The 144,179-nt window shown below is 38.3% G+C and overlaps 1 long non-coding RNA gene across 3 annotated transcripts; it reads right to left on the bottom strand.

Annotated features, from left to right (window-relative positions):
* Positions 1-23,462: 23,462 nt before the first annotated feature.
* Positions 23,463-84,786, bottom strand: LOC149128041 (uncharacterized). Of its 3 annotated transcripts, XR_016230249.1 has the most exons (3): positions 84,476-84,773; positions 24,425-24,541; positions 23,463-23,926 (listed from the first exon to the last, which is right to left on the bottom strand). It is a non-coding gene; the product is annotated as an uncharacterized LOC149128041 (long non-coding RNA). The 3 variants fall into 3 exon arrangements; XR_016230250.1 differs by lacking the exons at positions 23,463-23,926; positions 24,425-24,541 and adding an exon at positions 52,526-53,319 and having other exon boundaries at positions 84,476-84,786; XR_016230251.1 differs by lacking the exons at positions 23,463-23,926; positions 24,425-24,541 and adding an exon at positions 54,443-55,303 and having other exon boundaries at positions 84,476-84,786.
* Between the last annotated feature and the right edge of the window lie 59,393 nt (positions 84,787-144,179).

Genomic DNA, 144,179 nt, shown 5'->3' with positions numbered 1-144,179 from the left:
TAATTTACTTTGGGAATGATAACTAATAAAATCAGCAATAAAACCTTTTTTAAAAAATGTGTTTTTGATAGGCCAGGAAGGAGATATGGAAGAAGGGAGAGAGAGAGAACAATGAGAGAAGATAGAGTGAGAGTGAGAGAGAAATATTCTAACTACCGTTTCACTCCCCAAATGTCTGCAACATCCAGGGCTTGGCCAGGCTAATGCCAGGAGTCAGTAACTCCATCTCAGTCTCCCACATAGGTGAGAGGAACCTAAGTATTTGAGCCATCACCCACTTCCTCCCATGGACCATATTAGCAAGAAGCTGAATTGAAATAGTGAAGCCTGGACTTGAACCAGGCACTCTGATATGAGATGTGGGCATCTCAAGTGGCATCTGAACCTCTGCACCAGATGCCCACCCTGTAATAGAACTGCTGATTCCTGGGTTTGAATATAAATGGTAGAACTCTTATTGTAAGAGGTGTTAGCACTTCTGGGGGTTCTATTGCCCCAGTAACCATCGTGGACAATAAGGTCATCCTGACTTGTTATGTTCTCTTTTCTCCCATAAACTCACTCTACTCTCTATACATATCAAGTAGCATTTGATTCTCAAATCAAAGTAGCATTTGATTCTCAAGCTCCACAAACTGAAAGGCATTCTTCCTTTAAGGTAAGGGCTGATTTCAGAGCTTCCATCCTATTTAAATAGCAAACATCAGACATCAAAAGAGTTCCTCAGACTCATAAACAAGACTTTTTCTCCAATGCTGTCTCTTACCTGATAAATGCAAAAGTATTACAGCAACAGACATTAATAATCATCTCTAACATTACTTCCCGTGGCATTCTATTGCGTTTAAATTTATTTGTTAACCATGTGAAAATGGATCACATTTTCTCACATTCATATAACCATAAAATCTTCTCTCATTAATTCTACATGCATATCATTTTATACAACTTCTTAAGTTTATAAACAAGAAAATAAAAAATGGTTTGTTTGCCGAAAGTCACATTTTTTAAACAATTAAAGCCATAAACTGCATGCCTCACAATTTTAATCAATGCTGTTTTCCTTCCCTTGCTCCCAAAGTCCTAATCCATCTCCTCACATCATGGCTTAATTACTCTCCTTCACAAAAATAAAATTCAGCTATTCCTGATAAAAGGTTTGGGTTTCCTGATTGAGGGTTTGTAAAGTATCCTGTAGATCATCATTGAGAAATGCGAGTTCTGACTCCTGTGTCTATGTCTACCAACTGCAAATTTTTGACATTGTTGAGAGAGAAATGAACGGACTCACTGAGAAAGTAATGGTTCTTTCTTCTAGCCAATGCAATCTCACCCTCATTCTCTGTCCTCCTCTTTTCTGGCCTGTATTTATGAGTCATCTAGAATTTGGGTCTGGTGTCACTTCAGGAAGTTTTAATATAATGAAATGCATATTCTATAGTATACCTTTAATACTTTAAAGGAAATGATCCTTTCCAGTAACATAGAAGCTGAATATTTGTTTCTGGGAAAATATATTCTATGATATTAAGACAGCTCTTCCCTAGCATTTTGAATATCAGGCTGTCAGGCGATCCCTTGCAGGTTCTTAGTCAAACCTATATATAATGAAATGTCCTTTGTCTTCCCTAGGAAAATCTGCAAGACATTACTGAAAAGTAAATATTTCAAAACTATTTTATAGACTTGAATTTTGATAATTGCATTCCATAAAGCAGAAAAAGTAAGCAAACTTTATTTTCCAAATGCCAATTTTTTTTCACCCCCTCAGACTATTGAGCACATGTTTTTTTTTTTTTTTTTTTTTTTGACAGGCAGAGTGGACAGTGAGAGAGAGAGACAGAGAGAAAGGTCTTCCTTTTTGCCGTTGGTTCACCCTCCAATGGCCGCCGCTGCAGCCGGCGCACCGCGCTGATCCGATGGCAGGAGCCAGGAGCCAGGTGCTTTTCCTGGTCTCCCATGGGGTGCAGGGCCCAAGCACCTGGGCCATCCTCCACTGCACTCCCTGGCCATAGCAGAGAGCTGGCCTGGAAGAGGGGCAACCGGGACAGAATCCGGCGCCCCAACCGGGACTAGAACCCGGTGTGCCGGCGCCGCAAGGTGGAGGATTAGCCTACTGAGCCACGGCGCTGGCCGAGCACATGTTTCAATAAACATTTCAATGTGTTTCTCTGGTTTCATCATTCAAAGGTATAATGACAGGTTTCCAGGGATTTGGAAAGAGAACTAAGAGAACTGAATCATCCCATGAAGCAAATCTGATCAGAAATGTGTTCAACGTCTTACTTTCCATGAGTCTTCTTGGAAATTAGAAAGATTCTCTCTCTCAGCAATGTTATAAAAATAAGAGGGATCCATTCTTGCATGTGGTTTATATATCCAATTAAAAATAACATTATTGAAGGAAATAACTATATGCAAATCATTGCAAACAACTCATTACAAATCATATTCTATGGTCTGAAATAAGTTTTAATCCACAGTTGATTCATATAAATGTCATAAGAAATATCCAAAGCGCTTCTGTCAGGGAAGAAGGGCTGGAGATCTGAATTCTTAGCCACAGCCCACAGGAGGTTCTATTACAGGCAAAAAGATCTGAGGAACAATATTCTAAATAGTAATGATACCAAAGCCAGCAGGGTGCTACACAAATTTAGTTTTAAACATTGGGAAAATAATATCTAATATTCATACAGCACTCATTAGCTACTCTCTATTCTTCTAATTCAGTGGTATATTAAATCATTTAAACTTCAAAAAACCCCTTTGGTTGGCACTGTTATTACTTGTCCTGTTGTGGAGAAATGGTTACCAAAGTATGAAGGGGTAAAGTAACTTATCTAAGAAGATACAATTAGTACAAGCTGAAGTTAGATCCCAAGCAGGCTAAAAGCCAGACTCTAATTTATTTCATGATGCCATCACATGCCTACCTCAGTCACTACACTTGGCTGTATGAAGCTTGACTATTCCTATCCTAATTTCCTACTCTATTGCTACTCTGTCCCTATATACTATATGGTTTCTTAATTTTATTTTATATTTAAGTTATACAAGTTTCATATATTTCATATATACAGATTTAGGAACCAAGTGGGTTCCTCCCTCCCATCCACATTTCAATTCCCCATACCCTTTTTGGATGCACATTCTTAATTTTTGCAATGATCCATTATCAGTTTACTTAGTGATCTTACAGTAAGCCTTACTCTAAGTGGAGGGGTTCTGCTAATAGAATGAAGAGAAAGAAAACAAAATAAAACAAAATTAAACAAATGATTGTTCCTCAGTGGAAGAGACAGGGCTATAAACAATTCTCCATTCTCCAAATGACTATTTCGCTCAAATGCATTACATTTCAGGTCTATGTAGACATATGCTCCAAATCCTAAAGCCTTTGACTCAGTTTCCAGTGCCTCATGATATTAATTATTTCACATAGACAGGAATGACCCCAGGAATGCATCTGAGTTGGAAGAGACACATGCAGGTGTATATGCCAATAGAGGAGAACCAATGCATTTTCCTGAGCTATGTGGGATAAGATTTTGGTAGAAGGTTTATTTACAATGTGCCATCTATGAGTGAATCTGAAACTAAATTTTATTGTCATTCTGGGATGGGATAAATTGGAATGATTTATCTTATAATATAAAAAGATAAGGACCTAGTAGGAGTTACATGGTTCCAGAAAAAAGGTGGACTCACTAAAAATCATCACATCACATAACTCACCAAACTCTTAATAATGTCTTGAATTTCCATAGTATTGTCCTTAAAGAAACATAGGAAATTAAAATGAATGAAAAAGATTAAACAAAGTTAGTATATGATAATCGCCTAAATCAGTGTATTTATTTTCATGCCCTTAAGAAGTAAACTTAGAGAGGAAAAGGCCCAGTTTGTGCTAACATCAGTCAAAGGGCATGACAGAAAACCAAAGCAGTCACTTTCCCAATATTGCTGCTTTCATATTTATGGTAGCACAAGCCATTTATCATCAATTTCACTGCCATTCAAGTCACTGGATCACATTTATTTAAAAATGTACTATCATATTGCCTATAGTAAATCTATGTTTCTTAAACAGAAAATGTCCCAAAGGTTAAAAAAAGAAATGATCAGTGAATTGCTTCATATCTTGATTGTTTATCAAATCTTAAAAAAAAATTGAGATCTCTAATGTGTTTGTCATTTGATCTATTGAATTCTTCATTTCATTATGATTTCTTGTCACTATCATAGTTTCATGTTCTACTACTTGCTTCATTTCATTTTGATTCCTCCTTAATATTTCATTTTCGTGAGAGAGATTTTCTATCCTGTCCATTAAGGATTTCTGTAGTTCAAGAATTTGTTTTTGAGAACTGCTTAATGCTCTTATCAATTTTTTGAGATCCACTTCTTGCATTTCTTCTATCTCATCATCTTCATAATCTTGAATTGGGGTGTCTTTACATTTGGGGGCATCATAGTGTCTTCCTTGTTCTTATTACCTCAGTTTTTGTGTTTGTTGTTTGGCATATTGGAGATATTCTTTGGTTTCTTCACTGTGGTGCTTTTTTTCACTATACTATGACTCTAGATTAACTGGACTGTCTGCTTTTGATGGATCCTTAGAGGCCGTGGTGGGTATGGCCAGAGAGCTCTGTCTGGTTCTTCAGAGTTAAGGGTGTGCTAAAGGTGACTCACCCAGATTGTTCTCTTGCTCGCTCGCTTTTTTTTTTTCTTTAACTCAGGTGGGAAGTAATTCCGCACAGCGGAGTGGATTTTTTTTTTCAGAATTTTTTTTGGTCTTTAATACATACATATTGAATAAATGAGTGTTTCAAAGAATCAATGAACAAATCATCCCAAGTAGTATCCAGCAGTTGCAGGTGTTAAGTCCAACAGATTATTTCTTCCCTAAATTATTTCTGTTCAAGATTCTCCTAGCATCACTCTCTCCTTTCTTTTTTTAATTTTTTAAATTTTTATTTAGTAAATATAAATTTCCAAAGTACAGCTTTTGGATTACATTGGTCCCCCCCATAACTTCCCTCCCAACTGCAACCCTGCCATCTCCCGCTCCCTCTCATTCCATTCACATCAAGATTCATTTTCAATTATCTTTACATACAGAAGATCAATTCAGTATATATTAAGTAAATATTTCAACAATTTGTACCCACACAGAAACACAAAGTGTAAAATACTCCTTCAGTACTAGTTATAGCATTACTTCACATTAGACAACACACTAAGGACAGATCCCACATGAGAAGTAAGTACACAGTGACTCCTGTTGTTGACTTAACAATTTGACACTCTTGTTTATGGCGTCAGTAATCTCCCTAGGCTCTTGTCATGAGTTGCCAAGGCTATGGAAGCCTTTTGAGTTTGCCAACTCCAATCTTATTCCGACAGGGTCATAGTCAAAGTGGAAGTTCTCTCCTCCCTTCAGAGAAAGGTACCTCCTTCTTTGATGGCCCCGTTCTTTCCACTGGGATCTCACTCACAGAGATCTTCCATTTAGGCATTTAGGTCTTCTTCTTTTTTTTTTTTTTTCCCAGGATGTCTTGGCTTTCCATGCCTAAAATACTCTCATGGGCTCTTCAGCCAGATCCGAATGCCTTAGGGCTGATTCTGAAGCCAGAGTGCTATTTAGGACATCTGCCATTCTATGAGTCTACTGTGCATCCTGCTTCCCATGATGGATTGTTCTCTCCCTTTTTGATTCTATCAGCTAGTATTAGCAGACACTAGACTTGTTTGTGTGATCCCTTTGACTCTTAGACCTATAGTGTGATCAATTGTGAACTGAAATTGATCACTTTGACTAGTGAGATGGCAATGGTACATGCCACCTTGATGGGATTGTATTGGGATCCCCTGGCATGATTCTAACTCCACCATTTGGGACAAGTCCGATTGAGCATGTCCCAAATTTTACATCTCCCTCTCTTAATCCCATTCTTATATTTACCAGTGATCACATTTCAGTTAAAATTTAAACACCTAAGAGTAATTGTGTGTTAATCACAGATTCAACCAATGGTACTAGAACAAAACAAAGAGAAAATACTAAAATGGATAAAGTATTATATTGTACATCAACAGGACAAGAGCTGATCAAGTCACTGTTTCTCATAGTGTCCATTTCACTTCAACAGGTTTCCCATTTGGTGCTCAGTTAGTTGTCGCCGATCAGGGAGAACATATGATATTTGTCCCTTTGGGACGGGCTTAATTCAGCTGAGTGGAATTGAGGGTAGTTGGTGTATGAAATCTGGCCCCTCTGGGTATTCATCTGCTCTACCCCTGGGACCACACAAAGAGTTTATGCAGCCCTCAGTGTGGTCTCAAATTTCTCCGCAGTCTCTTACCAGGTTGCCAAGGTTACTGAGTTTGTGTACTTGGTGAGTTCTCTCGCCCCCCCCCCCCAGATTTTCACAGTCTTAGTTCATTAGCTCCACACATTCACTAGGCCCTAACCTCCTGTTATTTCTTCCCACCAGAGTCGGGTTTTTCTGCTTGGCTGATGGCAGGCGCCACTTTACGTATGTCCCAAATGGCACCTGCTCTTTGTCTTGCTCGGCTTTGTAAGGGGAGTGGAGAGAGAGGCTAGTGTCCGTGCCGGTTCCCATTATTTATTCATTTTTTTCTCTCCTCCAGTCAGCCTGGTGAACTTTCCCCAGTGGGGCTTCAAGCTAGTTCCCTCTAGGCTCTTTCTGCCTTTCCCCACCGATGTCTCAGGTTACCAAGGTTTTTGTCTCACCGCCCCCTTCCAGCGCTGGCGCAGACTCTGAGGCTGGGGTTCCACACAGTGGGTGACCTTGCTCTCCCCATAGGTCCTCCGTGTCACATCCACTAGATCTGGAAGAGTTTCCTCTGCAATTTTATCCTGAGCCTTTTCCTGAGAGAACTCCCCTTTTATTAAACTATCATTTCCCGGACTATCAGTGTGTGCCCTCACTATTCTGCCATCTTAGAACCATAATTTTTTTTTTTTTTGACAGGCAGAGTAGACAGTGAGAAAGAGAGAGACAGAGAGAAAGGTCTTCCTTTTTGCCGTTGGTTCACCCTCCAATGGCCGCCGCGGCCGGCACGCTACAGCCGGCGCACCGCGCTGATCCAAAGGCAGGAGCCAGGTGCTTCTCCTGGTCTCCCATGGGGTGCAGGGCCCAAGCACTTGGGCCATCCTCCACTGCACTCCCGGGCCATAGCAGAGAGCTGGCCTGGAAGAGGGGCAACCGGGACAGAATCCGGTGCTCCAACCGGAACTAGAACTTGGTGTGCTGGCGCCGCTAGGCGGAGGATTAGCCTGTTGAGCCGCGGCGCCGGCCTTAGAACCATAGTTTTAAAAGGATAAATCCATCATCAGAGTCAAGGATTTCAATGTGAATTTCTTACTTAATATATATTTAAGATATAATGTAAGCAAATAAAGAATGTAAATATATTAAGAAATTTGACCTAGAAACTTAGACATTTACAGAATGCTAAACTCAACTACAGAAGATTCCCAACTAAGATGGTGTGACTTAGCAATTTTTTGACTTTACAAGGTGCAAAAGTGTACCCCTAAAATTACTCTTTTTTTAACTTTGAGAACAGCATTCAGTAAATTATTGGAGACATTCAACACTTTACAATGAATAGGCTTTTGTTAGATGATTTTGTTCAGATATATGCTAATATAAGTGTTCTGAACACGTTTAAGGTAAGTTAAGCTTAACTTAGTTGTTTGGGGTAGGTTAAATAAATTAAATCCAATTTGGACTTCACATAATTTCAATTTACAATGGGTTTTATTGAGAAATAATCCCAAAAAAGAAGTCAAGAAACATGTGTATTTTGGAAAAAAAAACCAACTTCTCAAGAATATAAATAACATTATAACTTAGTCATGTGTTAGAATATAAACCAAGCCAGCATTCACTACAAATTTCAAGGAATAAATGTAATAAAGACTATCTATTTCATGGTTATAATTCAAATTCGTTAAATGTTAATTACAAAATCACAAGCTTACTACACGTTTTGAAATTCAAACTAAAATATACCTAATTAACTTATGAAAAGGTATCCTAATTCTTCAGAACTGTCCATTTCAAAATTTGTGAACTATACTCAAGGCAGAAAATCTATAGCTTTGCATACTTATATTAGAAACTAATAAAATCTAAACATTGAGCCCTTGACTATAATGTAAATGGAAGATATGTTATTTCAAAAATCAGGAAAGAAGGAGGGAGGAAGGAAAGGGAAGAGGGAAGGATGGAAGAAGGGAGGGAGGAAGGTGGGAAGGAAGGTGAGAGCGGGCACTGTTGCAGCACAGCAGGTTCAAGTCCAGGCTACCTTCTTTCTGATCCAGCTTCCTGCTAATGCCCCTGGGAAGATAGCAGAAGATGGCTGCTTGGGCCCCTGCCACCCTTGTGGGAGACCCAGATGGATTCCTGGCTACTGGCTCCAGCTTGGCCCAGGCCCCAGTTGTTGCAGCTATTTGGGGAGTGAACCAGAGGATGGAAGAAAATCTCTCTCTCTCTCTCCCTCCCTCCCTCAATTTTTCTCTTCCCCCCTCCACTCCACCATTTAAATAAATAAGTAAATCTTTAAAAAGGTGATTACATCAGGAGGTGGTTGATCTAAGGGAGATGGTGCTAGTTAAGGTGGCAACTTTCCATATCAAAGTTCCTGGGTTGAACTCCAAGTTCTAGCTTCCAATTCCAGTTTCCTACTAATGCAGACCCTTGGAGGCAGTAGGTGATGATCAGTCACTGAGGCCTGAATTGAGTTTCTCCTCCTAGTCCAGTCTAGGCTGTTACAGGTGTTTGGGGGAGTGAACTAGTGGATTGGAACCACTTCCTCTTGCAAATAATAATTTTTAAAATAGTCCTGAACCTTGGCAAAATTAATTGAGAGATCAAGGGGAGAAGAACATATAAAAACATTTTAAGTGGTCAATCAGAAAGAGCTATATACTGTATGGTTTAAATATATGGCATTCTGGAAAAGACAAAATTATAGGGAAATAAAAAATGTCAGCGGTTGCCAGGGTTTCAGGAGATAGGGAGAGGGATGAACATCTCAATAGATGCAGAGAAAGCATTTGATAAAATACAGCACCCGTTCATGATGAAAACTCTAAGCAAACTGGGTTTGAAAGGAACATTCCTCAATACAATCAAAGCAATTTATGAAAAACCCACGACAATAATCCTATTGAATGGGGAAAAGTTGGAAGCATTTCCACTGAGATCTGGTACCAGACAGGGATGCCCACTCTCACCACTGCTATTCAATATAGTTCTGGAGGTTCTAGCCAGAGCTATTAGGCAAGAAAAAGAAATTAAAGGGATACAAATTGGGAAGGAAGAACTCAAACTATCCCTCTTTGCAGATGATATGATTCTTTATTTAGAGGACCCAAAGAACTCTACTAAGAGAATTGGAACTCATAGAAGAGTTTGGCAAAGTAGCAGGGTATAAAATCAATGCACAGAAATCAACAGCCTTTGTATACACAGGCAATGCCATGGCTGAGGAAGAACTGCCAATATCAATCCCATTCACAATAGCCACAAAAACAATCAAATACCTTGGAATAAACTTAACCAAGGACGTTAAAGATCTCTACGATGAAAATTACAAAACCTTAAATAAAAAAATAGAAGAGGTTACCAAAAAATGGAAAAAATCTTCCATGCTCATAGATGGAAGAATCAATATCATCAAATGTCAATTCTCCCAAAAGCAATTTATAGATTCAATGCAATACCAATCAAAATACCAGAGACATTCTTCTCAGATCTAGAAAAAATGATGCTGAAATTCATATGGAGACAGGAGACCTTGAATAGCTAAAGCAACAACAACAACAAAAAAGGCGGAGGCATCACAATACCAGATTTCAGGACATACTACAGTGCAGTTGTAATCAAAACAGCATGGTACTGGTACAGAAACAGATGGGTAGACCAATGGAACAGAATTGAAACACCAGAAATCAACCCAAACATCTACAGCCAACTTATATTTGATCAAGGATCTAAAACTAATTCCTGGAGCAAGGACAGTCTATTCAATAAATGGTGCTGGGAAAACTGGATTTCCACGTGCAGAATCATGAAGCAAGACCCCTACCTTACATCTTACACAAAAAACCACTCAACATGGATTAAAGACCTAAATCTACGACCTGACACCATCAAGATATTAGAGAACATTGGAGAAACCCTTCAAGATATTGGCACAGGCAAGGAATTTCTGGAAAAGACCCGGGAGGCACAGGCAGTCAAAGCCAAAATCAACTATTGGGATTGCATCCAATTGAGAAGTTTCTGTACTGCAAAAGAAACAGTCAGGAGAGTGAAGAGACAACTGACAGAATAGGAAAAAATATTTGCAAACTATGCAACAGATAAAGGGTTAATAACCAGAATCTACAAAGAGATCAAGAAACTCCACAAAAACAAAACCAACAACCCACTTAAGAGATGGGCCAAGGACCTCAATAGACATTTTTCAAAAGAGGAAATCCAAATGGCCAACAGGCACATGAAAAAATGTTCAAGATCACTAGCAATCAGGGAAATGCAAATCAAAAGCACAATGAGGTTTCACCTCACCCCGGTTAGAATGGCTCACATACAGAAATCTACCAACAACAGATGCTGGTGAGGATGTGAGGAAAAAGGGACACTAACCCACTGTTGGTGGGAATGCAAACTGGTCAAGCCACTATGAATGGGCTAACAAAAAAAAAAAAAAAAAAAAAAAACAAACAAAAAAAAACAGTCTGCACCTTAATGTTTATTGCAGCTCAATTCACAATAGCTAAGACCTGGAATCAACCTAAATGCCCATCAACAGTAGACTGGATAAAGAAATTATGGGACATGTACTCTATAGAATACTACACAGCAGTAAAAAAACAATGAAATCCAGTCATTTTCAACAAAATGGAAGAATCTGGAAAACATTATTCTGAGTGAAATAAGCCAGTCCCAAAAGGATAAATATCATATGTTCTCCCTAATCGGTGACAACCTGCCGAGTACCAAAAAGGAAACCTGTTGAAGTGAAATGGACGCTATGAGAAACAGTGACTTGATCAGCCACTGATCTGACTGTTGATGAACAACTTAATACTTTATCCCTTTTAGTATTTTTTGTTCTACTTAATACTATTGGTTGAACTCTGTAATTATTAAGTATTGAATTATTAAGTATTGAATTATTAAGTATTGAAACTTAACTGAAAAGTGATTCCTGTTAAATATAAGAGTGGGAATAAGAGAGGGAAGAGATGTACAGTTTGCAATATGCTCAATTGGACTTGCCCCAAATGGTAGAGTTAGAAACATACCAGGGGATTCTAATTCAACCCCATCAGGGTGGCATGTACCAATGCCATCTCACTAGTCCCAGTGATCAATTTCTGTTCACAATTGATCACACTGATAGGTCTAAGAGTCAAAGGGATCACATACAAGACTAGTGTCTGCTAATACTAAGTGATAGAATAAAAAAGGGAGAGAACAATCCGACATGGGAAGCAGGATACACAGCAGACTCATAGAATGGCAGATATCCTAAATAGCACTCTAGCCTCAGAATCAGCCCTTAAGGCATTTTGATCTGGCTGAAGAGCCCATAAGAGTATTTCTGGCATGGAAAGCCAAGACACTCTGGCAAAAAAAAACAAAAAAAAAAAAAAAAAAAAAAAAAAAAAAAAAAAAAACACCACAGCAAACCTAAATGAAAGATCTCTGTGAGTGAGTGAGATCCCAGTGGAAAGAATGGGTCATCAAAGAAGGAGGCACCTTTCTCTGATGGAAGGAAAGAACTTCCACTTTGACCATGGCCTTGTCTAAATATGATCAGAGTCGGCGAACTCAAAAGGCTTCCATAGCCTTGGCAACTCATGACAAGAGCCTAGGGTGATTACTGACGCCATAAACAAGAGTGTCAATTTGTTCAGTCAACAACAGGAGTCACTGTACACTTACTCCTCATGTAGGATCTCTGTCCTTAATGTGTTGTCCAATGTGAAGTAATGCTATAACTAGTACTCAAACAGTATTTTACACTTTGTGTTTCTCTGGGTGCAAACTGTTGAATGATTTACTTAATATATGCTAAATTGACCTTCTGTATATAAAGATATTTGAAAATGAATCTTGATGTGAATGGAAGGGGAAAGGGAGCAAGAGATGGGAGGGTTGCAGGTGGGAGGGAAGTTATGGGGGAGAGAAAGCCATTGTAATCCAATTTTAATCCATGAGCTGTACTTTGGAAATTTATATTCATTAAATAAAATTTTAAAAAATACAGAAGTAATAGGGGCCAGTGCTACATCACAGCAGGTTAAAGCCCTGACATGCAGCACCAGCATCCAATATGGGTGCTCTGTTCAAGTGTTGGCTGCTCCTCGTCTGTTCCAGCTCCCTTCTAATTTGCCTGGGAAAACAGCAGAGGACAGCCCCAGCCCCTGGGCCCCTGCATCCCTGTGGGAGAATCAGAAGAAGCTCCTGGCTCCTGGCTTCAGATGGGCTCAGCTCTGGCCATTATAGCCTTTTAGGGAGGGAATCAACGGATGGAAGACTGACCTTTCTCTCTGCCTCTACCTCATTGTAACTGTCTTTCAAATAAACAAAATAAATATTAAAAAAAAAGAAAGAGGGGGAGAAGACAGAAAGCTCAGGAAGAGAGAGGGGGAAATATTTCCTACAGACTAGCCCTCTGGGATAGCTCAGATTGTGTCTGAAAGGAAGAGGGAAGGAGGTGAGAAATCTGCCTTCTTCATGTACTAAGTGAGCCCAGTTCATGCCTCAGTCCCTGAGTCCTATCTCTGCTTACTAAACACACACACACACACACACACGTTCACACATGTACACAAACTTACATGGGCTCTCTCGTCACATGTGCACCACTGGTCCTGTATTTCTAGGGGTCCATGGCTGTGCTCATCATGTTTTCAGCTCAGTATACTATGATGTATTTCTACCACCTCCTCCCATATTATACAAGAGAAACCCAAACATTTCTCAGAATGGCTTTCCACATAGATTTCAAGTTAGAGTTTTCCAATAAGAAGCACTCAAGAGACTTAGCAGAGAGACCAGACTAGGCATGATCACTGTCTGAAGGCATCTGCAGGTAGACATGAAGCTCTTTCCAAGCTAGCTGCTATAAATCACCCCTTTTATGGGTGCAGGCAGCAACTGAGAGAGCTGGCAGCCACTCTGAGTGTGGGCTAATATAGGGTGAGAACTTTCAGGAGGTTCTTGATCATGGCAGCCACTCCTTGGTGAACTTCTTGAGAGTCACCGTGTTGCGAGCTGCTATATGTGGGGAAGAGCAAAGTCCTTGAGATCCACAATGGGTTTGGGGTGAGTTGTTGCAAGTAACCTGCTTGGCAGTGTTGGCTGAGACAATTGAAAATGGCTTGCCCCACCATCCCTCCATAATTCCTTACAACAGATGTGCCATCTTCTTGTTGCATTTAATAAAGACCTTCACCCTTGCAAACATGGAATGGCTTCTGGCTCCCTGATCAACCCCCGAGGGACAGATGCCTATTCCACAGGACCAAAGGGTGTCCCTCTGATCAAAGGAGAGCCAGTCCATTGACAACAAAGTTAAGCCAAGTACAATTTTCTTCCCCGGGGAATTTGCAATTAGCACAAAGGGTTTCCTTGTGATTGGTGGGAGTGAGAGAACACTAAGAGGGCTGAAAGCATCATTTTCTTCTAGAAGCAAAGAAACTGAGACTGTGGCGAGAACAAATTCAGTAGATGCTCAGAGAGAAGCAAAGATGGGGAACCAAACACTTCCAAAAAGAAATGGGAATTTTCTCTGGCTTTCCAGGGCCTTGTTTCAGTCCCACAGGAAGCCCAACTCCTTGCACTTGGTTCCATGGGCATTACAGCATCATTCCACTTCATTCCTTTGTTTAAATTAATTTGAGTGAGTTTCCCTTACCTGCCTAAACTAGAGGAGATTTGAAATTATTCATTTTGATTATGGATTGACACAGTCCCTGGCATACAAACATACAAAATATTGATTGGGGCCAGCACTTGGCATAGTGGACTAAACCTCCACCTACAGAGCCAGTATCCCACATGGGTATTGGTTCATATTTTTGCTGCCCCTCTTCCAATCCAGCTCTACATTTATGGCCTGGGAAAGCAGTAGAAGATGGCCCAAGTGCCTGGGCCCCTGCACCCACGTGGGGGAGCCAGAAGCACTTCCTGGCTTCTGGCTTTGGATCAGCACAGCCCCGCCATTGCGGCCATCTGAGGAGTGAGCCAGCAGATGGAAGACCTTTCTCTCTGTCTCTCCTTCTCTCTGTAACTCTACCTCTCAAACAAATTTTTAAAAATCTAAAAAAATTGATTATTAAATTTAAATTTAACTTCCCTTTATTCCTGGATAGAGCATAAATACTGAGATCATTTATCTTGGAGAAGTAGTCAGCAAGGAAGCACATTTAATGCCAATTTTTCAAAAAAATAAGAGTTCTCATTTTCTTCATCAGAAAGTCTTCCACTGCATGGCACAGCTCTACATTTACAGGAACCGAACAAGATGAGTGCGCAGCCGTAACGTGGATTGGAACCTTCACACTTGTAGTAAATACTGTCTGTGCCTTGCCTGGCTCTATAACTAAGCTCCATTGCCCAGGGATGGAGAAAATCTCATTGTAAAAAGCATATTGTCTTATTTAAGGATTTCACTTGAGTAAATAATGACATTCACATAATCATCAACAAATCATGACTTTGCAATTAAATTTAAGTTCTTACACAAAAATCAAGATAAATTTTCCTTCTACTCAGACTAGTATACTGTGGATCTTTGATTGAGTGACCATTTTATCCAGCAGAGTAGGCTACTATTTTGGACGTTTGAGGGTTGGTTGGCATGTGATTACCTTACAAGGGCACATAGAACACTGTTGTTGCAAAGTGTCTAGATTGTACCCAACTATATATACTGAATGAAAATTTCAGCCTGATGCCAGAGATGTTGGCAGCAACAGGTGGCACCTAACCAAGGAGTTGACAGAAGGAAGGATCAGAAGTTAGGACACATATTTGGGAAGCCAAACAGGAAGATTTATAGCTGGTAAAGGAAAAAAGTGAAAATAAAAATAAGGCAGACAATCATCAGGGATACTTTCCACTGGGATATATTAGCTGGATTTTTACAGAAATTGTAGGGACAGGTTAAGCTGAACATCTGCTGTCCCATTAGAGTTCACCTTCATAAAGTGAGGACACATCCAACAATTTATCCATTTTACTTGAAAGGCAGAGTTTAGGAGAAGGAGAGGCAGAGGCAGAGAGAGAAAGAAAGATCTTCCATCTGCTGGTTCACTCCCGTAATGGTCATGACAGCCAGGGCTGGCCAATCCAAAATGAGGAGCCAGCAGCTTCTTCTGGGTCTCCCAAGTGGGTGCTGGGGCCCCAGGAATTGGGCCATCTTATACTGCTTTCCCAGACACATTAGCAGGGAGCTGGATCAGAAGTAAAGCAGCCTGGACTTGAGTCAGAGCACATATGTGATGCTGGCGCTGCAGGAGGCCACAGCACCTGTCATCAACAGTTCAACTCTTAAATCACTTTCACTTCCCAAATGCATAGAAATGGATGGTCAGATTCATTAATTTCTTTGAGTTGGCTAAGAAAAATAAATGTGAGCATGCACATTATTTACATGTGAGAATATTTTTTCACTATGTTAGGCAAATTTTTTCATGTCCCATATAACAGCTATAATTTAATTTTCAATGAGAAAATACAAAGTGAGTCAGAAAGCTTTTGTGTCATGGGACTTGCTTCTTCTTGGCATAATTTTTCATATCCTTATTAGTGTTTTAGGGATTCTGTACCTTCAACAGCACAATGGCACTGTTCACAGGTTTTCTATAGGAACAAACAACAACACAGACAAGAAATGCAAAACAGAATGAAAAGCGACAAACTTGTGATCTACTTACAGGAACATTTACTTAAATGAACTAAATTGAATTTTAACTCTTTTAAATTGTTGTCCCTTTAATTTCATTAAGGAGAAATAAGTGTTTCAATTACACATTTAATAAGTATGAGGAAAAATACAAGTTTCTCTAAAGGTCATCTTAATCAGTCTGTCCATTGCTAAATATCCCTTTATAGGCATGTAAGCATCTCACTAAGCAGCAGCTGCCAACACTTTTGAAAACTCTTTCTGATGCTTTTTGTCTCTTACACATCCTTGGAGAATGTGGCTGTCCTCATGTGCCATCTTTCCCAAGGTCACTTGAGGATTCTATGATACTTATGGACACGAATAGGTAAATCTCAGAAGAATAAATGGAATATTTATATAAACCTTTATGAATGAAGTATCCAAATAATTATATATTTCTTCTACTCAAATCGACAAATGCTTGTGTGTACTTCTTATTTAATATTGAGTAGTAGATACACAGGAGCAAATCTAAATCTGTATAAGTATAAAAATGTTTAAATAATTTCTAGCACAGCCATACTGTGAAACTAGGCAGGATTGACAAATAATGATTTTGAGATATGTGGCACCCAAAAGATGTATAAGATACAATAATTTTGAAAGTTACTTTGTGTAACCTTATGTGTCATCTTGTGAATGTTAGGAAATATGAAGAAATGAGTGACACAACAGTGTCTAAAATGAGTAATATAGCTGAGATAAGTGTGACTATGAGAGGTAATCAGAGATTAATGGTAGGATTCTAGTATATATTTTTGTGAGACAGAAAGTCAGAGACAGAGACAACTATATTTTTCTATGTAAAATATATATATATATACACACATCACAAAACTTTTACAAAATCTAATTATTTAAATATATTCAGGAAAACCTATATATAGATTTGCATGTAGGGAAAATGGAATAAAAAGATAAACACTATTTGGCAAACACTTTACTTAGTGTAAGGTTAATCCTAAGAGTATAAAGTAAACTAAAAGTAGATCATTATAAAAATTAAGAGAGGGATTAGGAGAGGGAGGAGGAGGGGTGTGAGCATGGGCGGGAGTGAGGGTATGGTGGGACGTATCATTTTCTTTTGAATCTGTGTCATGAAATACATGAAATGTGTATAACTCAAATAATATTTAAAGTAAAATTAAAAAGATAATGCATATTGTTCAGAAACTTTTGAAGTCCTCTTGTACACTTCTACATACTCCTTTTTAGTGGGTATTTTATGTGACTTGCATGATTTCTAGTGAGGCTTTGCCTAAAACTAGTGGGTAACTCATCATCTTTATTTCTGAGTTTAATAATATACAACAGCCTCATAAGGGATGTAAGTGATATTCTTCATGAATATCTGATAGCATATTTTATGAAAAGGGTCTCACATAATATGTCTCTGCTGTCAAGTCTATAATTGCTTGCTAGTTACCAAGTAGATACTTTACATCATGGATCCTGGATCCTGGCAGCATTGTAAATGTTTCTGTAGTCTCTTGTGGGGTCTTAAGTTTCACCAGGCACCCTTAATTTGTTAAATGAATTCCCATTTGCAGCTTTAGCTGATTGCACTAGAAGTCAAACACTTGCATCCTAGTGATTGCTAATTAAAAATTCTATTACTCAATCTTTCACTGGGACATAAACCTAGACATATTGTTTTCATAGTGGGAGTTACAAACCAAAGGTTTTCTCTTACAGAACTTGCTTCAGGCAAATTTATAATAATAGCTACCATTTACTGAATATGAATTTAGTCCAAGCTTTTCATGTTTTATCACAAACTTTAACAACCCTGTAGTTAAGATATTTTTAAAACCACTCTTTTCCCTCTCTTTCTTCTCACTTCCTTTCTCTCTCTCTCTCTGCCACCCTCCCTCCATTTCTTCTTTTCTAACTTCTTTCCCTCCCTCCTTCCTTTCTGTTGACATATCTTTACTACCTAGGTTCTAAGTTTTTCTTAGACTACATTCTCCAGTGACCTTAGCTGTCCACCCCATACCCTTGACAATTAAACATGCACTATTTTGACATTTCTTAAATTGTGTTATTTAAGCCCTTACTTTGTTTCCTGATACTTAACTTCAAGTATTTTGGTCTCATTTTTTTAAAGAAGTCTCAAACTTTAATTTATTGCTTATTCTAGAAGATTGTCTTGAATTTTAAGTGTTATATAAATTTCATTGTTGCTTGTCACCTATTCATGTCAGTTCCTTTACAAATCCACACAGCAGAACTGGACATTTGATTACCTCTCTTTAGAAAGTACAGATAATATATTAAATGATTCTCTTAAGCTCAACCTAAATAGTTTGGGATAAGATGTGTAAGCATTGCCTTACCCTGGCATTTAGCTTCATAGGGGTTAAATTTTAGCTGTGTATTATCATTGGTAATATATTTAGTAAAATTTATTTGTTCATCATACATTGCTCCATGAACCAATGCACTTGTGTTAAATAAGAATCATTACCTTCTTCTCCTTCTAAGAGTAAAAATATTAAAATATAATGAATAATGACTAAACATTAAAGTAATAATTATCAATAGACTATCCATGCAGTGATTGTTTACATGGATAGAATTATTTTTAAAAATAATTTTTTAATACAATAATTTTATTTTGCATATTTAAGGATATTATTCTGAGAAAAAATTTTAGGCATTACTTACTATTCCTAAGCAGTTTATGGTATAAAAAGTGAGGACCAGTGGCTATAATTCTCACTTGCTTTGCATTATTTTTAGCACTGGACACAATTTTCAAATAAATTTTGTAACCATCTACATAAAGCTGTAATTTTCAAGTAAATATATTTTCAAAATATATACTTAAATTTACAAGTATACACTTTAAATGCATACATGTTGTGTATTATATATTAAGGTGAATGACCTATTTTACAAAAATCTATAGTATATTTAAAATAAATATTTGAGATATGATTTTGGCCAATTTATATATATATATATATTTTATTTATCTGACAAGTAGAGTTATATACAGTGTGAGAGAGAGACAGAGAGAAAGGTCTTCCTTCCATCGGTTCAATCCTCAAATGGCCACCACGGCTGGAGCTGCACCGATCTGAAGCCAGGAGCCAAGTGCTTCCTCCTGGTCTCCCATGTGGGTGCAGGGCCCAAGCACTTGGGCCATCCTCCACTGCCTTCTCGGGCCACAGCAGAGAGCTGGACTGGAAGAGGAGCAACCAGGACCAGAACCTGGCGCCCATATGGGATGCCAGTGCCGCAGTCGGAAGATTAACCTAGTGAGACACAGCGCCAGCTGCAGGCCAATTTGTATTTTAATAAATTATTTCTGCATGCCATAAGAGCAAGATGATTTCACAGTAAGAAGAGAGGTCATATTAATGGCAAAGAGAAAGTTTTCCAGGGTTCAGGGTCTGTCTTCATGAGTAAAATAGCTAATTCCTGTAGGTTCACCTTCCTCATAACTGACACAGGAATCTGTTCATTCATTCATTCTAACAACAAATATTTATTAATAATTGCCTCTTAGATGTCATGAGCTGTGCTAATGGAGCATAATAATGCTTTGTCTTTCATGAGGTCATTGTAAGAATAAAATGACAATGTAAATGAAAGCACCTTATAAAATTTAATAGGCTACAAATATAAGAAACATTTCTAATGCCCTGTAAGATTTTAAATTGCTTTCTGAAATAGAGAAGACAAAATTATATTCAGCAGAGCTTTAATATTCAGGGAATTTTATTGAATTATAATTCTTGGAAATTGCTTTATACTGTAACTTTCTTTAAAATGTATTATCCATTGTGTCAGAATATCAGATTCTCCACTACACTGTATAATCAAAAATTCTTTATTAAATGTGTTTCATATTCTCTGTGTTTATGTGTATTCATGGTGAGGGTGTTCTCATTAGCATTTTCAATTGGGAAGATCTTTATTTGTAAGCTTGCTATTTCTGTCTTTGCTTATATTCAAGTGTGTATGATGCCATTATTATTCAAATATTCTCTCAAACTCAATTTAAAATTACTGTCCTTAACATTGTTAACTCGATAGTCACAATTAACCTGTCTGTGGCCTTCCAGCAATTTACGTAAAAGACACCCATGAAACAAACACCTGTTTTATGTTACCCAGGCTATTTTATCCATTCTATTTTATGTGAGGGGAGCATGGGCTCATTTCCAGATAAAGTCCTACAAGAGCTTAAGAGCTTTGTCATATAGCACTTAGCTTTTTCAATAAAAAATACAGAATGTGTTGTTTCTGTTGTTGACAGACACTGAACCTGCATTTTGCGTTCAGAGCTATTTTAAGTGATTGGAATAGCAACATATGATTAACTCATGACCTTATTCAATTAAACACTGGCAAACATTGTAGTTAGCCTATCAAGTGTTCCTGTGCTAATTTTCAGGCATTTCTAATATTTGTGGAAAGGGCTAGAACTGAATTGATCTTTAAAGATTCTACGGTGGGGATGAGTAGTGCAATAAACTATTTTGTATGATTTTTAAAAATTATTTTCACAAATGTTAACTATGAATCTTTAGGAGGTAATTACAATCCCTTGCTGCTCCAGATCTAGAAGTAGCCATTTGATTTGCTCTGAATGATGACATGTGAGCAAAAGGCAAGTGTGTTACTTGCAAGGGAAAGCTTTAGAGCTGGTGTAAGGGTTATTCATGATTCCTTTTCCTTTAGTCATGAAAGGGGCAAGGCAGTGGAAGTAGGCAGTAGAAGAAAGCAGCCTCTGAAGTTGGACTTCCAAATTAGCCTGGATTTTGGGTTGCAGAAACTACAGATTAGAGCCAGAACTGAACCATATTATTCATGTAACATGATCATGAAACACTCATTTGCTATTCTTAGCAATGAAAATTTGAGGTCATGTATTACTATGACATAACCAAGACTCTTCCAAATGATACTAAAAAACAAACTTGGTCCTTTTAAGTGAATTTTAATTCCTTCTTCAACACTGCCACAAAGGCAGCACTCACTTATACATTAAAAATATGCAATGATTTTAAGTGAAACAAACAAACGCTGGGGTTGCAAAATCATACAGTATCCTGATATCAATAGGGTTGTTCTTTAGGTCAATTATTTACTCATTTATAATCAAATGTATCTCCAGTTATAAAATCAAGGGATAAGTTGAGTAACAGAGACATTTGAAAAATATGCCTAAAACAAAGATGCTTACTGAAGATTTGAAAAGGGAGTGTTTAACAAAATGAGACAGGTATTGCACTTCTGCCCATCTGTTTATCAACACCTATCCCTGTTTTAGTTTCTTGTGAACAAGGAAATTAATTGACAATTTAATGGATATACAATTAGTTTTTATTGCTTCTGTATCAGAATTTTGCATGTTGAGTTACTAGAATACCAGAGGTATATATGACTTATTTATTTTAGAATGCCAACACAGGTCTTAATGACTAAAATGAAGGCGTTCAAAGTGCTGTGCTCCTTTCTGTAGTCTGTTGGGGAGACTTACTTCCTTACCTTTCCAGTTCCCAATGGCTGGCCACACCCCTTGCCTCATGACTAGTTTCCTCCAACTTTAGAGAAAGCTAGAGAAGCTCAAATCACTCTGAAAAAGCATCAGTTCGACTTTCTCTTTTCCTCCCCACTGCCAAATTTAAGATCCTTGGTAATTACATTTACTCCACCAATCCAAGATAATCTCCAGGTTTTAGCATCAGCTGTTTAGCAGCCGTAATTCTATTTGCAACTTATTTCCCATTGCCACAGACGTAACATATTCATAGATACCAGGAATTAGGGCCTAGACATCATTAGGGGTGGGGACACATTATTCTGTTCACCCTAAGAAGATACTTGGAATTTAGTTGATTCTTGTGCTGCAGTCAAATGAGGGGAAACTCATTTCCAGTTTCCTAATATAGAGTTAATATAGAGTTACGTTGGTTTCATAATATCAGCTAGGACTGAGGCAAGGTCATTTTAATCAACAGATAGAAACTTGTGTGTGTCCTTGCATGTGTGTATGTGTGTGTGTTCTTATTCTTCCAAACGTAACCAAAACAACCTGCTGAGAAGACAAATTCATTTTTATTGTTTATGACTGAAAGGGAGAGTGCCACATTTCTGGCCTTAGTTATGTCTGCATGGGATGGTTAAAGTCAGGATATTCATTAAGTTTTAAATTGTTAATTATATAATTATATATATATATATACATATATGTGTGTGTGTGTGTGTGTGTATAGCAAAGGCAAACAGACAGACAGAGACAAATACTCCATCCTCTGGTTCACTTCCCAAACATGAACATACCTGGGGCTAGGCCATGATCAAGCCAGGAGCTCAGAATCCCACCCAAGTTTACCACACGGATGGCAGGGAAGCAACTTCTCGAGCCATTACTTCTGGCTCCCAGGGTCTTCATTAGCAGGAAGACAGATTGCAGGGAGAGCTGAGACTTGAACTCAGACACTCTGATTTAGGATATAGGGTCCCAAGTTTCTTTCTTCCTTTCTTTTTTTTTTTTTTTTTTTGGACAGGCAGAGTTAAACAGTGAGAGAGAGAGACAGAGAGAAAGGTCTTCCTTCCATTGGTTCATCCCCAAAATGGCCGCTACGGCCGGAGCATTGCGGCTGGCGCACCACGCTGATCCAATGGCAGGAGCCAGGTGCTTTCTCCTGGTCTCCCATGCGGGTGCAGGGCCCAAGCACTTGGGCCATCCTCCACTGCCTTCCCAGGCCACAGCAGAGAGCTGGCCTGGAAGAGGAGCAAACGGGACAGAATCTGGCACCCCAACCGGGACCTAGAACCCAGGGTACCAGCGCTGCAGGCAGAGGATTAGCCAAGTGAGCCACGGCACCGGCCCCAAGCATCTTAAATGCTATACCAAAAGCCTATCCACACTTCCCTTTTTTCAAAAAGTTTTATTGACACCAAAATTTCAACATCTAGCTTAAGGCATTATTTATCAGTGATGTAGCATTAGTGGACACAGCAAAGAAAGAATTTTACCATAGGGATTCAAGTTGTCTTAAACGGTAACCGTATGCTTTCTATTGAAGATTTGATGAGTATTTTAGGAAATTTATGGAATGTATAATAAAGAGGCTTTTTCAGCTCTAATTTCTGTAGCTAGAGACCCCTGGGGTAATAATGTAGTATTGATGAAGACAGAGGAATAGCAATATCACTATTAAATAAATAGCAAACTGCAGGGATGATCTCAGTTCTCATGATAAGAAATTGTGGAACAATCACAAAATCTCAGCATGTTGGAGTCACTCAATACATCATTGAATTAGGATAATATCACAATATTACTCATGATACAAGATAATTTCCAGCAACACATCTTTGATATTTCATTCAGTACTAATTTCTTGCATTGTACCCTAGACCTAAGGTACATTACTGCAGATTTTTAGGATGTTAAAGGAAAGAATATATTTGAAAACAATGAATCTGTGATACATACTAACCAATTATTTTCCAACTTTGTCAAAGACAAACTTTCCCCAGCTTTCTGGAAAGAGATAGCTACAAGATATAAAATGATTTCATTCTTTGGGGACCTTAATGGTCAAGCATTAACTTTGGTGTAGTGACAATGTTCTCACTCATCTGCAGTAGTTTTGATTTAATGAGTATAAGAAATTCATTCCACATGATAAAGTCAATGTCAGCAACAGTATAAAAACTTCTAAGAATTAATGCTGATTGAGCCTTCAGGTACCAAAATCACATGAATATATTTAGGAAATGTTAATATACTATGGAAAGATGCTCATAAGGCACTTATGACCCAGTTGAAGGTTAAAGTCTTTAAGAGAGGAAGGGATTCCGGTTTCTGGTGAATGTTGATTTGGACACTTTGTAATTTTGCACATTTCTTCTGGGAATTTCCATTTCTTCCTTATTTCTCAGAATTCACATGCTTTCAGTGAGAAAGAAAATGACACAATATAAAACACTGTTGGCCATAGTTAAATCATCCAGGGACAGGAACAGGGCACGATTTGTCCACTTAAGATTTTCCTTGAGATTGTTGGATTTGCAACCAAGAAACTCAGGCTAACCTTTTTCCATTTGCTAAAGAGTAAAGCTTTAAATAAAATCCCTTTTAAAGCTAAGGAAAGCAAAAGAAATTAGTGCAGTCATGGGTCACTTAGAGACATGAATACTTTCTGAGGAATGTTTCCTGAGGGACTCTGTCATTGTTTGAACATAACTGAGTGTACTTCCACAAACTAGTCACCAGGTGATACACTCCCATTGCACGACAGTTGTATGTATGGTCCACCATTGACAGACACATCATTATCTGGTGCATGGTTGCATACTGAAGTTAAAAGAAGGAGATTTAAATAAAATGATAGTATTATATGCCTTGATCACTGGTAGAAGCTTGTTAAATCAGATTTCTGGGACCTACCTCCAGATTTTCTAACTTTGTAGATCTGTGGAGGACTGAAGCTTCGCATAGTTAACAAATTCTTGAATGACATCAATCTAGCTCATCTGTAGAGCACACTCATCTCAGACAACTGGTCTACAGCAAAGGGGAAAATGACAGAAGTCACATGTAAAATAATATATTGGGTATACAGAAAATACATATTTAGCATCAATAATTCACAGTAGGATAAGATCTTTCCTAGATTCAAGTGATTGAATAGGTTCAGTGTATGCCAGGAAAAAAGATTTGGAGATAAAGAAACTATCTCAAGGTGGGAGGTTAGAATGATTCTGAAAGAAGGTAGAGTATTAAATGGGGCAGAAATGCAGCAATGTTTTTAATCTGAGAGACTGGAAATTCAGCATATCCAGCTGCCACTAATTAAACCTCTAAAAGAACTGCCAAATCTATACTTGGCTTGTCACTGCCGATTTAAAAGAAATGTCAATACACTGAATACAGCAGAAGGGGCATAGCTGCTGGTTCCGTAGTAGCAGCATATTTGACAGTTATGAGATAGCTCCACTGACAGTTGCCAGTAAGATTCCTATTGTGTCTGGAAGAACATGAGGATAGAACAAAACACAACATACAAATAATCTGTTGTATTTTTGAAAAAAGGTTCTCACTAAGCTAGAAATCAAAGTATCTACATCAAGAATATTGATGAGATATACATTAATTTTTATAAAGAAGTAATTGACCTTTATAGTTAAGATGTTTAGAATCAAATAGCAGCATTAATGCTTTTCATTATGTAAAATTCATTTGAGTAATAAAAATGTGCATAATCCCACTTTAATTGGCTGAAATAACTAACTGCACAATGGTAAAAATACCACCCATAAATTTAGAGTTCTTAGAGATTGTCAGTTTTCAATATAAGAGGAAGGCTCTAGATATTTTCAAAAGTCTCTTTAAAAATCACTTATGGAAAGTCTCCTATACTCACAACTAGATGCCACGGTCCCATGAACAAACCTAAAATTCCTTGAAACTAGGCAAATTTCTTCCTCTCACATTACATAAGCCTGCATTAATAAAATATGAGACTTTCTCCTTGGACTTATATTCACATAACATAATATTACTTAGAGAAATAATCAGGGCAAAAATTGAGACATTAGAAAATTTCAATTCCTACCTGAAGTTTAAATCAGATAAGTTGAGAATGCAAATAAACCAATAAAGTAAACCAATCTAAACATGCACTTGTTTTCCAAATTGGCCCATGTAGTATTGAAATTACGCCAGTTGGATTTCCACGTGCAGAATCATGAAGCAAGACCCCTACCTTACACCTTACACAAAAATCCACTCAACATGGATTAAAGACCTAAATCTACGACCTGACACCATCAAGTTACTAGAGAACATTGGAGAAACCCTTCAAGATATTGGCACAGGCAAAGAATTTCTGGAAAAGACCCGGGAGGCACAGGCAGTCAAAGCCAAAATCAACTATTGGGATTGCATCCAATTGAGAAGTTTCTGTACTGCAAAAGAAACAGTCAGGAGAGTGAAGAGACAACTGACAGAATAGGAAAAAATATTTGCAAACTATGCAACAGACAAAGGGTAAATAACCAGAATCTACAAAGAGATCAAGAAACTCCACAAAAACAAAACCAACAACCCACTTAAGAGATGGGCCAAGGACCTCAATAGACATTTTTCAAAAGAGGAAATCCAAATGGCCAACAGACACATGAAAGAATGTTCAAGGTCATTAGCAATCAGGGAAATGCAAATCAAAACCACAATGAGGTTTCACCTCACCCCAGTTAGAATGGCTCACATGCAGAAATCTACCAACAACAGATGCTGGCGAGGATGTGGGGAAAAAGGGACACTAACCCACTGTTGGTGGGAATGCAAACTGGTCAAGCCACTATGGAAGTCAGTCTGGAGATTCCTTAGAAACCTGAAGATAACCCTACCATTCGACCCAGCCATCCCACTCCTTAGAATTTACCCAAAGGAATTTAAATTGGCAAACAAAAAAGAGGTCTGCACCCTAATGTTTATTGCAGCTCAATTCACAATAGCCAAGACCTGGAACCAACCTAAATGCCCATCAACGATAGACTGGATAAAGAAATTATGGGATATGTACTCTTTAGAATACTATACCGCAGTAAGAAACAACGAAATCCAGTCATTTGCAACAAAATGGAGGAATCTGGAACACATCATGCTGAGTGAAATAAGCCAGTCCCAAAGGGACAAATACCATATGTTCTCCCTGATCGGTGACGACTGACTGAACACCAAGAGGGAAACCTGTTGGAGTGAGGTGGACACTATGGGAAATGGTGGCTTGATCAGCATAGCCTTGACTGTTAATGAACAACTAAATACATTATCCCTCTTAGTAGTTTTTTTATCTGTTCTACTTAATATGACTGGTTTAGATCTGTAATTGATGCACAGTTATTCTTAAGTGTTGAAAATTAACTGAAATGTGATCCCTGTTGAACATGGTGGTGGGAATGGGAGAGGGAAGAGATGTATAATTTGGGACATGCTCAGGCTGACTTGCCCCAAGTGGTGGAGTTGGAAGCATACCAGGGGATTCCAATTCAATCCCATCGAGGTGGCATGTACCAATGCCATCTCACTGTTCCAGGTGATCAGTTTCAGTTCACAGTTGGTCATGGTGAAGGGACTGGGAGTCAAAGGGAGCACATAGACAAGTCTAGTACCTGCTAACGCTAACTGATGGAGTAAATAAAGGGGAGAGTGATCCAACATGGGAAGTGAGATACTCAGCAGACTCATAGAATGGCAGATGTCCTAAATAGCACTCTGGCCTCAGAATCAGCCCTAAAGGCATTCGGAGCTGGCTGAAAAGCTCATGAGAGTATTTCAGGCATGGAAAGCCAAGACACTCTGGCAAAAGATCTCTGCGAGTGAGATCCCAGTGGAAAAAACAGGTCATCAAAGAAGGAGGTACCTTTCTCTGAAGGGAGGAGAGACCTCCACTTTGACTATGACCTTGTCTAAACAAGATAAGAGTCGGAGAACTCAGAGGGCTTCCATAGCCTTGGAAACTCATGACTGGAGCATAGGGAGATTACTGATGCCATAGACAGGAGTGTCAATTGGTAAAGTCAACAACAGGAGTCACTGTGCACTTACTCCTCATGTAGGATCTCTATCCTTAATGTGCTGTACATTGAGATTTAATGCTATAACGAGTACTCAAACAATATATTTCACTTTGTGTTTCTATGGGGGTGCAAACTGTTGAAATCCTTACTTAATGCATACTAAACTGATCCTCTGTAAAAAAAAAAAAAAAAGAAATTATCAATTCCCAACTTGACTCTCACTGGGATTAAACATGACAATAGGTCTGCTCTGATTTCATCATCATTTAAAAAAAATCATCTATTATTTTTCACTTTATGTTTCTGTGTGGGAGCAAACTGTTGAAATCCTTACTTAATGTATACTAAGCTGATCTTCTGTATATTAAGAGAATCGAAAATGAATCTTGATGTGAATGGAAGGGGAGAGGGAGTGGGAAAGGGGAGGGTTGTGGGTGGGAGGGACAGTATGGGGGGGAAGCCATTGTAATCCATAAGTCGTACTTTGGAAATTTATATGCATTAAATAAAAGTTTAAAAAAAAAATTACGCCAGTTGGAATGACGATGTTCACACACTTAAACATTTCATAAATGAAAATTAGGACATCTAGTCCGATGATCAATGACAAAAATTACTACAAATGAACTTATAAACAGATGAAAAATATGTAACTTCAGTATCCATGATATCCAAAGAATTCAAAGTAAAATAAAATGAATGTTTCCAGTTAATCATTTCTGAATATAAATTATTCAAACAGATTGTACAGTTTTTACTTCACAGTTTGAAAAGATTTGAAAATTGTGAACATCCAGCCAGCGCCGCGGCTCAATAGGCTAATCCTCTGCCTTGCGGCGCCAGCACACCGGGTTCTAGTCCTGGTCAGGGCGCCGGATTCTGTCCCGGTTGCCCCTCTTCCAGGCCAGCTCTCTGCTGTGGCCAGGGAGTGCAGTGGAGGATGGCCCAAGTCCTTGGGCCCTGCACCCCATGGGAAAAGCACCCGGCTCCTGGCTTCGGATCAGCGCGGTGCACCGGCTGCAGCGCGCTGGGCACAGCGGCTATTGGAGGGTGAACCAAAAGGAAGACCTTTCTCTCTGTTTCTCTCTCTCACTGTCCACTCTGCCTGTAAAAAAAAAAAAAAAAAAAAAAAAGAAAGAAGAAAAGAAAATTGTGAACATCCATGCCAATCAAAATACTGAGCTCTCAGAACTCTCAGGAACTTTGTTGTTTTGCTAAAACAGTTATATTTCACAGATACATAAGAAAAAATAGTTTTGTTTATCCACATTTTACCATTTCTAAGGAATTTGCATAGATCCAGATTTTCATTGAGTATTTATTTTTGCCTGAAGTAAATTCCTTGTACTGCAGGTCTGCTGGCGATAAATTACTACAGCAGTCATATTTCAGAAATAGTATTCATTGCACTTTTACTTTTTTACTAGGTATAAAATTCTAAGTTGACAATTTAACTTTAATAGTAGTTGTAGTTTAAAGATGTTGTTCTGGCATCTTGTAGCTTGCCGTTTTTATTATTTAACATCATCTGTTATTATTAGCTTCACCATGTATAAAAATGTGTCTTTTCTGACTGCTTCTTAAATTGTCTTTTTAATTGGTTTTCACAAAATTGTTTAAAGTTACAAGTATTTCTTTTATTTGTTTCCATCTCTGTGCAAACTCTCGTAAACTATCGATTGTCCAAAGGCTCAAAACTGTGCCAATATATATATATTGTCTGGGTCATTAGTTGTTTATGGAAGGAATGTAAATTCAATCCATTTTCCCCCGACTTGGTCAGAAGTTAAGGTTGCAATAGATCAAATTCATAAAATATTCAATGGAAATTTATTATTAAGATCATTTGCATATTTCTCTAAAGGTAAGACAAAACTGCAATTTTATCTATACTTCTGCTGTTGCATACTAAGTACCCATTAAGAAACTTAATTATCAGTATTCTTGGGATGGTATGTTATTATAAAAGGTATATTATACTACAACAATGAAAATCCTTTAGGAAATACACAAATATGCATCTACTTTAATCTTACTATCTTAATATTCCTTTTGAAATACAGTGGAAGTAATGGAGACCATGATGCTCTTAAGTATAGAAAAAGCTCAAATATACTCCAATATGCAATGACTGATGATATTGCACTGCATATAAACCATTGCTAATATCTAGGAATATATTCCAAAAAGAATCATAAATACAGAAATCAATTTAAGCAGAATGTATCTTTGAGAATTAAGTGTTTTGTGCATACTTTATGTCATAAAATGGTTACTTTAGTTTATGTCAAAAATCTAATTTGTTCCAAAATTTTGATGATGGCAAGATAGAAAATATGTATAACCCTGGGCTTCATAAAATGGTAGTACATTAAATATATACTAAATTGAAACTCTTATTATATGCAGATGTCAAAGTGTTTAAAGTAGATCCCAAGACGGTGGATTAGAGAATGACTTACTGCGCTAGGCTAGGGATGAACAGTTAAAAGTATACAATGTGCACTCTCAGGGCAGAATTGGAGAGAAAACAACACTGGAAATCCTATGAGAGGTAGCAAGACGTAGAGGAATGTTACGGACCTGTGTGGAAGGTGTGGGCACACAGCATAAACACGATCACAACCACAAGTTTAGCAGCCAAGAGCCAGAGCAGGAGGCAGCTTGGAGATGGAGGCGAGAACGGACCACAGCAACATGTGGTGATGTAGACAGAGGGAGAGCACAGTGTGAGTCTGGACTGGAACTCTGGCAGTAGCTGTTGCTAGCGGTTGCCGACACACCCAGTGGAAGCAGAGGGGGTACATTTATCTTGCCCCAACTTCCCAAAACAGCACCTGCTGTCTGGCTGAGAAAGGGCAGGCGTCTCATTGGGTTGACAGGCAGAGTGGACAGTGAGAGAGAGAGAGACAGAGAGAAAGGTCTTCCTTTGCCGTTGGTTCACCCCACAGTGGCCACTGTGGCCAGCGCTGCGGCCGGCACACCACGCTGATCCGAAGGCAGGAGCCAGGTGCTTCTCCTGGTCTCCCATGGGGTGCAGGGCCCAAGCACTTGGGCCATCCTCCACTGCACTCCCTGGCCACAGCAGAGAGCTGGCCTGGAAGAGGGGCAACTGGGACAGAATCTGGCACCCCGACCGGGACTAGAACCCGGTGTGCCGGCGCTGCAAGGGGGAGGATTAGCCTAGTGAGCCCCAGCGCCGGCCAACACAATCTTCTTGGCAGTACCGGTGGCAGTGGCAGGGAGGCAGCAACATTCTTCCAGTGGCTCTTGTGTACATGTGTGATCCAGAGGTTCTAGCAGAGGGAAATAACTTCAGCCCCACTGACTTTGAGTCTGGCTGGGAGGTGGCTGGAAACCATGTAGGATGGGGAGGTGCCCAGAACGCCCAGGAGCAAGACACCTAAGCAGAACTGTCTCAGGGAACAGCTGCCTCTCTATTTACTGGACAAGCTGGCAGGGCAGAGAGAAACCCATGCACCCAGTGACTGTGGGAACCTTGCATGCTGAGACTGTGGGAATGTGGTGGTTACATGAGAAGACAGCAGGATTGCTGGGCAATCACTGGTTACAGCTCCACATGCCAGGAGCTCCTTGGTTGCCTACAGCAGGTGACTGCTGTGCTGACAGTGAGACTGTGCAGATCATTGATGTCATTCATATGGTGGTACGGAACACACTGGTGGCTAACACCCGGGCATTGAGATCTATCGTATCCAGCTTGGGTGTTACCCTGGATACTTGACACACTTCCGAGCACTGACCAGAGCTCCCTGGCCACACTTACCACACACCTCTATTCCCCTGAAAGTGCAGATATTCCATAAAGTCACAGTGGCATAGCTCAGAGGTAAACACAATCAGAATGGCAAAAACAAACAAAAAAAATAAACTCCACAAATGCCAAAAACAAACACAGAAATTCAAGAAACAAGAATAATGAAGACAAAATGACCCCACCAAAGCAACCCAAAACATTTCAATATTAGAATGTGAAGATGAAGAGAGAGAGGAAATGCTAGAAATAGAATTCAAAAAATTGATCATAGGATTACTCAAAAGTGATCAGAAGCAAATCCATGAACTAAAGAAAACCATAATTGACATGAATGAAATTTTCCCCCTGAAATTGAGATTTTGAAGAGAAATCAAGATGAAAAATTAGAAATGAAGAACTCAATAGATCAAATAAAAAGTGCAGTGGAAAGCCTTAACAGCAGACTTGGTGAGGCAGAAGAAAGAATATCTGAACTAGAAGAAAAATCTTAAAGTCAGACCAAACAAAAAGGAAGAAGAAAAAAATAGAAAACTTAAAAACAGTGTTGGAGACTTATAGGATACTATAAAGCAACCCAACATACATGTCTTTGGAGTTCCTGAAGGTGTGGAAAGAGAGAATGGACTAGAAGGACTATTTAGTGAAATAATTACAGAAAACTTCCTCAATTTGGAAAAAGAAAGGGACTCCTGCATAGAGGAAACACATAAAACTCCTAACAGACATGACCAGAAAAAGATCTTCACCATAATACATCATAGTCAAGTTTCCCACAGTAAAACATGAAGAAAAGATTCTAAAATTGCACTAGAGAAATGCCAGTTTACCTTCAGAGGATCTCCAATTAGACTGAGAACTGATTTCTCATCAGAAATCCTGCAGGGTAGAAGGGAATGGCGAGATATATTCCTAGTCTTAAGAGAAAAAAATCTGTCAACAAAGAATACTGTACAATGTAAGCTTTCATTTATGAATGAAGATGAAATAAAGACCTTCTATAACAAACAAAAATTGAAAGAATTTGTCACCACTAGTAAAGCCTTACAAAAATGCTTAAGGAAATGCTATACCCAAAAACACAGAAAGATAGCCATCATTATGCAAGAAAGTGAAGGCACAAAAATCCTCTAGTAAAAGTACAAAAGAAATCCTAATAAAAATTAGATTATTTATGGAGAATTGGCAGGGCTGAGTTGTTACTTATCAACAGTAACCTTAAATGTAAATGACCTCAATTCTCCAGTTAAAGATACAGACTAGCTAAATGGATTAAAAAGTAAGACTCATCTATTTGCTGCCTACAAGAAACACATCTCGCCAATACAGACTGAAAGTGAAAAGATGAAAAAAGATATTCCATGCTAGTGGAAATAATAAAAGGGCACATATTGTCATCCTACTACGAGAAAAATAGACTTTAACATAAAAACTGTTACAAGAGATGAAGGGCCCTATGTAGTAAGGGAGATCAAATCAACAGGAAGATATGACTATAATAAATGTATATGTATGTACCCAATTACACGGCACCTGGCTATATGAAAAAAACGTTAATGGATTGAAAGAGAGACAAACTCCAACACAATAACAGGGGACTTCAACACCCCAACTTTAATCAATAGACAGATCAACTAGACAGAAAATCAACAAAGCAACAATACAGCTAATCAACACTGTGGATTAAATAAGGCAAAATAGTAGCACATTATATGTACATACAACATTTTCATTATTCATTCATCTGTGAATAAATATTTAAGTGAGTACATAACTAGGCTATTGAGAATAGTGCTGCAGTGGACATAAGAGTATTAAAATCTTCTTCAGACCGATTTTTGTTAATTTAGATAAATGTCCATAAAGAGTTTCTGGATCATATAGTCAGTTCTATTTTTAACTTTATGAAGAATTTCCTCACTAATTTTTCCATTGCAGTAATACCAATTTGCATTCCCACCTACAACGTGCAAGTATTCAAATGTCTGCCCACCCTTATCCAGACTACTGTGTTTTAATAGCCATTGTGACAAGTGAGAGACAATGTTATTGTTGTTTTGATTTCCTTTTGAAGGATTCATTTATTTGAAAGGCAGAATAATAAAGAAAGGGGAAGACCGAGAGAGGAGAGGAAGAGGTAGAGAGGGAGGAAGGGAGACAGAGAGATGACTTTCCATTCACTAGTTCACTCCCCAAATGCCAATAACAACTAAGGCTGGGTCAAGCCAAAACCAAGAACCTGGAACTAAGTACATGAGCCTTCGTCTGATGCCTTCCCAAGTGCATTGACAGGGAACTGGATCAGCAGTGTAGTAGCTAGAACTCAAACCTGCACTCCAATATTGAATGTTGGACTTAAGCACAACTTAAACCATGGTGCCACAATGTCCACTCTGTGACTTTGATTTTTTAATTATTTTTAAAATCAAAGTTACAGAGAGGGTGAGGGAGAATGGGAGGGAGAGGAAAGGAAAGAGAGAATCATCTGTCCTCTTGTTCACCTCCTTCAGATGACTGGAATGCTCAGGGCAAGGGCAGGCTAAAGTCAGGAGCCAAGAACTTCATTGGATTCCTATGTGGGTGGGAGGGGCCCATACACTTGGGCCATTGTTGGGGTCTGATATAAAGTGTTATGCCACACCTTTTGAGGTATCACATTAACTTTTTCATGTATCTTGTGCCCCACATTAATATTTGAGCATCTGGTAGATCAGTTGTCCCTATTACTTTAAAGAGTTTTCAATGCATTGGAGGCATTTTCCTGAATATGTTCTTTGGGTATCAGTTTGGTAGGCAACTGGGCTTCAGTTCCAGTAGGACTCTTAAGTGTAATATCCCCATGTCTTTTTTCTACTGTTAACAAAGGTAGCAGAGGTATGGGGGGCTCTTCTCAGTTCCAGCAAGGGTGTGTAGAGCTCAGTGGTGATAGGTGGGGTCATGGTAGTTCCAGAGCTGAAATCTGAGACCTACATGTGCGGTCACCTACTCCCACTAAAGCTGTGGCATTCTGGAAAAGAGACCTGAACAGCTAGGTCAGATTTCCAAGAGCAAACCAGCACAGCAGGGCACATTCGCACCAGCTAGTTTGGAGATGAGGGTACTCACCAACCTAAATTAGGATGTAGAAGGAGAATATGTAGTCCTGGCAAATAACCATACCAACCAGAGCTGAGGTGATGCTGGAGTTTAGAGTACCCACCAAAGCCAGATTGGGGTGGAGATGGAAGCCATTTTGAGCATGGCTTCAGTTTATGACTAGTGTGTGCTGCCGTTTGGAGAGGGAGAAACTGCTGGGTTTCTGACTCCAAAATCTGCAAAGGCAAGAGCTTTGCTATTTTTGTCCTTAAACAGCACATACCCTACTGTGTTGAATAGGCTGGCCCATGAATAACAGTACCCTCTATGGGTTTAAATGATGGGGTCACTCTTATTGCTGGATCCAGTTTTGTCTGTGATAGTGCAGTCTTAATTGCTAGCATAGTGGAATATTTGTGGGGTCCTTAGGACGGGACTATTCAAGATATTCTACCCCCTAAGGCAATATGGATTTGACAGTGTTTTCTTAATATATCATCACTCTGAGACAACCCATGCTCAGGGGTTTAGAGGAAAGACAAAATTATTTCCTTCAATGCCACAAAGCAACCATGTATACTCCAGTCAGTTTCCCTTACTGGGCCTGGGCCCTTCCTGTGAATGATTGTGGCTAATAACTGTGGATCTCTCCTGCAGCCAAGGTTGTTATTTCCAATGTCCCTAATTGTGGGATCTCCTCGTGCTCCCCAGTACCCTTTCCCCTGCAGAGGGGAATCTCTCCCTGGCCATGTGACTGTGGTCATGGTTACCATCCTACTTTGTGTCTCTCTTTGTGCTGCCATCTCTGTCCTATGTGGTCCTGTGTATCTCTTGTCAAGCTACAGTGTTCTCTTTCTGGCACTCGCCTTGAAATGTAGTCACTTAACATTTGTTTTGGTTCTTCTCTGAAAAGGAGGAAGCAAACACAACACTTTTTAAGGATTTTAGAGCCCATTATCCATGAAGTCTTTGGAGCACAAATACATCCAATTTTTCAATTACAAAAAAAAAAAAAAAAAGTTCAATTTTAAGATTAAATTTTCACTGGTAGAAAAGAAAATATAGGAGAAAATGTTCATGACCTTGAACGATAATTATATGAATATTCCAAGAAAGCAAAGACAAAACAAAAGCAAACCAATGGGACTTAAGAGTTTCTATGCAGTACCAAAGAATATAATTAACAGAGTGAACAGACAGACTATGGGATGACAGACAACATTTGCAAAACCTTTCTGATAAGAGATTCATCTCGGCTGGCGCCTCAGCTCACTCAGCTAATCCTCTGCCTGCGGCGCCGGCACCCTGGGTTCTAGTCCAGGTTGGGGTGCTAGATTCTGTCCCAGTTGCTCCTCTTCCAGTCCAGCTCTCTGCTGTGGCCTGGGAGTGCAGTGGAGGATGGCCCAAGTGCTTGGGCCCTGCACCCGCATGGGAGACCAGGAGGAAGCACCTGGGCTCCTGGCTTCAGATCAGCGCAGCGCGCCAGCCGTTGCAGCCATTTTGGGGGTGAACCAACGGAAGGAAGACCTTTCTCTCTGTCTCTCTGTCTCTCTCACTGTCTATAACTCTCTGTCTTTATCTCTCACTGTCTAACTCAGCCTGGCAAAATAAGTAATAAATAAAATAAAATAAGATTAATCTCTAAAGTGTATTTGCAAGTTCTAAGTCTTAATAGTTTTAAAATAAAGGCTATATACTTGAATAGACATTTCACCAAGGAAGAGACAAATGGCCAATATGTATAGGAATTGTTTTTTATTTTCAAGAAAGAATCTATAAGACTTAACTGTAGGGCAAGCCTTGTGTCATAACAACTGAAGCCATTGGTTTGGGAGATCCACAACCCATATTGGAATGCTGTTTTGATTTATGATAAATATACTGGTGACCCAGTTTCCTGTTAATGTATCTTGGGAGACAACAAATGAAGGCTCAATTACTTGGGCCCCTGTGACCCACATGGGAGACCAGATGGAATTCTGGACTCCTAGTTTTAGTGTAGCACACACCTGGCTGTAACTGGCATTTTGAGAGTGTACCAGTGGATAAAAGTCACCACCCCCATAGTTTAACTAAATAAAAACAAACTTTCTTTGAAAAAGACAACCATAAGGTTTTACTGTACAGAAACGTCTTTGACTCAGAGTAAGTTTTATAATATTGACCATTAAATACAGTGACTCTTCAGACTATTTTAGCCAGATAATTTTGACCCAGTCTTAATTGTGAGAGTTACAGAAAAATCTGGAATTTCTTAGATATAGAAATATTAATAAATGGTGTCACTAGGATCTATTCTTAAGGGGTATAAATTGTATAAAACATTCAATACTTAAACAGCTAAAATGCATTCTCAGAAGCTTAGTTATTGTATCCACAAATGAGAATGAGGACAGAGGAAAATGTCCATGAGAGCCAATTGTAGTTTATTAATATACTTTCTTTTATTGTCATAACTGTTCAAGTAGGTTTGAACTTCACATACTAGTGGCCAATTATAATGAGGAAAGCATAGCTTGTGGCTGGGATTTAAAATTCAATGAATTTGAAGTGAGGGGATATATGGCTGAATGGATGAGTGACTGAATAATTAGAATGTATATAGAAAAGCCAAAAGTTTTTATGATGGGAGAAGAGTAGGCCAAGTAAAAATACTTTAAATTCCATCCTCGCATAATCTATAATTCAATTAAAAATTCTTTGCTAGGCACACATTGGTTTTCTTCCTAGCCCTGTATTTCACAGGTCTGTGACATGGACAAGTTCTTCAGCAATATCAAGAATGGCTTCTCATTTTCAAAATGAAAGGGAATATCTTCTTTGGAATCATCATTGGAAGAATAAATGCTGTATGTGTGCATCAAATTCCTTAAGACCCTGAATCTAGAAGATTTACAGAAGGATTCACAGTATTCATCATATAGTTGTACTTTTACCTAAGATTTATTAAAGTAATATGGTAAGGACACAGGGTCAAATTACAAGAGAAAGACAAAGGTAGGATCTCAAATGAAGTGCCGATTTCCTTATGCTGCTTCTTCCCGTGAGAGGTCAGACTACTCCGACCACCAGCAAAAAATCAATCAAACCAACACATGTACCATGTTTCTGCCCAAGAAGCTCTTTAGAGACTCAATAACCAGGGTTTTCTAGAACTACGGAAGTTGGTACACTCTGCATAGCACATACCAAAATCCCAGATTCATAAAAGAAAAGGAAGAATTTGACAAAAAACACGTTGTATGCATAGTCTGTGTAGAGTGGATCACTCTCCTCAATTAGGGAACGGCAAGAACATGTGAAACTCCAATTCTCAAATGTTAATTTAGGGCCAACTTTGCTACCAGGCCTATTTTAAGCATGACAATTCTAAGCCTGCTGTGTTAACTGTTTTTTGCAGTATGTAAAATGCAAGTCTCTGGATTGTGCATAAAGTATATATGTACTGCACATGTTTTGACCTTTCTGACTTCCTAATTATTCCTTGTTGGCACAATCAGGACCACAGATCAGTGAACCCACACTGCCATTATTCTCTCTGTCTGGATAACTTTATTGAACTTTAATTTGATACCGTAAAACATTCATATTACTACCTCTATTACCACAAACATAGCGTTTCCTTCAGTATTCTTTGTATCAACCACCATTTAGCAAAATTGCAGGTTTGGTTTCTGTGTTCAAATTTCATGGAAAGTCACAGAAGTGAGCACCTGCTATCTCATGATTTTACAGAGAGAAATACAGACATTACACAAGGATATATTCATTGCAATGCCTTTCTGACTTGATTATTAGTGTTTTTTTTTTAAATTTTATTTGAGGTATACAAATTTCATGCAATTTATGTATAAAATCTTTAGGAACATAGTGATACTTCCCATCTAATCCTACCTGCCACCCATGTTTCCACACTTCCTCCTCCTCCTTCTCCTATACTTCTTCCTTGTTCCTATCATAATCCCTCTCTAAATTTTTACAATGATCTACTTTCAGATTACTCTGTACTTATAAGGTTAACTTTACACTAACTAAAGAGTTCAACAAATAGCAAGAAAAAAAAAAAACACTGTTCAGGGCTATAAACAATCATTGAAGCTAAAAATGTCAATTTCCCTACTGAAATATTAGTTTTTGTTTGTTTGTTTACTTGCTTTTCAATGCAGGAGTCCCTACATTATTTTAATTTGTAATGGAAATCCTAGCTGTATTTGTTGTGTATTCTCATGAGGATTTTTAGTATTGATTTGACTTGCATCTAATTACTTTAAGGACCTATATGATCTGCATAAAATTTAGATCCTACCAAAAGTTAATTTTTAAAAGATTTATTTTATTTGAGATGCAGAATTAGAGAGACAGAGGCAGAGGGGGGTGAGTCTTACATCTTCTGGTTCACTCCCCAAATGGCTGCAGATCAGAGCTGGGCCAATCCAAATCCAGGAGCCCAGAGTTGCTTCTAGGTCTCCCATGTGGGTGTAGGGGCCTCAGGGCTTGAACCATCTTCTGCCGCTTTCTCAGGCAATAGAGTGCTGTATTGAAATGGAGCAGCCGGGACTTGAAGTGATGCCCCTGTGGAATGCTGGCACTACAGACAGTGGTTTTACCCACTCTGCCACAGCGCTGGACCTAAAAGTTATTTTTTTTAATACAATGCTTCAAATTTGGATATCCCACTTGGGTCATAATGGACTGCTAATCCATAGAAACTATAGATTGTGTATTTTGGTATTTGGATCCTCTATTCAAGAGCTATCAACCAGAAGTCATTGTCATCTCATAGAAGGCCTCTTAGAACATCACAGTTCTGCAAGGCCAGCTGTATCCTCTTTCTGGTTCAGTTTTCCTAACACATTGAGTTTTTCAGACGAATTCTTACATAAGCATTAAGAAAATGTTCTGCCTTGCTAAGACTTGCAATTGGATTAGCCAACTTTAAAAAGCTTTGTAAATTAAGGTTAACTGATCAGTAATTTCATGAAACTACAACATTAAGATGCTTTAAAAAGTTAATATGAAAAAGGTAATATGGGTTGTCCATAAACTTTTCAATATACAATGAGCTACATTCTGCCATAACTTAAAATCATAAGAGTAACACAAAATAGCATAGATTATGGGGATCATATTAGAATTCTTCCTAGTGTAATTCTTAATAATTCTTTATTTCCTTTTTATCTATAAAGATAGTAAATATATTAAAGATTCATGGGGTAATATCATTAGATGCCAAACAAGGCTTTTATATAAACCTGTAATCTTTATGATTAATCCTTTTTAAAAGTAGCTAAAGATTTTATTTCTCATCTGAAATTATGTTATTATAAGACAGCAGAATAGGAAGTCACTTACTATAAATAATTCACAAAATATGCTCAAATTAAGAGGGGGGAATATCTACCTCTAATTTCAAACTGAGCCCAGAATTCAAGAGATAAGATTTGTTGATAGCCAACTCCTCAATGAAGATGACTTCATCAAATTTATCATGGGATAAATATTTCTATCAGAATGCATAAACTAAATTATTATTTATTTCTCATTTGTCTAGTGTGATATTCATACATGAATATATGTGACTAATCTGTTTTAATAATTAAAGTATGTTAACTTTTTCATACAGAACAGCAATCTAATAACTGTCAGTATGATGTTTTCAGAAAAGGGAAAATGATACCAAATGATGTGTTATAATTGTTTCGAAGCACTTGTAGGATGCAAATATTGTGGAAAGCTTTATATTTTCACAATGGAAATGAATGATGGAGGCAAACAAGGAAAAGTAAATTTGTTCTTCTATCAGAAATCAACTTTAGATGTTGATATATAAGGCTGTGTTCTTTCTCAAAGGAAATTACTGAAAGCACTTGCCTTGATTAACATCAAAGAAGATATAAAAATATATTAGAGAAGGTTCTTTAATGTACAGGCAATTCTCATATGTCTACATGAGAAATACCTGCCTTGCAAAAAATCAAAGACAAATGTATTTTTTATCATTTTATTGATGTTTCTCTTGCTCAACCCTTTGCAGATAGTTGTGATTATTCTATGTTACTTGGACAATTATCCACAGAATTTTGTTGCAGAAATTAATATATATGCATATATAAATAATTACATATATGTTTAAAGACCATATAGGGAACTTGAATGGTTTCTACTGTAAAAGTTTGGATTAATTTTGACATAAAAATGAAATCAGCAGCCCTGATGGAAGGAGTTTGGGAGGCTTTCAATTGTCCAGAATAGTTACAGAAGAATTGGAATTAGTTCTTTAAAGATCTGGTCCAATTGAGCAGTGAAACCATCCAGTCCTGGGCTTTTTTTGGTTGTTAGGTTCTTTATTACTGATTCAATCTTCATATTGGTTATTGGTCTGTTTAGGTTGTCAGTGTTTTGTGCATTAGTTTTGGTGGATTGTAAGTGTCCAGCAATCTATCTATTTCTTCTAGATTCTCAAATTTGTTGACATAAAAAGAATCATCAGGAATTCATACAGACAGCTTTATTTCTGTGGTATCCATTGTCACATCTCCTTTTTCATCTCTAGTATTCTTTTTTTGTGTTTGTTATTTTGGCCAATGATGTTTTAATTTTGTTGATTTAAAAAGAAAGGCTCTTCATTCCACTGATCTCTTATTTTTTGGGGGGTCAATGTTGCTAATTTCTATTTTAATTTTAAATTTTTCTTTCCACCTACTAACTTGGGGTGGTTTGGCTTGCTGTTTTGCTAGGTCCTTGAAATGCACTGATAACTCATTTATTGGATGCCTTTCCAACTTCTTGATGAAGGTACTAATTGATACAAACTTCCCTCTTAACACTGTTTTTGCTATATCTTATAGTTTTGATGCACTGTAATCATCATTTGTTTCCATGAATTTTTGATTACCCTTTTAATTTCTTCTGTGGCCGACTATTCATTCAGGAGCATGTTGTCTAGTCTTTGTGTGTTTGCTTATTTTCTATAGATTCCTAGATTCTTAATTCTCAATTTCATTCCATTGTAGTCAGAAGATTTATTTATTTATTGAAAGAGTTACTCAGAGAGAGGAGAAGCAGCCTCTGAGAAAAGAGAAAGAGAGAGAGAGAGAGAGAGAGAGAGAGAGAGGTCTTTCACCCGATGGTTCACTCCCCAATTGATTACAACAGCCAGAGCTGTGCCGATCTGAAGCCAGGAGCCAGGAGCTTCCTCCAGGTCTCCCACATGAATACAGAGGCCCAAGAACTTGGGCCATTTTCTACTGCTTTCCCAGGCCACAGCAGAGAGCTGGATTGGAAATGGAGCAGCCTGGTCTTAAACCAGTACCCATATGGGATGCTGGCACTTCAAGCCAGGGTGTTAACCCACTGCGCCACAGCGCCGACCCCTAAAACACTGGTCTTATTTTTCTTTTTTTTACTTTTTTATTTTTTTGGTTGGTCTAAGATACTTCCAAAGTTTTATCTTCTAGCTTGCATAATCTTTCTTCTGATCATCAAATCTGCTATTAAGAATTTCAATTGTGTTTTTATTTGACATTTTGAATGCTTCATTTCTAATATTTCAGTTTTATTTTTCCATGAGGCCAGAAACACCTTAATTCCAAAACCAGAAAAAGGTAAAACAAAGAGAAGTATAGACCAACATGCCTTACAAGCACACATGCAAAAATCCTCAACAAAATACTAGCTAATCAAACCATCAACAGTTCAGAAAGATCATTCACTCAGACCAAGTGAGATTAATCCCTGTTATACAGGGATGGTCCCATGTATGAAAATCAATAAATATGATACATAATTTTAAAAACTGAAATGTTAAAAGCCATATGATGGGGCCAGCACCGTGGCACAGTAGGTTCTTTCTCTGCCTGCAGCGCCAGCATCCCAATGGCACCAGTTCTAGTCCCGGCTGCTCCTCTTCCACTGCAGCTCTTTACTATGGCCCAGGAAAGCAGTGGAAGATGGCCCAAGTCCTTGGATCCCTGCACCCACATAGGAGACTGGGAAGAAGCTCCTGACTTCAGATCAGTGCAGGTCCGGCCGTTGTGGCCATTTGGAGAGTGAACCAATGAATGGAAGACCTCTCTCTCTGTCTCTTCCTCTCACTGTCTGTAACTCTACCTCTCAAATAAATAAATAAAATCTTTAAAAAATAACCATATGATTATCTCAATAGATGCAGAGAAAGCATTTGATAAAATACAACATACTTTCATGATGAAAACCTTAAGTAAATTGGGTATAGAAGGAACATTCCTAAACACAAGCAAGACAATATTAGAAAAACACACAGCCAGCATCAAACTGAATGGGGGAAAAGGTGGATGCATTTCCACCAAGAACTTTAATCAGACAATAATACCCACTTTCTTTTTTTTTTTTTTTTAAAGATTTTTTTTTTTTTTTGACAGGCAGAGTGGACAGTGAGAGAGAGAGACAGAGAGAGAAAGGTCTTCCTTTGCCGTTGGTTCACCCTCCAATGGCCGCCGCTGCAGCCGGCGCACCGCACTGATCCGATGGCAGGAGCCAGGATCCAGGTGCTTTTCCTGGTCTCCCATGGGGTGCAGGGCCCAAGCACCTGGGCCATCCTCCACTGCACTCCCTGGCCATAGCAGAGAGCTGGCCTGGAAGAGGGGCAACCGGGACAGAGTCCGGCGCCCCGACCGGGACTAGAACCCGGTGTGCCGGCGCCGCAAGGTGGAGGATTAGCCTATTGAGCCACGGCGCCGGCCAATAATACCCACTTTCACAACAGCTATTCAATGTAGTCCTGGAAGCTTTGGGTGGAGCCATTAAGGAGGGAAAAAAAATCAAAGGGATACAAATAGGAAAAGAGGAAGTCAAGTTATCCCAATTTGCAGATATCATTATTTATTTAACAAAAACAAAGCTGGAGCCACCACAATACCAGGTTTCCTGCATGCAGTACAGTCATACTCAAAATAGCCTGGTACTGGCACAAAAATAGACATGTAGGCAATGGGACAGAACAGAAACTCCAGAAATCAATCCATGAATCTACAAGCAACTCACTTTTGATGAATGAGCTAAAATGAATCCCTTGGAAAAGGACAACATCTTCAACAAATGGTGCTGGGAAAATTGGATCTCCACATGGGAGTTTGAAGCAATACCCCTACCTTACATCTTATGCAAGAATCAACTCAAAATAAATAAAATATCTAAATCTATGACCTGATATCCTCAAATTACTGGAGGAGAACATATGGTAAACACTGAAAGACATTGGTATACGCAAAGAGTTGTCGGAAAACACTTCAGAAGCATGGGCAATCAAAGCAAAATTTGACAAATGGGATCACATCAAGCTAAGAAGTTTCTGTACTGCAAAGGGAACAGTTAACAAAATGAAGAGGCAACCAACAGAATGTGAGAAAATATATGCAAATCAACTTATAACACATTAATTTCCAGAATCTATAAATGTCGCTCCCCCTCTTCGTGGAGGAACGACACAGGACCCTGCGTTGTTCTTTCGTCTGCTCGGCCCTCCCCGGGTTTGCTGCTGGTTCCTCCCGGGTTGGCTACTATCCCTTCCACCTCCGTGGAAGGGCAGTTCCCCCTGGCCACACTCCCCACTTCCACAGGGGAGCAGCACACCGCCGGCCGGCTCTCTCGGGGGCTGCACGGGTGTTCCTTCAGCTAGATGTTCCCCTTAGATGTTCCCGGTGCATGCCGTCTCTCTCCTCCTTTATAGTCCTCCTCTGCCAATCCCAACTCGGCTGCCCACACGCCGAGCACGCTGCTCTCCTCCAATCAGGAGCAAGTCCTACAGTTCATTGGCTGAACTGGAGGCAGCTGTGTAGAAGCTGTTTTCTTCTCTCCCAGCGCCATATTGTGGGAGAGCAGATGCATAGAATAAGTCTTAATTCCAGTAACTCAGTCCAGTCCGGGCTGCTCCCCACAATAATGAACCATTGAATACAGTAAGAATGAATGAGACCAAATTTAAATAAAATCCAAAGAAAGAATGAAAGGAGGGAGGAAGGAATACATGAAGGAAAAAATGAAACAAACAGATAAAATCCATCCTTAAATTGGAAGGAATTTCTATGTTGAGATCATCACAGTAATCATGGATTTAGGCAAGAATCACTGATGAATACTAGTGATTGTGGCTGGAAGTTTGATGAGAAGTAGGATTATTATTGATTATTATGCAGATTCAAAGTATCTCTTCACAAATTACCATTGATCCTTAGTATTCACAGATTTGCATCTGTTCATATTTTTCATTTGGCATTATTCCCTAAACAATACAGCAAAACAACTACTTATATGGCATTTACATTGTTTTAGGTATTGTAATTGAGAGATGATTGAAAGTATAAGGGAGGGTTGCGTATATTACATGCAAATGCTATGCTATTTTATACACAGAACTTCAACATCTACAGATTTTGGCATTTGCTGGAATCCCTGGAACAAATCTGCCATAGATACTGAGGGACAACTTTACTTACTAGTTACAAGTGAGAAGATTTAGAGTAGAGAAATACACAAAGCATTACTTTAATCCTGTGATCATAGTTAACATCTCTAGGAGGACAAATATTCATTACAAGATTTATGATAAAGTACAATGAAAAAAGCATGAAGGCATGTTTGTAGTACCATTAAGTAAACACATTTCCTAAATTTATTTATGAGGAAACATCAGACAAAGTCAAAATAAAAGTCAAATGCAAAATAACTTGGGGGCAGGCATTTATTTGGTCCAGTGGTTAAAACTCTGGCTGGGATGTCCTCATCCCACATCACAGTACCTGGATTAAAGTACCAGTCCTGATTCCAGCTTCCTGTTACTGTAGACAAGTAAGCAGCAGAAAATAGCTCAAGTAGTTGGGTTTCTGCAAACCATGTAGGAGACTTGGAAGGAATTTCCAGCCCTGATTAAGTCTGGTCCAGCCAGGATCATTATCAGAATTTGGAAAGCAAGCCAGTAAATAGGAGCACCCTCTTTGTGTCTCTGTCTCCTTCTCTTTCTCTCTGCTTAATAAGTAAGTGAAGGAATAAATAAATAAGTAAACAAATAAATAAACTGGCCCATACCCTTCAAAACTATGAACAAATTAGAAAAAAAATTATCTAAGAATCCCTCTTCAGTTTAAAGATTTTATAGCGACATGAGAATTGAATAGAATGCATGACCCAGGATAGACTGTGGCCCAAGGAAAATGAAAAAAAATTAATGATGTAAAAATGAAAATAAGGGAGAGGCCAGCATTGTGCCATACATAGCAGGCTAAGCTGCCGCTTATGATGTTGACATCCAACATGAGTGCTGATCCAGCTCCTTGTTCATGAATTTGGGAAAGCAGCAGAAGATGGCCCAAGTACTTGGGCCCTTGTACCCATGTGGGAGACCCAGATGAACCACCTGGCTCCTGGCTTCATCCAGCCCCAGTCCTGGCCATTGTAGCCAATTGAGAAGTGAACCAGCAGTGGGAAGATCTCTCTCTCCCCAAACCTCTCTCACTCTGTCTTTTCTGTCTCTCCTTCTTTCTTCATAATTCTGCCTTTCGAATATATAATACAATTTAAAAAGTAAATTAATAAAAACACGGAAAAATATCTAACAAAAAATTTGAATTTGGACTATATTTTACCTAATATAAATTTCAAATTTCCTGATTTTAATGATCTTATGATGAATCTTCAGTATGAGCATCTTAGTCTAGGAAATAAACACTGATCATTTTATCTGTGAGTATCTATGGTATCTACAATGTTTATTTCCCACTCTAACTACATGTCTTAGTCTATCCTTCTTCTCCAAGTAAACATTTACTCCCCAAATGGCCACTATGGCTGGAGCTATGCTGATCCGAAGCCAGGAACCAGGTGCCTTCTTCTGGTTTCCCATGTGGGGGCAGGGCCCAAGCATTTGGGCCATCCTCCACTGCCTTCCTGGGCCACAGCAGAGAGATGGACGGGAAAAGGAGCAACCAGGACAGAATCCGGTGCTCCAACCAGGACTAGAACCCAGGGTCCCGGCGCCACAGGTGGAGGATTAGCCAAGTGAGCCATGGCGTCGGCTATTCAATGCATTACTTTTTGCCAACTGGGCATTAAAGTAAATATGCCTTCAATCTGAATTACTTAAAATTTTTAAACATTGCTTTATTTTCTTTGTGAGTAATCAAAATAAGAAGTTAACACTGCTTTTTAAATGTATTTATGATAAATTTGTTAATATCAAATGTATCTTCATCTTCTCTTTAAAAAATATTTATTTTTCACTTTTATTAAATAAATATAAATTTCCAAAGTACAGCTTATGGATTACAATGGCTATTTCCCCCCCATAACTTCCCTCCCACCCACAACCCTCCCATCTCCCACTCCCTCTCTCATTCCATTCACATCAAGATTCATTTTCAATTCTCTTAATATATACTAAATTTATCTTCTGTATATAAAGTAAAGAGTTCAACAGCTTGCACCCACACAAAACACAAAGTGTAAAATACTGTTTGAGTACTAATTATACCGTTAATTCATACACTACAACACATTAAGGACAGAGATCCTACATGGGGAGTAAGTACACAGTGACTCCTGTTGTTGACTTAACAATTTGACACTCTTGTTTACAGCATCAGTAATCTCCCTAGGCTCCTTGTCATAAGTTGCCAAGGCTATGAAAGCCTTTTGAGTTGTCCGACTTTGATCTATTCCGACAGGGTCATAGTCAAAGTGGAAGTTCTCTGCTCCCTTCAGAGAAAGGTAACTCCTTCTTTGATGGCCCATTGTTTCCACTGGGATCTCACTCCCAGAGATTTACTTTTTTATTTTTTTTTATTTTTTTTTATTTTTTTTTTGCCAGAGTGTCTTGGCTTTCCATGCCTAAAATACTCTCATGGGCTCTTCAGCCAGATCCAAATGCCTTAAGGGCTGATTCTGAGGCAAGAGTGCTGTTTAGGATATCTGCCATTCTATGAGTCTGCTGTGTATCTCGCTTCCCATGTTGGATCGTTCTCTCTCTTTTTTATTCTATCAGTTAGTATTAGCAGACACTAGTCTTGTTTATGTGATCCCTTTGACTCTTAATCCTATCATATGATCAATTGTGACCTTAAATTGATCACTTGGACTATGGAACTGATAAAGGATTAATAACCAGAATCTACAAAGAGATCAAGAAACTCCACAACAACAAACAACCCACTTAAGAGATAGGCCAAGGACCTCAATAGACATTTTTCAAAAGAAGAAATCCAATGGCCAACAAACACCTGAAAAAATGTTCAGGATCACTAGCAATCAGGGAAATGCAAATCAAAACCACAATGAGGTTTCACCTCACCCTGGTTAGAATGGCTCACATACAGAAATCTACCAACAACAGATGCTGGCGTGGATGTGGGGAAAAGGGGACACTAACTCACTGTTGGTGGGAATGCGAACTGGTAAGATCACTATGGAAGTCAGTCTGGAGATTCCTCAGAAACCTGAATACAAACCCTACCACACAACCCAGCCATCCCACTCCTTGGAATTTACCCAAAGGAAATTGAATGGGCAAACAAAAAAGCGGTCTGCACCTTAATGTTTATTGCAGTTCAGTTCACAATAGCTAAGACCTGGAATCAATCTAAATGTCCATCAACAGTAGACTGGATAAAGAAGTTACGGGACATGTACTCAATTTATTTTAAATTCATATTCACACACACACAGGGGGGAGTAGGGGGGAGATCTTATATCTGCTTGTTCACTTCCCAAATGGCCACAGTGGTTGTGGCTGGGCCAGACCAAAACCAGGAGCCAGGAACTTCATCTGGGTCTCCTACATGGGTGTAGGGACCACCAAGCATTTACACCACTTTTCTGCTGCTTTCCCAGACATTAACAAGGAGTTAGATTTGAAGTGGAGCAGCTAGGACTCGAACTGGCACCCACATGGGTTGCTGGCTTCAAAAGCTATAGTATTACCCATTATGCTACTATATCAGCCCATGGATCTTCATGTTAAAACACAAAGACCAATGTATAAATTCCACACAAGTAAATGTAGCGAAGTCCTCAAAATCAAGCACTTTATGGATTCTTCAGATTAAACTGGAGCTCTAGGCCGGCGCCGCGGCTCACTAGGCTAATCCTCCGCCTAGCGGCGCCGGCACACCGGGTTCTAGTCCCGGTTGGGGCGCCGGATTCTGTCCCGGTTGCCCCTCTTCCAGGCCAGCCCTCTGCTGTGGCCAGGGAGTGCAGTGGAGGATGGCCCAGGTGCTTGGGCCCTGCACCCCATGGGAGACCAGGAAAAGCACCTGGCTCCTGGCTCCTGCCATCGGATCAGCGCGGTGCGCCGGCCGCAGTGCGCCAGCCGCGGCGGCCATTGGAGGGTGAACCAACGGCAAAGGAAGACCTTTCTCTCTGTCTCTCTCTCTCACTGTCCACTCTGCCTGTCAAAAAAAAAAAAAAAAAAAAAAAAAAAAAAAAAAAAAACTGGAGCTCTACAACTCTATGACCTTGGGTTAGCTATGTAAACTAACATATCTCCATTTGATCATTTATATTATTTATTTTCAATGACATTAATTAATATATTTAGCCTATAAATTTTGTTGTGAGTATAAAATGAATTGGCATCTATGAAAGGCCTAAAAGAAAGAAGGTCTGGCACACAGCAAGCCCTAATTGAATAAAATAAGTTAAATAAAGTTAACTAAATAAGTTAAATTAGTCTTCTTAAGCTATTATAAAGTTAAGTAACATACTGAAATATTAATATCATGTCATAATAGAAGAGGTTCGCATCAACTTTGAGTTTCACATGGTGATATTTAAAAGATTAACATTTATTTGCATTGTTTTTTTTTTCTTATTTGTTTAATGGGAAAAATAATCATTTACCTTTCTGTTTTGTACAGTGGTTATGGGACTTAAATGAGATGCAGTTTGTGGAAGTACTTTACACAAAAAATAGATGCTCCCTTCAAGCTTATGGTTCTCAATGAAGTATTTGCAAAAAATTAGGTAAGCATTCCTTACATGGAATAGATTAACATAGAAGCACACATTTCAGATATTTTGATTGATTGGGCAAGAATTAAAACAATTTTATAAAGAAAGCATGAACAAACATTTTCTGTGAAAAGTCAAAAAACAAAAATTTTAGACTCCATACAATGGGTTCCAGTCAGGCACTGAAGCAAGTGAAGGGAACATAGACAATATTTAACCTACTGGGTACCACTGTGTTTTAATAAATGATAAAACTGTTCACAGTATAAACTCTAAACACTGCATGGATTTGAATCCTGATTTTTCTGGTCAATGAATGGAAAATACTGGGAAACTTGTTTAGCAAATCCTCTTCTGACAAAAAGAAATAAATATAAACATGTGAAATTTAAGTAGTATTTCTCATTTGGAACAATTGGAAGCTATAAAATAATGAGACAATGTGCTCATCTGAGTTCTAGAATATTAATTTCTATACATGTGTAAACTATTGGTGATAAGTGATGCATAGTTCAAGGAAAGTGAGAAAATTGGAAAACTATTTTAACTGGCATTCAAGTTGATTGATTTAAATGTGCAGATTGATTATTACAAATTTATTATTTAGTCAAAGATTTTGCCAATTTGAAATGAGCTGTTGTCTGTGAAAGTTAGCTAGTTGATAAGGGAACATAAAGCATAACTGATATGTTTTTAATGGTATAAAAAGGGTGAAATGTAGTGGAAAACATACACAGAATCAAAGACAAAATGTTTAATCTAAGTTTATCACATTTTCATCCATGCTAACATTAATTGCTTATTCTCTCTGTATATAGATGCATATATGATAAAAAGTACTTAATGTACAAACTTGTTGTGAAATAAAAATGAAACTATATGAAAGCATGTTCTCAACTGTTTGTTAAATATTAGTTATTACTAGTTGATTGAAAAGTTTGTTTCCTACAAATATGAACTCCATCTGTTGAAAGTAATAACAAGATGATAGTACTGATATGTGCTTATTTGTTTAAAGCAGGAAATCCAATCTCATACTCAAAAAAGAGGGTTTGATTAGGAATACATGGCTAACACATTGAAATATGTAGTAGAATTATAAAAGTAAAAACATATCTTTTACTAGAAGGCCTTACAGAATTCCAAGAAAATGGGAGAAAAGAGAAGACTGGACTCTACCAATGGGAAAGGGTTTATGAGCCAGTAGCTTATGGGTGAGGAAATCTGGCCTGGGTTATGTGGAATTCCATCTCAACAGACAAGTATCATCTCTTCAGGAGCTTTAAAATTATCAAAGCCTAGGACACACCTCATATTCCAATTGCCTTTCTTCAAAGGTCTCCAGTTATTGTTAAGTACATGCCCAACTGAAAACCACTGAATGAGAAACTCAGAGTTGCTGCTGCATTATGTGAGAGCTTGTTAAAAAGGCAGATATCAGGCTCAATTTTTTTTTTTTTGACAGGCAGAGTGGACAGTGAGAGAGAGACAGAGAGAAAGGTCTTCCTTTTGCCGTTGGTTCACCCTCCAATGGCCGCCGCGGCTGGCATGCTGTGGCCTGGCCGGCGCACTGCGCTGATCTGATGGCAGGAGCCAGGTACTTATCCTGGTCTCCCATGGGGTGCAGGGCCTAAGTACTCAGGTCATCTTCCACTGCACTCCCTGGCCACAGCAGAGAGCTGGCCTGGAAGAGGGGCAACTGGGACAGAATCCGGCACCCCGACCAGCATCTGAGCCGGCACCGCGGCTCACTAGGCTAATCCTCTGCCTTGTGGCGCCGGCACACCCGGTTCTAGTCCTGGTTGGGGCACCGGATTCTGTCCCGGTTGCCCCTCTTCCAGGCCAGCTCTCTGCTGTGGCCAGGGAGTGCAGTGGAGGATGGCCCATGTCCTTGGGCTCTGCACCCCATGGGAGACCAGGAGAAGCACCTGGCTCCTGCCATCGGATCAACGCTGTGCGCCAGCTGCAGCGCGCCAGCAGCGGCGGCCATTGGAAGGTAAACCAACAGCAAAAGGAAGACCTTTCTCTCTGTCTCTCTCTCTCACTGTCCACTCTGCCTGTCAAAAAAAAAAAAAAATAAGAAAAAAATTTAACACTGAGTAGGAATATACAACTTTACTTCAAATCACTAAACCGATGTTTAAACACAATAGGACTTTATTCTTTCTTGCTCTATTTTCTTTCTTTTTTTAACTTTTATTTAATAAATATAAATTTCCAAAGTACAAATTTTGAATTATAGTGGCTTTTCCCCCCATAACCTCCCGCCTACCCAAAACCATCCCTTCTCCTACTCTCTCCCACCCCATTCATTCATCAAGATTTATTTTCAATTATCTTTATATACAGCAAATCAATTTAGTATATACTAAGTAAAGATTTCAAAAGACTGTACCCACACAGATACACAAAGTATAGAGTATAGTTTGGAGAGTAGTTTTACAGTTAATTTGCATAGTACAACACATTAAGGACAGAGGTACTACATGGGGAGCAGGTGCACAGTGACTCCCATTGTTGATTTAACAGTTGACACTCTTATTTATTTATTTATTTATATTATTTTTTTGACAGGCAGAGTCAGAGAGACAGAGAGAATGGTCCTCCCTTTCCAGTGGTTCACCCACCCCAAATGGATGCCATGGCCGGCATGCTGCGCCAGGTGCCCTCTCCTGGTCTCCCACATGTGTGCAGGGCTCAAGCACCTGGGCCATCCTCCACCGGCTTGCTGGACCACAGCAGAGAGCTGGACCGGAAGAGGAGCAACCAGGACAGAATCCAGCACCCCAACCGGGAACAGAACTGAGGGTGCCAGCGCTGCAGGTGGAGGATTAGCCAAGTGAGCCGCAGCACTGGCCCAACACTCTTATTAGGACATCAGTAATCACCGAGGCTCTTGTCATGAGCTGCCAAGGCTATGGAAGCCTCTTGAGTTCACCAACTCTGATCTTACTTAGACAAGCCATAGTCAAAGTGGAAGTTCTGGGCCCCTGAGACTCTGTCGTGTCGCTGCTGGCCCTTCAGGCTCTGCCCCTCCCCCTAGGTCTGGATGGAGGATAACTTAAAGTGAAATGACAGACCAGGAGAATAACAACAACATCTCAAGTAACCCCTTTGCTGCTCTTTTTGGCTCCCTGGCTGATGCCAAGCCGTTTGCAACAATCTGATGAACTCCCAGCTAGCCCAGATGACTCGGATAATAGTGTGTCAGAGAGCCTGGATGAATTTGATTACTCTGTGGCCGAGATTAGCCGCTCATTCCGATCACAACAGGAAATATGTGAGCAACTCAACATCAATCACATGATCCAAAGAATCTTCCTCATTACTCTGGACAACAGTGATCCAAGCTTGAAAAGTGGGAATGGTATCCCCAGCCGTTGTGTGTATTTGGAAGAAATGGCAGTAGAACTGGAAGATCAAGATTGGCTTGATATGAGCAATGTTGAGCAGGATCCCGCCAGCGACCAACCCCTGAACGGCATCGGTAAGCTCAGGTCTGGCCTCCTGTCGTCCACCTCAACCTCTGAGCTGCGGCTACTCCACTGTCACTACACCGTTCTTGGGCGCTCCTCATCACCACCACCAAGTGGAAATGCTTAATGCTGTGGGTGCCATCCATCAGTCTGTCCATCCATCACTCCACAAACAAATACTAAGTCACTGAAAAGCCTAGGGTTCATTCTAGAAGCAGGAGGCCTGCTCTCTAGGGAAGTAGAACCAGCAAACCTAAAATTCCGAGAGCAATGATTTCTCCCACTGAATCAGCTGTTCATTGTCTTCTTCGTTCCATAAAACTGCAAGTGCCTGCAACACGCCAGGCCCGGGGCTGGATGCTGGGCTAGGGCAGCGGGAGAGATAGCCAAGGCCTCTGCCACCAAGGAGTTCACGGTCTGGCTGTGCTCAAGGAGCCGTGGACAAAGGCGTTGTCGCTGGGAGGAAAGAAAACAGCAGTGTTTTCCTGACTTGCAGGGGAAAAATAAGTTAATACGACTATCTCATATTTAAGGGCTTGTTCCCTCCCCTTTTCTAAACCATTGATACCCACTCCTGATAGCTCTCTGGATCAGCAGAACACATGAGCAAGGAACAAACTAACAGGAACAGATCCATGAAAAAAATGACAGCACCTGCTTCCTCTCCCAGCTTATATAAACCCAAGTCCAGGGTCCCAAGTTAACATTGATCACAAACATCCTTTCTGGCAAGTGGCACGGCACCTGGGTGTGAACTCCGGATCCAATATGTCGATAGATTGTGACATCTCGAAAGAACACCGGGCTTCCCAGTGCTCCACCACCTGAGAGCTCCTGTGGGGAGCAACTGAGACTAGACTAAGTTACTGGAATTAAGACTTATTCTATGCATCTGCTCTCCCACAATATGGCGCTGGGAGAGGAGTAAAAACAACTTTTACACAGCTGCCTCCAGTTCAGCCAGTAACCTGCAGGAGCTGATCCTGCTCCTGATTGGAGGAGAGCAGCGTACTCGGCGTGTGGGTAGCAGAGTTGGGATTGATGGAAGAGGACTATAAAGGAGGAGAGAGACAACATGCACCGGGAACATCTAAGGGGAACATCTATCTGAAGGAACACCTGAGCAGCCCCCGAGAGAGCCGGCCGGCGGTGTGCCGCTCCCCCGCGGAAGTGGGGAAAGTGGCAGGGGGAACCGCCCTTCCACGGAGGTGGAAGGGATGGTAGCCAACCCGGGAAGAACCAGCAGCAAACCCGGGAAGGGCCGAGCAGACAAAAGAACAGCACAGGGTCCTGTGTCGTTCCTCCGCGAAGACGGGGAGCGACATAATGGTGCCGTGACTTGGATATGAAGCTTAGGAGACATAATGGTGCCTTGACTTGGATAGGAAACCTAGGCAGGGTTTAGTGTCCTTCCTCCACGAAGAGGGGGAGCGACAAGCTCCCAAGCCTAAAACCAGCCAAACATGCAGCCAAATGCCCAAATGCAACCAAAGATACAGGCTGCCCAAGTGGTCAGGGAGGGTGCATGGATCAGGCCCCGGCAATGAGGAAACAACCATGGAACACGGGAGGGGTGAGGGCCTCGGTGCAGCCGGGAAGAGCCCCTGCTCTCCAGACTCAGGGCTGAGAGTGAAGCCAGGACAAGCCTGCCCGCCAGGGCTCAGGCTGGTCAGTGACGCCCAGTAGCTGGATCCACTTGGCCAAGAACGTGAGGCCAACTCCCAGAGGGAAGCTCAAGCCAAGTGTGGGAGACATGGGAAGCCTTCGCAGCAGGAGATGCCAGGACAGGAGCAGTGTTTTGGGAAGCTCTGTCTAGCAGCAGTGGGCAGGACAGGCTAGAGGAAGGAGCGATGGTGGGCGGGCAGGCTGTTCATAGCTCAGTGGGTTCATGAACTTGAAGTTGATAGGAAGCCCCTTCCCTTCCTGCTGAGAATCCCTGGGCCCATGGGCACTGGGCCCCAGACACAGAGGCTCATGGCTCCCCATGGCTCATTTGCTCTCAAAAACAAACCAACTCCAAAGCTGGGTGCTCACCAAGTAAGGCGCGCACACATGGAGGAACAAAGCCTCGTGAAGGCAGCGGCAGAGGAGAGAGGACGGCTCTGAAGGCGGCTGCTGGAACTCTTGACGACAGGACCAGCTCACGTCCCTGACAAGCAACACAGCCAGGTCCCGCAGTCCACAGCCAGCACCACGTGCAGGCGTGCCCAGTGCCTGGCCTCCGGCTCTGAGGAAGATGCATTTCCCAAGCTTGCCTTTGCCAAGAGATGCATTCCTATCAGCATAGATGCTTAGGAGAACAGAGTCCAGGGCATTGCATTCGCTCGCTCTGCGGCTATTTGCTGAGTGTCTGCAAGGAGCCGCTCCAGCCATTGTAGGCACCAGGGACCCCGCAGGGAACGAAACAGGCGGAAGTCCTATCTTCACAGAGTCTTCATTTCTGGGGTTGTGGGGGAGACGGCAAATACAGAAAAGATGTAAGACAGAGTGTGCTGCAGGCAGTCAGTGCTTTGGAGAAGAAAGCAGGCCAGGAAACGTTGGATTGCATTGACTGGTGTATCTCTAAGAGGACACTAAAGGGAGACTTGAGGGAGGCGAGGGACCAGAGAGCCGGCCTGTGGCTTTCCAGGGTCACTGCTTTTCCCAACTCCCTGGAGAGGTTCCCACAGCACCTCTGGAAAAAACCTTGCCCTGCCACTTACTGAGAACTCCCCTGTCAAGGATTCCCTGCGTCCCTTCGTCTCGGAGAGCCGTGTGAAATGGACACATCGTCATTCTGACCTCCACTTTAGGTTCCTCCCTGGTTCCCCGAATCCCACTCTTGTGTCCCCAGAGTCGTCACTCATCATCCGATCATTTCTCTCCACCTTTGGCCCCCAAACTCCTGATGATTCCTCACTGTGCCCTGGATAAAACCCACAGCCCTCAAAAAAAAAAAAAAAAAAAAAAAAAAAAAAGTGGAAGTTCTCTCTTCCCTTCAGAGAAAGGTACCTCCCTTCTTTGATGGCCTGTTCTTTCCACTGGGATCTCACAGGGATCTTTCATTTAGGTCATTATATTTTTTTCCACCGTATTTTGGCTTTCCATGCCTGGGGAACTCTGATGGGCTTTTTAGCAGGATCCGAGTGCCTTAAGGGCTGATTCTGAGGCCAGAGTGCTCTTTAGGGCATTTGCCATTCTATGAGTGCTGTGTATCCTGCTTCCCATGTAGGATCATTCTCTCCTTTTTGATTATATGAATTATTATTTGCAGTCACTGGTCTTATTTAGGTAATCCCTATGACACTTAATCCTATCTTTTTGATAAATTATGACCTTAAACTGATCATTTTAACAAGTAAGATGGTATTAGTACATGTCACCTTGATGGATTGAATTGGAATCCCCTGGCACGTTTCTTCTTGCTCTATTTTCTAATACATGAAGCAGTATCCTGATTTAAATTACATAGATTCAGAACTGTAGAGTCAAATAGTTGATTCACTTAGCTCCAAACTCATTTGGTTGCACATTTAAGTATGTCAGCATTTTCTATGCCAGTCGTATCTCAAAAAAGTCTAAAAATAATACAGAGGGTAAAAAAGGAAAATAGGAGAAATAACTTCAGAATAACAAGATAGAAAGTTATGTAAACCATGCACAGTTTGGAATCTCAAATAAAAATCTCAAATAAAAACCAAGATTCAGAAGATCTGTAGCAAATAAAGTTGTGTTTTCTCTAACTGCTAGTGCCTATCTTGGTGAGTGTGGGGAATAAGTAGTCATAATATTAGGTTTCTTAGACAGGGGTCGGTAAGTGACTCACCCTGTGGCCCTGAGCATACCAATTAACCTCCCAGTGCACTTTTTGAAAAATAGGTCTAAGAAGCAAGTATTGATTTCTGAGAAGCCAGACATCAAAATTTATTGATCAAGCAGAACAACATTGACCAAGAAATAAAATATTAAGGATGGCATTACTGCAAGGAAAGATAAATCTCTGTCTGCATCATTTTGCAAACCAATGCTTCAGATAGGGCTGGGGAAAAGGCTGAAAATAAGTTATCTGAAAATTCCTATACCTCTTTGTACTCCATATATCTTAGAAAAAGTGTTATTTTTTCCTATAAAATTCCATAGGATCTAACTTTATTTCCAGTGGAAGGAAACATGGACCCTCTGACTAAATGCTTATTGAAACACTATATCAGTAAGGACAACAAATAGTATTATCCACATGTGCAAACCTGCACTAGTCTTTTTATTCCAGATTAAAGCCTATAGTAAGGACATTTTAAAATGATGGCCACATTCTTCATCATACCCCACTGCTTATGACCTCTGCCTGTCCATGGTTTCACAGTTCTCCTTACTTTCTCCTAAGATATTATAAGACCCAGGGACTCCAAGTGAAATAATTTAATATGCTATAAGAATATTTGCATTTAAAAGTTGTACATTTGGAAGTCGAGGTTTATCTTTAAGAATCGACTTTGAATGGTAAAATTTTTATGGTCAGGAACTCATTATGATACATTGGAAAATACAAATGTCTTTACTAATGTTTCTTGTACTGAACCACAAACGTGCACACATATCAGCTCGTCACTAGAAGAGTTCTAGTCTCTGAGTTTGAAAATGCATTGTGCTTTACCTTAGATTGTATTTCATGTTCATTATCAGTGACAAGATGATCTTCCAAACTCTTCTCTAGCAGCAGAGAAGATGGGGAAGTGAACAGAAAAACAATTCTTGTTGTCCACTGATCTCTTGTGTGACAAAGAGGCTTAAAAAGCCCCAAATTCAAGTTTTCTCATTAGCAAATGAAGACTCTAGACCTCATGATCTGTAAGCTATGTTCTCTATTGGCATCCCAAGATATACTATACATGTGTTGACAACAAATTAATGAATTACCTGTTTTACACAGTTCACAAGAATTTTTATATTTTCAAATATAGATATTATAAGGAAAGTAAATAAACATAGCTGCAATACAGCACAAAGGTACATTTTTTTGGTATTGTTCCCTTCCCACAAAGATATATTTATAGAGTTTTGATCCCTTGCAACCTTTTACAGAAATTGGATTATGTTCAGTCATGGACCAAACTTTCAGACACAATTTCTTCACACATCAATGTGGTGGCCAAATCAATAACAAAATTGCAAGAAACTGTTACGACAATTTAGATATGTTCATTTGAACAGATTCCTTATCTCTGGGTCAAAGAATCAAAAACTGCCATTTACAATTACTTAGAGATGTGGGAGGTTAGCTTAGCAGTTAAGATTTTTGTGTTCCACATTGAAATTCTTGAGTTTTTACATCCAGCTCTCCTCCTGACTCCAGTTTCCTGATAATTTGAACCAGGAAGAAGTGGTAATAGTTCAATTAATTGGGTTCTTGCCACTAATATAAATCTGGTTTAATTTTTTGACTCCTGACTTCAGCCTGGCCCAGTCCTGACCATTGTGGCCATCTGCAAATGAAATAGCTGATCCATTTGCAAATGAAATCACTGATGTAGTTGTTCTCTCATTCTCTCTCTCTCTCTCTCTGAGTGTATCTCTCTCCCTCCTCCCCTCTGTCTCTCTCCTACCCTTTGTTTCTTTCTCCCTCTTACTCACCCTCATTGTCCACCTCTTTCCCTCCCTCCCTCTCAAATACAAAAAATGAATATCATGAAATTATTTTAGTATCAAAAATAAAATTATCAATTAAAATAGAAAACATTACTGATATATTTAAAAGTAGATGTATAGCAGTATATAGATGAAATTTTTAAATTTAAGCTAATTTTGTTTTTAACAACTATGTTAAAGATTTATTTTTTGGAGCAGATTCACATTCACTGCAACACTCTGAAGAAAATGGATAAGTTTCCTATAGGCTTCCTGCCTTCACACATATATGGTTTCACACATTATCAACACTCCCTCAGGATAGAATGTTCATCATAATTTTTGAATCTACAATGACACATTGTTACCAACAAAGTTCACACAAAATATGGATGAAATTTGTACCAAGAGATAGAGATATTGAAGAGAAATCAAATGGAAATAACAGAGGGGCCAACACTGTGGAACAGTAGGCTAAGCCTATACCTGTGGCGTTGGTATCCTGTATGGGTACTGGTTCATTTCCCAGCTGCTCCTGTTCTGATCCAGCTCTCTGCTATGGACTGGGAAAGCTGTCGAAGATGGCTGAAGTGCTTCAGTCCCTGCACCCACATGGGAGATCCAGAAGTAGCTCCTGATTCCTGGCTTCAGACTGACCCAGCTCCGGCCATTGCAGCCATGTAGGGAGTAAACCAGCAGATGTGTCTCTCTCTCTGTAACTTCTCCTCTGTAACTTCTTCTCTGTGTCTCTCTCTCTGTAACTCTAATCTCAAATAAATTAAAAAAAAAAAACCTTGAATATTGGAAATGGAGATTTAAATATATAAAATAGAAAATACAGCGGAAAACCTCACCAACAGACTTGCCAGGAGAAAGAATATCCAGACTAAAAGACAAATTCTTGCAAATATCATTGTTATAAAAAAAATTAGAAACCTGAAAATAGTATTTCAGGTTTATATGATACTATCAAAGGACCAAACATTTGTGCCTTAGCAGTTCCTGAAGGCATGGAAGGAGAATGCATTAGAAGGCCTTTTCAGTGAAATAATAGTGGAGAAGTTCCCTAATTTGGAGAAAGAAAGGGACAACCAACTATAGGAAGCACAAAGAACTCCTAATAGACATGATCAGAGAAGATCTTCACCGTGACACAATATAGTCAAACTTTCAACAATAAAGCATAAAAAAAGACTATAAAATGTACATGACAGAAACACAAGATTACCTTCAGAGGATATCAAATTAGACTGACAACTGGTCTCTCCTCAGAAACCTTATAGGTTAGGAGAGAATGAAGAGATGTAGTCTAAGCCCTAAAAGAAACCGTCAGCCCAGGATACTGTACCCATCAAAGCTCTCATTTATAAATAAAGGTGAAGATTTCCAGAACAGAAATGAAAGAATTTGATGCTACTTGTCCAGCCTGACAAATGAAACTTAAGGATGGTCTTCACACAGGAACAGGGAAAGATAGTCAACATTATAAAAGAATGTGAAAGCAGAATGTATCCTAGTAAAAGTATAAAGTATATTCAAAGCAAACAATAGAGATACCAATAGGGAAAAAATGGTAGGAATAAGTCATTACTTATCAATAATAACCTTGAATGTAAATGCCTTAATTCTCCAAATAAAAGATATAGAGTGGCTGAATGGATTAAAAAATAAGACCCATGTATTAGCTGCCTATAAGAAACAACCTTGCCAACAGGATACAACAGATTGGAAGTGAAAGGATGGACAAAGATTTCCCATGATAATAGAAAGCAAAAATGAGCAGGCTAGTAGCCACCCTAATATCAAACAAACTAGTCTTTCACCCAAAAACTATTTAAAGAAACAAAGATGGGCATTATGTTATGATTAAGGAATCAATTCAACAGGAAGAAGTTATTATAGTATATGTATATGCACCCAAAGCCAAAGCACCTGGCTATATCAAACAAATGCTAAAGGATCTAAAAGGAGATGTAGTCTCCAATAACATAGTAATGGGGGACTTCATCAGCTGACTTTCATAAATGGAAAGATCAACTATAGATAAAATCAACAAAGAAAAAATAGAGCTAATCTATACTACAGGGCAAATGAACATAAGTGATATCTACAGAACATTTCACCCCACAGTTGAAGAACACACATTCTTTACATCAGTGCACGGAACTTTCTCTAGGACAGACCATATGCTGGACCACAAAGCAAGTCTCAGCAAATTCAAAAATTTGAAATCATCCCATGTTTTTTTTTTTTTTTTTTTACTGCAATGGATTGAAACTGGAAAATTATTTACTCTAAAAAAATATGTAAACACGTGGCGACTGAACAACATGCTCCTGAATGAGCAGTTGGTAATAGAAGAAATAAAAAAAAAAAAGAAGTAAAAAATATCCTGGTAACGAATGAATATGAAAACACAACATACCCACACCTCTGGGATGCAGCATGAGCAGTGTTGATAGGGAAGATTATAGCAATTTGTGCCTACATTAAGAAATTGGAGGGGCCAGTGCTGTGGAATAGTAGGTAAAGCTGCCACTTTACACATGGTGTCAGCATCCCATTTGGTGCTGGTTCAAGTCCTAGCTGCTCCTCTTCTGATCCAGCTCTGCACTATAACCTGGGAAAGAACTACAAGGTGGATCAAGTGCTTGGGCCCCTACACCCACATGGGAGACCTGTTGGAGTGTCCTGCATTCATATCAGTGAGCTCCAGCACTGCAGCCATTTGGGGAGTTAACCAGCAGAGGAAAGACCTCTCTCTCTGTCTTTTCCTCTATCTGCCTATAACTCTCTCTCTCAAAAAATAAGTAAATAAAAACATCTTTTAAAAAAACAAATAGTAAAGGAATCAAATAAATGAGTTAACAATGCATCTCAAGAACTTAGAAAAACCAACATTGAATCAAACCCAAAATTGGTAGAAGGAAAGTAATAATTAAAAGTAGAGAAAAATAATAAAAATTAAAACAACAATAAAAAAGAAACAAAATATTAGTGACATTAAGAGCTTTTTTTTGGGGGGGGGAGGTAAACAAAATTGATATACCACTGGCCAAATTAACAACAAAAAACAACAAAAAGATGGAGAAGACCCAATGACCCAGATCAGTTAAATCAGAGATGAAAAAGGAGATGTAACAATGGGTATTATGGAAATAAAAAGAATAATCAGTATTTACTACAAGTAGGTATACCAAAATTGAGTCATGAAAATGTAGAAAACTTAAATAGACCAACAACCAAGACAGAGATTGAATCAGTGACAAAGACCCTCCCACAAAGAAAATGATGGGACAGGGTGGCTTTAGTGCTGAATTGTACCAAATTTTTACAGCAGATCTAATTATAATTCTTCTCAAATTATTCAAAACAATTTAAAGGGAAGGAAGCCTCCCAAACTACTTCTATTATGCCGATATCACCTTAATTCCAAAAAAACAAACAAACAAAAAACAAAAAACAAAAAAAAACAAAAAATATACAACAGAGCTATAGACCAATATCCCTGATAAACATAGATGCAAAAATCCTCATTGAAATTTTAGCTAATCAAATCCAACAACACATCAGAAAGATCATTCATCAGAACAAGTGGAAATTATCCATGTCATGTAGGAATGGTTCAACATACCCAAATCTATACATGTGATATATCACATTAACAAATTTAAGAATAAAAACAACATTATTAGCTCAATAGATGCAGAGAAAGAATTCGATAAAATATAGCACACTTTGTTTATAAAAGCCTTAATGAAATTGGGTATAGAAGGAGCATTGCTCAACACAATCAAGGCAATACATGAAAAACATACAACCAGCATCACATTGAGTTCAGAAGCTGGAAGCATTTCCACCAAGATCAAAAATCAGACAAGGATATCCACATTCACAGTTGTTATTCAATGTTGTTTTGGAAGCTTTAGAGCCATTAGGCAAGAAAAAGAAATCTGAGGTATACAAATAGGAAAGGAGGAAGTCAAATGATCCCTATTTGCAGGTGACATGATTCTATTTATAAGAGAACAAAAAGACTCCACTAGATGTGTATCCAAACTCATAAGAGTGTTTGGCAAAGTTGCAAGACATAAGATCAACAAAAACAATAGCCTTTGTATATGTAAACAATGTCATAGCTTAAAAAGAACTTGTGACATCAAGTCCTGATAACACAAGCAACAAAAAATTTAAATACTTTGGAATAAATTTATCCAAGGAGTTGAACGATCTCTAAACGCAAAATTACAGAACATTGGGGCCTGGCCCTGTAACATAGTGGGTAAAGACGCCACATGCAGTGCCATTATCCCATATGGGCACTGGTTTGAGTCCTGGCTGCTCCACTTCCATTCCAGCTCTCTACTATAGCCTCGGAAAGCAGTGGAACATGGCTCAACTGCTTGGGCTCCTGCATCCATGTGGGAGACCTGGAAGAAGCTCCAGGCTCTCGGCTTCTGATCGGTGCATCTCCGGACATTGCAGTCATTTGTGGAGTGAACCAAAGGACAGAAGATCTCTCACTCTCTCTTTGTTTCTCTCTTTCTCTTTTTCTCGTTTTCTCTCTCTCTACCTCTTCCTCTTTATAACTCTGCCTTTCAAATAAATAAATCTTTTTTAAAAAAATTATAAAACATTAAGAAATTGAAGTCCAAAAATTCATAAAAATCGTCCATGTTCTTGGACCGGTGAATTAATATCATCAAAATGTCCATACTACCCAAAACAATTTACAGTCAATATAATCCCAATCAAAATTCCATTGGCATTCTTCTCAGATCTAAAAGAAATAAAGTGAAAATTCATATGGAAACACAGAGACCCTGAAAAGCTAAAGCAATCTTAAACAAAGTTGAAGGCATCACAATACCAGATTTCAAGACATACTTTAGGGCAGTTATACTCAAAACAGTCTGGTACTAGCACAAAAACAGATGTAGACAAATGGAACAGAATAGAAACTCCAGAAATCAATCTATGCATCTACAACCTACCTTTTTTTTTTTTTTTTTTTAAAACAAAGGAGCTGAAATCAATCCCTGGAGAAAAACAGTCTCTTCAACAAATGGAGCAGGAAAAATTGAATCTCCCTACGTAGAAGTATGAAGCAAGATCCCTACCTTAACCTTACACACACACACAAAAAAACACTTAAAATGGATTAGGATCTAATTCTATGACCAGATATCAAATTAATAAGGGAAAAATTGGAAAATCCTGCAAGACATTAGCACTGGCAAAGGCTTCTTGGAAAAGATCCCAGAATCACAGGAAGTTAAAACAGAAATAGATAAATGGGATTACATCAAGCTGAGAAACTTCCGCATTACAAAAAAAAAAAAAAAAAAACACAATTCGGTTAAGAAGTGGGAAAGGATTGAAAAGGCAATTTTCAAAGGATTAAATTGAAATGGCCAACAGACACATGAAAAAAATGCTCCAGATGACTGGCCATCAGATAAATACAAATAAAAACCATAGTGAACTTTCACCTCACCCCAGTTAGAATAGCTGTCATATAGAAATCAAAAAAAAAAAAAAACAATAAATGCTGGTGAGGATGGGATGTAGGGGAAGAAGTACTCTAATTCACTGTTGGTAGGCATCTAAACTAGTAAAACCAATATGGAAGACTGTATGGTGATTCCTCAGAGATTTGAAAATAAATCTACCATATGACCCAGCCATTCCACTCCTAGGAATTTACCCAAAGTAAATAAAATCAGCATATCAAAGAGCTAGTTGTACTGCCATGATTATTGCCACTCAATTCATAATAGTTAAGAAATGAAATCAACCCAGATGTCTATCAACTGATGACAGGATAAGCAAAATGTGGTACACACACACACACACACACATTATACACACACATACACACACACACACTGTGGAATTCTACTCCGCCATAAAAAAGAATGCAATCCTGTCTTTTGCAACAAAATGTAAACCACTGTGCATAGGGAAAAAGCCAGTCTCACAAAGGCAAATGTTTTCTGATATGTGGCAGTTAACATAGAATAAAAAAAAAAGTACAGGAGTGAAACAATCTCTTGATATGAATGTTGTTTTTAACTCTTGTCTCTACTGTTGTGGAACTGTGGACTTCTTTTTACTTTCTGAATATTATGATTACTGGCAAAGTAAGTCTGAATATAGAGTGTATTAAAATTATGTATTTACAGAAATTGACAGAGGGGACAGATGAAGTGATATGCAGGGGAGTCAGGGAAGTGTGGCTATCTTTCTAGAACTACCTCTATGGAATGGATAAAATCTGTTCTCCTTATCTTAATAATTATTTTTTTTAAAAATCCTTTGTTTCCACTCTAATTCCTGGTAACCATTGATGTTTTTACTGTCCCCATCATTTTGCCTTTTCTAATATGTCACTCAATTGAATCAAATAGCTTTTCCATATTGGCTTCAACACAATATTTTCAAAATATTTTCACTATTTCTATCACTGTATTAATCTTCAAATCACAGAGATGTCTCACTAATGCTATTTAGTAATGAGAATATTAAAATTCTAATATCCATTTCACTTCTTTCAATATAATCTATAAATTAAAATCCTGCATTGATCTAGATTTCATCTCAGTCTCTGCAATATCATCTTTTTACCCGTGAAAGCTAAATTTGAGATGTTCAGATATCGCCACTGTTCAGAATTATAGTGTTAAATATCTGAATAGGAACTTACATTTAGTATTATGTTGTCAAAACAGCTTTTCCACATTTAAAACATTTCACTTTGCTTTTGATTGAACACACATAATGACATAAAATATACTATCTTGAAAGAATATTCAAAAATGTGATAATCAGAAAAAATTCATTTTGGTACTTATGGTACTTACCAAATTTTAATCCTTAAATTGCTCAGAATATTCAGAATTCATTGACACAGTGAAAATCAGTGTTCATGTTCTGACTGAGGGGTCTATTTCCTTCAGCCAATTAGCATATGTAATTGTAAACACTCTCCCTGCTTTGGTCATTCTCCCTATGATACCTCAGTTTGGTTGATTTTCAGGTTCAGCACTCAGAAATGAAAGACATCTGATGTGGGAATAAATAACAACTGAACGCAATGGAGTCAATCTTAATGAGTAATGTGGTTGGTCTAATATGACATTCTATAACTTCTTAAGAACTGAGTATATGATGATGTTGCCTTAAAATATCCTTCCTTAGAAAAACACAAAAAATATTAAACAGGTTTATCATGCTCAGTATTCCTCTCAATATGAAACATCTTATTAACACAATAGCACACTAGGAAAATGTTTAATTTGAACACTTTATTGTGTACCTTCAAGTTGCAAAGAATATAGACTAATTCAGGACCCACTTGGATGACCTGACTTAGAGGGTCCTTTGAAAGCCTGGGTATAAATTACAGGATAATGTTCAGCACGTCCCAGAGTAAATGCTGATTTAGGTATTATCTCCTATTTATCTATTCAAAATATTTTAAAGGTATATTGGTTGGTAGAAACAGCAACTTGGGTGACTCAGCTGGTGCACCAATGGGCCTAATGTAGGAAATGCCAAATTTGGTATCTTTCTGCTTTTACCACATTGTTTATGCTAATGTGCAATAAGTCATTTTGTCTGGTATCAAGTTTATATTTTCCATGTGCCTGCAAGTAGGTAACATTTCTACATAATATCTTCCCCTAAAATGTGACTGACTAATAAGAATGCTTACCATGTATTATTTCTATAAAGATTAAATGGAAATCAACTCAATGAAAAGACATAGCAAACTGCAGGGTTCATTCTAAATGCTGGAACCCAGAATCCTTATGTTCAAGACCTGAGTATTCAGAGTTTTTATCAAATGAAAGAGCCTACTCAAATCCCGGGAACATTAAATTCAATGTTATCCTTTAAAGTTGAACCAGATGAAATTTCTTCCACTTGGAAATACTATTTGATTCTCAAATTCCCAAGTTTTTATTTTTATCACTGAGACATGGACTTTATTTCATCTCTTTTGCAAAGTTATTATCTCCAGATGTGGTACAGGTTTAGGATGGTATGGGAACAGAGAAGGTTAAATTATTTCCTTAATTTAAAAAAATATACAGTTTAATATTGATAGTTTTTAAAAGCTTAAATATATAAAAAGACTCAATCTGAATTTCTTTTTTTTCTTTAATGATTCCATCTACTGAAAATCTCATTTTAAATTAAACATCCAAAAAGGTAGAAATTTTGAAAAGGTGAAAGTTCCCAAAGGAAGAATATCACAGGATATCATTCAGTAGAGAACTGTCTCAAAATCAGTATGTGTAGGGCTGGCATTGTGGTGCAGTCGGCTAAACCACTGTCTGACTCTGGCATCCCATATGAGCACAAGTTCCAGTCCTGGCTGCTCCACTTTTCATGCAGCTCCCTAGTTACACACCCTACATCATTTCTTCCTCCTAACTATATACAGGATGCCTGAATATGGTGAACTATGTGTCCTATGATTAGGTCACATTGCACAGCTACAATAAAAGAATCCTAAGAAGTAATTAAGTCCCCTAATCAGTTGACTTGGAGTTAATTATAAAGTAGGTAACCTAGATGGGTACACTGAGTCAGCTGAGCCTTTTAAAAAGAGTTCACAGAGGCAAGAGCCAAGAAGCAACAGGAGATGTTCTGCAGGCTTTTCTAAGAGCAATGTGTCAGGGAATGGCAGGTAGCCTCTGAAAATAGATGATGTATTTTTTATAACCCCTGGGTTCTGAGACCTACCTTGTGAATCTGTAAGAATATAAAAGAAATTGTAGTGTAGGAAACATTTGTTTCTATGTGTGACAATGAGCAGATGGAATAGTGGATCTGTGTCTTGAATTCTGACCAATGTAAATCTATGAAATAACAAATGTGCAATTTCTCAAGCCACTATTTTTTTGTAGAATTATTTATTTATTTGAGAGGTAGAGTTACAGACAGTGAGAGGAAGAGACAGAGAGAAAAGTTTTCCTTCCATTGATTCACCTCCCAAATGGCCTCAACAGCCAGAGCTACACTGATCCAAACAGGAGCCAGGAGCTTCTTTCCTGGCTCCCATGTGGGTGCAGGGGCCCAAGCATTTGAGCCATCCTCTACTGCTTTTCCAGGCCATAGCAGAGAGCTAGATTTGAAGAGGAGCAGGCAGGACTAGAACCGGTGCCCATATGGGATATTGGCACCACAGGTGTAGAATCAACCTTGTGCACCAGGGCGCCAGCCCCATGCCACTGTTTTTAATGATTTTTTTTTTTTTTTACAATGCAGAAGACTTAGAATCAATCTTACCATTGAGCCATATGAGAGATATGGCTGAGATCCTTCCCTTCTCTGAAATGTCTTGACAAAAGCCTTTGATTCTATAATCAATTTAAATATTATTTCCAAAATTCTGTACCTATCACCATGTACATTTAAACCTCAACATTTGGAGGGAATAGTCCTAGAAAAGAGGAGTATAAAAATACACACAGACTCATGTTTGCAAGTTGGAATACTTAATATTGCAAAAATGATTATACTACACAGTGTACTGTAAAGACTCAATGCAATTTCTATCAGACTCCTAAAGGAAGCTTTAGCAAAAGTATAAAAATAAACTAAAATTCATATTTAATCTCAAAAGACCTCAGATAACAAAAAAAAATTGAAGGAAAAAGATAACATTGCAGGCCTGACATTTTCTCATTTCAAAACATATTAGAAATCAGCATTAATGAAGACAGTATAAAATTTGCACAAAATGAGGTAATGATATAGACCAGTGTAGTAGAATAGTCCAGAAATAAAGCTAGATAATGATGATTTTCAACAAAGGTGCAAAGAGTATTCAAAACAGCTTTTTTTTTTTTTTTTTAGCAAATGTTGTTGGGAAAACTGGATACAAATATGCATTATAATGAAGCTGGTGCCTTGACTTTGTATCATTAGAGAAAAAAATAGAAAATGTATTAACAACCTAAATCAAAGAGCTGCAAAACTTTTAGAAAAAATCTAGAGGGAATGCTTCAGGGCATTGGATTTGGTGATGATTTCTGAATATGTCATTAAAGCACATGCAATCAAAGCAAAGAAATGGGGTTACAACAACTAAAAACTTGTATGCATCAAAGTGAACAATCAACAGAATAAAAGGCAACTTTGAGAATTCAAGAAAATATGTGCAATTTTGATATCTGATAAGGGTTCAATAACCATGATATGTAAGAAAATTGTATTACTCAACAATGACAAAAACAGAGACAGGCATTTAGCTTAGCAGGTGAGACACTGGTTAAGACAATGGTAGCCTGTGTCAGAGTATGTGGGTTTGATTACCAGCTCAGACTTCTTATTCCAGCTTCCTAATAATGCAGACCCTGGGAGGCAACAGTGGCAAGTAATTGAGTCACTGCCACCAGTGCATGGGACCTACATAGACTTCCTGACCTGACTCCCAGCTTTGACCTGAGTACCAGGGTAAGCCCTGGTCATTGTAGGCATTTGGGGAGTTAAACCAGTAGGATGTCCCTCTCCCTCTCCCTCTCCCTCTCCGTGTGTGTGCATGTATGTGTATACACATGCATGCTCTCAAAGTAATTTTTGCGCAACACTGGTTGAAATAAAAATATTGTGCAGTCATTAAAGAAAATAAGAGTATGTTCAAAAGCATTTAAGTGGAATTATATATACTATATATATATATATATATATATGCCATTATATATCCAGGAGAATTCACAGCACGGTTCTGGCAGTGCAACACAAAAAGTTAAGCTGCCACTTGGGACTTTCACATGCCACATCAGAGTGCAGGCTTGAGTCCCAGCTACTGCGCTTCTAATTCAGTTTCCTCTAACATGCCTGAGAACCAGCAGATTACAGCTCTAGTACCTGGATCCCTGCCACCCATGTGGAGACAGATGGAGTTCCTGGTTCCTAGCATTGTTCTGGTCCAGGTGTGACTGTTGCAGGAATTTGGAGTGTGAGTCAGTGGGTGGAAGATTTCTCTCTTTCTGAATATCCCTCTCTGTCACTCTGCCTTTTAAGTAAATAAATCTTTTAAAATAACTCAAAGCAGGATCTGGAAGAAATTTACACACCTATATTCACTGCAGCATTATTCACAAATGCCAAAAGGTGGAAGTAACCCAAATGTCCATCAATAAAAGAATGGATAAAGAAAATGTTATACTGACATACATATACATGCATACACAATGGAATATTGTTCAGCATTTAAAAATGAAATTATTGTTTTCATGTTACAACAAGGATAAGCATAGAAATAAGTCAAATCACAAAAAGAAAAATACTGAATGATCCACTCACAGGAAGCAGCTAAAGTAGTCAAAAATCAAAGAAATAGCAGAAATGTGGTTGACAAGGGATGGAGGGAGAGAAAATGGGAATTGGTGTTTAGTAGGTATAGATTTTCAGTTTTGCAAATTTAAAAAGTTCTTGACATTTGTTGCAAACAATGCAAATTTACTTAACACTTCTATTTTTAAAAATGATCAAGATTTTACACTGAATGTTATGATTTTAACACAATAAAAAAGGTCAAAACAATAAAGTTGAGATCTGTTCGAAATAAATCCAGAGATATCTAGAACAGATTAAAAATATATGCAGCAAATCAGTGCTTTGAATATTATATTTAGCTGAATTTAAGCTAACTCAAAACAGTCAATGCAAAGAAAAAAGATAAGAAAACGATAATATGCATTTTAGAAAACTGACACAGTTCATTTGGACAAAAAGTTTTCAGATACTTTTTAAATTATGTTTTCTGCATTAATTTTTAAATATATCTTAATGGGAAGGAAATACATTTTCAGAATACAATTATTATTTATCTGCTATTCTTTAGATGATCAACTCTGGGTCAAACAGAAGAATGTAAAGTTCTTAGGTCGCTTGCATGTCACACATTTTTTTTTTTTTCCTTTATGTACCAAAGAAGCCATCATTCACTGGACTGCTCTACATTTCCACAACTTCCTATATATGATAACGTGGAAAGCAAATAGCCTGAAACTACATAAGACCAGTAATAATCAAATCTAGAGGAGATGACCAACTACTTGTAGGGAAGCTCTTGGCCAGGCTAGGTTTTCTGTAGTTTCCAAAGCACTATATTAAGGTTTTGTTGAATCTGTTTAGTATGTCCAAATGATATCTGTGCTTATAAACTGACTTTGAGTCACTTTTAGCTTTACTTGCCAATAAGAATAATTATGAGAGATAAATAAGATAATACATGGGAAAAGCACTTTACAAACCAAAGGATTACAAGGAAATATAAGAAGCCATTACATTTTATAACTGGCCATCATTCTCCTTGGCACTAGCTCCTAGTAAAGCCTGATTATTTTCTATACATGATTTTTTCTTTAACCCTCATAAATGCTTTTGAGATAATTAAAAAACATACAGTTGAATTACCCAAAATGAGTAATCTTCATGTATTTGGGAAGAACTTCTAAAAATTGTTTCCTGTGGATTTTGAATATTCTACTAAAAATAAAACCATCTTTTTTGTAAGTTATCTAATTAATCATCTTAATTAGCCATCATGCAATATGAAAAAATCATTCTGATTCAAACATTTTATAAACATTTACTTTTATAATTATTTTTAGTTGACAAATAAGACAGCTATGCAAGGATTTTGAAAAAAAAAGTGTACCCAAATAAACATTTTTAATTTTATGTGTCCATGACTTTTTGAAACATCTGCATATATATATCATATATACCATGGTCTTTTGAAATGTATGGATATTGTGGAATGACTCAATAGAGTTAATTAAGATGTAGATTAATTCACATAGTGATTTTTTTTGTCCTGGGAACCCTTAAATCCACTCTCAGTGATATCTGATTTTTCGAGAATGCAATACATTGTTAACTATACCCATCATGTTTACCATAGGGATCTTAAACTCACTCTTCCTTTCAATGGAAATTTTGAATGCTTTGACCAATATTTCCCCACTCAACAACTCACCCCTGATAATGGCTGTTCTACTCGCCTCTGTGAGTTCAACATTTTAGAGTCAATGTACAAGTGAGATCCTGTGGTAATTTTCTTTCTCTTCTGGCTGTGGGTGTGTATGTGCATGTACACACCCACACAAAAATGCACACAAAATTCCTCCTCCCAAATGTTGTGAACATATTGCCCTAGGGTTGCCTCCATGGAAGACACAATTCTCATCCAGCGCAGCAAAACCATCCTTAGAAGCATGCAATTAATCCTCCTAGAAGGCCTACTTGGTTTCATCCCCCACAACCACCACCCCTATTTAATCTATGTGCTCCTCGAAGCTGGCTGTTTATATCTTCTCCATCATTAAATGTTCAACATCTGGCACTGTAACTGGTACAGAATACACAGAGAAAGTATTGTTGAATAAAGTCTATGTCTCCAATGTGAAACTGAAAATCATCAATAAAAGCACACTAGCAAGAAGAAATAAAAAGGCGGCAAGAAGAAAGTTAATTTTGTTGCTGCTGTTGTTGTAACATGTTATGGAGAATTATACCAAGCAGGTCCACTATTTACGCAATGGTTTCCTGAACCTAATATAAGGATTCATATGCCATATTCTGGTCACAGATCATGCTGCTCTGTAACCAAATTATAGGACTTAGGCAAAAACCCTGCTCACTGAAACAAGTCAGAGAATATAAAATCATTCTTTGGGTTGAGCCTGTTTTTCCCAGAGTGTCCAAATACATCTTGTAACATTGTGCTCAGGCAGGTCAGACCATTATGAAAAGGAAAGCTGCAAAAAGCCAGTCTGAGTCAGATTTTTTAAATTTCTTTTTGAGGGAGAGTGGGAGGGAGGTAGAAAGATAGGGAGAATGAGAGAGATTTCATCTACCGATTCACATCACAATTTTTTGCAACAGGCAGGGCTGAGTTGATGTTAAAATCAGGAGCCAGTAACTTAGGCCATGTCTCCCATATGGGTGGCAGGAACCCAGATATTTGAGCTATCTTTGCTGGTTCTCAGGGTCTGCATGAGTAGGATCCAGAGGCAGGTACAGAACACAGGAATGCTGATGTGGGATACTGTCTTAAACATTAGGTGAAACACCCACCTCCAAGCCAGATTTTTGAACATCAACTATAAAAATACACATTGCAAGTAGGAGAGCCCTTCCCACTAACATTTGCTACATCGTGTAGGCTTCCCTGGCTGTTGATATAAAAGCTCTACCAATCTTCAGTTTCTTTAGGGAACTACACCTTCCCACTGTTTCTTTTATGTGTTACAAATAAATAAACTTTGCTCTGAGTGCTACCTCTTGAGGCTGATAATTTGGCAACACTCCAAACAAAAGTGTCTGTTAACACTTATTTTACCATTATTTCCTGGTTTTAGTGTCTCACATGGTTTAATGTACTCATGCATCCTAGTTGTATAAGTGCTTTTTCTAATTGCCAGTTTTATTGACTGTTTATATTAAATGATTCAAAAAAATATGTATTGAAAGCTTAATTTATGCTTGACAGTTACACAGAGGCAAACTCCTTCCTCTTATAAAATTTTCTAGTATAGACAGAGATAAGAAATAAAAATAAGCACAAGATATGTCATTTTGTATATGATTAATGAAGAGTGATTAGGAAGGGGGAGTGAGTGTATGCAAAACAGTAAGGAAATCCCTCTCTGATGGGATATCTAAGATGGTATCCGAAGTGAGGAGAACAGCCATGGAGTTCTCTTGGGAACACTGTTCCGCTCAGTGACAAAGTCTGAGTTAGGCAGGACATGTTCATTGTGATCAGATGTTATCCAGAATATCCATGAATCCAGAGCTGAATGAGAAAGGAACAGAGGAGTACAGGATTAAGTCACAGAGCTCCTGGGTAACCAACACATATTCTGTCTTAAAGGTTATGGTAGATTTTTATTTCACGAATAGAGAAAAAAGCCAATGACAGTCTTTGAGTGAGTAATAAATTTGATATTAATTTTCAGAGGAACTCTGGATTTCCTGTGTAGAAACTTACACTGAGAAGAGACAAATGAGAGAATCAGTGGACACTGCAAATACTCCAGGGAAGGGAGAACAGTGCTATGACCTGGAAGACAGCATGGAATTATCTTAGAAATCTGAATGTAGACCTACCACAGGACCCATCCATCCCACTCCTGGGAATTCATCCAACTGAAAAGAAACCAGCATTTGAAAGATATCTGTACCCTCATGTTCACTGCAGCTCAATTTGCAATATCTAAGGTTTGGAATTAACCCAGATGTCCATATACTGATGATTGGATAAAGAAATTTATATATATATATTACTATGGAGTACTACTCAGCTATAAAAAATGAAATCTTGTCATTTGTAACAAAAAGACACAACTAGAAACCATTATTAGTGAAATAAGCCAGTCCCACAGGCAGATATTATATGTTTTCCCTGATCTGGGTAACTACTAGAGTACCTAAAATGTAATGTACTGGAGTGAAATGAACATTTTAAGATTCAATGATTGTTTACAGCTCTTGTCTCTTCTGTTGAGGGACATTTTTTTTCCATATTATTTGTTGAACTCTTTACTTAGTGTAGGATTATCTTTGCAGTATAAAGTAAACTGAAAATAGATATTTATAAAATTAAGAGTAGGAACAGGAGAGGGAGGAGGAAGAAGGGTTGGAGAGTGGGCAGGAGGGAAGATAGAGTGGGGAGTATCACTATGTTCTTAAATCTGTATATATGAAATACATGAAACATATAACTTAAATAAAATTTTTAAAAAAGAGACTTTAAGGAACCAATCAGAAAAAAATGTTTATCAAACTGGTCCACCAGGATCACTCATATCATTTCATAGTCACAGAAGTGAGACTGTTGGAGGCAGGCAGAGCAGATGTGTTCCAGAGTTAAGCAGAGTTAGGAGACCCAGGAAGCCATGGTTGCTTCCACCTCAACTTTCCATAAACAACCAAGGACACTGTGAATGGACATCAAAAGCTGCAGCAGGGCCAGCGCCGAGGCTCACTAGGCTAATCCTCCACCTGCGGTGCCGGCACATCGGGTTCTAGTCCCGGTCAGGGCGCCGGATTCTGTCCCGGTTGCCCCTCTTCCAGGCCAGCTCTCTGCTGTGGCCAGGGAGTGCAGTAGAGGATGGCCCAGGTCTTTGGGCCCTGCACCCGCATGGGAGACCAGGAGAAGCACCTGGCTCCTGGCTTCGGATCAGCGTGGTGCGCCAGCCGCAGCGGCCATTGGAGGGTGAACCAACGGAAAAGGAAGACCTTTCTCTCTGTCTCTCTCTCACTGTCCACTCTTCCTATCAAAAATAAAAATAATAAAAAAAAAGTTGTAGCAGAAAAATCACCATCTCAAATTCCTCAACATCAGCACAGCTAAAACAGCAGGAAGAAGGAACTCCACCTTTCTCCTGTCTCCCATCAATCTGATAAATTAAATGAGAAGCTTTCATACAGAACTTTCACAAATGAGTATGTGAGAAATGGAATTTGGAAGAACTCATTAATTATTTAACAAAGAGACAGTATAAGAGGAGGAAAGGTGGGAAGGAGAGGGAGAAAGAGGGGGGGTGGAATGAATACCATCCATCTACTAGTTCAGTCCTCAAATGGCTACAATAGCCAGGTCTGGATCAGGCTAAGATGAGGAGCCCAAAACTGCACCCAGGTCTACCATATGAGTGGCAGGGGCCCAAGTACTTAGGCCAGCCTTCTCTTCCTTCACAGATGCATTAGTATGGAACTGAGCAGAAGCAGAGCAGCCATGACTTGAATGGTGCTGTGTTGCAAGAGGCAGCTTAACCCATTGCCCATTGCACCTCCAAGCTGCCCCAGGTGTTTTGTTTTGTTTTGTTTTGGTTTTGTTGGCTTTTTGTTAATCATGCCAATTCTTTAGGAAACAAAGTCCCTTCAGAAATAGATTAGAACCAAGGCGGAGCAGCAATGCACCAGGCATATTACTACCCTTGTTTCTGGATTACACCGTACGTGCTAACCTTCTACACGTATTTAAGCTTTCAAAAAATCTGCTTTCATGTAACATAACTCTGTCATGCAAGCAATAATATACTTATATTCTCCCCTAAAGGGATTCCCTCATTTGGTATGGCTATTATCTCTAGATTATATAAAGCCTCAACTAATTTATTAGCAATCCACTTTAACAAAATACCTTTCATGAAATAGTAAAGAAAAGAGTAGTGAATAATAAAAAGATAAATGAAAATTGATTCACACAAATTCAAGCAACAGAGTATCATCTGCAACTATATATTGGGTGCTGTTGTCATTGTAACTATGTCTTGCACTTACTCCATGTTTCCTATTTTCTCAGTAAGTACCTTAGTAATTCGGGCTCTTAACATGGTAGGAAATTCAAAATTTTCATTATTTTTGTTATTATTCCTGAGGCTTTGCATTCTCTGGTAGTTTTGATATGTGGTTACTATTGTTTTCCCTGAACTTTTCCCAGTTGGGAGGCATCCAAGAAGATCTTTCAGACTCCAAATATTCTCCATCTTTGTTTTGATTTATTTTGAGCAGCTTGATTTTCCCTTGATAATAAAATCAAATACAACAGCCAAAACATTCATTTCAGCTTTAATACAATCAAATAGAACATTTACTTCAGATTGTCTTACTGTTGCAGTAACAAACTATCAATTGAAGATTCTATGTTAGTTGCCTATTTTGTACAATGAAAGCATTGATGACTATCCTGGTGAATGTATATCCCTTTGAAGGAGAAAAAGGGGCTCTAAACAATACATTTTAGAGGCCGGCACCGCGGCTCAATAGGCTAATCCTCCACCTAGTGGCGCCGGCACACTGGATTCTGTCCCGGTTGCCCCTCTTCCAGGCCAGCTCTCTGTTATGGCCCGGGAGTGCAGTGGAGGATGGCCCAAGTGCTTGGGCCCTGCACCCCATGGGAGACCAGGAGAAGCACCTGGCTCCTGTCTTCGCACCAGCACGGCGCGCCGGCCGCAGCGCGCCAGCCGCAGCGGCCATTGGAGGGTGAACCAACAGCAAAGGAAGACCTTTCTCTCTGTCTCTTTCTCTCTCACTGTCCACTCTGCCTGTCAAAACAAAAACAAAAACAAACTATAAACAATACATTTTAGGGATAATATCTATTAAAATTATCAAAAATACTGACAAAGCAACTGGATTATAGGAAACCTATTGATTAGGATGAGGAACGCAGGAGAGTGGATAGTGAAGAAGCCTGCGTCTTCAGACAACTGTGTTAGTGACCTGAAGAGTTTCAAAAGGTCCTTAGAAATTCATATACTACGAAGAGTTTATGCTTGGTTTTGAAAACTGCTAAGAAATAGATCTATATTTTAGATTAATTTGTTCACATTTTGACGCACTCTTTTTTAATTTTTTTATTTTTGATAGGAAGGGTGGACAGTGAGAGAGAGACAGAGAGAAAGGTCTTCCTTTTCCGTTGGTTCACCCTCCAATGGCCGCTGTGGCTGGCACACCACGCTAATCTGAAGGCAGGAGCCAGGTGCTTCTCCTGTCTCCCATGTGGGTGCAGGGCCCAAGGACCTGGGCCATCCTCTACTGTACTCCTGTGCCATAGCAGAGGGCTGGCCTGGAAGAGGGGGAACCGGGACAGAATCCGGTGCCCTGACCAGGACTAGAACCCGGTGTGCCGGCGCTGCAAGGCGGAGGATTCCTATTGAGCCGCGGCGCCAGCCGCACTCTTATATTTCAGTTGTGATCAAAGAAGTCCATTTCTTTAGGGTTTACATTGTGCATATAAATTATATATGCCTCTTGAATATACTTATTATGTAATAAAACATTTATAAACAATGCAATGTGTATATTTAAACTATATAATATACATGTATGTATATTATATACATGCTAGGTATTTCATGTGACAGTGATACACATTCCATAATTCAACATATATAACATAATCATGTACAGATGTAATAGATGTGTAATTTATATTTTAGTCACTATATCCACATTTAATGAAATACAATTTTTTAGTAACAGTATTTTACATGTAAGAAATAAATATTTATCTAATGTTTCAAATTTTTACTCTTAAATGCTATGTCAAAATCTTGTTTTAAGTTGATTTGCAAAACTGAGCATCTACATTTATCCCAAAAGATTAGACACCTTAAATGAAATGAATGAGCCAGTATTGAGGCACATCAAGTTAAGTTGCAGCCTGCAATGCTAGTATCCCATGTTGAAATTCTATTTCAATATACTTCTCTGACTCTCCCCCTGTTGCTCTATCTTTCAAATAAATAAACAAATCTTTAAAAAATGAAATATAATATCAAATATATGAAAGGTATTTTAGGGGTGAAAAAACAGAATTTAATTTAATGAAATTTCTTACCACTGGACAAGCAGTATACCATCTGACACTTCAATCTTCAGCCATTGTTTAATTTCATTAATTTTTCAATGATGATATTGAATAGAATTCATACACAGCTTAAAGGTTTAAAATGTTACCAAATTTAATTTTATAATTATTAAAATATAGTCCTTTCTGTTCATTTGAAAATTCCTGTAACTTGGCCATTTATGGACACACTTATAGAAAAATATAATGAACTGTAATGGGCTTTAAATGGATCAGAAGATGGAAAAGGGGGTAGAACTGTGGTGCAGTGGGTAAAGCTGTCACCTGTGACACTGGCATCCCACATGGGCACCAGTTCTCATCCTGGTTGCTCCACTTCCAATCCACCTCCCTGATAATGTGCCTGGGAAAAACAGTGGAAGATGGATGGCCCAAGTGCTTGGGCTCTGTCATCCATGTGGGAGACATCGAAGACGCTCCTGGCTCCTGGCTCCAACCTGGCCCAGCCTAGGCTGTTGCAGACACCTGGGGATTCAGCAGATAGATCTCTTTTCCCTCTCACCCTCTTTCTCCCTCTCTCCCTCTCACTATCTCTTGTCCCTTCTATCCCTCTCACTCTCTGTTTAACTTGTGACTTTCAAATTAAAAAAAAAAATCTTTTAAAATTGTACCATAAGGTAGTATTTTTTTTTAGTAAATATGATCTTAACCTAGCACTACATTTTGTAAAATATGTGTAAATGCAATCCTGATGTGAAAAGCTTTTGTCTGCAAGAATGCACAACATTTTTTCTTTCTTGAAAAATGAAAGGTATGTGTCTTCTGAAAATGCCATGTCTACAAACTGAAAGTTGTGCCCCAGGGCTACATGTACCAGTTCTCTTGATTTTGTTTTCACAGTTAATGATTTATTCATCAGATTTGGTTTTGCAGAGGAAGAGGGAATGGGCAGCTTTCAATTCTCAATTTTTCAGTCAACTGAACTTGGAGAATCTATCTAGTGGGCCAGTTACTATGATATGTCCAGGAAATGGGAAGATGAACAAGACAGAGCGCTCTTCTTTGAAACTCCATACTGTGTGGGGCCGGTGCTGTGGCATAGCGGGTAAAGCCACTGCCAGCAGTGTTGGCATCCCGTGTGGGCATCGTTTCAAGCCCTGGCTGCTCCATTTTTGATCCAGCTCTCTACTATAGTCTGGGAAAGCAGTAGAAAATGGCGCAAGTCCTTGGGCCCCTGACCCTGCATAGGAGACGGGAAGAAGCTCCTGGCTTCGTATCAGCACAGTTCCGGCCATTGCAGCCAATTGGGGAGTGAACCAGTGGATGGAAGACCTCTCTCTCTCTCTGCCTCTCCTTTTCTCTCTGTGTAACTCGGATTTTCAAATAAATAAATAAATCTTAAAAAATATTAAAAAAAACTTCATATTGTGATAATAATAATATTTGTGATGTGCTTGTAATATGTTAGGTAATGCTATAATTATATTCATATAATGACTCATTTCAACTTCTAAGTAATTTTGGAATCTGACCTTATTTAAGTCAAAAACTGAATCCAGGGGGCTATGCAATTTTTCCAAGGACCAGGAGTTTAGAAGTTTGAATCCAAACAGTCTAGCTTGGGTATTTATTGTTGACTGTCTTGGGGAGAAGCAAATATGCTTTAAGTAATAATAACAATAACAACAGTATTAGTAATAGTTGACACTGAAATAGTTGGAAAGTCATTACTGATCAGATGGGAGAGGTACCTGTATAGTAAAGGAAGTAGAAGTGTGGAAATATACACTGAGACACCATTGAGTATTCAATGGCAGTATATCGGACAACAAAGGCACAATAGGCTAATTCCTTTAGCGACACAATTGGACAAAAATCACATAAGGAAAAATAACCATTTTGAATAGATTTATATCTAGTAATAAAATTGAATCAATACTTAATAATCTTCCCAAAAGGAAGCACAAGGCTCAGATGAATTCAATGGTAATTTCTACCTTATATTTAACAGACACAGCATGTTTATTTTGTACAATCTTTCAGAAAACAGAAGTAGAATGCACACTTATGATGAAGCTGGGATTATCCAGATACCAAAACCAGAGAACACTACAAAAAGAGGAAAGAAAACAGCAAACCAATTTCTCCCATGAGCACACACACACACACACACAAAAGCTCAGTAAAACATTAGCAAATTAAACCCAACAAAATATTTAAAAATTAGATACCATGACATGACCAAATGTAATTTTTTTCAGGTATAGAGGCAAGCTAAACATTTGAAAATCAATTAATGTAATTCATCACATAAAGAAAATCACTTGATTTTATCAACAGATGCAGAAAATGTACTTGACAAAATCCAGAATTTTTCATGATAAAACTCTCAAAAAAACAAAACAGAAGACAGCCTCAACTAGTTTAGGAACATCTACAAAAACCTACTGTTAGCAGAGAACTCAATTTTTAGAATGAGAAGCTTTCCCACTAAGGTCAGGGACTCAGCAAAGTGTCCCAACTCAGTACTTCCATTCAGCATTATCTTGGAAATCTTGGCTAATGAAATATGGCAATAAAAGGAAGAGCAGAACGTATACAGATTGAGGAACAAGAAATAAAACTATTTTTTCACATTTAGCATGATCATAATTATCAAAAAGTCTGTAGGAGCTGACAAAAAACAACCTAGAAATACACAAATAATTAGGAGTCTGATAATTATAAAATTAATATGCAAAACCAATCACTTTATCAGACATCAGAAATGTACTTGAATTTAAATGGAATTTGAATTTAAAAACATACTACCATTTACATTAGCAACCCTCTAAAATAAAATATGTATATATGCATAAAACACATGCAAAATTTATATAAGAAAAACTTCAAAACTCTGGTGAAAGAAATCAATGAACTACATCTATCAATATGCTCCTTATAAGGAACTTACTTCATCTCTAAGGACACACATATAGGTTGAAAGTAAAAGGATGGAATAAGATATCCCCTGCCAATGAAACCCAAAGGAAAGCAGAAGTAGCCGTACTTACAGACAATAGATTTTAAATCAAAAGCAGTAAGAGGAAAGTCTTCTAGGTCACCTGAAATAGCCTGCTGTTTAATGCAGCTGCTCTGGATTATCGGTTTTATTTTCCTTTTTCTTTCTTTTCTTTGTTGTTTTTATCCATTTACTCAGAGAACTGTGATGTGTTAGGTTTTAATGCTAGGGTAACACTGACAGAATGAGTTGTGAAGTTTTTCCTTCTCTCTTAATTTTTGGAAAAGTTTGAAAAGAATTGGTATTGATTCTTTGTCAAATCCTTGATAGAATTCAACACCCAGAACTTTCGGAGCTCAGTTTTTCGATGTTAGTATTTTATTTTTATTTTTCTAAATACATTCTATTAACTTGTACATATTTATTTATAATTCCTATTTCTTTTCTATTTTATTTATATGTATTTATTTGAACAAAGTAACAGAGAAAAAAAGCTCTTCTATCTGATGTTTCACTACCCAAATGTTCAGAGCAGCCAGGGCAGGGCCAGGTTAAAGCCAGGAACCAGCAACTCCATCAGAGTCTCACATGGGTGGTAGGGATCCAAGTGCTTGCACTATCAGCTGGTGATTCCCTTGGTGTGCATTAGCAGGAAGGTGGATTGGAAGCAGAGGTATGACTGAGTATGTGATATGGGATGTGGGCGTCTCAGCATCCTAACATGTTGCACCAAAATGTTCACCACCTATTTTTTCTTGTGTTGGTTTTGGTAATTATGTCTTTCTAGGAATTTATCAGTTTCAGTTAGTTAATCTAATTTATCGACAATTTCTCATAGTGTTCCCTTATAGTTATTTTTATTTCTATGATGTCAATAGTAAAAAATCTTTAATTATTCCTAAGGTTAGTATTTTCATTATATTTAAAAATTTCTCTTGATAATTTAGGTAGGATTTTTGTCAATTTTGTTGCTTCTTTTGTGATTTTGTGTTTTCTTTCATTTTATATTCCCTATTAAATGTGATTGTATTTAATCATTGCGTTTTCCATCTACTTAGCATGGGTTAAATGTATAATTTTTTTGAAATCATATATATATATATACATTCATGTGTTGCACTTTTTTCTCTTTGAACTATGTGTCAAGTATTCAATACACACACCTGACCACCAGCAACAGTATTGAAAGGCAATTTTGTAGCTTCAAGTTTCACATTGAATCCTTAATACCTTCATTTCAATAATCAATTTTGTCACTGTTCCTCCATATCCCTGTTAGCTATTTTCACGAAGATACACTCTCCGACAGGAGAGAAAGACAGAGACAAACAGGCACTCAGTAACTAACTGATAAAAATAGAGGGGCTGGCAATGTGGGGCAGTGGCTTAAGCCTCTGCTTGCAAAGCTGTTATCCCATGTGGGATTGCTGGATAAGTCAAAGCTGATGTGTTTCTGATCCAGCTTCCTGTTAATGTGCCTGGGAAGGCAGCATATGGTGACCCAAGTACTTATACCCATGCCACCCATGTGGGAAAGAGCTAGATGCACTTCCTGGATCCCAGCTTTAGCCTGGCTTAGATTTGGCAGTTGCAGCATGTGGAGAGGGAACCAGTGGTACAAGATCTCTCTTCCTCCTTGTCTCACTCTTTCTTTTGCTCTGCCTTTCAAATAAAGCATTAAAACAAACTTTTTTAAAAAAAGAATAAATGGAATTTTTCAAGTACTCTTATTTCTTTACCAATTTTTTTCTTCTGCTGAAATTATAGGACAAGCTTGGAGCAAAACCAGCACCAATTTTCGCTCCTTGAATCCTGCCAGAAATCTTATGTCGAGCTGCCAAGAATGGACTGACTGGGACTGCCAGTCCTAGTACTTATCCACTTATCTCATTATCCATGTGCAAAGGTTCCCATCAATTTTTCAAAGTATTCTGAAAAATGCTTCAAGGGAAGGGAAGGGACGCACATAACTTTTAGCTTTTTTTTTTTCCGTGATCACAATGGGTGTGTCATTTAAGTAAATTCTCAATTTGAAATTTGCCTCATCTCATAGAATTCAGAGACACTAAGGTTCTCCTCAACCTAGCAGTTTCTTCTTTATCATTAGCATCATTAATTTTCCAGTCCAGTTTTTTTTTTGTCTTTTTTTAGGATGTATCATTTAGGAAAGCTTTGCTATTTTGAAGGAAGCTCTATAAAAGATGCTGATGCTATTTTGGGGTCATAGTTCACAGACAGAAAACTGAAGAGATGAATATAATATTTCCCCAAAATTACAAAGTCATACATAGAATAATTGTGTCTGGTAATACAAAGTTTTCTAGCCTAGCTGCCTAGGATTGTCAGCGATCTACAAAATCAGCATCATCTGGAGCTGTGGAGAAAACCAAGCCTCAAATGCACCAAATCAGAATCTATATATTAACAAGATCTCCAGGCGGTATACATGCAGATTAAATTGTGAAACTCTGGTTTAGGACATGGAGAGTAATTATAGTCATTAGAATCACCTGGAGAGATTTTACTACTCCCACTGCTCCTGTTAAGTACCACAATGCACCAAATCAAATACTCTGAAATGAAACCCACGTGTTATTATTTGTTAAGGTCCTGTTGATTCTAAAATGATTCAATTTTAGAAACCACTCTCCAGAGAATGGTCTTTAAACACAGAAACATGGTTCTTTTACTGCTTGGTTTCCTGTATAAACTGGTTTTCCAGGTTGATAAATCATTAAAATGTCAAGCAATTCTAATATTAAGTGAATCAAAGACCACACTTGAAGAAACAGTATTATCCTGTTTTGTTCCTTGCATTGGATGTGCGGGAATCCTCAAGAAAGGACTAGAAAAGAAATTAAAACATATATAGAGCAGTCTTCTCACATTGAAATCTGAGTTTTATACAAATTGTGCAGCAGTTTGAGTGGAGAGCAACCATTATAATACCCCTTAACTTTGCAGGATATGTTACAATACTCCCAGAGAATGCCTGGAGCCACCAAACCTTACAGCCATTATGTTTTCTTCTACATATACCTACATATTGTAAATTTATAAATTAGGAACAGTAAGAGACCCAATAACTCATAATAAATTATAACACATATTAAATACAGTAATATGTTATGTGAATGTTGTCTTTAATATCTTATTGTACTGTACTCACCCTTCTTTGATGATGCGGGATGAACATACTGACATGGTGAGGTGATGTGAGCAAAAGCTATTGTTATATACCATTAGGCTACTGGTAACCTTCTTGTTATTTGTCAGGACGATCACAGTCACTGAGTCAAGACAAAACAATGCAAGCTGACCGCAGGGGCTATTGAACCAGAACATTGTACTCAGAGGCTATGCGAGAAGCTAACACTAGATTATTTTACTCAGTGCAGTAAAATGTCCTAGATATTATCCTTTCCTGACATTTTATGCCCTACTTATGTACACATATGTTAGCTTTTTAACCATATCATTTATCCAATAGATCAGATATTTTATTCAAGAGCTGCATAAGAAGTATTGATTAGAAATAGAACTAAATATTGATTAGAAATAGTACTAAATATTGATTAGTAATGATCTGAAATTATATCTATATATCCCATTTTTAGTGATTATTGGCTCCTGTTGGTGAATATGATATTCCTACTCACCTAAAGTGTAGCATCTTCCAAGCTTTTTAATTGTTGGATCAAAGAAATCTTTAAATTTTCCCTCCGAAATGCTACAGGAACAATGCAGATATGAAGCTGTAGGAAACAGTCTACCTTGCAACAACAAGAAAGCTGGCACTTACCTGTAGACTAGTAAATGCCAGCTTCTTTACGTGCATTATCTTTTGTCCTAGCATACTTAGTGCCGACTGCTAGTAAGAGGCTAAGCTGGGTATTTGAATCCCAAGCTACACAATTCGAAATCTCGTGCAATTTAAATTAGTCTCACACCCACCAGATGTTCTAATATTGCCTTTGATTAGGAGACTATACTCGGAGACTCTGATGCTTAAACCTAAAACATCTCAGCTGAGAGGAAGCTCAGAGGTAATTGTTAGTGGATCTGATGAGGGTTAACTAGAGAGGGAACCAGCCAAGATCCCCTATTGTGGGTGGGGAACTTCTGGTACGTGAGCAAGGCTGGCAAAATCGTTTGCTCTGGCCCCACCAATGGGTCTTGAAATTCAATAAATCTATAGCAGGTTGATTTTTAATTTGATAATTTTACATGCCCTGTGAATAATTTATAAATACCCAAATGGATTTTGTCAGGAAAAAAACTCTCCACCCTTGCTGGCTAAACTCATTTTCAGGCGCTTCACTAATTACTTGGCTAGACAGGAACCAGCTGGGGAATTTATGGCTTCACCCTCACATCCAGGTGCCTATCCTTGCTGAATAATTATTATGACTGATAGGGAGTTGCTGGTGGGAGGGCAAAACAGAAAGTTACTGAAGACAAGTTTTGCTTTTCCCAAGTTATTATTAAAGTTTTCAAACATACTGAAAATTTAAAGTAACTTAATAATGAACACCTACAAACTTATTACTAAGATTAATATTTTATTATCCTTTTCTATAATATACTTATCCATTTTTCTACATAGTCATTAATCTATTTTGAGACATTTCAAAATAAGTATTTGCAACATAACTGAAAAAGCCTATCACTAATTAATTAGTAGTAGGTTCCTCTAATGTAAAATTTACACACAATGAAATCTACAAGTTACAAATGTATATTCAGTGAGTCTAGAGAAACACAAGCACCTACGTAACCCCAGACTCGACAGAGATGCAGATCTTTATCATCATTCAGAAATCTACTTATGTACTTTCCCATCGCTTCTCGCTTGTGTCACTGAGAAGTAAGTATCTGTCCTCTGACTTTTTCTACATAGAATCATTCTGCCTATTTTGGAAATTTTATAAACAAAATCATACATTATGTATTTTTGGACTTTGTAAATAAGTGCCTTTGAGATCCATCAATGTTGTTATGAATATATTCATGTGTTTTATTTTTATTTACTTTTATTTATTTGAGGCAGAGAGACAGAAAAAGCTCTCATTCATTTACTGATTCTCTCCCCAAATTCCCACAATGTCAGGGAGGAGGCCAGGAATTCAACCAAGTCTCCCAAATGGGTGACAGAGACTTGTCTACTTCAGCCATCAACTGTTGCCTCGCAGGGTGCATGTTAGCAGAAAGCTGGAATTGGGAGTGGAGCTGGGGCTTGATCAGGGTACTTCACCCTGTGAGCATCCAGGAAGTGTCTTCACCTACCCCAAATGCCTGTCCATGAGTATATTTATTTTCAAAACCTTTTTGTGTTGCGTTTTATCAAATGAGTACACTTCGTATTAATTGGCACATGGGCTATATACAGTTAGGGTTATTATGAATGAAGTTATTTTATGAACATTTTTGTACTTAATTTTTATTTTATTTCTCATGGGCAATTCCATAAGAGGAGAATGGCTAGGTCATAGGCTGAGTATATGTTTTGTTTTACAAAAAACGGCATGAAGTTTTTCAAAGTAGCTGTAACATTTTACCTTCCCAGTGTATTTTCCAGTCTCACCAATTCCTAATATTTGATGCTCTTCCTCTCTCCATCTTTCTCTAACATTTTTTTTAAGATTTTATTTTATTTATTTGAAAGACAGAGTTACAGACAGAGGTAGAGACAGAGAGAGGTCTTCCATTCACTGGTTCACTCCCCAGATGGCCACAACGGCCAGAGCTGCGCTGATCGGAAGCCAGGAGCCAGGAGCTTCTTCCGGGTCTCCCACATGGGTGCAGGGGCCCAAGGACTTGGGCCATCCTTCACTGCTTTCCCAGGCCATAAGAGAGAGCTGGATCAGAAGTGGAGCAGCTGGGACTAGAACCGGCACCCATATGGGATGCCAGCGCCTCAGGCCTGGCCATTAATCCACTGCGCCAGCCCCATCTCTAACTTTTATGTTCGCTGTTTGGTGAACATAGTGGTTTCTTGCATGGCTTTATTTTATTTCTCTAATTATTTTTTTTATTTTTTATTTTATTTATTTATTTATTTATTTTTGACAGGCAGAGTGGACAGTGAGAGAGAGAGACAGAGAGAAAGGTCTTCCTTTGCCGTTGGTTCACCCTCCAATGGCCGCCGCGGCCGGCGCGCTGCGGCCGGCGCACCGCGCTGATCCGATGGCAGGAGCCAGGAGCCAGGTGCTTTTCCTGGTCTCCCATGGGGTGCAGGGCCCAAGCACTTGGGGCCATCCTCCACTGCACTCCCTGGCCACAGCAGAGAGCTGGCCTGGAAGGGGCAACCGGGACAGAATCCAGCACCCCGACCGGGACTAGAACCCGGTGTGCCGGCGCCGCTAGGCGGAGGATTAGCCTAGTGAGCAGCGGCGCCGGCCTATTTTATTTCTCTAATTATTAATCATGTTAACCATCGCAATCCCTTTCTAGCCATCCACATTTCTTGTCATAGAAATGACATGCAATGTATACCATGCTTATCAAATGGATGTTTTGTGGATATATTCTCCAAATTTGTGGTTTATTCACTGCATAATTGTGCCTTTTGATAAAAAAAGTTTTAATTTTGATGAAGCCTAAATATCCAATTTTAACAGTTTTTGCCTGTGCCGGTGCCGTGGCTCACTTGGCTAATATTCCGCCTGCAGCACCGGTACCCAGGTTCTAGTCCTGGTTGGGGCACCGGATTCAGTCCCGGTTGCTCCTCTTCCAGTCCAGCTCTCTGCTGTGGCCCAGGAAGGCAGTGGAGGATGGCCCAAGTGCTTGGTCCCTGCACCTGCATGGGAGACCAGGAGGAAGCACCTGGCTCCTGGCTTCGGATCGACGTAGCTCTGGCCGTAGTGGCCATTTTGGGGGTGAAACAACAGAAGGAAGACCTTACTCTCTCTCTCTCTCTCTCTCACTGTCTAACTGCCTGTCAAAAAAAAAAAAAAAAAGAGTTTTTGCCATATATGATCTAATGAAATATGGCTTAACCATGAAATAATGAATATTTTTTTCATAGCTTTCCACTCAAATGTTTCTTATTTTGGATTTAATGTTTAGATGTAAGTCTAGAAAGTATATATTAATGTTCATGTAAGTTGTGAAGTAAAGTCATGGTTTCACTCTGTTATCTAAATATCCATTAACATTTTTTAAATATTTCATTTTAAAATATTGTCCATTAGTTTTCTTTGGAACCTTTGCAGAAAAAGTATAATCCCAAAAATATGAATCTTTTATGGAATATTTTTTCTATTGGTTTATACATTGGCTCTTATGTCAAGAACATACTATGATGAAATCAGAGAGTTTTCACAATTCTATTTTTATTTGTAAACATTAAATTTTTATTAGATATTCTATATCCTTTGCTGGTCCCTATAAGTTCTAGCTTCAGCTTATTGTTTACTGTTGAGGAAAAACTTGCTTTGATTATACCAGGACTATATTCATTTTAAACAAGACAGTTGAAATATTAAAAACATAGGCTATATAATGCATGAAGAATATATATTCACTCATTTACTTTTCTTTTCTAATTTTCTTCATCAATATTTTATAATTACCACTGTAGGAGTCTTAAAAGACTTTGGTTAAAAATATGCCTAAATATATAAATTTTTGAATAAATGAAATTTACTGCTTCTGATTCTTCATTACTAGTATATGAAATAGCTTTCAATAATATTAGCTAATATGATTGTAATAATGTTAAATATCATTGAATAATCTTAAACAATTCAGTTTGTGGTCTGAGAGTGTTTTTCCTTTATGGTTTCTGCAGTCAGTTGTCATACTTACATATTATTTTTCCTTTTTTCCTTATATCTTATTCATTTATTTTTATTTAGTTAAAAAGTTGGGCAATGGAAAAAAAATCTCCCATCCTCTAGTTAATTTCCCAAATACCTGTAAGCAAGATCATAAATACAGGCAGGACTCAATTCCAGGCATTCTCATCTACAATACAGGCTTCCCAAATAATAGTTTAACGCATTGTACTACAATGGCCGCCCCTGTGCTTTTATCTTAATGCACTAAGCGTTCCCCCCAAATTGACTATGTATCATGAAAGTAGATAGATAGACAAATGTCTTTTATATTTACCAAGATAATCGAGTTTAATGTTTATATTCTTGTGGAAAAACATTATATTTTTATTAGAACATTTTCTTCAGTTTTTTAGATCTTTTAAAAATTTATTTGAAAGCAGTGAAATGGAGGGAGGAGAGACAAAGAGATAGAAATCTTGCATCCAGTGGTTCACTCTGCAAATGACCAGAAGGAGCCAGAAATTCCACTCAGGTTTCCCATGTAAGTGACAGAGTTCCAGCGCTTGACCACCTTCTGCTGCTTTCCCAGGTACATCAGCAGGGAGCTGGACAGAAGTGGAGCAGCTGTGACTGCAACCTGCACTCCAATACCGGATGCCAGCGTCACAGGCAGTGGCTTAACCCACTGAGCAGGACAGGGGACCTTCTTTGGCATTTCATATTGGACAATCTGTTCACTACATTCTTTTGTCTGATAGTGTATTATCCCTTAATTCTCAAAGGATATTTTTTTCTGTATTTCAAATTGTCTTGACGATTTTTCCTCACTGTGTCAGTGAATCCACTTCTTATATCTTTTGATTTCCACAGCACCCCCACAATGACATCATCCCTTTACTTTAGCTATTTTAAATATTTTGTGTTCATATTCCATTTTCAGCAGTTTTAATCACGTGTATATAAATTAATCTGCTTTGATTTATTCTGCATTGATTTGCTGAGCTGCTTAAATTTACATATTTTTGCATTTCACCAAATTTTAGGAATTTCACTCATTATGTCCTTAAATTTAGTATTCTTCCCTATTTTGTCCCACCTTTCATATAGAAATATCAAGTAATATCTGCAAAATACTATCTAAATCACTAGAAACATGTTTGTTTTTCTTCCAATAGCTGTTCCTAAATTTCATGGACACTAGAAGTCAGCAAAGATGAAATTACCACACATGAAGCTAAACATAAAAGATCTGTGAATATCAGATTAAAATTCATGAAAATCGTGGAATATCTGTATCCTATCGATAATATTGTTTGGATTTACATTTGTTTTTAGTTTAGTGTTTTTTGTTACAATGTACTAACATGTTGACATTTTTGGCACACTTTAAGGAAAGCAGACACTGGCAATATTTTACTGGGGAGCACAGCATTTTAATTTTCTGCATTTTCATGTGGCTTTATCCACATTATGCATAAAACATTTTAAATGTTATAATTCATATCATCTAGGGAAAAGTTACATCAATTAAAAAGTAGAATTCTTCTCAATAATCTAACGTTATTCTGCCAGAAAAATCATGCCATTAGACTTCCCATCCACTTACACACAGGTTGCTGTAACTGCTATCACTCCAGTCAAAACAATTTTTCAAATAGCTCTTACAGCATTTTATTTTTCTGAAAAGGAATTAGTTTTTATTTATTTGAAAGACAGAGTTACAGAGAGAGGAAAAGGAAAAAGGAGGGGGAGAAAGAAAGAGAAATAGAGAGAGATCTTCCACCCTCTGGTTCACTCCCCAAATGGCCACAATGTCCAGGGCTGGGCCAGGTTGAAGCCAGGAGCCAGGAGTTTCTTCCCGGTCTCCTGAGTGAGTGCAGGGGCCCAAGTACTTGGGCCATCTTCTGCTGCTTTCTCAGATGCAATAGCAGTGAGCCGGATCAGAAGTGGAGCAGCCAGTTCTTCAATGGTGCCCATATGGAATGCCAGTGTCGGTGTCACAAACAGAGGTTTAACTTGCTATGCCACAATGCACTCCTTCCACTACCTTAGGATATGTGAAAGATATTATATTCAAACCATATTTTCACCAAGGCCTTTTAGCTTCTGCAAGGGCTGAGAGCAAGCTTTTTCATTTAAAAATATACTCTGCATGAACCAAACTACTTAATGGAATGCTGTCATCATAAGTAGACTGCTAGCATGAACAAGTGTTTGCTCTATTTCAGGGGAAAATATCATGTTCAATTGGTAGAAGTGTACACAGCTGTGTTTGGGTTCATCAAACATCTCACAGTAAACATCTGAGGTTTGCTAAATTTCAAAATGTGTTTTGCCACATGCATTTCCCTCCCTTTTTAAAGCATAGAGAGAATTTCAAAAGTTGCCATTTCATCTGTTTATCAAAATAGAAGCACAAATAGGCTTCGCTGTCAATAAATTATGTTGAATGGGTTTATGGCTTGTTTTTCTCTTTCATATAACAAGATAGTTCAGAAATAAACAATCCAAAGCCTGAGGAACCAAACATCATTGCCAGGATTTTCATATATCCTGGAATGTGTGCTTCAACATGTTAAATGTTGGCAACTTTGCTTGGGCACCAAATCAAATCACTCTCCTAGTTATATCATATGGCTGCAGCTCTTCAATGTTTAAATTAGTTAAGACTTGTTTTTGTAACCATAATTTCCAGACAGAAAATAGATTATATCTAGAAGGCTATCTTCTAAAACATTAAATTGAACTTTCATGGATCACTGATACAATGCTTTACCTATGTTTCAACTATGACCCTAATTGCTCCCACTTATAATGGAAGAATGTGTGACTTTAGAAACATTACATATTCTCTGATTAAGCTTTCATCATTTTCCTAATTTCCTGCAACTACTGACTAATATGCTAATTACTCAGAAGTTGCTTTTTTTGTTGTTGAGTTTGCTTCAATTTAAATGCCTTTCTAGGTTTCAGGATGCTGTACTATGACTTGCCTAGCTTCTGAAGTTAGACACTTAAGATTTAAAATCTGTTTTTGTCTTCTCTCTTAGTTCCTCACCTATAAATGGGGAATAAATAGGTATCCTTCAGGAATATTATAAAACTGAATGACCTACTCAATATAAAATGCAGTAAAGTTGATGTGAATTAAAAATGAGATAGAAGATAACACTAGTCTCTGTAAGTGTTTCCTGCAACTTAAATTGAAAAGGAAAGTGGTAGGCATTGTGGTGCCACTCAGTTGCCGGCTTCCTATATTACAGTGATTTTGATCAAATTCTATCTCTTTTTCTGATCCAGCTTCCTGCTGGTGGCATGGGAGGTGACAGATGATGGTGCAACTTCTTCGGTTTATGCCACCAATGAGGAGAGATCTGGATAGAGTTCATGGCTCCTGGCTTTGGCCTGACTCAGATATGGATGTTGCAGCTCTTTGAGGAGTGAACAACAGATAAAAGATCTCTTTCTCTCTCTCTCTCTCCCTTCTTTTTCTCTTTCTCTTCTCTCTGTCACTCTGTCTTTCAAATAAATATGTAATAAAACAAAAACAGGTAAATTGAATAGAAAAATCATTTTAAATGAAAGAAAATGAACAAGAATGAGGGTGCCGAAAAGGTCATAAGACATACCAAATTAGAATTGTAGAAGTACAGGGACTGGCGTTGTGGCATTGCAGGTAAAGCCATTGCATGCAGTGCTGGTATCCCATATGGGTGCTGGTTCAAGTCCCATCTGCTGCACTTTCGATCCCGCTCTCTGTTGTGGCCTGGGAAAGCAGTGCAAGATGGCCCAAGTCCTTGGGCCCCTGCCTCTACATGGGAGACCGGGAAGGTGCTCCTGGCTCCTGGTTGTGGCCATCTGGGGAGTGAGCCAACAGATGGAATCATCTGGGGAGTGAACCAGCGGGAGGAAGACCTTTCTCTCTGTCTCTCCTTCTCTCTGTCACTCTACCTCTCCAATGAATAAATAAAATCTTTAAAAAAATACAAGTAAATATACTTTCATAGAAAATTAATAGAAATAAAATTTCTGAGGGAAAAAAAAGAATTAGAAAAGTTATTAAACTTTTTTCTTCCCTGAAAAGTATCTAGCAAAGTTATCTTCAGACCCAAGTACTTTCAAACCTTAGATAAAATGATGATTACTACGTATTTAAACTTGCATAAGTATAGAAAGAAAAATGCCTGGCTTTCTATCATCTTTCATTTATTTACTTATTTTTAAAGATTCTCCTTATTTATTTAAAAGCCAGAGTTACAAAGACAGAGGAGGCAGAAAGAGAGAGAGAGAGCGAGCGAGAAAGAGTGTGTGAGAGAGAGAGAGAGGAGATCTTCCATCCACTGTTCACTACCCCAGTCTCCACAAATGGCTTCAGTGACTGCAGTGGCTGGGGCTGGGCCAGGCCTAAGACAGGAGCCAGGAAGCAGATGACAGCCCAAGTGCTTGGGCCCCTGCAGCTGCTGCAGCTACATGAAAGACCGGGATGAAGTTTCTGGCTCTCTGTAACACTCCTGATTCCAGCTTTCTGTTAAGGCAGATCCAGGGAGGCAGCTCAAGTATTTGGGTCCCTGCCACCTGTGTGGGAGGCCTGGATTGAATGCCCAGCCCCTGATTCAGTCTGGCTGAGCCAGGTCCATCATAGGAATTTGCAGAGTCAGTGAATAGGAGCACTCTTTATGTTTGTGTCTCTTTCTCTTTCTATCTGTTTCATAATAAAATGAATGAATGAATAAGAAAAAAAAAAGAAAGAAACTGGCCTGTACTTTTCAAAATCTATGATCAAATGAAAATATAGGAGGATCCCACTTAGGTTTAAGGATGTTAAAGTGACATGAGAATTGAATAGAATGCATGACCCAGGATAGACTGTGGCCCAGAAAAAATGAAGAAAAAAAAAAGTAATGAAATAAAAACAAAGGAGGGCCCAGTGTTGTACCATACATAGTAGGTTCTTCTGCTACCTGTGGTGCTAACATCCCATATGAGCATGCCAGTTTGAGTCCCAGCTGCTCCACTTTCGATCCAGCTCTCTGTTAATGCACTTGGAAGACAAACAGAAAATGGCCCATGTGCTTGGGCCCCTGTACCCATGTGGGAGACCCGGAAGAAGCTTCTGGCTCCTGGCTTCAGCCTGTCCTAGCACCAGCTGTTGTGGACATTTGTGAAGTGAACCAGAGGATGGAGATTCTCTCTCTCTCTTTCTCTCTCTCTTTCTCTTTCGCTCTCTGGGTGTGTGTGTTTGTGTGTGTGTGTGTGTGTCTGACTCTGCTTTTCAAGTAAATTAAGTAAATCTTAAAAACAAAAAGAAGAAATCAGTACAACTTCCTTTGATATATCTTGGTTGAACATTACTACTCTTCCTGTTTGTGATACATGTTTTTCAATATTTATTTCTACACTTTTGCATTTACCTTTTATTGTGTTGGAAGTTTTCTTCATTGTACTTTCAACTTATTTCCCTGCATACAGAAAAATTACAGTATGTCAGATAGGTGTTTTCTTAAAAATTTGATCACAGTTGGATCCCTTTCATGATTTAAGTAGTTTATGGTTGGTTTATTAGGTTTTCTAATCTAAGGTGACATATAACATAGTCAGATATTACCTTTTAAAAATTATAGATTGTATTCATTTAATTGCATTGGATAGAATTTTTAAGCTAATATTAAATGATTATTGAAACTTTTCTCTTGCAACCCACTAAACAGAAATTGTAGCAGCAAGGAATCAAATCTGCGCCCATATGGGATTGCAGGCATTATAGGCAGCGGCTTAACCTGCTCAACCCACAATGTGAACCCCAGAATAGATAAAAATAAAAATGAATAGTTTATGGGCCATTTTACATGTAATTTTACATTTAATGTGTTCCTTGTTTTATTTTTAACACAATGTAGCTTAATGAGTTATGTACAATAAATTTAGCTAGAAACTGCTTAACCAAAACTTTCAATCATGTATGTTATTTTAGCTCTTATTTTTATAAACAAGAAATATATGACAAGAAAGTGATCCTCCATATTAACTGACATCTTTTTGAAAATGTAGTGCAAGATTTGCCCCAGATAGAAAAATACCGCATCCTTAACTTTGTTTTTATGCTAATCAATAAATGTAAGTCCCTCCATCATTTACATTGATTTTGGAACTACTTGTCATGTAACACACTGGTGGATTCTTATACTATTATAGACACCATCATTATGATGTTAAAAAAAAGGGGGGACTGAAAGAAAGGAGGAAGGGAGGGGGAAGGAGGAAATAGGATAAACGGAGTAGAATATGTATACACCAACACACCATGGATAAAGTTTTATGAAATATTTTTCAGATTGAATATGTGCATTTTAAGTTGTGATATACAATATTTTCCTACATTATTTTTAGTCAAACAAGTTCATACTAGCATCTAAAACATCATATTCCCTAGTTAACCATACAATCAGCCAGAGGGTTGCATCACTTGATTGCCTTTTTTTCTTTTTTAGAAGAAACTTTTTTTTTAAATCTAATAGGTAAAAGTTGGGCTTAGGTGATTTACTAAGAAAAATGTGTGATGCTTGCAGTCTCTAAATTCATACCAGTTACACAACCACTACCTTTTTTCCACCTTCAAAGCCCCTTTCACCTCTTCCTCATTCCATAATTTCTACAATGTCATTTTAAATATTCACAATAGTGAAGAAAAGAGTTTAGATTCGAAGAGAGATATTTCCTCAGGCAAACATCTCAGAGCTGACCATTAATCCACAAACAGGGGCATAATCTTCAAGCATTTTATAGTTGGTATATTATAATGCTTCTATAAAATAAATAATAACATATCTCAATTACCAACCCTAAAAATATCTTAATGAATCAGGAGCAACAACAATAAAAATGCTTTGCAGTGCTTCAAAGCCCTGTTTCATCATCGTGTAAATCACTTACATTGCTATTGGTCTGTCTTGATATTGATTCCTATTGACATTTCTGTTTAAAGAAAATCACACTGCCTTTTGATAAAACTTGCATTTTTATAAATAATCCAATGAGTTAGATAATATCCATTAGATACTATCAAAATAAAATAACTTTTCCATATCAGACAAAACTACCTGTATTAGATTGACCTGAGAGTACAAAGCATACTGCATCTAAAACAAATAGTGAAAAGCAGCACAAAGCACACTTACTGAATTTTAGTTATTTATAAGTTGTTAAAATTATTATAATTTCTGTGTTTCTCTACATACTACAGGAAATAAAAGAATAAATAAGTAATTTGTTTCTTTAAGCCATTTGGAGTGTTTCAGCTCTATAGACTTCCATTTCTACCAATATGGTGACTTAGATCAATTCTTGAAGGTGACTTGAACTCCATGAGATGGGAGAATTCACTGAGGAACACATTTAAAGGTAGTATTTTGAGACAACATAGAACTGAAGGAGACTAATGAAAAAACTGATGAATGAGACTGAAGAAATGTAAAGAGGCACAAGAATTACAAGCAGGAAAAACGAATTGAAATCACTATCACTGTGATAATGAAAAACTCTGAAGACAGAGCAGAGATTGTATGAGCTGCCAGAAATCAAAGTTTATATTAAAAAGGGTAACAACTGACGCATGACTTATCTTCTGTCACAATGGATGTCAGGACAAAGAAATATGACAATGTCAATATGCTGTGAAAGCAATAACTGTCAGCCTTGGTCATTATAACTGGTGAAAGTGCCTTTCAAAGTGAAAATAATGTCAAAACATTTCTGACAAAAATTGGCATGACACGCCACCTGCAAATACTCTCTAAGGAAATTCCTAAATATCACTTTAATGGAGGATTTGCGTATCAAGGAAAAAACGAAAACCACACAGTGTATTTTATGCATAGGTAACATGTGTCAATCACAGAAAAGAGTAAAAGTGGAATTTGGCGTTTAAGAAAGAAAATGATTAAGCTAAACGCAAATTAGCATTTGATGTTTATGTGGAACAATGGCATTAAAGTGCTCTAAAATTTTTTGTATTTTTGGATGAAATACACCGATTGAATTTAGAGCTTTTACAATGTAAGAGTTAATAATACAGGCCAGAAACAAAGAAAATATATAATTTCAAGACCAGTAGAGGGATTAAAAAAACAGTAAGTATAAAGAACAAATACAATGGAAGCAAAAACTTAAAAGAAGAAAAAACACAAGATATATAGAATGTTAAGTAAAAACAGTTCCACATACAACACTAGTTTTTATAACTAAAATTGATGAAATGATTCAGCAAAAATTAATGGTGTATGTGGATTCTTAATGGAATCTAAACTATATTTTTATAGGAGACATGATCACATAAAGTATCAAAATGACTGATTGTAAAAGATGAGAAGAGTCTTTTAAGAAAACCAAGACAAAAAAAGCCAGTATACCTATATTAATAATAGATAAATTAGAATTTAAGGCAAATATGATTACTGGATAAAAATTTCATCACTGTGATGATAAAAAGTTCAGATCACCATGATTACATAAATGTTCTAAAAGTTCATTTTCTTTATTTTTTTTTATTTTTTTATTTTTGACAGGCAGAGTGGACAGTGAGAGAGAGAGACAGAGAGAGAAAGGTCTTCCTTTGCCGTTGGTTCACCCTCCAATGGCCGCCGCTGCAGCCGGCGCACCGCGCTGATCCGATGGCAGGAGCCAGGAGCCAGGTGCTTTTCCTGGTCTCCCATGGGGTGCAGGGCCCAAGCACCTGGGCCATCCTCCACTGCACTCCCTGGCCATAGCAGAGAGCTGGCCTGGAAGAGGGGCAACCGGGACAGAATCTGGCGCCCCAACCGGGACTAGAACCCGGTGTGCCGGCGCCGCAAGGTGGAGGATTAGCCTATTGAGCCACGGCGCCGGCTCTAAAAGTTCATTTTCTTAACAATTAACTTTCAAAATATAGAAATACAAATTAACAGAGATTTTTGTCAGGCACCATATTTTAACAGCCTTTCTTAGTTGTTGGTAGAAGCCCTTGAGTAATATAAGATTAGAACAACATGTTTAAATATATTACTATTATATATTGCTGAGATAGATGGATAGATAGATTGATCACTGGACTCAGAAATTGTAGAATTTTAACCTTTGCAAACACAGAGAAATTTATGATATGATTTCTCTGATATGTGGTAGTTAATACAGAACACAAAAACTATATAAGAATGAAAATGACATCTTACAGTATGATTATTGTTTATAGTCCTTGTCTAGATTCCCATGGAACAGTGGTATTTCTATTTTTTATTTGTTGAACATCATGGTTAGTGGTGCAATAAACCTGATTAAAAAGTAAATTGAAACTATGTTATTGTGCCTGGTGCCACGGCTCAATAGGCTAATCCTCCGCCTGCGTCGCCGGCACACCCGGTTCTAGTCCCGGTCGCTGCAACTGTCCCAGTTGCTCCTCTTCCAGTCCAGCTCTCTGTTGTGGCCCAGGAGTGCAGAGGAGGATGGCCCAAGTCCTTGGGCCCTGCACCTACATGGGAGATCAGGAGAAGCACCTGGCTCCGGGCTTAGATTGGCGCAGTGCGCCGGCCGCAGCACGCTGGCCACAGCGGCCATTGGGGGGTGAACCAACGGAAAAAGGAAGGCCTTTCTCTCTGTCTCTCTCTCACTGTCCACTCTGCCTATCAAAAAAATTATGTTATTGCAAAATTTAAAGGAAAAAATGAAGAAATGGAAGGAGAGGGGTTGAGGGAGGGATGATGGAAGGGAGGAAGTATGGTTATCTTCTTCAAATTATTTCTATAAAATATGTGAAATCTATTTTCTTTATATTAATAAGATTTAGAAAGCAAAGCAAAAAAGGAAAATATGTATGCAGCCTTCAACATATACATTGATAATCTGAGTTCTGATCACAGTGCACTAAACTAGAAATGAGAAGTTACAAAATCTCCATGTATTTGAAAATTTATAAGCTTATTACTAAAATGGGTAGAAGTAGAGATAGGTGTTTGGTCTAGCAGTTAATATCCCACTTGGGATGAACCATTTCCATATGTGAGCGCCTGGGTTTTTGTCCCAACTCTACTCTGGATTGCAGGTTCCTGCTGATGCACACCCCAAGAGACAGCAGGTAATGACTCAAGTAGTTGGTTCCCTGACACCCACATGGGAGACCCAGTTTGAGTTTCAGCTCCCAGCTTCAGCCTTGCTCAGGCCCCACTGCTGTGAGCATTTGGAGAATGAAACAGTGATGGGATGGGATATCTCTCTCTCTTATCTTTCTCTCTCTCTCTCTCCTTCTCCCCTCATTTCACCATCAAATAAAAATAATTAAATAAATTAAGCAGAATTGAAAACAAAAATATAAATTAGAAAGGCTGTAATTGGATGTCCATTTACTTATCGCAGATGTCAAGGACTGAGAAACCTAAAGTAGTACTAAAAAAAAAAAAGGTATGCAGAACTTTAAACAAATGTGTCTTAAAAGGAAATAAAGATGATGAAACTAATGAGATAATTAGGACCAAGTGAATTAAAAAAATATGTAATACAAAGAAGGAGAGCATGATAAAGAAATAAATTTAAAAAAAAATAGTATATCAACTTGGATGAGAAAAGAGAGAAGAAATAACATTAATGGTGGATTTGTAAAGGCTGATACAATTAAGCCTCTTATTATAAAACGAAGGAACCATAGAAGGTAAGGAAGGGAAGGCATGTACCCCCACACCTACACTCCAGAAGTGAGGTGCCTCATAAAATTGCATGAACTTAGGAAAATTTCAGAGATAACTCAGGCCAAAAATTGAACTTTGAAAACTGATTTCAGAATAAAACCCGTCAATTATTTATTGTTAATATTCTGAATAAATAGCCAAAATCTTTTAAGATAATTTCCAACCTAGTTCACTTCATTTATCAAGTGTTAACAAATATTCAAGGAACAACAGTCCCATACTTGCACATTGCTTTTCAAAGCAGTTGTGTGAGTAGAACTCCACAGCTCACCTTAAGAGGATAACACAGACTCACTATCAAAATTGGCAAAGACAGACGGACAGTTGGCTTAGCAGTTAAGACACCTGCATCTTGTATTAAAGTGCGTGGGTTTGAGCACCGGCTCCTTCGTCTGACTCCAGCTTCCTAATGCAGACACTAGGAGGGAGCTGTAATTTGGTTTCTGGATCCATATGGAAGACCTGGGTTGAGTTCCAGGCTCCCAGCTTCAGCCTCAGTCCCGCCCTGGGCACTGTGGGAATTTGGGGAATCAGCCAGTAGATGGAAGATCTGTCTCTGCTTCTTAAATAAATGAATAATGTTTTCTATTTTTAAGTTGGCAAAGTAAAAGCCAAGAAAATAACAGACCAAATAAGAATGAATAGTCCAACAAAGTTAGGAAGTCCAAGCACCCATCAGGAAAAAATACATCAATATATGAAGAGGATAATAGATCATATTCTAAATTATTGTATACTCTTATGATGCATTTTTATTTGAATTTTTCAATAAAACTCATAGAAAAATCTACAAAATTATATACTATTCAAAAACCATTTTATAAAATACATGTAATAAGCATTATGAACAAAACAAAAAATATTACAAACACAGCAGATACTCCCTTATTGCTTTCTCTAATAACTATGTCTGCTACAAAAGTCACTATTTTCATGACTTTTGACATCATAGATGAAGTTTGCCTACCTGTAACATTATATAAATGAAACCAAAGTTTATGCACTCAGTTATCTCTGGCTTTGCTCATTATGTTTGCAAGATTTATGTATTTTGTTGCATATAGATTTATATTACACACTGTCATTTCTGCAGACTATTCCTGTATGTGGCTACACACAAAACATTTGTGCATTCTTTTTTTTTTTTTTTTTAGATTTTTATTTACTTATTTGAGAGGTAGAGTTACAGACAGTGAGAGAGACAGAGAGAAAGGTCTTCCTTCCGTTGGTTCACCCCCCAAATGGCCACTACAGCTGGCGCTGCACTAATCTGAAGCCAGGAGCCAGATGCTTCTCCTGGTCTCCCATGCGGGTGCAGGGACCCAAGCATGTGGGCCATCCTCCACTGCCCTCCCGGGCCACAGCAGAGAGCTGGACTGGAAGAGAACCCGGTGCCCATATGGGATGCTGGCGCTGCAGGCAGAGGATTAACCGAGTGCACCACTGTACCAGCCGCACATTTGTGCATTCTATAATGGTTAACATTTTGGTTTATTGCCTTCTCTTTTTTTTGCAAATGAGAATGGTATTAATATTATCAAACTTGTATGTATCTCTTGATTACATACTATTACACATGGGTTGATAAAGTACATAATATATTTTTAGGGGCTGGCACTGTGGTTTAGCGGGTAAAGCCACTGCCTGTAGTGCTACGGTCTGGGAAGGCAGTATAAGATGTCCCAAGTCCTTGGGCCCTTGGACCTGTGTGGGAGACCCAGAAGATGCTCCTGGCTCCTGACTTCAGATAGGCCAAACTCTGGTTGGCCGTTGTGGCCATTTAGGGACTGAACCAGCGAATGGAAGAACCCACACCCCCTCTCTACCTCGCTGTAACTCTGCCTGCCTGCCTGCCTTCTTTTCTTTTTCTCTCTCTCTCCCTCCTTCCCTCCTTTCTTCCCTCCCTCTCTCTCCCTCTCTCCCTCCTTACTCTCCTGCCTCTCTCCCTCCTTTCTTCCCTCCCTCTCTCCCTCTCTCCCTCCTTTCTTCCTTCCCTCTCTCCCTCTCTCCCTCTCTCTCTCTTTCTTTCTCTCTCTTTCTTTCTCTTTCTCTCTCTCTCTTTCTCTCTCTCTCTTTCTCTCTCTTTCTCTCTCTCTTTCTTTCTCTCTTTCTCTCTCTCTTTCTCTCTTTCTCTCTCTCTTTCTTTCTTTTTTCCCTTCCTTCCTTCCTTCCTTCCTTCCTTCCTTCCTTCCTTCCTTCCTTCCTTCCTTTTTAAAGATTTATTTCTTTATTTTTAAAAGGTAGTTACACAGAGAGAGAAGGAGAGGCAGAGAAAGAGAGAGAGGTCTTCCATCCACTGGTTCACTCCCCAGTTGGCTTCTATGGCCGGAACTGTGCCAATCTGGAGCCAGGAGCCAGGAGACTCCTCCAGGTTTCTCACACAGGTGCAGGGGCCCAAGGACTTGGGCCATCTTCCACTGCTTTTCCAAGCCATAACAGAGAGGTGGATCAGAAATACAGCAGCCAGGACTCGAACCAGCACCCATATGGGATGCTGGAACTGCTGGTGGTGGCTTTACCAGTTACGCCACAGCGCCGGACCCCTGCCTTTCAAATAAATAAATAAATAAATATTTAAAATATATATATATATACACACATATATATACACATATCTTTAACGAATGTTATAGAACTTGCCGAAGGCTTTTTTTCTGCCAATTTACACCTCAACAATCAATATATTTCAATTTGTATTATTTCACGTACTCAGTTCCATTTGATAGTGCCTGTTTTTGGTTTTGTTTTACTATTCATTTTAGTCATTCTCACTATGTATTCATACTGTATTATAGTTTGCTTATCCCTAATAAGCTATGATATTGAGATTATTTTCATATGCTGATGGAATCAGTGTATGTGTGTCTGTGTGTATGAAATGCTCTAATAAATCTTTGGTTCATATTTCTTCTGAGCTATATCTGTTATCTTATAATTCTGTTGTTTCTTATTAAATAGTAATATTTATCATTTGTAATAGGTAGATATCTTCTAATGCTGTTTCTTGCTATTTTATAGAATTCATGTTGACTTTAAATAAAGCATTCTAAATTTTAACATAGTCTGTTATTGCTGTTTTCCATTAATATATAATTCTATAATCCATTTTTATTAACCTATTTAAGAAATGTTTGTGCATTCTAAGTTCCTTAAGGTAATCACCTCAATGCTTAATAATTTTAATTTTACATTTACAGTTTTAACTTTTTACATCACTGTATATAACAAATCTGGAGTTTACTGTTGTACGCACCGTGATAGAGATGAGCAAGATCAAAATATGTTTTTATTGTTGTACACACCGTGATAGAGATGAGCAAGATCAAAATATGTTTCCAATTGGAACAGTACCCGTTCCTGAATTCACTAACTTTGCCAAACAGCTCACATTCATTATAAATTAGATTATTGTTTTTAATCAGCTTTTTCTCTATTTTTCTTTCTATTAATTTCCCATTTAAGAGTTCCTTGCACCAAATACATTCTACTTTCCAAAATTTCTATGGCTAGTTTTGGGTCTTTGCATTGCCATAAAACTATCGATGTAGTTGTTATTCTTTTCAGACATACATATAATCATGCACCTGCATGCTTGCACATTGATACACACACACACACACACACATCCCTTTACGCCGAGATTTTATTGGAATTGATTGACTACATAGAAAATTGGATAAAATGGACATCTTCATAAATCGTTTCCTGGCATATGAATGTGGAATGTTTCTTTTGAGATTTTTAAAATATTTTATTTAATGAATTAGTGTAGCAGAAATAAACAAATTATTAAAATCTGGGAGAATTTATACAGAATAATCATTATTTTCTAGCTACAAAAATCTTCACACAAATATTCACCCATGTCAAAATATTAAACCAAGAAGCACAACACTAAAACATACAGCCTTAGAGAAATATTGTTTTTGGTTTAAAGCATACAGAGTGTGGAGGAGCTGAAATGTTTTTTAGGCAAAAATGAGATAGCTGAAGAACTTCCAGAAATAGAGAAACAAGACAAGCCAATTTTTCATTTCTTTTTCACAAACTCAATGCCACCCATAAAAAAAAAATTTCAAGAGGCCAAAAAGTTAATATAAAAATCAAACAGAAGTTTATTTAACAAGTAAATGGAACAAGAAAAGTAAAATAGATCCATAAAAACTATTGTTAAAGGATGAGAAATGCAAATAAAACATTTCTGTTGTGAACATATTTCCAAAAATCCAAATGAGAAGCTAAAGAAAATATAGAGAGTAATAATGCTAACTGAATGTAGTATCCTAAGACATTACTAAGGGACATTTTTTAAATAAATGAAAATTAGTTTAAACAAAAAGTTTGAAAAGAAATACACAAAAAAATGAAGAAATGAGATATGATTGAACTCAGGAAGAAAAACTAGAAGAAAAGCATTAAAACGTTTTATAAATAAGGAATTATTTGTAGCTGTCTAGAGAGGAAAAGTTCTAGTAAAGATTACTAAACATCACTGAAGATAACAATTAAAGAACAAGATAACAATTAAGAACATTTAAAAATCGCTAAACAATGAAGTAAAAATACAAATAAGTTGCTGAAATGTGAGCCTTTTAAGGATAAAATTTTAAAATATGTAGGAAGAATCTAAAATTTAAAATTTCAAACTACTAACATTTCATTACTAACAAAAGACCTAACCTTCCTATTGTGAGAGTATCTGAGTTTCATTCCAACTTCCTGCTAATGCAGACCCCACAGGGACAGAGGTGTTAGCTCAAGCACTTGAGTTCTGACACTTGTGTGAGACAATTAGTTAAGTTCTGGGCTCCTAACTTTGGTCTGGCCCAGTCATAGCTGTTTTACACACCTGGGAGTAGCAAATAGGAATTCTCTCTCTTTCCCCTCTCTCTCCTTTTCCAATGCTCATATTCACTCTCACTATGTCACTGAGCTTCTCAAATAAATAGATTTTCATATATTACACTGCCAGCATTTCATTCTTAGAAAACCATAAGACAAATTGATGGAAAATTTCCAAGGATCTGACAATCTGAACAAATATATCAATTAAATTGACATAGCTGACACTTTAGGAAATTCTACCGAACAAAGTCTGAATACACACTCTTTTCAAGTGCACAAGAAACACTTAACAAGGTGGAACTTATTGTAGGCCATTGTCAAATATCAATGAAAGCAAAATGATTGAAAGACTACAAAACTTGTTACAAAAACTGAATAAAATTGAAACCAATTCCAAAATAATCTATTTTTAAAACTCATTATAGTTCCAAATTAACAACACTTTTTGATTACAGAGCAAAATAGAGAGAAATTAAGTAGTATTTTAATTGGAAGAATATTAAAACATAACACATTAAAATTTATCATAAGTAGATAAAAGAATGTTTTGAGGAAACAATATCATCAAATACTTATGCTACACATGTAGTCTCAATCAGTGATCTAAACCTCCATATTAAGAAACAATAAAGAACAAATCATGCCAGAAACAAGCAGAAGAAAGGAAATATTAAAATATGTAAAGAAATCAATGTAATTTAAATCAGACTCACAATATAGAAGAATTGATTTCCTCCAAGCTCTTTTAGGGGCCAGCACTGTGGCTTTGCAGGTAAAGCCACCGCCTGCAGTGCAGGCATCCCATTTGGGCACTGGTTTAATTCCTGGCTGATCTACTTCCAATCCAGCATGAAAGCAGAAGATGGCCCAAGTCCTTGGGCCCCTGCACCCATGTGGGAGACCTGGAAGCTCCTGGCTCCTGGCTCTGGATTAGCACAGCTCCTGACATTGAGGCCATCTGGGGAGTGAACCAGCAGGTGGAAGACCTTTCTCTCTCTCTCTGCCTCTGACTTTCAAATAAATAAATAAATCTTAGAAAAAAAAAAAGCTTTTTTAAATTTTGAATACCATGGATGAACTGTAGCCAGACTAGTGAATAAAAAAGAAACATATCAAATGTATCCTTATCAAAACAGAACATATAAAAGCATGTTTCAGATATTAAAAATAAAACAAGGAGATACTGAGTAACCTATTTAAACTGGACAAATGTTTTCTTGGAATGATATAAATTTCCAAATTGCATTCAAAAGGCATTGTGTAGCATGAGTAGTAGATACCTACTACAGAAAGTGTATTTGTAGTTCAGGACTTTAAAACAAAGTAAACGTCAGACCTTTAAAACTAAATAAACTCCAGACCAGATAGCTTTACTAGACAGGTCTACCAAACATTTAAGGAATAAACAATATCAAGTTTATACAACTTTCAAAAATCCCCAAACCATAAAAGTAATTAACATATTACTAAGGGAAAATATGTTGATACATTATGAATAGTATTTAATAAGAGGAATGATATAGATATAGTTACAAAAGTATCTGTAAAGGGACTAATAAAGTTTTAATCTGCCTGAGGTTGCTACAGAATGGCATGTACTAATTTAATTTTATTTTTAACAAAGATTTATTTATTGAACAGCAGAGGTACATAGAGAGAGGGAAAAGAGAGAGAGGGAGAGAAAGTGAGACAGAGAGAGAGAGATTGAGATTTTGTATCTGATGGTACATTGCTGAAATGAGTGCAATGGCTGAGGCTCCATCAAGGTCTCCCATATGGGGGACAGGGGTCCAAGCACTTGGGCCATCTTCTGCTGCTTTCCCTGGCCATATCTGAGAGCTGGATCTGAAGTGGAACAGCCAGGACTGGAACCAATTCTCATATGGGATGTCAGCATTGCAGGTGGCAGTTTGATGCCCTGCAACACAATGGTGTTCCTATGTATTAATTTTAAACTACATGTATGTGTGTATTCTGAGTCTATGAGTAAAAATAAAGTTGTGGCGAGGGAGGGATGGAGAAGAAAAGAATGAGAGAGAGAGAGAAAATGTTTTCTTATATTCCAGTGAATGAAATTAGTCAGGAATGCTACAAAGAGTATTTTCACATCCAGTGGAGTAAATCTGACAAACTGGCTAAGATTATAAATGAAATATATGGCCAAATTTACCTTGAAAAAGAAATAATGAATTGAATTCACTTTTACATACTTGGGTAGAGGGTCCTAAAAATGTTTCTAGATATCCACTTTTTTGTCCATGCTCTCATTCCACTGCACAGGGTAGATTCTATCTTTTAAAAAATGATTTATTTATTTTTAAAATCAGAGTTACACAGAGAGAGAAGGAGAGGGAGAGAGGTATTCCGTCCACTGGTTCACTGCCCAATTGGCCACAAAGGCCAGAGCTGCGCCGATCTGAAACCAGGAACCAGGAGCTTCTTTTGGATCTCCCACATAGGTGCAGGGGCTCAAGGACTTGGGCCATCTTCTACTGCTTTCCAGGCCACAGCAGAGAGCTGGATCAGAAGTGGGGCAGCTGAGACTCAAACCGGTGCCCATATGGGATGCTAGCACTGCAGGTGGCAGCTTTACTGGCTATGCCACAGCGCTGGCCCAGGATGGATTCTCAAACTGACTCTGTCTTGGCTGAAATGGCATCATTATCTCCAAGTTTATCTCCTACTTATTTAGATAGTTCACCAGAAAGTCAGAGGTTCTTTCCCGCTTAAGAAAGAGTTCCATCCGGCACCACGGCTCAATAGGTTAATCTTCCGCCTGCGGTGCCGGCACCCCAGGTTCTAGTGTCCCGGTCGGGATGCCGGATTCTGTCCCGGTTGCCCCTCTTCCAGGCCAGCTCTCTCCTGTGGCCCAGGAGTGCAGTGGAGGATGGCCCAGGTCCTTGGGCCCTGCATCCCATGGGAGACCAGGAGAAGCACCTGGCTCCTGGCTTCGGACCAGCGCGATGCGCCGGCCCCAGCGCACTGGCCGCAGTGGCCATTGGAGGGTGAACCAATGGCAAAAGGAAGACCTTTCTCTCTGTCTCTCTCTCTCTCACTGTCCACTCTGCCTGTCAAAAAAAAAAAAAAAAAAGGAAGGGAGGAAGAGTTCCACACTTAATTTTCATTCATCTAAATTGAGTCATTAAGCCATTAAAGCAAATTAGGTCCTAGACGAGTTTTGAAGCAAGTGAGAGTGGTAAGGCCTTACATTTAAAAGGATGTTCTCCAAGTCGTGTGAAGTACAGCATGAGCCCTGCAGAGAGAGCACATCCTTTAGTTCTACACTAGGTGCCTCCCACCCTTAAGTAATGACTCTAAATTGACCAAGAATAGGTCACATGTGCCAATATCTAAGATACTTTTACGCCTTTAGAATGTAGGAGTGATTCCTACAGAAAAACCAGCCTCTTGCTACTAAAGGATGGAGGAATATATTATCCAGTGATGTCTATTATCCAGCGATGTCTGAGTGCTAGAAGGATTCAACTTCTATGTTAATACCTAGCACAAGTCTGATAGATGTTCAAGTCTCTTATCTGACAATTGATTATTACATCTAACTTGTTTTTCTTAGAGATATCTTCTTTTATTACTAAACAGATAAGGGTCATGATACCAGTTTCCATAATGGACAACTGTACCAAACTTGATAAAAACTTCAACTATACTAAACTTAAATTTGAATCAATTTTATTTCTGCAGAGTAAATGAATCCGTAGCTTCTCAAGGTAACTTTTCCAAAATGAAACATCCCAAAAGATCTATTACAATATTTTAAAAAATAAGTGGGGTAAAAATGTGATCCACAGGCAAGATTAAAAGGACTTAAAAAGTTACTTGAATTTTAACAAATGATTATTTAGATATATAAATAATTAACTAATCTGATTTTAGGTGGCACAGCCTTATGTAAAAATGGTATATGTTTTAAGTAGAGTAATTGTGTGGTATGATATTAATGAATAATCAAGAAAGTGATTTAGGTAAACATCTTGGTCCATTAATAAATGGACTGATAGACTCCACTACTGTGATATGGATTTCTGTTTATTTTACCAGAAAGTTGGACTAAAATAGCAGTAACAGTGATGATAATAATGGATATTTAGATGCTTGTAATTAGGTCAGAAGCCACTAACCACATCATATTATTAATTTTAATCCTCATAAGAATTCATGAGTCATATGACTTTTTCATAAAAGATTTAATTAATTAATTTATTTGAGAGGCAGACTTACAGAGAGAGAGAGAGAGATCTTCCATCTTCTGGTGCAGGGTCTCCCATGTGGTTGAAGGGGCCCAAGTGCTTAGGCCATGTCCCACTGCTTTCCCAGTCCATTAGCAGTGTGCTGGATCAGAAGGGACTCAAACTGGCATGCACATGGGATATTGGTGCTGCAGGAGGCAGCTTAACTTACTAAACGACAGGGCTGGCCTCTAGTCATATAACTTTTTTTTAAAGATGAGTTTATTAATTTGAAAGGCAGAGTTACAGCAAGGCAGATGCAGAGGCAGAGAGAGAGGTCTTCCTCAGATGGCGGCAATGGCCAAAACTGGGCCGATCTGAAGCCAGGAGACGGGTATCCACACGGGTTCAGGGGCCCAAGAATTTTGGTCATTTGCTGCTTTCCCAGGCATATTAGAAAGGAGCTGGATCAGAAGTAGAGCTGCGGGGACGAGAACCAGTGCCCATATGGGATGCTGGCACTGCAGGTAGCAGCTATACTTCCTATGCCACAGTGCCGGCCCTGAGTCATATGACTTTAACAGAAAAAGAATTTCGATCTAAAAAGGTTCAGGTCACATAGTAAATAAGAGATGAAAAATGAATTCAGTGGCTGATCTGTCAGAGTCAAAAGGTTCTAGCTGCTCTTTGAATTACTTACATCTGTGCATATGAGGAAGGTGAGTGAGATTGTTATTAACCTGGATAAGAAGCATCCAGAAGGAAATGGGCAGACTGAAATAGTGGACTAATTCATGAAAGTTTAATGGGAAAAATGAGTCTAGTATGTTTTGGCAATTGTATGATATTAAAATACTTAAGACACCATCATAAGTCAAAGGTGCATCAAGTTTCACTATCTGGAAATATAATTTGACTAAATAGCATCATGTGGCATTTCCAGAGTCTGATATAGTCACAGGCTGCCAGAAGTGAAATAGACAGACACACGTTTCAGAATGATATTTTCCCTGTGATATGCACATGTACTATTGAACTTGGTCCTGGGAATCACATTTTTAACAGTGATACTGACAGAGTGGAATGTACCGGGATGGGTGTGTAGAAATAAGCACAGAAAAGAAATCAGACCATACATATGACAAAAACGCATCCGTTAAAGAAGATTCAGGGGGAATCTGTTTTTACATCATCTATGTTCTATTATTTGGAAGAAATATTAAACTTCATCTAAATGGTCCTAGAGGTTTTGATCTAAAAGTTTTAAGATAAAATAAAGGAAATGGCAATTTATTATAACAAAGAAATAGCTAATAACCAAGTTTCCCAAAGTAACACACCCTTGGATACCCGGATGTTCTTTCCCTGAGGTTGAAAGCAGAGGAAAGAAACTTCTGTTTGGGGAACTTGTATACAGGTTTGAACGCTGCAGAGACTTCCAACTCTGTTTTTGTAAGCTTGCATTGTTAAGACTTACAAATGAACCATAATTATGATATAGAACACTCTTGAAACAAACAAAAGGCACCCTAATTTCTCACTATTCTATTTTTCAAAAAGCCAGTAAATCCAAGATAATGTAATTGAAAATTTTATTATCTGCTTCGTCTTCTAGAAAAATTTAAAGTTACTTAATGCAAATCAAAATAAGTGGTATGTGGACAAAGACACTAGGTTAATCAAGATTACTCTGTGCCTCCTTTACTTTTCATCCAATATTGTACCTATTGCCAAGGGGAAGGTTTTATTCTCCATTCTTGTCTTCTTGAGTGAAACAGCTCAATCCAAAGATGTGCAGTGAGTAGCATAACAGGTAGAGGTGTTGCCTGCCACATGGGCTTCCCTAGAGGTGCCTGATCCAGGTTCCATATGCACTACTTCTGATCCAGCTCCCTGCTAATGGCCTGGGAAAAGCACGAGGAAATGGCGCTTCCACCCACGTGGGCGACTGGGATGAAGCTCCTGGTCCCTAGCTTCTGACTCTCAGCTTAGACCTGCCTCTGCTGTTGTGGCCATCTGCGGGGTGAATCAGTGGACAGAAGATTCTCTCTCTCTCTCTCTCTCTCTCTCTCTCTTTCTCTCTATCTCTCTCTCTTTCTCTGTCTCTAACTTTCAAATAAATAAACAAATCTTAAAAAAAAAAAAAGAGTCTTGCAGTAGCCAGAGACAAGAAAACCAGTTTACTCAAGGCAGAAGTACTCCTAAGGCTTTTGAGTGGGATATCCTGAGCATGTAGTAGCACCAGGTATGTTTTCTTTTTTCTCCCCTAATTGTTCCTCCCTCTATGCATGTCATTTGATTGGCAGACTGGGATTTACTATCTTTGGTCCCTGTATGCATGCATCCAAATTCTACCTTGTGTTCCATTTTCCAAGAGTACCCAAGTAAAACCCAGGGGGAGTGGGGAGCAGGGATCTAAACCACAAAGCTAATCATAAGACTTGGGTTCCCTCATGTTCAGGATGCCCTTCTTGTGGGCATGTTCTTAGCCTCGTTATTTTGGGAAACCTTCCCAAGGCCTTTTCTTCCTCTTTAAGTAGGATGTAGCTAACCATGAATCTGGCCTTTTGGTGGCAAAATGCATGTTCCTGGGCAGTGTTGGGTTGGTCCTGACTTCTTGTAATGTCACTCTACATCTCTGGAATCTAAATACCGTGTATGTTAACAAATGTGATTACCTTAGGAATGCCAACCTGCCAATGACTCATCACTGACTGATGCAGCACTTCTACATCTGGGTGAATGCCTATAAAAGGCAACTTTAAAGACTCATTTTGGGGCCAGCACTGTGCACAGTGGGTTAAAACCCTGGCCTGAAGCGCCAGCTCTGACTCTCAAGTAAAAAAAAAAAAAAGACTCAAGTTTGTATTAAAAGAATAATTAAAATTTAAAGCTGACAATAATTAATTGGTTAATTCTAAGAGAAAATCTTCTATTCATTAATCAGTTCTTGAAATCTATTCTGACCTCCTGACACATATGTTTCAGATGCCTACTACCAAATGATGTTCCCTTCAATTGTGTATAGGAAAAAGAAAAGTGCCATTTTATTTCATACTCAATACCTCTTTATGTGTCATTTTTTTTTCCAGCAGGCAGTTAGAGAGAGAGAGAGACAAAGAAAAAGGTCTTTCCTCCATTGGTACACCCCCCCAAATGGCCGGTACAGCCAGTGCGCTGCACCAATCCAAAGCCAGGAGCCAGGTGCTTCCTCCTGGTGTCCCATGTCGGTGCAGAGCCCAAACACTTGAGCCATCCTCCACTGCCTTCCTGGGCCATAGCAGAGAGCTGGACTGAAGAGGAGCAACTGGGACAGAATCCGGCACCCTAACTGGGACTAGAACCTGGTGTGCTGGCGCCACAGGCAGAGGATTAGCCTAGTGAGCCATGGCGCCGGCCATTTATGTGTCATTTTTATTGTACCTAAGAAGCCGCAAGTGCCAAGTAAACCAAAGGCCATATTCCTTATCACAAACAAATGCTTGGCTACAAAACCAATCATCACTTAACAGCTAAGAACCTTCCTCTAATCTGTTTAATCAAGATATTTTATTTACAAAGATCATTTGACTTTTTGAATCAGAGGTTTTTTCTTTCCTCATAGCCTGCAACACTCCCAATATTCCTGCCCTAAATTAGACAGAGTTAACAATAGAGAACTATTGGAAGCAGAACTAAAGGGATAGAGGAGAGATTTATCTCTCATTCCTATAAACCTGAGAAAGGCAATATCTTCAGATTTCTAGGAGCCTAATCTTTGAATGCTCAGCTAGAAATACCAGCTTCTTGTCTTCTTTGAAATCGGAGGTCTGTTTTAGCAGAGTGACCCTGTCAGTGTAAGAACTTTAATTAGTATTGAACACAGCCTGGCAGAATCCTAACTGTCTGTGAGGCTACATTAGTTCTGTGATTCCTGTGCTCCAATGACTATGAATTAAGGACAATATCAGCTTCAAGGTTCTTCTTTCCATTTCTAACTTTTCAAGACAGCCATTAGCTAGATTAATATTTTTTCTTAACTGCCATTTCTTTTTCCCTCGAATCATATCTCTCTGATGACATGTCTTTTATCTTTTGATAAATAGGAAAAAAATAAGCTTCTGTTTCAAAAATGGTTATTATTTGTGTAAAACTGATTTAATTTACTTTTAACATGTAGTCCTTCATAGCCTTTATTAGCACTACAGTGTAACTATTTCATGATTATATTAGTGTTTTTTAATGAGGCTTTCAACTTAGCAAAAGATCTTTTTGCATACACAGAGGACAGAGCACAATGCATTAAACAAATTTAATATTAATATCGTTGGAGAGCTACTCTACAACCAAACAGCATTTAATCCTCATCATAATGTTTATGGGAATGATTTACAATAATGTACAAGATATAATTCTTAAACAATGGTCCAATAAAAAGGATATCATTATATGGTTGCACAAATGTCTTTCCTCTCAATAAAATCTTTATTTATGTGAACACTATGTCTTTCAGAATGCCTGAAGAATAAAAAATTTCTACCTTAACTTATATATTAAAATAAGGTGCCATGGTGTGTGCGTGCTGGGGGGTGTAAAGTCTATTTTTCAATGTATGAAACAGCCACCTAATGACTTGTTTATTTGGCCGTCAATCTTTGTAGCTGCCAGACCTTTTCTCTTCCCTTCAGATGAACTGGCGCAATGCTGACTTGGCTCCTATGTAGACACAAATGTCCCCTGTCCTGGGGAATGATTGCTATTAGCATTTACAGCCTTTTGAAGAGTTCCTCTTGTCATAAAGGCAGCTCTTTTTTTTTTTTTTTCTCAACAAAAAAACACTTTTCTCCCCTGCTCCTTCCTGCCCCATCTGAGGAATGATGAAAAGGAAAGAAAATACCTTTTAGGAAAATGGAGCCTACAACGGGTAATCAAAGATAAAATAAACAAATGGGATTACCTCAAATTGAAGAGTTTCTTAACAGCAAAGGAAACAGTCAGGAAAGCGAAGAGGCAACCAACAGAATGGAAGACGTTATTTGCAAACCACACAACAGATGAAGGATTAACAACTAGAATCTACACAATGATCAAAAACACCACAGAATCAAAACAAACAACCCAATAAAAAATGGGCCAAGGACCTTAACAGACATTTTTCAAAAGAGGAAATCCAAATGGCCAACAGACACATGAAAAAATGCTCAGGATCCCTAGCCATCAGGGAAATGCAGATCAAAACCACAATGAGATACCACCTCACCCCGGTTAGATTGGCTTACATACAGAAATCAACCAACAACAGACGCTGGGGAGGATGTGGAGAAAAAGGGACACTAGTCTACTGTTGGTGGGAATGCAAACTGGTAAAGCCACTATGGAAGACAGTCTGGAGAATCCTCAGAAACCTGAATACAGCACTACCACAGGACCCAGCCATCCCACTCCTTGGAATATACCCAAATGGAATTAAAGAGGTGAAAAAAGCCATTTGCACCTCAATATTTGTTGCAGCTCAATTCACAATAGCTAAGACATGGAATCAACCTAAATTTCCATCAAGGATGACTGGATAAAGAAACTATGGGATACGTACTCTATGGAACACTATACAGCAGTAAAAAAAAAAAAAAAAAAAAAAATGAAATCCGGGCATTTACAACAAAATGGAGGAAGCTGGAAAACATCATGCTGAGTGAAATAAGCCAGTCCAAAAGGGACAAATATCACATGTTCTCTCTGATCGATGGCAACTAAATGAGCACCTAAATGATACCCATTGAAGTGAAATTGACACTACGAGAAACAATGACATGAGCAGCCCTTGTCTAGACTGTTGAGGAACAACTTACTATTTTGTTCCTTTAGTATTTTTGTTGTTGTTGTTGCTTGGTTTGCTCTATACAAGACCACTGGTTGAACTCTGCAATCAATGCACAACCATTCTTAAGCGTTTAAAAATTAACAGAAAATTGATCTCTGTGAAACACAGGAGTGGGAATAAGAGAGGGAGGAGATATATAGGATGGCACATACTCACTCAGATCTGCCTCCAATGGTGGAACTAGAAATGTGCCACGGGATTTCAACTCAACCTCACCAAGGAGGCAAGTACCAATGCCAGCACACTTGGTAAAGTGATAAGTATAAATACACAACTGATCAAAAAGATAGGGTAAGTGTCAAAGAGATTACACAAATAAGACCAGTGTAAGCAAATAATGAAAGATAGAATCAAAAGGGAGACAATGATCCTGTGGGGGAAGCAGGACACACAGCAGACTCATAGAATGGCAAACGCCCAAAACAGCACTCCTGCCTCAGAATCAACCCTTGGGACATTTGGATCTGACTAAAAGGTCCATGAGAGTCTCACAGGCATGGAAAGCCATGACACGGTGGCAAAAAAAACAATCTAAATTGTGGGGAGCAATCCGGACTGGACTGAGTTACTGGAATTAAGACTTATTCTATGCATCTGCTCTCCCACAATATGGCGCTGGGAGAGAAGTAAACAGCTTCCGCACAGCTGCCTCCAGTTCAGCTAATAAACTGTAGGACTTGCTCCTGATTGGAGGAGAGCAGCGTACTCGGCGTGTGGGCAGCCGAGTTAGGATTGGCGGAGGAGGACTATAAAGGAGGAGAGAGACGGTATGCACCAGGAACATCTAAGGGGAACATCTAAGGGGAACACCTGTGCAGCCCCCGAGAGAGCTGGCCGGCGGTGTGCCGCTCCCCTGCGGAAGTGGGGAATGTGGCCAGGGGGAACTGCCCTTCCACGGAGGTGGAAGGGATAGTAGCCAACCCGGGAAGAACCAGCAGCAAACCCGGGGAGGGCCGAGCAGACGAAAGAACAGCGCAGGGTCCTGTGTCGTTCCTCCACGAAGAGGGGGAGCGACATAATGGTGCCGTGACTCGGATATGAAGCCTAGGCAAGGTCCTGTGTTGCTCCTCCATGAAGAGGGGGAGCGACATAATGGTGCCGTGACTCGGATATGAAGCCTAGGCAGGGTTTAGTGTCGTTCCTCCACGAAGAGGGGGAGCGACATAATGGTGCCGTGACTCGGATAGGAAACCTAGGACGGATAGCAAACTTAGGAGGGAAGAAACGGGAAGAACTGGGAAAATATCGGAGAGAGAGACTAGCAAACAGTCTAGGGAAAATATCGGAGAGAGAGACTAGCAAACAGCCTAGGGAAAAGCCGGACGAAAAAGGTGCCGGAAGAAGCTATTGAAAGCCTAGGCATAGACTCAGATACGGACTACGGGGGGAAGCTGGGAGAAATCTCTAAGGTTGAAAGCGAAAGTGAAAGCTAGAACAAACAGACTCGGATGCGGACTATGGGGAGAGGCCAGGAGAAATGAGGGAGGAGTATTGTTGGAGGAAAGCTTGGGGAAACATACCGGGTAGAGAAAAGTGTTAGGGAAATTGAAGCCACGGGGGGCAGGCCGAGGCGGAAACGAAAGCCACTTTGGGATTCTCAAGTTAGCCCGGGAATAGGGGGCGAAAAGTTGAAACCAGAAGCTGAAACGTAAGCCTGGTTGGGATCCGTCTGATTAGCCCGGGGAGCAAAGGACGGGAAGCCAAACCGTGGGGCGGAGACGTATGCTGGGTTGAATTCGCCAGGCTAGCCCGGGGAACTTAGATTGAATGCTAGTGGCGGACACGTAAGCTACGCTGTGTGACTCGCGGAGGCTGCCGAGCGCAGATAGAGAGTGCGGGGCTCAAGTACATAGGGAACGCGGGGCTGGCGCGAGGCCGTGGTGCAGACGCGAAGGGCGTGGAGACCGCGGAGCGCGCGAAGCCAAGCCGCGCAAAGCCGGGAAGCCGCGCAGATGAGAGAGGCGCGGGCTGAAGCGGCTCAGCCGGGAAGCCGCCGAGAAGCAGCCTCGGGGCGGGCACCGGGAGGCCGCGGGGATAAGAGAAACAGAAGTTTAGAAGTAAAATGAGAGAAATAGGAATGCTGGAAGATAGAAGTAAAATGGGAGAAATAGGAATGCCCGGAGATAGAGAAATAGAGAAATAGAAAGTCCTCCCCACAACACTGCAATGTGAGAGCTTGGATTTGGCCTGCCTGATTAAGTGAGGCGATGAGCACCTGCGGGCGGCTAGCAGCTTATGCGCCGCAGGTCACCGAAGACAGGCACGAATTAACATCAGTAAGGCCTCCCCACAATACAACAATTAGGAGGCTTGGATTCGGTCTGCCTGATTAAGGCGGTAAGCACCAGCAAGCGGCTCGACCGGAGTGTGAGCCGCAGGTCACCGAACACAGGCACGCATCAGCGCCTAAAAACCTCCTCACAACATGGCGAAGAGAGGACCCGGATTCGGTTTGCCTGATTGATAGGACTTGTAAGAACCTGTGGCAACTCTAGCAAGTAGAGCAGAGTGTGTGCCGTGGGACACCGAAGACAGGCGCGTATCAACGCCAAAAATAAAAAGAAAGGGGGATCTGTGGGGAGCAATCCGGACTGGACTGAGTTACTGGAATTAAGACTTATTCTATGCATCTGCTCTCCCACAATATGGCGCTGGGAGAGAAGTAAACAGCTTCCGCACAGCTGCCTCCAGTTCAGCTAATAAACTGTAGGACTTGCTCCTGATTGGAGGAGAGCAGCGTACTCGGCGTGTGGGCAGCCGAGTTAGGATTGGCGGAGGAGGACTATAAAGGAGGAGAGAGACGGTATGCACCAGGAACATCTAAGGGGAACATCTAAGGGGAACACCTGTGCAGCCCCCAAGAGAGCCGGCCGGCGGTGTGCCGCTCCCCTGCGGAAGTGGGGAATGTGGCCAGGGGGAACTGCCCTTCCACGGAGGTGGAAGGGATAGTAGCCAACCCAGGAAGAACCAGCAGCAAACCCGGGGAGGGCCGAGCAGACGAAAGAACAGCGCAGGGTCCTGTGTCGTTCCTCCACGAAGAGGGGGAGCGACATAATGGTGCCGTGACTCGGATATGAAGCCTAGGCAAGGTCCTGTGTTGCTCCTCCATGAAGAGGGGGAGCGACATAATGGTGCCGTGACTCGGATGTGAAGCCTAGGCAAGGTCCTGTGTTGCTCCTCCATGAAGAGGGGGAGCGACATAATGGTGCCGTGACTCGGATATGAAGCCTAGGCAGGGTTTAGTGTCGTTCCTCCACGAAGAGGGGGAGCGACACTAAATGAAAGATCCTGGTGAACAAGACCCCAGCAGAAGGATCAGGCCATCAAGGAGAGAGGCGCCTTTCTCTAAAGGGAGGAAGGAACCTCCACTGTAATATAGCCTTAACTAAACAAATTCAGAGTTGGTGAACTCAAGGGGCTTCCATAGCCTAGACAGCTCATAGCAAGAGTCTCGGGTGATTGCTGTCATCATAAATAAGAGTGCCAATTGTTAAATCAACAACGGGAGTCACTGGGTTCATGCTCCCCACGCAGGATCTCTGTCCTTAATGTGTTTAACTATGAAACTCAAAAACAACACTACTAGTTGAACAATACTCTATACCTGGTTCGGTTGTGTGAGTGCAGCCTGTTGAAATCCCTGCTTAGTATATACTAAGTTGATCTTCAGTATATGAAGGTAATTGAAAATGAAACTCAATGAAGGGCGGGATGGGGGAGGGAGTGGGAGAGGGGAGGGCCACGGGAGGGAGGGAGGTTGTGGGGGGGTAAGCCACAACAATACAAAAGATGCATTTTATATTCTACTTAAAACTATTGGTTGAACTCTGTAATTAATACACAATTACTCTTAGGTGTTTAATTAATGCTATAACTAGTACTCAAATAGTATTTTACTCTGTGTGGGAGAAAAATGTGGAAATCTTTACTTAATATACGCTAAATTGATCGTCTGTATATAAAGATAATTGAAAATTAATCTTGATGTGAAGGGAAGGGGTGAGGGAGTGGGAGAGGGGAGCGTTGTGGGTGGGAGGGAAGTTATGGGGGGGGGAGCTACTGTAATCCATAAGCTGTACTTTGGAAATTTATGCTCATTAAAAAAAAAAAAAGAAATGGAGCCTACAAAAATGTTCCTCTGGTTCAATGAAAAAAGGACACCTTGGACTCTAAAGAAGGGAAAATTTTAAGCAATTTTTTTATGGTGAGGTTTCTTTTTGTGGTGTGCATTGACTCAGGAACCTCCTCCTGCCTCGTGGGATCTTTAGCAGCAGAACCATCTTTCCCCTCTCAACCCCAGCGTTTTCATAGATTTATTTATAAATAAACTCCATTGTCACCACCATCTTCATCACAGCAAAGTTTTGTTTTGCTATAATTTCTCTTAAGGTGAATTTCATTTTGTCCAAGCTATGGGAAAACATGCCCAGAGTTTATTTTACTTATCTTTTAAAATTCTAAAGTCCATCCAGAAAGTGGAGATGTAAAGACTAACATAAATCCTGTCTTCAAGGGAATTACCATCAAGTAGTTAACATCTCCTGGACAAATAAAGGTGAGTCTTTAACACAAAGCATTATTCATCTTTAATGGTGCTCTGCCTCTAACTCTGACATTTACAAACTGTTATTTGTGCAGTCATTCAAATCTAGCTCTTCACTCTGTACAATAGACCTAATGCTAGTATATTCTGTTGTTGTGAAACCGAAAATACATATGTCTATCCTTGAAAAGTGTTTTGCATAGTGCTTTGCAAATGATTATCAGTAAATAAAGTGATTCATGTGGGAAAAAAGTGAAACACAAGATAAGATTTGAGTGATATAGGAAAAAATGACAGAAGTACATATTTCTAATACTCATAGGGACAGCTATTTTTTTTTTCTACGGGGATACTTATGAAACAATTATCTGCTCACAGGTCCCTGAACTGCTCTTGTCTGCATTGCAAGGGTATAAACACTACTGTGCTATTGGCTGCTCCCCAGCATTTGTTGACATTTGTTTTCTTCCCTACCTTTTTAGAATGATCAGTTACACGAAGGTAGGAGCCACATCATAGACAAGTATCTTCACTTATATGACCTTGATGATTGTATGAACCAATCATGCCATGTCAACTTCCTCATATCTCTTAGAAGGGTGTGTGGGCATGTAACACTCATTCCAGATATTCCCAATAAAACAATATCAGTATCTAGAGTATTGACTATTTTGCAAATCGGTCCTGACTTCTAACAGAGAGGAATAAGTGGATGTGAGAGTCATGAAATATTGATGATGAACATGTATTGTCACTTGTTTTTTGTGAATCCCAGCAAATGGTAAAAACCTTAAGGATTCAGTTTCCATAAGAATTCCATGAAAAAGCCAACATTTGTCCATTTTAGTGACTGTGTAAAAAATATACATGATAATGTTGGAAAACGTAAAAGTGATTGAGATTTTTTTGTTATGCTTTTCTTATAGTGCTATCATAAATATTCCATTTTCAAATTGATATTTTCCTTTGATTATCTAAATTTAGATCCTGTTCCTTGCAGTGTATGCTATTCTTAGGAAAGAGGCTGTTAACCTCAGAGCCATTTCATAGACCTCAAGTACTCATTCTACAAAAAGTGGGTCAAAATATTCCAGTGTTTCTTTCAGATTATGAAATGTTGAAGTATTAAAAGTTTAATTTTATGAAATCTAAACATTTTTTTTATTTCCAGTGCCATTGGACACTGTCAGAGGGCATTGTGGATTTTTAGTTATTATTTAAAGAATTAACTAAGTGTTCAGTTCCATTGTCTGCTGTCTAAAAAATCCTCACTTTGGAAAAATTACTCTAAGAAACAACAAAATATACTCATCTCAGGTACCATTTTCTTATCCTGTGATCCCACAAATCTTTTTTTTAAAGATTTACTTATTTACTTGAAAGTCAGAGTTACACAGAAAGAGAAGGAGAGGCAGAAAGAGAGAGAGGGGGTTCACTAACCGATTGGCCACAATGGTCGGAGCTGAGTTGATCTGAAGCCAGGAGCCAGGAGCTTCTTCCACGTCTCCCACGCGGGTGCAGGGGCCTAAGGACTTGGGCCATGTTGTACTGCTTTCCCAGGCCATATAAGAGAACTGGATGGGAAGTGGAGCAGCTGGGTCTCGAACTGGCACCCACATGGGATGACGGCACTGAAGGCGGCAGCTTTACTTGCTACGCCACCGTGTCAGCCCCTCCACAAATCATTTTAAAATCGTTACTTAAAATTGTTAGTACTTATGAATTTACTTGTAATTAAAACAAAAGAACCTTTGTCAATGAGGGAGGTAATGAATTACATATCTGACTCTTTTTCACGAATTTTTTTTTTAAATAAAAATTGAAGTTTGGGGCCAGTTTTGTGTTGTGGTGGTTTAAGCTCCCTGCTGATTCCAATCTTGGCTGCTCCACTTTCAATGTATTTCCCTGCTAATGCACTTCGGAAAGCAACGGGATCAGCAGCCCTTCCTTCCTCTTGAAGTCAGGTTGCACACACTCATGAATGTGTACTGTCCCTTTCAATAAATTTTGCTTTCCTGTGCACTTTTACATATCCTTCTTGAATTCTTTTCTTATGTAGAGACAAGAGCTTAGAACACGCCCAGGTAGAAGTTGAGCTCCACAACACCTCCAATAAGGATACCAATTGAACAATAATATTCATAGAAAAGAGTCAATGGAAATCCTGTGCTAAAAGAGGTTGGTTGCAAATATGTACATATATACATATTCTTTCCAGTGAATCCTATAACTCCTCTGAAGTCTTATTTTTCCATCATTTTTAAATACGGATAACTTTTTAAGTCATTTCTTACTTTACTACTAATGTTATCAGGATTAAATAATAAAATATATTTGTTAATTCTCCATAGACTGAAGACATATACATATTCTTATGAATTTCATATTAATTGTTTCCCTCACTGATTGAAAATGACATTATAATTACAATGTAATTGGAGTCTCTTTTTTTCTAGTTATTTATGCATGCAGTTACTTTGCAAAAACTGAAATGCTCTTAATTTGCTCCTAGTCAGCAATAGGATTGTCCTGATTTGAAAATTATGTTTGAGTTTCCTTCTACCTTGAAGGTATGATTGCTTTTCCTTTAGTTAGGGATTCCCTAACATATATTGATAGTTTGGTATTTCTGACATTCTTGTGCACAACCTTGTTGTTTAACATTAATTGTTGTTTTTAATATATGTAACAAGAGGCAGGTGTCTTACTGAGTGAGGAGACATACCAAGCCTAGGTTTAACACAATCATTACCTCAGGCTGGGGAGCTAATGTTTCTGTCTTCCATGTTTATTTCTCTGTCCTCTTCCCTTGTGGAGTTCTGACCCCTTGATGAGAAGCGTTACCCAACTCCTCATGATTTGCAGTTCCACAGATCAGCATTACTTCCCAGGATAACTGCTAGTGTAGTACACTATCATTACATGTGACATTTGGCTGATTGTCATTCAGGATGGAAAGACAAAGATGTTGATTCTGAGAGCCAGAGTGGGCCTTTTCAGAGCTAGCTAGTTGATAGGATTCCCTTCCTTCCCAGGAACCTCCTATTTAGCATCTTTAAGTAATCTACAAAAGCACTTCCCAGTATTAGAATGCATAGCGCAGTCACTCCCACTTAGTCTGATCTCTAGATCATAATATGTTTATCACTTGGTTGGAAGCATTAAAACCCTATCAGCCTCCTTTTCTAATCAATGTTAATTATTTCCAACAGATTTCAATGGATAATTCAATTACAAGACCTCTAAAGACCTGCCACTTTTAGGGTTAATATAAATGAATAATTGGAAAAAAATCTAAAAAACATAAATAATAAAAAACCTTTGGAGAGTCAGAAGGAAAGTGAGACTGTGAAGGCTAAGACTGACAATTTTTCATATCAGTTCACATGGGAATTTGAAAGAATTAGTGCTTATGTTAACCTACCAGGAGCTTTGTCTATTGATTATCCTCAGAATTTAGCACCACAACTTGCTTCTTTGTACCATCAGTAAAGAACCATATCATACTGAAAATCACTTCAAACTGAAAACTTAAATTTAAATTTAGATTCAATAAATATGTGAAAGTTATGAGCAGGGACTGAATAAGTTAATAATACTTAGTGAAAATGAATATTTAAGCCTGTTTATTTCTGTTCCCAGTATCCCCAGGTCTTAATTGCAAACCCTTAAGGTAAAGGTTATGGCATAACATATAAAAAACACAATATTTTATCCACCAGAAGTCAATGCAGCCAGAGGAATGTTTTAATTATCTGCACTGCATTATATATTAAGACAAACATTGTTTCTCAGTACAACATTAGTGGCCATGCAGTTTCTGTGGGTTGGGAAGTCTGGCATGGTTTATCAGAGTTGTCAGGCTCGGGGTTTCTCACAAAATCACACTCAAAGTGGCAGCTGGGACTGCGATTTCATCTAAAGCTCCATGTGTGGGAGATATCCACTTTCAAATTTGCTTACATGTGATTTTTCCCCCATGTTCTATCAGTGGGCCAGCTCTGTGGTGCAGTAGGTTGGGCTCTACCTGTATCACTAGAATCCCATATGGGATCCAGTTCAAGTTCCAGCTGCTCCACTTCTGAACCAGCTGCCTGATGATGGCCTGGGAAAGCAGTAGATAATGGCCCCGGAGTTTAGGCTCCTGCACCCATCTGGGAGACCTGGAAGAAGCCTCTGGCTCCTGACTTAAGATCAGCTCAGCTCCAGCCATGGTGGCCATTTGGGGAGTGAACCAGCATGTGAAGACCTGTCTCTGTGTCTCTCCCTCTCTTTGTCTTTAATTCTAGCTCTCAAATAAATAATAAAAGTCTTTTTAAAAATTAAGGCTTCAATTCTTTGATGACTTTTATTCAGAGACCGCTCTCATTTTTTGTACTATGTGGCCACTCTGCTAGACAGCTCACAGCATGGAAGCTTGCTTCATCAGAGCCAACAAGCATAAATGTAAGAAGAGAGAGAATCAGAGTATCAGATGGGATGGCAAGAGATGACAGAGAAAAAAGAAGGAAGTCAGGTCGTTTGCTAATATATTGTCAAATGCAACATCCTATAACTTCTCTCGTATTCTGTGATGGGAATTCAAGTGGTTCGTGTAATCATGCAATTAAAAATAAATATACTTTAGTGTAATTTTCTTTTTAAATTCATGCATAATAAACATTTTCCATGAGCTATTTGAAGACCGATAGTATTTATTAGAAGTGAATCACTAGATTTGATCCACACTTAAATGGTAAGAATAGCACAATACTGGAGTCCTGGGTTTATATGCCACAATGAGCAACTAGGGTTTTGTTTTCCCTTAGCCTCTGAGATAGGAGACTTTTTAATACTTAAATTGAGGCTCCTACCATGAACCATATTTCTTGTGACTGAGTTTTCATGTATTTTATAAAAACATATATATGTGTGATGTTTATGCGTATGTAAATGTGTATATATATATGTACATTTGAAAATAACAATGGAATTGTCTGATGATGTTATGAGTTACTGGACAAATTCACTCCTAGGGAGAAATATGCAACAAAGACAAGGTGTAGGATTTGTGCTGACTTTTTTTTTTTTTTTCCTTTTCCTTTACTGAAAATATCAATGAGCAAGATTAAGATGCATGGATGTTCGGCTCACTAGGCTAATCCTCTGCCTGCAGAGCTGGCACCCCGGGTTCTAATCCTGGTTGGGGAGCCAGTTCTGTCCCGGTTGCTCCTCTTCCACTCCAGCTCTCTGCTGTGGCCCGAGAGTGCCGTGGAGGATGGCCCAGGTCCTTGGGCCCTGTACCCACATGGGAGACCAAGAGGAAGCACCTGGCTCCTGGTTTCGGATCAGCGCAGTGCACTGTCCGGAGCAGCCATTTCGGGGGTGAACCAACAGAAGGAAGACCTTTCTCTCTGTCTCTCTCTCTCTCTCACTGTCTACCTCTGCTTGTCAAAAAAAAAAAAAAAAAAAAGATATGAGTTCAACAATGCATTTTAAAAGTCTTCAAGCACTTCAGCAAAGCATGCACTTAGAAAGATACCATAACTATATAAAATAAGTGTTCAAATAATAGGAGAAAAAGGCCTTTTAAAATGAATCACTGAGTAATAAATCTACTTTAAATTTCTCTATATTTTCATGGAAATTAAAACATCACATTTCTCAGATTTCATGCTACAATGTAGATTAGAGCCAGTTTTTCACTCTATACATTCCCTTAATTGCTGGATCTTGAACAATAGTTCTTAGACTGTTATTGTTTGGAGATGGACATGGACTGCTGTACTTATGTCCACTATCAAGACAATTTTCTGTTAGCCACGCTCCTGGGCTATACATCAGTCTATCTTTAAGAAAGTCAAGTTGAGAAGTTGATTATCTGGATTTAGCATCATTCACCATAGATACAGAATTTTCCTCTAAACCACATTCATTAGATAGACAATTCGCTAAACTGTTGGATGCACACTGTAATATATAAATCAATGAATAAAAGGAAGGATATTCATAGTGATCCCATTCCGTCACTAGAAAAATTCTATAGATTGGTGTGTTACTTGTTAATAGCCATTTCAGCCCTGTGAAGAATTATTTGCTACATGTTACTTACAGAAGAAGCTAGGATTGAATATGTTAAGCAACTTGTTAAAGTTTATGGAAACTACACCAGTTGATTTAGTATGGTAACCAAGTTCTTTTGATCTGCAAAATCAATGCCCTACCCATTGTCTGCACTTAGTTGACAGGTGCTGATTATGGAGCAAAAAATAATTAAGAGACAAAGGAAAATAATCTAACATAGAAAATAATTATACTACTATTTGAAAGAACAAGGGATAAAACTAATAACAAGAAATACTTCAACAATGAGAATCTTTAAGTAGAATTGTTTGAAACTATATTAAATTTTTTTGTTTGCTTTTTGTTCATTTGTTCATTTTGTTTTATTTATTTCTTGGAGTAGTCAGCTACAGCCTGGACAAACCCATGACAGCAATAGTCTTCCATGTCTTTTGTTAGCTGTTTTTTTTTTTTTTTTTATAATATAATTCTGTTACTAAAAAATCACAGGAGCCAATATTTCACTATAGCATTTAATTAAATGGAACAAGATCCACCAATGGACAAATTCTGCATTTTGATTTTTCATTATTTTTTGGTTTAAATAAAAGCTATTTTATTTATTGCCAGGTGCCAAGTTATTATTTAAAAATTGAAGTAAATTGAAATAGCAAGTAGTACTACAAGCACTACAAATACTAAATTTTTTTGAAACACTGTGATAGAAAGGCCTTTGAATCTATACTACTTTTTAAAAAAAGTCAAATTAGAAGGGAAAAATGCAATGTCCTTCAAAACAAACATATGAATTCTATAATTTTTATAATGTTATTTATATATTCATATAATTTATTATATTTATATAATTGAAAGACAAAGTGAGAGAGAAAAAAAGAAAGAGAGAGAGAGAAGCCATCCATCCTCTGGTTCACTTTCCACATGCCCACAACAGCCAGTAGCAGGCCAGGCCAAAGCCAGGAGCCAGGAACTCCATCTGGTTCTGTTCTGTTGGGGCAGGGTTCCAAACACTTGAGTCACCATCTGCTGCCTCCCACAATGCATTTTTGGGGAGCTGGATCAGAAATGGAGGAGCTGGGACTCAAACTGGCACTACAATATGGGATGCAGGTGTTGCAAACCATGATATAAATGTGCCACAAAGCTCACCCCTCCCTGACTGTTTATCATAGATGACTGAAACCAAGCTACTGCAGTTAACAAAGTCAACATTTGCTTTTCTGCCAACTAGAACAACATAACTTTTAGATATCTTTTTGAGAAAATGGTACTTTCACTATATAATTATAATTAAAATGTTAAGTCACAATTGCATAATAAACATTTATGCATATCCCAACTCCAAGAAATCAGTTTTTACTATAATGAAAATGTATATTACTCTTAAATATGAAATTATTTTATTTGTGATAAAAATAATACAGAACAAATACAAAACACATTCAATTATTCAATGTAGAGAATTTGAATAAACCACATGGCCAATGCACTGTAAGAATATAAAAATGCTGTCAATCACAGCTTTATTTCCAATGCTACCTATGAAAACTAAGTTTGCTAGGCTCTCCCTCACTCAGTCTGACAAACACCAATTGTCATAGTGAGTTTACCTACAGAGAGAATTGAAGAGGCTAAGAACCTCAAATCAGCAAATCCTAAGGAACTGAATTCTGCTGGAAGCCACAGGAATGAAGTGGAAAGTGAACTAACCCCCACCTGTCTCTTCGGGGGCATCAAGCATCCCAACTGACACCATGACTGAAAATTTGTCAGAGACATAATTCACATGGCCCAGCTAAGGAGTGCCTGGATTCTTGAACCACAGACACTAGGGGATGTTTATTCTGGGGGTAATTTGTGAGGCAGCAATAGATAAGGAAGATAAATCGCAATGTTTACTAACTTAGTTAAGACTTAGTGGTCATGGCAATTATAGATATACAATTTTGTAATTCTTGAGGGGGATAAATTGAAGAATGTACTAATAAAGCTTTAGCAAAGAGCTCATCACAATCACTTTATACAACTAATACTATATTTTGATTTTGTGATTTAAGCACATTATTTTGACATCTAAAATTTGGTAAATGGTGTAAGAATTTTTTTTAGTTTATAATTCTCATGCTTTGGATAATTTTAGTTTCGATGTTACAGAAGTTTTTTCTATAAATTTTGTTGAAAAACAATTTTCCATGTTCATCTGCAAAGAGTCTGGAAGAATTGTAACCATATTATAGGTCACAAATTATTTTTACACAAAAAATTTTTCACTTAAATTTTTATTTTAAAAGGCATAATTCTATTATTAACTCTACCCATGATTAACAATTTCTAGAAAGTTGCTGAATGTGTTTTGCAATATTATAGCAACTTTTGGAGTGAATAGCTATTATAAAACTTTATACTATATATTTTTGTTTGTGTATTTTTAATTTTTTAGCTCCCATATTTAAGGGAGAACATGTTGTATTTGTCTTTTTTGTCCTATTTCAATAAACATTATGTCCTCCAGTTGCATCCATTTTGAGGCAACTGGTCAAATATCATTTTGTTAAGTGCTCAAAAATGTTACATAAATATATATATATATATATTTATATGTATGTATGTATCTCACATTTTCTTTAACCATTCATCTGGTGATAGACACCTTGGTTGACCAAATGAATGGTCAAGAAATGATATCAAAGCAATCATTAAGAATAATATAATTTTAATTATCTATGATTACTTTAAATTTTACTGTATATGAGAGAGAATTGGTCACGTTTGAGTATTGTTTATAGTCCTTGTCTCCCACTGAACTAGTGTCTTTTTACTTTTTGAACTCTTAAGCATTTGACTATAATGTAAATGAAAATGTGTTATCTCAAAAGCTAAGAAAGAGAGAGAGAGAGAGAGAGAGAGAGAGAAAGGAAGGGAGGGAGGGAGGGAGGGAGGGAAAGAGGGAGGAAGAGAAGCATCATTATATTCCTGTAATTGTATCTACAAATTACATTGGATTTGTTTTTTGTATTATATCACATTAACATGAAAATTTGTGGAGAACTGTATTTTACTAGTAATCATGCATTCATTGTGATCCTGAGAATCCAATGTGCTATAGCTGCAACTGCAAGCCATTATGCTTAATAAAATAAGCCAATCTCCACATGGCCCAGCTACCTGAGCCAGGCTCCACCCCCATCCTAATGGGATTGGCTGCTCCTGCTTCCCTGCGCACCCTCAGGCAAAGTTTTAAAAGGGCCTGTTCCTGAACACTTGCTCTCTTGCCCCTTCTCTCCTGCTCTCTCTCTCTGGGTTCCTCTCTCCAGTCTCCTCCTCTGGTCTCTTGGCTCCGCTCTCCTCTCTCCTCTTCTCTGCTTTATCTTCTCTCCTTGCTAGCTCTTCTCCTCTCTGTCTCTCTCTCTTACAGTCTCCCTCCTTTTATTCCTTCACCGCCCCTTCACGCCAGTCTGTAGGTTGTTCCCCAATAAACCCTTTCCCTTAAAAATAAATAAATAAATAAAATAAAATAAGCCAATCTCAAAAAGACTAATATCATGTGTTTTCTCTGATACGTGGCAGATAATACAGAATACAAAAAATGTAATAGAACTAAACGGACATTTTGTGATATGATTGTCATATTCAGAACTTGTTTATACTCCTGTGGAACTTTGGTCTTCCTACTTTTTACTTGTTGAATATCATGGTTAGTGATGAATTAAGCCTATGAATATAGAGTGATTAAAATTATGTCTTTGCAAAATATTGATGAAAGGGAGAGAGGGGAGAGAGGGAGGACTTTTCTTCTTGGAACTGCAGTTATGGAATGCATGAAATCTTTTCTCAATATCAATATTTTCTAAATTTTAACGTAAATACAAAATTATGGATTTGAATTAAAATATTTTATGGTGTAGTCCTCTGAGTTTTTCATCACATACATAGAATAATAACAGAAAACAAAATCCCAAAAAGTGTACTGTATGTTTCTAAGTCATGCAGTATATGGACCCATGTAGTAGGGGGATTTAAAGAGATACAGAGGTTATTTAGTTATAGCACAGACTATATCTGCAGACTCCACATCTGCAGATTCAATTAAAAATAGATTGAAAAAATTTGGAAAAAAATTCTAGGAGGTTCCAGAAAGTAAAACTAGAATTTCCTAAATAACATAAGAACTGCTCAAATAGTATTTACATTATTATATGTATGATAAGTAATCTGGAGATGATCCAAAGAACCCAGGAGGATGTGTATAGGTAATATGAAAATTTTATGTTGTTTTACATAAGGACTTGAGCACCCTTGGATTTTGTTATCTGTGTGTCCTGGAACTAGACTCCTCTGGATCCTAGGGAAACTGTAAATCAAATAGATTTCTGTTGTATGGAAAATTTAATCCATTTTTTTTTTCATATCTGTAGTGATGTGCTAAGAAAGACTAACCTTCTACCTCCTCAAAATTCAAAAGTAAAACAATAACTTAGTTGTGTTTGTAATTGCAGAGGGACATGATTAGGGCTACTTGTGCCATACAAATGCCAATGCTGTTTCTGTTTCCTCTACCTTGCTATGTTAGAATTACTAATCTAAAATCTTCTTCCTTGATTCACTAAACCAAATTCTGCTCACTGTTAAAATAAAGCTTTACTTTTCATCTTTCCATTGGCTTCTTAAAATATATTTAAAGTGTAATTTTTAAACCTTTCCAAATTCTTATTCTAAGGACACACACTGGGACAAGTGTTAATTCTAGCAGTTAAGACTCTGTTAAGATGTAACAGAGTGCCCGCGTCCAATTCCCTACTTCATCTTCTTGCTGATGCAAAGTCCAGAATGCAACAGTGATGGCTCCTTGATTTGTATTAACTACATGGAAAACATGGACTGCATTTTCTGTTCCTGGGTTCAATTGATGCAATCCCAGGCATTTGGGAGATAAACAGTAGATGGACTCTTTCTCTGGTCCTCAGCCTCTCATATAAATAAATTTTTTAAAATTAAACTAATTACCTACATTTTCTGTAAACTTTTCTTTTTGACAAATTTCTTTTTTTAGATATTTATTTATTTGAGAGAGTTACAGATAGAGAGAGGGAAAGACAGAGAGAGGTCTTCCATCTGCAGGTTTACTCCCCAAATAACTGCAATGGCTGGAGCTGGGCCAATTTGAGGCCAGGAGCCAGAGGCTCCTTCCAGGTATAGATTTAATCTTAAAAGTTGTGAAATAGGTATGTTATAATTTTGTTTGCTTTTTACAGGTAAAGAAAGTGACTTTTTGAGAAATTAACTTGCCAAAGCTTAAATAGATAACGAAAAGGCAGGAACTTGTCAAAAAAGTAGATTTTCTGAATTCAAGTCCAATTTTATCAAACCATCATTACTTTTGTATTATCTTTGCTACTTTGTTCATGATCTTTGTTATACCCCTTTCTGAGCTCACCTTATGTGGGGAGCAACCCGGACTGGACTGAGTTACTGGAATTAAGACTTATTCTATGCATCTGCTCTCCCACAATATGGCGCTGAGAAGGGAGAAGCAGCTTCTACACAGCTGCCTCCAGTTCAACCAATAAACTGTAGGACCTGCTCCTGATTGGAGGAGAGCAGCGTACTCGGCGTGTGGGTAGCAGAGTTGGGATTGGTGGAAGAGGACTGTAAAGGAGGAGAGAGACAACATGCACCAGGAACATCTACCTGAAGGAACACCTGTGCAGCCCCCGAGAGAGCCGGCCAGCGGTGTGCCGCTCCCCCGCGGAAGTGGGGAATGTGGCAGGGGGAACCGCCCTTCCACGGAGGTGGAAGGGTCGGTAGCCAACCCGAGAAGAACCAGCAGCAAACCCGGGAAGGGCTGAGCAGACAAAAGAACAGTGCAGGGTCCTGTGTCGTTCCTCCACGAAGACGGGGAACGACATAATGGTGCCGTGACTCGGATATGAAGCCTAGGCAGGGTTTAGTGTCGTTCCTCCATGAAGAGGGGGAGCGACAACCTTACCTGATTAGGATCTTCTTATACAAGTGATTGGTTCAGGACTACCTAAGACCTTAAATCCTCTCAATCTTTTTGGCTATCCTGTTGCAACAGCTAAAATGCTTACTCCTACACTTGATGTTGACAGGGCTGTGTGAAGGACTTACAAGAATTACCTCATGGCAGAGCTATTGATGAATCCTTCCACAATCGCAAAGCCTTTATGGAGGAAGACAGTATAATGACACATAAAGAGGATTAAAAATTGATACTTTGAAGGGATTACCGATTTTCAAGGCTATTTACAATGCAGTGTGTATCAAATTATATCTTATGGAGCCATGCTTTGTAAACAGTAAGATTCGATCCATTGCTGGCTCATGAAATCACATTGTTGGGTCACAATTGGTATTTTAAAAATGAAGTTATAAAATAGAATTAAGATAGAAAATACAAATATATATCATGCAATGTTAATGTGTGCATTCTTCTGTCATTTTATTCTTTTAAATTATCAGTGTGTCTTTTGAGTGTATGTGAGAGAGTTACTATTGATATATAAGACAAATTATATTTTGGGGGGCCGGTGCCATGGCTCACTTGGTTAATCCTCCTCCTGCAGTTCCAGCATCCCACATGGGTATCGGGTTCTAGTCCAGTTGCTTCTCTTCCAGTCCAGCTCTCTATTGTGGCCCGGGAGGGCAGTGGAGGATGGCCCAAGTGCTTGGGCCCAGCACACACATGGGAGACCAGGAAGAAGCACCTGGCTCCTGGCTTAGGATTGGGGCAGTGCTGGCCGTTGGCAGCCATTTGGGGAGTGAACAAATGGAAGGAAGACCTTTCTCTCTGTCTCTCTCTCTCTCTCACTGTCTATAACTCTACCTGTCAAATAAATTTTTAAAAATGATAAAATATATTTCTTTTGAGATTCTGAATAAAAGACTGACTTCATATTCATTAACCATAGTTTTTCTGTCAAAATCACTGGAATATTTAGGGAACAATTTAAATATTAATTTTTTTATATTTTATGGTTGTTAACCATGCAGAATTTTATACATATGAACATTATTGATCTTCAAAACAAAACTGAAAGCTAGTAATTATTAGTAGAGAATCTGAAGACATAGTGGTCTTCAGAAATTGAGTAGAAATCCAGATTTGTGTGTTCAAACATTTTTTTTGCTCTACACTACTCAGCATCAGAGTTACAAGATGAGAAACGAGGCTATATTTCTTTCCAGTAGGATACATTGTCATATAATCTGGGGGATAATTCACTAATTACACTTTCTTAATACTAGTATTTTTCAAATGGAGTTGCTGAGTCAGTCTCCATAAGACTTCGAGAAAGTTATCTTAGTGAGTTGGCTATACATTTGTAACTGATAAACATGAGTTGTTTATAATATAACATGGTATTCATCACAAAAAATAATTTGTTCTTTCCTTTATATCTCCCAAATACTTTGTCAGTCATGCTTGAGAATTATGGAAAATGTGTGTTCTAGATCTAGGGGTTATAATTAGATAAAAATATTTCACTTTGTCAAACATTCAATTCAGCCAATGCATCAGACTTGGTCCTATTCCTTGCAAGCACTGAAGATCAGATTCAGTTGATTCAGTTCCAACATATTCATCAGAGGAAAATAGCCTATTTTTAAAATTACAGACAAGATAACACTTTCTCAGAGGCATATAACATTTATTAAATAATTTATACTGCCTAATTATTTATACTTCTGAATTTTTTATTGATTGTTTCTGGAACTTCAACTCTTGCTTCCTAAAAAGACCTTAAACTTTTCAAGACATTCACTTCATGTCTGTTATTGCATTGCCCACATAGCTTCTCATAGAGCTCTGAACTTTTACCTATATCCAGGTGTATTACAGAAAATGATGAGAGTCAGCTATTTCTTTAGGTAAAGCTCTGGAGTTGTTATAAATTAAAAATTATCACAAATTTATGGTTATTTGCCGTCACTATTTTCTAGCTCTTGGAATTTTGCTATTATTTTGTAGCTTAGTATATAATGTTCAATGGCAGTCAATTTAGAACAATTACATATAAGTAGCTCTTATCTACTTCACACATAAATACTCTGTGGTGTTCAGTAACTGCCAGTATTAGGCAATGACTTGCACCTGAACAAGTGATATCCATGGCTGTGATTTTGGTAACTGATGAGTATGCAGTGCCTGCCATTTGTAGAAACATAAAATCAGCTAACTTATCAACGATGCACTAAGCTTAATTTTGCTTTCTTATATTATAAAAATGATGAAAATGAAAACATTGATACTAATAAAAACAATTCAGTTGAGTTCCATCTATGAAGGATTTACTCTGTACCAGATATTACAGCAAATGTAATTTATAGTTTATCTCTAAATTTTTTTCATATAACATAACTGTGAAAGATCCTTTTTTCTGTTTTGAAGGTAAGCAAAACATAGTTTACGAAATCACACAGCTAACAAGCATAAGAACTGAATTATTATTTCTCTTAGTCATAGCTTAATGTTCCTACACATTCAGCTAACACATTAAAACTTGAGAAGTTATTTTCATTTTTTCCACTTTTCTATGACAGATTCTTTTTTTGCAGTTGATAATTATTATTTCAAAACACTCAAATCCCTGATTATCTATGACTCAAAAAGTCCAATCATTCTTACAATAAGATGTCTAATATGGAAATATAAGACTGGAGGTAGAGAAAAAGAGAATAAAAGAGAGCACATTTGGAAGGTATTTCTCCATGTGGTCACACCAGCAGACATGAGAAAGCAATTTATATTTTCATTTGTACTATCATTGCTTCTCAGGATAATACTCTCCATAGATATACATTAAAAGGGCACTGGAACCTTTTATATTTACCTTGAAATGATCTCTTTCAATTTTTGAGGCTGAAGTGCTCTAGTTTGAGTGCCCTGGGATATGGAAAAACATTTATTTTTCCTAAGTACCTGGTTCTGTTCTGATTTTTACAGATTTAGATTGTAATGCTTTTCCTTTTCCTATTTCTAGAGTGAAGGAAATCATTGTTTTATGTCTTCTATATTAACTGAGCTTATAATTATTCTGACTCTCTGGCCATACTATAAAACTGCAGAAATCAGTGGACACTACAGATTTGAAATGTGATCAGAGTCTGTGAAACCCAAAACAAAACAAAGGACTATATCAAGTGAGAGCTGTAATAGTCTTTGATGCTTCCTATAACTATGTGCCTCTTAGATAATCATGTCTCCTTCCTGTGGCAATGGATTCACAACTACATAATATGTTCAGATAAAAGATACTCGCTTCTTTCTAGTTCCAACTTTGGTTTTGCACTACTTATTCTAAATATCAAAGATTAACTCTTATGTTTGTATTCCACTAAGCTGCTTATTTCTCTATAATAAATAAGTATGCAATCATCCTTCAATTGTATTCCTGACTTGCATTTTCATAACCAATTTAATGAAATATGTGTCAGAAAATTATTTCAGATGAGTTTGCTTAGTTCAATGATAAGAGATGACATGATTTGGCAAAATAAACAGACAAGAGCTGGACGAGCAACATAACTGGGGAGGGCAGAGTAAGAGAAGTAATGAAACTACAAAACACAAATAGAAATGAGAGTCCCAAGAGGAAGTATATGATAAGTAAACTACTATGTTTCAGGGCTCTCCAAGTCTGCTGTGTTTGTAACAAATATTGATGCAACCATATCTCTAATAAGACAAAGTATTATAGTTGATATCAAGAGTACAGTTAGAACTCACCTATTGATAATATGCCTGACATTATGATAAATGCATCATACATCCTTGTTTACTCAAGCAACAAACTGAGTAATAGTTATTGGTTTCATTGTATAGATGAAGGATGTGAAATGTATAGAGGTTCAGAAATCTATAAAAAAAATCACATAACTATTAAATTGCAAATTTGAATTTGAATTCAGTTTTATTTTTTACATGATAATTTGTTGCTCAACTATGCATAATAGAACAAATAGGCAACTGGTAATGGAGTTACTTTACATATGTGCTATGGCCATTTGTGAATAATATAATCAACAGTTGTCAGAAACTTGTCCTGACCCATATACAAAGAAACCCATCTTTAAAAATTTCTACTTAGCTTTTTGCAGGATTAATCAACACTCTCCCATTCAGCTGTGGAATGACTTACTGCTTCTCAAAGCTTGATAAATGCATGCAGCTGGTAGTTACACTCGGAGAAGCTGATGAATATTTGTTTCTACAAGCTGGATGTTATGTTCATCAATATTGATTTTGTTTTTTCAAGGCTGTTCATTCCAGGTATATCAGTTATTGTTTTTACAAAATTTAATTATTCTATCAATCTAATTCTAATTGTCAAAAAGAGTTGTTTCCCTAAATTTAGTTAAATTGTTTCAAATACAAGCAAAAGAAATTACAATTTTTTTTTGCTAATTGAGGGCTAGCCAAATAAAAAAGACTGTGAATATAACAGCCAATAGAAGCATTTTGCACAAAAACAACTTTGAAAATATCTTCAATTTCTATTCTCAATTTGAATCTGAGTAAAACCCTACAGAATTCATTTTGTGATAAGCTTTATTCAATAAGAAGACAGAGACTCCCAATTTAGTGGACATGTACTGAAACCAAAATTTGACTTTGTATTAAAAAATGTCAATTAATATGCATGTGCTTCTGTGTGTGTTTGCATCTGCATATATTTGTGTTTGAAAAAGAATATATTTTATTATTTCATAGAATATTTGGAAATATTTGTATTTTTCTTATAAAAATATAAAAACAAAAGCAAAATTTTTCTTTCTACAATTAATTACATGGTTTAAAACCCACATTTGAGCTGGAAGTCACTATAGAAAGGATTGTTTTAGAAATATAAGACGTTCATTTCAAAGGTTTGACTTCGTTCATCTTTAAGGATGGGCTGATTCATGATTTTCCTGTTCTAATTTGTGAGGTTAGGGCATCAGCACATAATACTGAGATAAAGCTGTTCCCTTAGCATTTTGGTTGCTATTAAATTGTCTGGTGCTTGTATCAAAACAGCTTTAATCTTTTTATTCCAGATGGATGTACTTTTTTTTAAAAAGATGTATTTATTTTTAATTGAAAGGTTACAGAAACTAAGTCTGTGATCTTAAATATTAACTCCATTTCTTGAGTTGATACCTTTATTCATAGTTGTAATGAGAAATATGCAATAATCACTAGTCTGCAACAGCAGTCACACACACACACCACACACACACACACACATTTCCCTATAAAACCAAGTAATATGGGAATCCAGTATGATAATGAAATGTTACCTGTAAAGCTAAAATTAGAAAGCATAGTCAGAGAATGTCTCTCCTGGGAGACAGCATGGAGTTTTCAACACACTATGAGATGGAACAAGACAAAAGCCAGCCTTTCAGTGAATATTCCAAGCAGGGAAACCATAAGGCAACAGGCTCTGGTGCTGAAATAGTTTCTGTTTATTTAAGGAATGAAAAGAAAGCCAGGATAACTGGAGTGTGGGGAACAATGAACAGAATGTTGAGTGATGAAGGAAGATGAATGGGCTTTGTGTTGAGATAATGGAATGAACATAGATCACTGGGGCAACAAAGCATCACAATTATTTTGCTAAGCATATCAGGAAGTTCCATGCAACAAGTGAAAATAATAAGCAGATACCTGTCAATTTAGCCAGAAACAAGCCTAGAGTTAATCTTTTCTTGCTGTGAAGAAGGCCTTTGCTACTTGGTAGATAGGTTCTCCAGCAGAATTCTTTGCAAGTAAAGATTGTCAGTATCTGTAAATACAGTCCCCAATGAGAAAGATCGTCCATTTGCTATATGCTTTCCCACATTGAATCTACGTGTTGTTGTTTTTGTTTTGGCTTGTGAAAATACGAGGCTCATCCTAAGCAAACAAAATTCCCTAAATTCATTTGCCAAATACAGTGAGGGTGGGAATTTCCCAACATTCCAGTTGTAATGCTTAACAAGTCCAAATATCATTATAGCTAAACAAAATAATCAAAGCACTATTTGTCATGCACTTGTCATTCTTGGAGAAAATGTTTTTTGTTTACTATATATTCAAGAAGGGGAAAATGTATGACATTTTAAAAATCCAAGTTATAGGCACATATTTCTCAAAGTCTTGCAAAAAGGAAATATCTTATGATTATGACCAACTTTTCAGAAAACAACAGAAATGTGTTACTCAATAAGAATGCACATATATTACTTCCTGGCAGGTGATGAGGGCTTATTGGATATAGGGTTAATAGAAACTAACGATCACATGAATGATGTAAGTGAGAAACCATGACCAAATGGTAGTCTGTAACTATATTTTCATTCACACTTTCCAAAAAATATTATGCTTTCCTGATTTGATTGTAAAAAGCTCTGAATGTTGTTAAGGGAATTTTCATCTTATTTTCTGGAAGACATACTTCAATCAATCTAAACCAAAATTTTTTCAATCATCAAGAAAATTTATACATACAAACACTAGCTTAAACCCTAATCTTTGTGTCTCAATCAATGAACATTTGTAATGACTCTACTATAGGTAAATCACTATGGGACATATAGAGGTGAATATGAAGTGGATTCTGATCTCAGCTTCTGTATAAATTGTCATGAGGACCATAAAAACTACATCTTGCTTTAGGAAGTTGGTTATTGATGCTGTACCTGTGAGTCCATTTGAACTTGTTTTATATATATATTTTATTACTATCATTAGAGCCCTGTAACAGGGAGCTAGGAAGTTTGTTTTCAAAATATAAATATTTAAATGTCATGTAAGCCACACATTCAGTATAGATTTTTATTTTTAAAATCTCCTTGATGTCCTTTTATGGTTTAATTCTTCCCCATCCAATTCCTGTGATGCAGCTCTGTCCTATCCTAAACAAGGAGTAAATATAAAACTAAGGTTATAGGAGTCAGTCTTCCTTTTCTGTAATATGCGTCATAAAACGATGATTAAAGACACCTAATCATTTGTAACCCATTCTGTTCTTGAAATGAAATCCCCATGAAGTCTGTTCTTGCTGTATGCCTATATTTGTTCCAAGCACATCTGAACTGTATTGATAGCTGTTGATTTCCAAGTCTGACTTGTATCTTTTAAATGTCTCCGCAACATTCCTTTTCTGTTTATGTTAACTAGATTCAGGCCATCGTGACTACATCCAAAAGATTCTAAATGATAAAATCAATCCAGATGGTTAGATTACTCAAAAGATCCACAAAAAACATTTATTTGCCTGATTCTGAAATCTCATATCATGACATCATTTTGAGTTCCGGCTGCTTCACTTGCAATCCAGCTTTCTGCTAATGCGCCTAGGAAGCCAGTGGAGGCTTGTTCAAGTAACTTGGGCCCCTACCACCCTTGTGGAAGACCTGGATGGAATTCCTGACTCCTGGCTTCAGCTGGGTTCACCTCCTTCTGTTGGCGCCTTTGGGAAGTGACATAGTAGGTGGAAGATCTTTTTCTTTTTCTGCATCTCCCTTTCTCTCTGTCATTCTGCCTTTCAAACAGATACAATAAATCTTTTTTATAAAAAAAGAAAAAAGAGAAGGAAGACTTGACAGAATGAATGTGGGCTAAAGAAAAGGTGGTATCTGTGTGGGATTTAAGTATTTTTCTAGTTACCTACATTAAATTTTTTGAAGGGAAAAAAAAAAAGCCTTTACCCATTTCTTATCTCTCTTTTTTCCTGGCAGAAAAGTTGCTACATTTCACAGAATTAAATAGATGCTGTTTTATCGCTCATTTCTTTATTATTTATATTTTTAAACATTGGGAGAACATGGCTGGGTTGCAAAATAGGGCTGATCGCAAGTCTAGCACTGTTTTCAATTGTGTACGATTCTCATTAATTTCTCTAAGTAATATGAATCCATTCCTCATCTGTAAACGTAACTGGGAACACTCTTACCTCATCAGTCTGGAGGAGACTGAGATAAATTAAGGCATTTGAATCACACAGCTAAACTACATTATGGAAGCACAAGCAGTCTTATTTAAATACTGATAATTTCCTTGTTTTTGCCTGTCTCTTTGTTTTCTTTATTTTAAAGTTGATTTATTTATTTGAAAGACAGAATTACAAGGAGACAGGAGAGAAACAAAGAGAAAGGGAGATCTTGCATCCACTGTTATACTCTCCAATGGATGCAACAGCCAAAAATGAGCCAGGCCAAAGTGAGGGGCCGGGAGATCATCCAAGTCTCCCACACGTGTAGCAGAGGCCAAAGAACTTGTGCCATATTCTGCTATTTTCCCAGGCCATTAGCAAGGAGTTGGATTGAAGTGGAGCAGGTGGAACTTGGACTGCAGAGATGTCTCAGTTGAGATCCAGGTGTCTCAGGTGGCAGCTTAATGGATGCTGCCCATCTCTTTGTTAATTAAAACTGGAACCAATCCTTGTAAGATCATGATTGCCATTCCCAGTCTTGAGCATCTGCTATAATTTTCTCTATGCCATCACTGACAAATTTTTCCCAGTGTCCTTTGTTTTTGTGTAAAATTTGCATATAATGACATTACTTAATAAATGTATTGATTTACTTAATAATAGGATGTTAATTATGGGCTTGATGTCTTATTTTAACAGCAATATTGTGATTAAAAATAAAACCAAAGCAAGAATCAAAACATGAGTTTGGTACAATTATTTAGCTGTTGACCACCAATTAAACACAAGGGCTTCAAAAGTTCATGAACAATAGATTTAAAAGATAAATTTATTTTTGTGTAAACTAATTTAGGAATGGATGCATATTCTTCATAACATGCATTTTTCATGAAATTTCTGAAAACCCTCAGGAGCTTGGATTTAAAATATTTTTGCACCAAATAAATTTGCCATTCAATTTTCCACAAATGTTGAGGTAGCCTCATATGTACATATGACTTATTTCACATATACATTAATATCTATCAAAATGTAAAATATCCAAAATTGTCTTGAAAATATTTAATATCCATGTTAATTTTTTTACTATGTTACATTCCAGTTTTATCTTAATTTTCAGTAGGACATACCTGGTTATGTTTATGATGTGTAGCCAAAATATTCTAAATATCTATGTGTAACTTACATTTTCTCTTGAAATTGCTCCGAGTAGCATGGCTTGACTATCATTGAAATAATCTTTGATGCTGATTTTGGGATAAGTTTGCTAACTGAGCTGAAGACCACAAACCACAAGGCCTTGCCCCATGTAATTCTATCCTGTTTGTCAGAACACCTCTTTCCCCAACATGCCTTATTTTCATGGGGACTTAGGGAAGGGTTGCCAGGTAAACAGATATTAAACTCCACCTGGAATTCTATGGAGGTGTCACACACTTCCCAGGTGACCACATTAACTCAACAAAGGAGGTGCTGCAAACTGCTCACACTCTCCCATCAGAAACAAGACAAGAAAAGGGGCTGACCCTGCCCCCCTCTCTGCTTCCATTTTCCCACCCCCTTTTCTCTCTGGCCTACTCCACTCTTCAACCACGCTCATGGGTGGTGTATGTGTGTATGTGTGTGTGTGTGTGTGTGTGTGCATGTGCGTTTTCTTACCTCATAAATAAACTTTATCACTTTGTGGACTGAATATATGCCTCTATTTCTAGATTTATAAAATTAGATCCCACTTTTCCCAACCAAGTTCAATTCCATTTCAGGGATCTTCAGAAACTCTAACATATTCAAGTAAACTATACATTCTATAGTTTCATTTAATCTTGTAACTGAACTTAATAAATAAAGCTTATGATTATAAAATAAACTGTATACTGTTGTAAAAATTAAGAGAAAGAATAACAAAGGAAGGAGGGGCAGGTTGGGAGGATGGGCTGGAGGGGGCGTATGTAGGAAGGGAAGTATCACTACACTCCTAAATCCGTGTCTATGAAATATGTGAAATTTGTTTGCCTTATATAATTTTAAAAATTGGAAAACAAAAGAAAACAATGACAGCAGTGGGAAAAAATAAATGTTAGTGCGGGTGTTTGGTACAGCAGTTGAAGATGCCACTTGGAACATTCATATCCTCTATTGGAATGCCTGTTGATTTCAAATCCCTACTTTACTCCTTTACATTTAAAAATTTATTTGAAAGTGAGAGTCACAGAGAGACAGAGAGAGAGAGAGAGGGTGGGGCAGAAAGAGAGTTCTTCAATTCACCGGTTCAATCCCCCAATGGCTGCAGTGGCCAGTGCTGCACGAAGCCAAAGCCTTCATCAGGGTCTCCCACATGGGAGGCAAGGGCCCAAACACTTGGGCCATCTTCTGCTGCTTTTGCCAGGCCATTATCCAGATTAGAAGTGATTAGAAGTGGAGTGGTGGGGACCTGACACCATGCCCATATGGGATGCTGGTGTCACAGACAGCAGTTTACCCACTGTGCCACTACATTGACCTTCCTGCTCCACTGATACCAACTTCCAGATAATGTTCTGGGAGACAGCAGGTATTTGTTCAAGTAGTTGAATCCCCAACAAGCATTTGGAAGAGGACTTTAGCCCAGCCTAGCTCCATCTTTTTGCAGGCATTTGGAGAGTGACCTGTGAACGGGGGATTTATCTTTTTCTCTCTCTCTCTCTACATTTTGAGCAAATACAAATACATTAGTAATAATTTGGAAAAAAAAAGCCAACTAGGCAAACATACTTTAAAGTGAAGTATTGGGAAAGTTAATTGATGGGTACTAGGTTATAGCTAGATAAGAATAAAAAGTTCTGAAATTCTATTCATAGTGTGGTAAACACAGAAAAATTTAACTGTATATTTCCCTATAAAATAAAACTAGAAGATAGCATTGTTTAATGACTCACTCTAAAGAATGTTAAATGCTTGAAAGGATAAATATTTTTACTCTGAGTGGACATTATACATTATATAGATGTAATAAAATATCACATATTTGTCGCTCCCCCATTCGCGGAGGAACAACACTAGACCCTGCGCTGTTCTCTTGCCTGGCCTTTCCTGGGTTTGCTGCCGGTCCTTCCCGGGTTTGCTGCTGTTCCCTCACTTGCGGAGGAACGACGCCATCCCGGGTTAGCTGCCGACCCCTCCACCTCCGTGGAGGGGCGGCACCCCCGCCGCTTTCCCCGCTTCCGTGGAGGAGCGGCACACCGCCGGCTGGCTCTCTCAGGGGCTGCTCAGATGTTCCTCAGGTGTTCCTTCAGATGTTCCTGGTGCATGTTGTCTCTCTCCTCCTTTATAGTCCTCTTCCACCAATCCCAACTCTGCTACCCACACGCCGAGCATGCTGCTCTCCTCCAATCAGGAGCAGTATCAGCTCCTGCAGTTTATCAGTCAAGTTGGCGAGAGGCAGCTGCGTAGAAGTTTACTGTAAACTTGGCTTTGTTCATAATTCATTGATTTTCAAATGTTGAATTAAGTTCTCAGTGGGACAGCTATTAATATGAATCACATATTATCTGAACCCTTTTCTTTGGTGCAACATTTTTTTTGGTATTCCTAGTAGTCATTCCTGATCATATCATTTGCCTCAAGGATGAACCAATTACTATGGCTGAGAATTTTTTTTTCTAATTTAATGCATTTAAGTATAAAAAGAATTTTTTTTAAATCTAAGCAAGAAAAGAACTGTTTTAAATGGAAAGACTATGCTCGCTTATGATCTGAAGTGACTTAGTAGATGGAGGTTGAAATTATTTCCCTCTGACCTTAAAAACAAAGCTATTGAGCATACCCAAGTAAGTGTGTGTGTGTCTTTGTGTGTTTGTGTGTATGTGTTTTGTTTGTTCAACTACCCAGAATATACTAGAAAACAATGATGAAAAATCTCACAATTCACCCTGATGTCAGTATGGGGTAGATGAGGGCAATTAGGAAATTTTGCCTCATTGTTAAGATTTCCACAGTTGTGAGGCAAATTAATAAACAGGATATAAAGGGCTGAAATAAAAGGAAATAATAAGTGGTTTTCTGGGTTAGATAATGAGAGGTGCTATTGTATTGGGACATGGGAAACAGTGTGATCATTTTCATTTGCAAATTGCAACTAATGACTTTACTATTGGTGAAAGAGAAATCTTAAGATCTAATTAAAAATAATTGATACATTAATGCTAATAAATGCGGTTGCCAACTAGCAAATAGACTTATAATAGGAGGGCATGTTCTGTGCTCACAGCAGCCAAGATGAGGCTACAATTTAAAGATCACTGTTCAAAAAGATGTCAAAAACCTATGAAAAGCTAAAAGAAAGACAGTTAGGCTTTGCTAAAATGAAGGCCAAATTCCCCTTTTGAGTTCACAGGTAAGTTAACAGGAGATTCAGGATATGATTAAAGGTTCAATTTGTTTGAAAAAACCCTTGCTGTTATTTGAGTAGCACAGGTAACATTGGCTCAGGAGTGGAGAACAGAACGTGAGTGGCAAAATTCATACCTACCGGCATCTATAAAGTCTTTCTTAAAATTGAGAACTTTACACATGCAAGAAGAGCCATTAGGCAAGAAAAAGAAATTAAAGGGATACAAATTGGGAAGGAAGAAGTCAAACTATCCCTCTTTGCAGATGATATGATTCTTTATTTAGGGGATCCAAAGAACTCTAAGAGACGATTGGAACTCATAGAAGAGTTTGGCAAAGTAGCAGGATATAAAATAAATGCACAAAAATCAACAGCCTTTGTATACACAGGCAATGCCATGGCTGAGAAAGAACTTCTAAGATCAATCCCATTCACAATAGCTACAAAAATAATCAAATACCTTGGAATAAACTTAACCAAGGATGTCAAAGATCTCTACAATGAGAATTACAAAACATTAAAGAAAGAAATAGAAGAGGATACCAAGAAATGGAAAAATCTTCCATGCTCATGGATTGGAAGAATCAATATCATCAAAATGTCTATTCTCCCAAAAGCAATTTATAGATTCAATACAACACCAGCACCATTTGTTTAATAGATGGTCCTTGCTCCAGGAATTGGTTTTGGATCCTTGATCAAATATAAGTTGGCTGTAGATGTTTGGGTTGATTTCTGGTGTTTCTGTTGTGTTCTATTGGTCTATCCATCTGTTTCTGTACCAGTACCATGCTGTTTTGATTATAACTGCCCTGTAGTATGTCTTGAAATCTGGTATTGTGATGTCTCCACCTTTTGTTGTTGTTGTTGTTGTACAAAATTGCTTTAGCTATTCGAGGTCTCCTGTGCCTCCCTATGAATTTCAGCCTCATTTTTTCCAGATCTGAGAAGAATGTCTTTGGTATTTTGATTGAAAAATTGTTCAGGATCACTAGCCATCAGGAAAATGCAAAGCAAAACCACAATGAGGTTTCACCTCACCCCGGTTAGAATGGCTCACATTCAGAAATCTACCAACAATAGATGCTGG

This window comes from Oryctolagus cuniculus, chromosome 2 (genome assembly GCF_051225735.1).
Source record: "Oryctolagus cuniculus isolate XC-2025 breed Fujian yellow rabbit chromosome 2, ASM5122573v1, whole genome shotgun sequence".
In the NCBI taxonomy this organism is placed as follows: domain Eukaryota; kingdom Metazoa; phylum Chordata; class Mammalia; order Lagomorpha; family Leporidae; genus Oryctolagus; species Oryctolagus cuniculus.
The sequence above is the reverse complement of the archived record's forward strand: the minus strand, read 5'-3'. Positions and strand labels throughout refer to the sequence as shown.